Below are 142,826 nucleotides of genomic sequence, written 5' to 3'. Positions count from 1 at the left end.
ACAAGCTACATGTGCAGAAATTTAGGGACGACATCTCTTTCTTTCCCGAGTACTACTGGATATGTAATAGTAAAATACAAAATAAAATCTGCTGATCAAGACAATTCTAAAGCTGTCAACATATTTTGTTCCCTAACTGTACATCCAAATCATCCCAAAAGTATTGTAGTCTTCTCTTGGAGCTGATAAGCCATTTGACGTATTATGCTGGTGACAGACAAGGTGGCATTTGCCACAAGCATTTTTATGATTCAGTAGTTTTCAGAGAGACTAGAAAACTGAGCAGCAGATTTACACTATAACAAAATAAAAGCAGAGATCTCATCCGCCTGATGAATGACTACAGCGGCTTTCATCTGCGGATTTTCAGCTAGTTTGCCTGAAGGTGGAGAACTTACTGTTTAGGACGTGATAACGGCACCCTCAGGCTATAATCAAATGCCATGTGTTGAAGACTGTACACATGCGGGGGGTAGAGAGACTGTTAGCTCTGGGGCAGTTTCCATCTAAGCAAGACATGTAAGTGTAATAAATTCGAAAGAAAAAGGAGACTCGAGGAAAAGAGAAATGCTATATGCATGTATATGGGCTAACGAGCACGTACGCACCAGCAGCCGTGCCTGGCCGGCTGCTTTGCTCAGCCAGTTGTCTCTTTGGTAAGAGTGCCACAGCAGATGTGGGTTTTTTTCAGAAAGAAATAAATGCAAGGACAATGGTAGCTGAGAGGCCATTACGTACATAAAATTTGGCATCAAGAGGCAGGCAGCTATAGTATTACTGTCTGCCTTATTCCTTAGCAAACATATTAGATAACGCCTCCCTCTCTGCCAAGCAATGAGTCAGTTGTTGAGATGAGGGGATTGCTCTGGCCTCTTGACTTCCATTCTCCACATCTGACCAGGGATCACGCCAGCTGCCTTCCAGTAAAGGCCAGCTCCAGGGGCCAACTTTGGTAACAAATGCTTAAGCCGTGTTTGACAAGGGAGGGCAAGCAAGTCACATTTCACCCCTGCATTTGAGAAGGACACAACCGCTAACAGCGTGGGTGCCCGTCTCTTGGCACCAAGGGCCACATTCAGCCCACCCGCCACTGAGGGCTAACCAGTGCGTTTTGAGCTAAAATGCCATAGGTGGTGTGAGAGTGACGGAAAATTTATACCCTCACAGCATCTTCTCATTCTGCCCCTCCATCACCTCTAATCTTTCATCCCCCTCTGCGAGGACTTCATCTGTACCCTATCAAAAACCCCACAAAAGTCAGGTCCTCTCCCCACAAAGCAAATGGCCGTGAGGACATGAGGCACTGTCAGATCTGAGCCCACGGACTACATGCAACGTCTTCCGAGGTCAGTGGGAATACTGGAGAAAACCAGTGATCGCATTTTCTGTGCACAGAGATTTTGGTGCTTTCCGTATGACTTTTAAACCATGAGTAATACCAGCTTCCAAAGATTTGTCCTGTATTTGAACTTTGCTCACCATCTTCCACTTGCTTAGCCGTGAACACGATTTTAACAAAGCCATTTCAACCTCTTAGGTAATTTGTTTCCGAGGCCTTTCTCTTTCAGAGTGTGTAATTAAACTAAAAGAGCCTGGAAAAGCCCTTTACAGTAAATAATTTACAAGTTCCTCCCTGGGGACATTTTTTAATTATAACTCCACTGGTCAGATCTTACTGAATACTCTGAGATAGCGTTCCCTGCTGAGATCCTGAAATATAATTAACTTATTCCTTTGGTAATGGTATTTTTCCTTAGCCTATCCATTTCTTATGCAGGGCAGGCAGATTTGTTTATAAATAAAGAAGAGATTGATAGACACTTTGTCATGAGAATAGCAATAATGGCACTCACTGCAACAGACGGGGGCACGTCCATTTGAGGAAAGATGCTACCATTTTGAAGAAATTTTTATAAATCCTACCCTGACAATCCAGTATGGAGAGATACACGAGAGCAACCAGACAGCCCCCATTCCTCTCCTTCTTGGCAGCCTGCCCTGCTCCCCAAGTGCCATTTTATGCATAGTAAACGTAAATAATTCTGACGCACCTACCAACCCCCTAACCTTTGTGCTTCAGAAACACTGCTGTGTGCTATCAAACTGACAGTGATTTCGTGTTATGTGGCAAAAAGAAAAACCCTGAGCGACAGCAGCAAGGTTGGGGATGTCACATTTATTTAGCTCCATGATTCTTAAGAAAATATACATAAATATTGTTTTACTATCCCCACCAGCCAAATGTTCAGAGCTATGTGCATCAGCCAGGGTCCTGCGGCTGCCCCAGACTGGCCAATGAGCCTGTGGTGATCTCCTCCTGGCCCAGGAGAGGCTGGCAAGGAACAAAGCGCCAGCTCCTCTTGTTCCCAATGATACAGTACATTAAATAGTTTCCAAATCCTTTCCTGCTGCAGCTGTAGCCAAAAGGGCGGTTTGGAGTGGAAAAAGGAGAGAATAGCTCCATGATGTACTGAAACGTTATTGCGAGATACAAAGTTCGGGGAGACGCATTGCCTCAAGCCCTGAAAGCCTTCAAAGCTCGCTTGCTTTTCCTACACCAATTAGTTCCAGCAACTCCAGCAAACCCACAAAGACAAAGCTTGGTGCCCATCTGCGGCTGTGCTGGATGGGGGCCTGTATTTTACATCCAAACTCTTGCTTTTTACTTTTTTCCCCCCGTTTTGAACTCCCACGCAACAAAACAGATGACCAAGTCCTTGTCTCTCTCTAAGCGCTTTGTTTCTGTACAGTTGTTAGTGCTGACCCTGACGTCTCTTCATCATATTCTGGCCTTTTTGTACACAGTTGTTCACTTGGCATCACCTGTAATGAAATATGTACGAGTCAAGCTAGCCCTGTTCTAGTGAATAAATCACAGCTCAGACAGCAAGATCAAAAGCTAATCCAAAAGGGCCATAAAGTTCTGTAAATAAACTCATATCTAACTGGGCAAAGAATAATAATAATAATAAAAAAACCCTCTTATATAAAGAATGTCTCAGGAAAGCAAAACCACAAGGCACAGAGGTTTTGGATAAAGAGTTTGCTTTCATGGTAGCCATTTAATTTACATGGCATGAGGCATCCTAATAAAACACAGCTCAAAAAAATAGTATTCACCCTTAAAACCAAACATCATCACTTTCCCTCAGCTTGAACATAGCAGCCAGAGGTCATTAGCCTCTGATCATGTTCTGTTATGCTGACATAGTCTCTTAATTTTGTGTCTAAAGTAGAGCTGGAGCAACACTCATGCAGTCATGCTTAGTGTCACACTAACCAAAAACACGTAAACACGTCTCGGGATCCCAGGTAAAGCACCATGGTTAAACCTTGAGGCAGGACACCACTAAAAGCACCCACTGGTTTTGGTGGGGTGGAAGCAGGTAGCTTGTTGAATGGGGCTGGACTTAATATATGCATTTAAAACATCTATCAGATTTGGGATCCACGTTTCCACTGTGAAAAATACTGGCTTCAGCGTAGCTCCGTTGATGTCCATGGCAGGCCGTGCCATACGGCATAGCGCTGAGCCTAATGTGATCAGTGAACTCCAACAGCCCTGCAGACAAACCTGGAAATAGGTCTGCCACACACAAAGCCTGCGCCAGCATTGTGAAAAAAAAACACAGCCCAATTTTCTCATCACATTTATTTCTCAAAGGTCTTGAATTGTACGAGTCGGTCTCCCCTCTGTAAGGCAGCACCGCAGAGCTGTGAGGAGCTGGAGGATGCTCCACCACATGCACCAGCGGCACCATTACTCTCTTGTATTCAGATAAAGGAAAGAACCATATATCAAAGCTACGGACATGAACCTTTTTTTATTAACAGATACTCCTTTTATTTTAAGACAACTTCAAGGAGCCAACAGTCAAAATTATTGTATACACTAAAATCAGTTAAGGCTTTTTTCTAATCATCATTTTTTGCCCAGTTTACTATAGGACTTATCTGGCATTTTCTTGTTTTGCTCATGGATGCACATAATATTTAAGTACTAAGAACTTTTACCATAACACGTATCTAATTCCAGAATGGATCAAGAACTACATTAGTAGACAGTTCACTGAAACAATACAACTGTTAAGTATCAAGTAGCTCATTCCTCAAAAGTATGATGACGAGAAATGGTTGTTACTGTAATAAACAGTCACACATTCTTGTTTCTGTTGATTCTAGAATAAGAATTCACACCAGATACTTCCTAATCAGAAGCAAATCAATGCAATCCTCACTACTATTACCACATTTACACTGTTTTTTTTTGTTGTTCAAACACAAGTAGTATATTTTATTGCTCCCAAATATATGACTATTAAAAAGTCATGATTGATGGATCTGATGTCTTTGGTTGGTCACGCTGAAGGTGGGCTGGTATCAAGATACTTTCAGCAGTCTTCGTAAAGGACTTCATCTACTTGGACATCATTTTCTGCCACAGGCACTGATTCACAAATCTGTTCCCTAAAAGCCAAGGCAATTGTGTAAGGCTTTCCACTGGGATGTTTCATACATCTTTCAAGATAGGTATCATAATATCCTTTCCCTCTTCCCAGTCTGTTGCCTTTTTTGTCAAACCCAAGGCCTGGCATGAAGATAAGGTCAAGACCCCCTGTAGAAAAATGAAACAAACATTAGTGGATGCACTGTGATTTCCTCATGGCTTGACTACATCCACATAACTTCAGACATTTGCAAAAATGCAAGCTTTGTGTTTTGCAAAATGCTTCCCTCTCTTTGATCAGATGAAAAATACTTTGAATATTAAATCTGTAAATTTACATTTTCATCTTATCAATTGCATACTAGATCAGCCGTAAAATAATTAGACCTTGAAAAGCTAGAAGGAAGAAAATCTACCTTATAACAAATTTCTTTTATCATTTTAACCCCACACTTCCAAATACTAATGATTATGACTCTAAATCCAGGCAGAGATTGAACTCGGGGAAATTAAATGCAGGAGGAATCAGAAAATCAAATGAACTTCAACATCAGACACAGAAATAGAAAAGGAAGAAAGAATGCAAAGAAGATGCATAAGAGAGAGAGAGAATCTTCTCGACACAACCGTAAGATGTCATGAACCTTTGCTCAACCTCCCACAACCAAAGAGCTTTGAACACAATGTATTCTGAAAGTGGGTATTTTCCCTCTTATATCAAGATCAGGATTTGAAGGCTTGTCTCTTCATGTCAGGTTCCCCTTCTCCCAAAGGACTTTCTTCCTGAGCCTCCAGCAATTGTCACTGTTGCTCCAGCAGCACACACAGCCATTCTGCTCGCCTGCCCTGAATATCCCTCCTTCTGGAGGGACGTATGGGTTCCCCGAGACTCTTCTGAGATTGCACTTGTTTGGAACTCAAAATCAGTTAAAAAAATGAAACAAGCTGCATAAGCTGCCAATCATCTGGACAAAACAAACCCAACCGGCCGGTGAAACCCTGACAAAAGACCCCACCAACCAGCTCCTGATCAAAAGGCAAGGTCAACTAAGCCCGTTTTCTTGCTTTGTTCATAGTCTGTGAACGGATGTGGAATGGCGTCATGCCAGGTAGCAAGCTACAATTTACGCTTGGCTGCCCACTTGTTTCAGGAGTTGATTCACATCGCTGCCAGGTAGGCAAAGGAAACCGGCTGCCTTGCTGAGCGACTGCCCGGCATGGATGCAGCCAGCGTGCAGATTCCCGTTACTTATGCAAGGCTTGTTCATTTAGTGTGAGAAGTCTTGCAAGGACATCCTCTAAAAAAATGAGCTTGGCTGGCCTGGTACTGACCGCTGAACCCAGGAACATGCCGCTAACTAGTTTCACAATGCAAAGTAAGTCTTTCATTACTTGCTGCTGTAGCGGACAGACACTTAAGAAAAGAAGGGCAGGAACAGTAGCGGAAAGCCAGTGCAGACTAAAACACAGCTGACATGAGTCTGGAAAGAAAGAAAATACTGCATTTCAGTCCACTGCTGCTTCTTTCTTATGGGAACTGTACTTAGCCTCAAGCAGCGTTTCCATAACTAGCTTCTGCTCCTTCACCAGGGCTAGGATGTGTTAGGTATTTTTCCGCTTTTTCTACATCCAACCTACTCCCTCCCGCCGTTTTGGATTGAGCTGCTCTCTCTACATCTAGCTGAGGAATGATGCCCAACATTCAAGGAGATGTGTGGCAGCATGTACTGGAAGAGCCAGAGCTAAGCAGAGTTTTTGAATTTCCAGGGAATCCCGTCTGAGATCATATATCAACTCTGAACTCAGCCTGGAAGAGCATGTTAAAAGTTCACATAAGACCAACTCATTTGCACACACTTCCCAGGCTCCTGGAGATTTCCTTCTACTGTTCATCGTTCAGAAAAGAGTCACTGATGCGAACATCCATCCATCACGACCTGATAACTTAATTAGAACATAGATATAAAATATGCAAGGCAACTCAGCGTGAGATGCTTAGGGAAGATCAATCTTGCAAATCTGGCATCATACAGTTAAGAAGCGTGGTTTCTTTAAAGAGGTCAGGGAAGTAAGAGGAGGTTGAAATAAAAGGGATTTTGGCATTTGTTAGCCAAAGGGCAGACCACAGAACATTACTGGTTGAAATAAAAGGGAGTCTGAGTGTTTTACCACTCTGCAGTCAACTTTTGACTCATAGGACAGACAAATGGCAAATGGCAAACAAAGAGGAAAAGAGGCATGACAGCAGAAGTATGGTCTCACCTGAAAAAAAATGCCATTTTTATGGTATGGCCATGTACATGACGCTGGACGTACCATGCCACATCTCCTCAGTTTGCAAGGAAAAATATGTATTTGCCAATTGTCGGGACGAGGACCTAGAAACTGGCTGATCTGCTCCCCATTAGCATGGTCAGTAATAGATTCTGCAGGTCAAACCCTCCACAAGTTACTCTTGTGTTCACTACTTATCCTCTCCATGATTTGCCTCACATCGACTTCACATAAGTATTCGGGTGGCCCAGAAACCAGCATGTACCACACTAATGATGCACAGAAAGAAACACACTCTGCCTTACACTTTTTTTTTTAGCTGTCTTCACTTCATGTGACTCTCATGGCAAAAAGCAGGAAATACTTGCAGTCACTACTGTTGGCAGGTAAGAATGCACACAAGGGGCAAATCTGCAGAGTAAAAAGGTGCCATTTCTCCTTACATCTGTATTACAGAGAGGAAGAAGAAAAGTCAGGGGAAGCACTAAGGAAAGAGGGAATTGGCAGGAACAGTGCAGGGAAGAATGATATTTTCTGTGTAGTTTAAGTGATAGCACAGGGCACACTCGACTGAATTTAGATGTTTTAAAGCACTGTGTTTTCTTCTGGGTACTCTGGAGAAACAGTCTGTTTTAATGAGTCAGCTCCTCTATAATCATGGATTTTTTTATGCCGAATAACTCAAACAAGCTTGTGCAGATATCAATATGAAAAATGATGCTGTAAATACTGTAATAGTAACCCTTATATTTTTCTTCCAGTGGAGCACTGCAGTACTGAATGCTTTTGCTCTGACTCACAACACGCTGTCTGATATCCAGGCAACTCACACCGCACAAGATTTAAGTAAAATGCCAAGCAAGACTTTTGGTAGAAAAATGACACAGCTACACCGCAAGGAGCCCGAAGGCAGTTCAAGCACCATTAGCCCCAAGTCCTGCTCCGGGATCTAGAACGAACGGCAGAGAGCTGCATGGAGAAAACACTTCCCCGCCACACAACTTGGGGAGCAACAAAACCTCTTGTGGTGCCTGCGGCAGCGTGGGGGAAGAGCTGCCACAGGATGAGAGGTGACACACAGATGAGACCAAGATTGCAGACACAGATGAGACCAAGATTGCAGACACACAAGATTACTATCAGCAATGAAAGCACATCAACAGGATGGCAGGTGAGGGTAAGAACATCTTACCCCTCTTGGCATGGGGCCCTCATGCTCCCAGGCCCTTACAGCCCTGTAGGACCACTAGTCGCCACTCAGGATGCCCTGCAGGCTTGCTCCGTTCTCACATCCTACTCCTCTTGCTCCCACAGACCGCTGTGTGAAATGGCATCCTTGTCCCTGAGAAGACAGAGCAGGTACTTGGGCATCAAACACCGCATCAGTTTTTTAGTGCCTTGTAAAACAGTCTAAAAGAGGTCTCATGATCTCCACTTATTTCTGTCCCTTTCCTTGTAACGTCCACTGTCCCCTCTGTGTCCGTAGCCATTAACTGTTGGTTCTTTGATCTCTGAGGTTCCAGGAGCCCAGGAAAGAAAACCCAGAAAAGCACACCCACAGTCAAGCGGGCTTTTGCTATAGGTAATCTGTGCTTCTCCTGGAATACTTGCATGTGGTCTGCAAATTGCTGAAGGCTGAAAACACTGTCTCAAGGAACTCAATCCCGGGGTTTCTATGTACAGAATATCAAAGCTTGTTATAAACTTTAATTAAGCTACTGGCTATCCCAGTAAGGTTGGCAATTGTGATGACAGTCACCTAATAGATGCTGTATGACATGAGCTCTTGTAGCCACAGCTCCTTCAACTGAGTAGTACCGTGTATGAAATAATATACCCTGACTTATCTATCAATGTGGGCATGCAGCCATGCTGACATGGCCACACAGGTTTCATTTATACTGCTAAATACATCAGGGCCAGAAAACAAATTGATTTACATGAGCACGGCTGGTCAATACTGTTTAATTGTCAGCATACTGCCTGGCACTGCCGGTCCAAGTGACACCCATGCCTGCTCCAGGGTACAGGATTCCCACGGGCAGTAGACAGGAGAGTACAGGTCTGGTTCCTTCCACCCTGAGCAGTCCTCCTACACCAACAAAACTGGCTTTGCTCCTCCAGACACAGACACAGGCTTTCCCGCCACATGTCAGAATATGCAACACAAATCCTCAGACTGATGCTACAACACTACTGCTGTGATGGTCTGCCGTAAGGCCTTACATTATTAAAGATACTATGAACTAGGAAAAAGAGTGGCCTTAGGGCCACAGAGGTATCACGTGAGACGAAAAAAGAAGAGACAGGCCAAGTTCTGTGTAGTGTGTACAGGACTAGTCTGTGTGACTTAGCCCTGCGTTATTTAACAGCGTAGATACAGTCACAGCTTCAGAACCTGCCACGTGGGTGTACAGGCACACTCTATTCGCACTGACTTGCACGTGTCTATGTAGACATACCTTATGTCACAGAGAAGTGAAATGACTTGCCCAAGGACTCAGGAAATGTGTGGCAAAACTACATGCAAAAGGCAGGTGTGCAAGCTGTGCGTCCCCTGCCTTAACTATCAGACCAAAACACTAGCATCCCCTCTCTGGTGTTTTAAATAGGAACACACGGTTCCGCTTCCTCCAGGCTGCTGCGGTGAATCTCCTCAGTTCGGTAGTGCATTTCTCATTACCCTTCATGATGATATCAGGTCTGATTTGTTCCCCAGGGAAGGATTTTCTCCTTGCACCTCATTACCTCTCTTCTCCTTAATCTGATGTTCCTATTTGAAACGCCAGCCGGCATTTTCAGAAGTGTTCTTGACAACGGTTAGTTACAGAAGAGTCCATCAAACTGCACAGATATAGGTCATGTAAAGACTGCGTGGGACTTGTCCTGCCCTCTGAAGGAGCAGCCAGCATGGCCCCTCTCCTCCCAGGTTTGAAGATGCTCCATCAGTCCACTGACACCCACCATGTGGGGTCATTCATCTCCCCCTGCACAGCTAGACAGTCCTAAGGGAAGATGAAACCGAAATACTCTGTCATCCCACCTTCTCATCCCTTGCTGTCACTTGCTTTGTGGACACAGCGAAGTGCCTGGGACCCATCAAAGTGGGAGCCAGGACTCTTTTGATCCTCGCCTCCAAAGCACTTACAAGAGGACAAGGCAGAGGCCGAGCTGCAGCATCTCCTGTGTTCCTGTAAAGAACGGCAACATGCTCATAAAAATCATGCTCGCAGCACAGACGCCTTCTGAGCTCAGGGCTACAAGAGGTCAATAGCAATCAGCTCTATATGCCACCGCTGCTGCTCCGCACAGCAGCAGCTGTGCAGTTTGAGCTTCTCCCTGAAGCACAGAAGTTCGTGCATCGTTTACTCCATTCCCACAAGGATGGCTTGATCCTCCCAGCCTGGTACCTTGGGCAAGAACGTGCTCTTCAGCGGTTGGGTTTTTTCCATGCACAGCTCGTTCTGCGGTGGTAGGGAGGGACTCCCCCTGCATCGCTCGGATGTAAACGATTATCACATAAGGTGCAGGACCAGAAGCACCACGACAAGAACAACTTTCTGCTTAAAGGAAAGGAGCATTCATGGTGCTACGCATGCCATAAACAATGTCGGATCTGTCTACGCACAACCTCTGCGGAGGTGACAAATATTTGAAAGCTGTTTATTTACAAGGAATGAAAGCTTCCTTTGGCCCTTTTCTGATCTAGCAAGGACCACAATGGAGAAAAAAAAAACAAACCCTTTTGCAGGAAAACCTTACTTTTCAGAATGAAAAGGGCGCAGTAACCACCTGCTGCCTCTGTATCTGCTACCCTGGCACACTCAGTCACTTCATCCTAACATTGAAAGTATCAGTCTTGGTGACGCACAGGGTATAAGCCAATGAGTTGCAATAACCCAGAAAGTTCTAATTAATGACAGAGTCGTTATTGTAACTTTAATTATTGTCAGCATCGGCATAGACAGATAGGCCCCTTGGGTAGGTGTTAGCTTCTGAACATGTACTCTATAGGGCACAGATCATCATCTTGTTCTGTATTTACACAGCACCGAACACTGTGGTCTGGGTTAATCACCAGACCTCGGGGAAAACAACTCCACAGAAGCAAACACTTCACTTACGCTGCAGCAAAACAAATCCCTTCCCCTGTATGATCAGTGCTAAGCCTTCTCCCTAGAACGGCCCGGGTGCCCCTCGCAACACTCCTGAGGTTGCTAACAGCTTGGTATTTCCTTCCAGAGAAAAGTTTTCTGCCCTTTGGAAAAACCCTGCCCTTGGTTTCAAGCGCAGCATCTCTGCTACAACACACTTGCCTTGGTATAAGGTCAAAAAGGGAAATGCCAGATCTGTTCACTGCAAGCCTAATCCAGATGGTACCAAGGTGCGTGGTTCCTGGAAGGGCTGGGATTGCTTCCAGAGGAAACCACCTCCTTATCCTGACTAAGCCCTGGAGAAGCCAGATACTGTTATATCCTCATTCAAATGAGCAAGGAGACAAAAACACTACCCTTTGCTGCAATTGATAAGCATTTGAAAAAATGTCATTCATCCAAAACCAATGATGCTGACTTCTTCCACTAACACAGGGGATCACAGACAAGAACAGTTACATTGCCTAACTTTGCCCCAGCCAGTCTGCTAAAATGTAAATACAATCCCTTAAACAGAAAGGAAACTCTTATCTGATAATTTTGATTTGCTCACATGATATAGCCTTTGAAAATCAATATCAGAAGCTCAGCACGGATCCTCATCTCCTTGGAAACCCAAGTTACACTGCAAGGATCAGATCCTCAGTTACCGTACATCAGCATTGCCCCACTGACTGCCCTCTGCACCGACCTTGGAAACTACACAGAAAACATCCCGAGTTCCTGACACGAGTTTGAGAAAAATAAATTCTTTTCTCTTGTAAATATTTGTTGTTGGTTGTTCATCAACAGCTCTCCTCTAGTGCTTTCCTACAGTGCTCGCTCTCTACTCTCCTTATGATCCCAAACAGTCACCTTAACAGGACTAAAAGTTGTGTTTCATATTAGATTGAAAAAACAGCTCGTTTTAAACTGCAGTCAGTAGCTTTCCCTCCAGGTGTTTGCCCTGTGTGAACACCTTTAATGGTGCAGTACCACAGCACTTCAGCAGGACTCACTGTTTTCTAACCATTCATAGACATCTGTTGCTTTAGAAGGGAAGCCAGAGAGGTGCTCGCTTTACATCCAGCACGCACTAGCCAGGCACAGGAATCAAAAATCAAAGTATCACATCCAAATCCCCCAGGCTCCGTCCATGGTCTCCTGCCATGGGGCACACCATGAGGCTCTCAAGGCTACTGGTCACCTCATCCAGGCAGAAATGCTTTTAACACCAGGGGCAATCACTTGCTTTATTTTCATTCCTATTTGTGTATGGGAATTGCAGGCACGAGGAAGGTGTTTTGTCCTTTTGTCTTCTAAAAAACTTTTAACTCATGTCCATGCATACCCATAACTCACCAATCTACTTTTTACATACATATAGATGCCAAGCAGACTATCTCCTCTGCAATCCACGTGCCCCAGGTAATTGGTCCACTAGCATGACTGAGACAACTTCTGTTATTACTTCAATAAAATATTTTGCAGAAAATAGAACTGTCAGCAGAATCCACAAACAAGCACCAAGCAACTCAGCGTTTATCGGTCTACTCATCCATGTCAGTGCTTCGTGTCAGCATGAAACATTGGTCTCCACAGTGCACACTTGCCCTTCTGAACTACAGCATAATAAAATATTTATACTTCTCCCTGAGAAGCTACACGATAGCCATCAGTCATACAGGTTTAAAACAATGGAGTGGCTGCCACTCTCCCGTTATTAAAACTGCAAAACACACTAATAAAGCCGTTTGATCAGCTCCTGTGCTACTAAGCTATGATCAAGCAAACATCCTCCTATTTCGAATTCATTTAAAACAAAATCTTACCAATTTAGTGCCAATGCATTTGAAAAGTAAAGTGCATTGCACAGCGTCAGCTGTAGTACGTCAGCCATGCAGGAACAAACCTATCCTGCTCCACAAATAAATATCCTTTCATGTGTCATCAGGGAAGCTACTGTATAAGGCTCAGACTTGTGTTCAAATTCTAGCTCATTTCACAATGTGGGAAGGCTGTGCGAGACCATAACCATCACACTCATTTCCCCTGAGGTTTAACCTACAGTCAGCTGAGGTCTTGTGTCTCATTTCCAGAATATGCCAAATGTCTACCTAAAAGAAAATTTGAACAAGTACTTTTCTATTTCACTATTATTCATCGGGTCTGCGTAAGCCCCGTAAATAAACCATAATCACTCAATGCCACCTACAAAAATGTCTGGTTTTGCAAATTCAGAGTAAAGGAAATAATAGCTGAGAAATGCTTTAGTTATCAGTCCGTGGAAAATGACTTATCTACTCCCAATATTCATATACGTGAGCGGAGTTAGAACAGTCTGATTGGGAAAACATGGGCAACGAAAAATGTTTGGTTCAAAGGCTTGCACCTGGGTTGTCCTGTGATTTTAAACCACCAAAATACCCTGAAACAAGATGTACCAAGGAGCAATTCCAAAGAGAGGACAAACGGCATTAGAGCCACTTTACAGCACATCAACGCATCTTGTTAAATCAGCAAATGCTGACTGCAAATCTGCTCCTTTAGAGATGCTCACAAGGCATTGGTGCTTGAATTGTTTATGTCGGGATTGTCCTAACACTGCTGCAGCTTAAAATACAAGGATCTTCATGTATCTTTTAAGGGTTTTCACATTTAATTCTTTAAGATCTTATCAGCTACTCTTCCCATAGTGTTTATCTGAGCGCTTATTTAAATACTTCCACTCAATACATGCACATGTGCACTATTGCATTTCTTCACCCTTCGTCCTCTTTTGCATGCTGCTGTCTGGATATTTTTCAATCAAAATATGACAGAAGTGAATCATTTGGGGATTTTTTCAATACATCATGCATCACTATCAATATTTCCAACTCCCTTTGACTCACTCAGCAAATAGCCTATCGTAAAATATGCAGAACTGCTTGTGAAATATAAACGGTTAAGACACCAACCTCTTCATCAATGCATAAACCTGACTCCTGTAAGGAGTTACACCACTGGACAGGAACATTAGGCATGCTTACAGGCAGGGCTTATTGAACATGTAGAGTCAGCTGGTCTGGAGGTGATGGCACCCTCAGTGTTAGTGTCAAACGTATCAACATCACAACAGCTGAGAAATCCTGCTTCTTCTCTCACAAGATTTTCTTTTACCTTTTTAAGCTTGCACAGCTTAAAAAACCTGACTCTCCCAGGAATCCTCCACCTCCCTCACTCCAACCTCATATTTTTTGGAGACATTAGGCTGGAGCACTTGTTCTCCTGTGTGTGTGACTACAATGCCTGGATGAGATTTTAATTCTAGGAAAACTTCCTAAATGACCCCAGTGCTCCACAGTAAATGTATGGAACACTGACACCTGCAGGCAAAAGGCTTTATGTCACTCCAGGATGGGAATTTGCCCTCCATCTACACCCCAAAAGCTGCTTCCCATCTCATATGCACAAAAGCCAGCACAAACAGGAATTGAGTCCAGTTATGATGCCAAACATAAAGACCAAGAGCTATCCTTACACTGTCAAACAGCAGCGTGAGACTCCTGCTCCCTGAAAGCCCGTGGCTCTCGGCCAGGTCCAAGGAATTTCCCACCGTACAGGGGAAATGACAATGTATTTCGAATCTCAGCAAAGACAGCAGGGATTAACTGTGCCAAGACGACAAATCTTTTGTAGCTGGAAAAGTGCTGACCTGATTTAATAGCCCACTAAGCTGGCAGAAAACCAATCCTAGGAAAAAGAAAGAAAAAAAAAGTACTAATTTTCTGCCAGATACATGAACTGAATCTGCTCAGCAGTGAGTACCGGAGATGGCACCGTGGTTGGAAGGATGAGGGGAACACAGAGCTGGAAGCAAGAAAAAGGCAGCAGGACTGCCCCTCCTGGCACCAGCCCGCTGCTAGCAGGGCTCAGCTGTCTCACCAAACAGCATCTTCAATCCACATTACTGTACAGAGGTGGGCAGCAGGAAAAAGCTTCCTCTCCTGTTCTCCAGATTGTCCAGATGTTGTACAAAAAAGCACTGAGATGAGCTTGGTGCTGGCTTTTGCTTTCCAAAAATGAAAATAAAGGAAGACAAAAATGTCTGTCTGGATTAATGACTGCAGCCAGAGATACCTGCACGTTTGCATTTCCCCTGTATGAGTTTGTTGTATAGACTCATGCCACACTCCAGAATTGAACCTAACCTCTTACTTGCTTTTGAGAGACTCCTGTCTCTAGGAAACAGTATGAAGAAAATGACAATGCTACTGTTCACATTCACTGTAGCAAAATTAGCCCTCTTTGAAACAAAACACTTGAGAGTCACTTGCAGTGAATTTAAAGCCCTTGCCTATGTTGCTTTCACTTCTCTTTAAACTTTAATTGATTACAGCAGAAGTAATCTTTTTAGTTGTTTTGCTGAGTGCAAGGAGAATGTTTTCTGCAAGAAGGCAAACATGGATGTGACACTTAAGATGATTACAAGGAAAAGCACTCCTTTAAAGCCTTAATGAACTTTATGAAAGTAAAAAGCTTTAATGTTCCAGAGCTCTCAGCCCTCCAGGTTCACTGCAGGATACCCTGGCACAGGCTGTATTAAAATTAAACCACACAGTGTTCACTGTTCAGTCTGCGCCAAGGAAACTGAGGACATAAGGACACCAAAGGGCAGTACAATGTGATGCCACATAAACACATCAACTTTTGCATTTTAGAACATTTTTTCAAAAGCCTTTCAAAGAAAGAGACTCTTTGTAATCACGCCATACCTGTTTGTGAACAGAAGCCCCGGGAGAAGCTCAGCTAAAAGTGTCTGCATTCACCTAGCAAATTGGGTGCTGATTGTTATTAAGCTGTTTCAGAGAGTTGTGGATGCTGTGCAGACATCAAGGGGAAGGGCAGACACCAGCTGCAGGGGAGAGCAGCCCCAGTGCCAGGGATGGAGACCCACATCTTTCAACTGAAGGCTGGGGTGCAGAAAAACCCTGAGGAAAACAGTTGCTACCACAGCTGGGTCCAACACTGAAATATCTTATTTCCAAGCAAGTATTTTCCTAGCTCCACCAGATACTGAACATGTTACACAGAAGAATGTAAAATTATTCCATAGAACTTTAATACTGGAACAGGCATTTTTGTAACGACACATCGTTTTGGGATACCTGTGTGTACACCAGTAAAAAAGATGTGCCCAGTGAGCTGATTTGAAAAGCAGTGTTATGGTATATACAGAAAAAATTAACTTCTGCAGTGCCATTACATATATTTCATAGTATTTCTTTACCTGGGCATAAAATGTTCTCTCAGGCATCTTTTCTCCAAAATAACATCAGAGATTGCAAAGGTTGAAAGAGCAATGGCTGGAACTCTTACAGATCTAAAAAAGCTTCTGTATGAGAATAAGAAAATGGACAAAGCCTAATAGAAAAAAACACAATTGATATAATACAGGTTTAACAAAACAATGAATAATAAAATGAAACTAAATCAAACATCCTTATTTACTTCTCATCATAGAAGCATGAGGTATCACTTGAACTGAAAGCAGCAAATCTAAAATGAACACAAGGAACATAATATTTCACCTAGCATAGGAACATAATATAATATTAACATAATAAGGAACATAATATTTCACATTACAACTAACTAACCAGTACAACTTACAGCTGTCAGAAGGCAGCAGAGCCAAGGGCTTAATACAAATAAAATTAGATGCTTAGAGGAACACTCTGAATGCCCACAGGTAAAGAAAAACCAGAACCTGTTTGCGAGGGGTTAAACCCGGGACTGGAGCTGCAGAGGTAGGAAGAAATCTCAGTTATTTCTACACAGCTACAAGTTGTGGGATTTCCTGAATCTTGTTAAACACATGATGCTGGATTGTATGTGCTGTGCTCTGATCCCGCACTGCGTGAGGGGAAGCATCCTCTCTCCACAAGAAGACTCATCACCAGAATGTTAATGCCTCACTTGAACTGAATTTGTTCTCCTTATGCATATCAAAATACTATGGCTCATTGTCTCCAGGCAGAAGTTCATTCCAAACTTTAAATCATTTCATTAAAAAATAAATTACATTAAGAGCTAAGCCTCGATTTTCAATTTCGTGTCATGCCATGCTCTCAGGTTTTCTTTTTTATGACCAGTGTAAAAAGATTTAAAATTATAATCTATCCCTTGACATATATTGTACTATAAGTTTTAATCAAGTCTCCCAGAGGAAAAGAAAATCTAATAGTACCCTCAATCACTATACAATCTTGTTTGGGGTATTTTTTTGTTTTTTCCTAAGCAGTAATATTTAACATTGCTGCTTTTCACATACGCATACATTGTTTATTCCAGATACATTCCAATCTGCATATACCTCATTTAAATATTCACAGTTACCCCTGAGAATTATTTACTACATGTCTTTTTTCAGAATGATTAGCACCATTTTGTATGGTCCCATTATGCCTTCATGTACAGCTATACAACATCTAATGGAGCTGAAGTAGCATATTAGACCTTCCCTGTGCTTCAAGACGTAGCGTTTTCTCCTCACACTGTTTTTGATTTCTAAACTCTAATGTGCCTCATATTTCAAAATCTTCACATTTCTGGTGCATCTTTTTTTTGGGGGGGGTGGAGGTCCAACCCATTATCTTTTTTTTCCATCCCATTTTATTTCGCAGCTGTAAGTTAAACCTATTTCTCTTAAGACTGTATTGCCACCACTTCAGTCACACTTCTAAAGAACTGTGCTAAAATTTGGAATAACTAAGAATACTGATGGCATCACAAGGCCATCAGTCCTGGCAGCAAATGCAGCCTCTTCGACTGTATGAATAACTAGCAGGAGTTTAAAGACAGGTGAAAAAGAGCTTCTGCAGACTAAAATGTCTCTGCAAGGCAGATCCCAAGTGTTCTGGAAGTTATAAGGGCAGAAAGATATAACTACCCTAACCTTAAAAGCCAACACTCAAAAGGTTATGTGAAAACAAAGCTGCAATAAGTTGCTGCTAGACACGTTAGTATTTCCTCACTTTTGTTTGAAATTTGGATCTTTCCTTATTATTAATAATAAATATACTGTTATTTAAAGCACGGATTATCTAGTTAATATTTCACTAGTTGTCTTGAAGGTGCAACACAAATATTGAGATCAGTAGGCCACCAGAGTTTCCAGTACTAAAAATGCCAGAAGTCCCCAAACTAAATTACAAAATACAACTCTAGTTTTTAATACCTTCATTTCTGGGAGCAAAAATACATTAGTGGAGTAGCAGCAGATTATTCAGCATTCCCCATTACATATAAGATGCTCTATTTTCCAGTGCTGACATTTTTCAGCTTGGGTATTTATGCCAAGCTGCGAGGGGGTTATGTTTCTTTTATTTCAGGAAAAATGGTTCACTGGTCTCTAAGAACAAAGCTAGCAAAAAACAACCGGGAAAGCTCTGTTGCTCCATGCTTTGAGGTAAGAACTTGAAATCTTGCTCTGTGTCAATGATGTGGCTTTAGCCCCATTCAAATCCATCTGAGCTGGGCTTATACAATGTTGTAAATGTTTGAAAACCCGCCATTTGCACAGGCTTAGGGAAGGCGTGTCATGGTGAACCCTGGGCCTCTCTGAAGATGCCACCCTCTCCATACAGCTGCTGGAGTCACAGTGGCGTGGGTGGCCTCACGACCCTCTCTAGGAGCCAGTGCCAGTTTACAGGGGACATTCTCTCCATCCTGGATACTCATTCCTACCTCACATGCATTGCACTGATACGGCCTCACGGTAAACTGGATCCACTCATCTGGGTTAAAAAAATACCAACCAAAACAGGGTGGAGGAGAGGAGGAAAATACCCTTCGTCCAGAGCAGCCCGCTGATTCAGTTTACCATGGAGAGGCAGGGATATGCTGAAAACACGAGGAGAGAAAACTCCTTAAGCCAGTATCGCCACAAAGACAGAGCACAGGGAGCTGCAGGCTCAGCTCCTCCTGCCAGCCCTGCTCCCAACTTCGAGGACTCCAAAGGACTTTCATTTCAGTGGCCGCTCCTAGTACTGCTGCTGGGGCAAGACTGGGAACTGAAACATGGAAGGAAACGAGGACTGAAGTTTCACTAAGACTTTTTTTGGCCTGCCACTGGTTTACGCAACCCCTCATCACCAGCTTTCTACCAGCCCTTCGGTTGCATCAGTCCAAATCTGCGTGGTGGCCCTGTCTGAGAGAGGAAGAGCCTTTTATCGGTCTGGGGATACTCCTAACCAAGGCTGGCTTCCCAGTATAGCTCCCAACGTGGCTGCAGGGGCATCTGTGCTGGCACAGGAGAGAAGGGGTGCAGACAAAGAGGAGGAGAGAGGGCAGCAGCTTATTTAATCAGGCACTGCCCAAAAGAAACAATCACAAAATAAGGCTTTTGAACTGTTTAGTACAAAAGGTACTATTTAACAGAGAAGGAGTTTTTCTAAGCCAATGAAAAAGAGAAGGAAGCCAGAACAGTGGGGAAGGAAATGAGTAAATTGGGACGGGGAATCTTGCATGTCTGGAAGTGGACAAGTGAAAGAAGACAAAGCACATGATCTCGTGCCTTTTGGCAGAGGCAAGCTATTTATCTTGGCTCAGCTGCCCCTGAAATGACAGGCTAGGACTGAGAGCTGGAGGAAGTGGGGAACGTGGTCAGAAAGGCCACAGAAGGACACTTGGAGAGTGAGATTCAGATAGGTTGGGCAAAGAGCAGAAGGATGGAGAGGGGCACTATGGTGGCAGAGAAATTAAAGCTTGGAAAGGGGGGTCTAGCCCAACAACAAGAGAAGCTTGGGAAATTATCATTCTGGAGGGAAGAAAGAAGATGTCGTCATGTTTGGAAAAACAAGCAAAAGAGTCTGTGTTCACTGGGGGCTGCTCCTCTGCACAGCCCAGGCTGGAACTAGGATCCTGAGCCTCTGCTGCTTCTCCATCAGCAAATACCAGTTAATGTCTTTAAGTCATTGAACATTGTAGTGATGAATAGCCCATACAGAAACAAAGACCTCTGTCTCCATACCAAAGTTTGAATAATACACGGTAAAAAAGGCCTGCAGCTCTAACTTGAACAGAGAGAAAGCAAATGACGGAGCGGATACTTGTTAGTGGCATTCATTAACAGCAAGCAGTGTTCACATTTTGCATCTTTGAAAGAGCCCAGATCACTGCATCTGCGTCCACCTTTGAACGAGCTCTGATCTGACAGGCAAGGAATATGTAATAATGTACTTAAAGACCAGGGCAGAATTTACACAGATAAAGAGGCTGAATAAAGTTTGTACACATAATCCTGTTTCTTGCATTTCTTAGGAGAGCACCTCACAGTTCATTATAGTAAGCAGATTCAGAGCCATAATTTCTAATAACTCTTTATTTTTCAGCCAAAGAAAAATATCTAGGCCAAAACCCCTCTCCCCATCACCCAGGTGAACGTTTTAAAGTTGTCTATAATTTATTGTACACCTTCAACTACTAGTCAGTAGTTCAGTTCAGTTATGAACATTTAAGCACAGTATTTGCTCAGGTCCAAGACTTCCAGCTGAGATTCCTCAGTCCAAAGTTGGCCACCTGCCTCCCTTCAAAGAATCCACCTCCAAGAATTTTACCATATGGAGATACTCAACCCAGTCAATTTTTTCAAGTCTCAGTAAGAATAACCTATTTTTTCACAGGAATAACTTTGCTTTTCACACACAGTTCTCAGAGCAGATTTAAGTAATAATAAATAACATTACAAATGAGGAAACCCATGTCCAGCCCGCTGAATCACACCGCCTCCCCAAACCACATTGAAATTAGAGCTGCTGGGGAAGTGTCCTTTAAATTTCTGTAGGAGTCGTGATAAAAAGCAAACAGGGAGCATGGTTTTATCTGATTTACTCCTTCCAAAGTTGTGCAAGGTATCTACACTCCTGTAAACAATTACTGCAACCCGCCTGAACTTTCGCCAGAAGTATTACCTTCGGCAAAACCCGATACCGGTGCACTTTTATACTTCTGATGGGTAAGGACACAGATGGGAATTGGTACCTCTTAAGAAAATGTACCACTGGCTTGCTCCAAAAGTTGTCTAAATCTTTCAGCAGGTATAGCTGGAAATGAACCTAGTCATGCACCTACATACACCCCTACTCCAAACAAAATACCTGAACTTCTTCCACCTTCGCTCTTTCTGTTATGGTGTCGATTTAGCCTAAAGAAATCAACTTTTCATATCACAATTACTGTCACCTGTGCATGGCAGAAAAGATGACAGACTTTCTACTACCAAAACTGCAGTGATACTTGTTTATGACAACAAGGTGTAATATGGTGTATTGCCAAGATGAAAATGGGTAAACCCTGATCCAACAGAAGAAGGACAGTCTCCAAAAGGAGGGGTTCATGTCTATTCAACATAGCTTGTCAGTACTAACAAATACTGGGAAACTCTATGCAAAAATTATACCTAATCTTATATTTGAGCTATTCTTCACAATAACCATGCCTGAAGTTTTAAGGACAGTGTGAATTTAAGCTTTTTGTCATGCAAAATGAATACACTCAGAAGTGACATGACTTATTTATGTACCTGCAGGGTATTTCTTGGAAATTACATAGCAACTTATGCCAGCAATGGGAACATTACTAATATAACACCGTGTTATCTCCTTATAACAATGTAAATGCCTCGGATCACCACTGTATTTGATAACATCACAGAGATAAGTGTTTCATCCATGCATAATTCCAACAATGGAGGATGGATGTAGTAGCGAGGCAATTTGCATTCCTGCAAACATATCAAAATTCAAAAAATATGATAACTGACATGAAAAATATAGCAAAAGGAATTTAAAGACACACTGAGATGCAGTGTGTGTTTCTGCGGGGACAAATTGGGAGGGGGTCTGATTATGCAATAGTGAAAAAAACCTGAACTTATTCTCTAATCTACAAAAACTGTCCAAGGATAAAGGACCAAGGTCTCACTTCCAATCCAAACTGAATTACTCCTAAGTTACTCAGTACATACAGACTAAAATGAAGCTCCAGAACAAGTCTGAGATGGACATACACCAATTGGTACAACTGCCACTTGTAGCTCCCTTGGCATCTCTCTGTAGACTGCTGTAGCTCTCTAGCATTGCTCTCTGCCCATAACCATGCCCTGGTGCAGAGAACAAAACAGCAGCTCCAGAACTAGCCAGGTACCAAAGGTCACTCCTGCCTTCCCCCATCTTCACCACGTGGCACCTGGACCATCCCCAACCGATACCTCCCAGTGCACTCTACAGCAGGTAGTCCTTGCTCCCATCATACCTAAAACTGTGTGTTTATTCTGTGATCTCTGCAACAGACTTGTTAAATTCAATTAACAGCAGCTCATCAGTACAAAAGCTTGTCCTGAGTGCCTGAACTAAGCTCAGTCAACAGAATCCTAGGCATTTTAAGAGTTACCTTCAAAAGCCCCGAAAACCCACCAATATACACAATTTTTTGAAAAAAGTTAGGAAAACAAGTAACAGTGCTAAATATTAAATATAAAAAAGATGGTTGTATGAAGCAGTGAAATTCCTTGCTAGCTAAAATGTGGACACAGAAAGATTTTGCATTAGGAAAGAGGCAGAGATTGAAAAGAGAAATAAACACAGTGCAGTGTTCTGGGAAAGTACATTGGCATCCTAAAGCAAATAGAAACCCAAGTTCAACCAGAGTCATAAATGTTATATTCATTTATCAAGCATTAAAAAGCTGGTAAGTCTGTGAGGTGTGGTAGCCGTCTGCATGGTGACTTTCCACCTAGAGAAAATTTTCACAGACTGAGGTTTCAAGCATGAGTTCAACATGAGTCTTCTATTAATAATATTAAATATTTCTGCAGATGTTTCAGGAAGATATTAATGTGTTTACAAAAGGTATGAAAATAATGAATGCAGACACAGAAAAAGTAAGTTTGTTTACAGTTTTGTAGAAGTTGGGGAATTTTAAGTTAAGAAAGAGAGAGGTTATTTTGGGACCAAAACACAAATGCCACTAGCTAGATCTAAACGAATTTTCAACCCTATGAAGAATCCAGTGTCTGAGACGCCATTATAAGATCAAAATCAAAATGTGAGAGAATGATCATGGAAAAGACTTTGCAGTATTCATCCAAGCCTACCAGAAAGCCCTTTAATTTTCGGCCTAAGGTCTCAGTCTGAAGAGCTGTTCTGCATGGGCAGGCTCCATATCAGCACTATGATTCACCCATGCAATAGAATTTGCAGGATCAAAGATTTCAGAAAATTCTCGTGTCAGCCTACAGGCATCACCTGAAAAGTTCCCTAAACTTCAGGCAGTGCAAACTAAAGTTCTCAGACTGCATCCTCAAACTGTGAATCCCCCATGATTTTCAATGGTAGCCCAAGCCACTCCTGGCAAGCCCCTGTCTCCTTCATGAGCCTCTAGGTTATGTTTGCCAAGACTGCGTTGAGGATGTCCATGAACCAGACCAAGAAGCTGATTTATCTGGAGCAGTGGATTTCCTTCAGCTGGATCAACCATGCAGTCTTGTTCCTGCCCTGCTGGCATATCACAGGGGTGGCACAGGGTAGAGAAAAACAGGCAAGAGAAAGCAGCATTACATTGACTTAAGCACCTCTACAACACATAAAACCAAAGCGTAACATTTCATTTCACTCTTGCTATCCGATTATTTCCTACTGGCCTTCAGGCTACTCCTGGCTCAACAACTCCATAATGCAGGAAGAAAATGCTCACCACCAGCAAGAGCCTCCTCTCTTGCACTGTCATCATCACGAGGCTGAAGAATATTCCAGGATGTCAAAGTAAGTGAAGAAATGTCTTCAGCTGATGATAACTTCAGCATATCCATTTGATTGCTGAGAGGCTTGTAACGTGGGATGAAACACTCTTTGCCTTGCTTAAAAATGTCCTTAATGATTTCTTCTGTCCGAATTTCATCAGGCATGCTCAGAAAGATTGCAATTCTTTTGGATCCTTGGTACCTGGGATGGCCAATCACCTACATGGGAAATTGATGTAATCAATAGATGAAAAGTGTACGAAAAGATTGACTTACTTTATTTTAGTTCAACACACAACTGGACCAAAATATCCATTGAGAAGGGTAGAGATACAAACTACCACACATCGTAAAGAGAATAAACTGACTTTGTTTCCTACTCTAACATTTCTATCATCAGCAAAATCAACATAGGTAAATTTTTGCACCCAGTGAACAAAACATTGTAACACAGGTTTGGGCCACCAAAAAACAATTTTGGAGACAATCTCCAATCCTTTAAATATTTGTGCCATGTAGTGCAGACATCCTCCAATGCCCAACATCACTGGAGAAAGATACTGCAGGTCAGAACTGCCAGCTTATGCAAGACATGAGGTTTTTGCATTCCTTTTCTTCCATCCTTTATACATGCTGCATCTCTCATCCAGGCCTAAGTAGAATGAGAACCACATCAATTATAGGAACTCAAAAGAAAATTAGCATCAGAGCAGATGACTGCAGAGCACAAAGTCTTCCACGACCAGGTCCCTCTTTCTTTCTTTAATCTGAAATGCCTTCCCTACAGCAAGTTTAGATACATGACTTCAAACATCACCTGCTTCTAATGGCTGATCTTATTACTGCACATTTTTCAGAGCTTGAAGGAAAGACAGCCTTGTCATTTTTTGATTTTCATGAGGTTTTCTGTGCTGGGCTTATAGAAGACTGAATATAGGAAGGAAAATTAAAAACACTTAGATGGTGAAACAGTGTTAACAGATTCATACCTCACTGTGTCTCTGCCCCATTCCAGACCAAATTCCACATTAAAATTTGAGGGGAGGTTTTTTAAAGCTTTTTTTCTCGTTCTCTAGTACCTTATGTATTTTGTTACTTACATCTGGACAAAACAAATACAAATGTGTCCCTTCTCATTTAAATGTGATTTATTCTTATTCTACACACTTGCAAAAATCTGTCAAACATATCACACAATTGAGAAACTGTGCTTATCTACGGAACAGAGAGCACCAAATCCTCTGCTCTGTGTTTGCATAACTGCAGGGCAACTTGCTCTTCTGAGCTTTACCCTTTGCCCTGGCCCTGTTTTGAAAGATAAATGCCCCTATCTGAGTTGAGATACAGTTCTCACTCCTTTTTTTTTTTAATTTCTTTCCAGCACAGCAGTTAAAAAGCCCAGGTGAAATATTCACATGATGGATATATTTTTGTAAGGTGAAAAAAATAACGAAACACTCTGGACCAAATTATGGTAATGTGTTGCTTCGCCACAGAAACGTCTTAACAATTCAAAACCATATTTTACTTTCTTTTGTGATTTGCCCAACCTTACATATGGATTTTTCCAACTAAGCGATTAAGCTCTTAAACAACAGAATTTCCATGGCAGCTTTGGTTTGAAAGAACGGACTATTTAGTCAAATTGCAGACGCCAGACTAGGCCTCTGATTCATGTTGTTGAGGGCCTCCAGAGCTGAACCTTCTCATGGGTTTGGGGAAGAGAGAAACCAAGACAACAAAAGTCTCCTCTTTCAAAGTGGTGCTGTGTGCTGTGGGCACCACACAGGTCCATCCTGCTCTGACGTGTCCAGTAACACATCGATCATGCCGTGGAGAAAAAAATGAGGTTGAAGATGTAAAACCACATGCTGTCAGGAAGGCACAATTTCGGATGTTTTCAGAACTGTGAAGATGAAGCTGCTATGACTCGGAGCAGTTTCTGAGAAAAGCAAAAAATTTCGACACTCAACAAATATTATCTGCCCTTCGTTCACCAGCTGATGGCTATTTTTGCCGAATCAGAGCATGCAAACAGCATGACTTTAATCATGAACATAAGCATTAAAAAAGAATAATCATCCAGAAGCTAATTAAATACTAGTGGCTAGGTCAGCCTGTGAAGCAATTTCACTTTGAATTTAAAGATCTTTTTTGAGATGAGATTTTACGACTAGAAATATTGCTCAGGTGTTATAGAATAACCTACTCACTTTTATTAGCTGCAAGCACTGATATACATTATAAAGCCACATCTTCGGCCTTATATGGTTCCAAATATTTTCTCAGCATTTTCAAAAATTCCTTCATGTCTGCTGTATTACACTCCTGTAAGGAAGCTGACTCTACTTTCTGCCACTTGCACAATGCCACTCTGTCTCAAGCAAGCTCAGGATTTTCAGTTCGTGTCAGATTATTAAAATGGCAAGGTAACATGAATTTATATGTCATATTTCCCGATGCTTTCTTTTAAGCAAAACAAAAGCTTTATCTTTTAGTGTGCTCTCACTAGCAGAAAATGAGTGCTCTGTTGCTGAGTTTATCAGCTGCAGTTAGAGAAATGCTGAGGGCTTCTAAAAATTCAGTACTACACGGGCTAGGTGCTTATAAAGCTCTCAGCGGACTGCATTTTTGAAGAGGATATATGCCAGTATTTTCTAAAAATTGAGACATTTAAGTCTAGGTTGTGCGGTTACTAAAATGCATTATTATGATAGTAGGACATTACATATTTTTTTTAAAAAAAAGCATTCCCAATAAAAAAAAAAGCTTAAGTGAGTTCCAGTTAAACTTGCTATGACCTGAAGTTTCTATGGTGCCACATCCCATCCATGAAGCGGCTACACATTAGTATTAAGTGAAGTCTATAAAATGATTTGAGATCCTCTGGCAGGAAAATAACAATATAAATGTAGATCATCTGGAAGTACCCAACGGTGCTGCAAAAAAAAAGAAGGACTGTGCTCTATTACATGCAGTGACTGCAAAATAAAATTTTATTGCGTTTATTAAAATGATAAAATACATCTATATAAAAACTTTGTAATTCAAATGCAAACAGGACATTTCAAAAGTACATGCCGATATCATGCTGTGCCAGGATACTAGTTAGGTAAACCCTGCTTTATGTCTTTTTAAAGTATAAAAATTATATTAGAAATAAAATTGCATGGAAGAAATACCACTGAAAGATACAGAAGGGAAACGACAGCCAGTTAAACAAAGCCAAATAGAGACAGTTGTGAATTTCTGTGTGCATTGCTGGGAGCTGGCCGTAAAGCCAGCCCGATGTGAAGCACTGGAGACAAACACCCACCACGAACCCATGAGAAACCCCGCTGGTTTGGGGTTTATGGCAGTTTGCCTCCAGTTTCACAAACACCCCGTGCTTTAACTGGATGATGCCTGGCGCTGCTCACTGCAGTCACCGCACACACCAAAGCCACCGGCCCCGGTCCCCCGCATGGATTAGGAGTGACGAGGGGGGAAGGCCGGGGCCGAGGCGGAGCTCCCCCGCACCGGCTCGGCGCACAGGCCCGAGAAGGCCGGGGCAGCGGCCGAGGAGCCGGCGGGTCCCCTGAGTCACCGCTTCGGTCCCCGGCGGGGGCTGGGAAGTCCCCGGCGGGCTTCCCCGCGCAGCGCCGGGGCCGGTCCCGGCGCCTCGGCCCTCCTCCCGCCCCCGGGCCGCTCTTCCTGGCAGCCGCCGTGCGGCGGCAGGGCCGCGGCCCGCACCCACCTTGCGACTCAGCAGGCGGGACTGGCGCTGCTTCTCCGCCGCGCCCAGCGCCCGCAGCCGCTGCCGCAGCTCCCCCCGCAGCGCCCGCTTAGCGGCCCGCAGCGCCGCCGCCATATCGCCGCCCTGCCCCGGCAGCTCCATGCGCCGAGCGAGCGCGGCACGCAGCGCCGGCCTCGCCCTCGCGGGCCCCGGGGGTGGCGGCGCTGCCGGGCAGGGCTCCGGGGGACGGCCCGCCGCCGGGCCCCGCTCGCCGGGTGTCACCGGCCGCAGGGTCGCTGCTGTGGGGCCTGGGTGGCTGCCATCTCCGCTCGGCTCTGGCCACCGGGTGCTGGAGGGCCCGCGTGGGCCCTGCCAGCCCCCTGGGCAAGGCCCATCTTTATTTTTTTGGCTGGTGTAGATTACGAAGAACTTCCCCTTTCCTAATTTCGTTGTAGAAAGGGAAATTACATTTCAGCGGGATATTCTACCACCGTGTACCAAAGGGTTTCATATCCCCATGGCATCCGCCGCCGGGCCTGGGCCGTGAGGGAGGTGTCGCGAGTGAAGGCGCACAGGCGCGATGGTACAGGCGCACGGCTTGGGACGCCATCGGCCTCGCAGCCCGGGCCCTGCGCCTGCGGGGAAGGTGTGCTAGTGTCTGAAGGGAGATGCTGGAGGCTTTGTTTGGCACATTTAATGATCCAAACCAGCTTTAAGTGCAGAAAAGGACGCTTCTATAGGAGAATAGTTGTTTTCGTAAATCTGTTCTATGTCGCATTTGGTGACATCTCAATTTAGCTATTGTGCACACTGATGAAGTCATCAGCTGTCCCACTCTGCAGCTCTTTGACCTCATCTTTTGCTGTAGAAACACTAATGTGTTCTCCTCTGTGTCTCCTGACAGCTGTAAGGATCCCTTAAACAGCAGTGCCCTGGGACCTGGGACACTACTCACTGTCATGTGTAGATAACTTCATGACAGTTAACAAAGCATATCTATACTATTTTATAAGACTTAGCTAATAGCCCTGTTGTTTTCAGACATTTTATTATGTTTAGAATCCGAGTGGTATATCTTATCACTGCTTTTCTTGCTCTTAAATGCAGAGCAAATGGAGGTTTTATCCTGGGAGCCCACTGGACTGTTAATGATCCAGGCTTCTTTTGTCTAAACCGAGGCCTTACCATGAAGGCAAATGCTAAAATTATTGCATCACCTAGATTTTGAAAAGGCTAGGTTAGCCTTTTATATTTAATTAAAAAAACATACTCCCCAGTATAAAACAGGTTACTAGATTAGAGTAAAAGGAAGTGAATATGGTATTAATAGACTCGTGTTAGCCACTACAATATGTGCTTACAATAGTACACAAAAAGGAACTGAGTAAGAATTACTGTTCTTACCATGAAGACTTAGACGCAAATAAATAATGTCAAAATATGTTTTAAAATGTCATTTCTGACAGGAACTTCCATAGGTGTTCTGGAGGTGGGCATTTTCCTTTAGCTGCCCCTTGCCCTCACGATGATGCCGTCTTTAACAGCAACAAAGTTTATCTGAGAAGTCCTGCCATACATGCTAAATAATCTTTCTTGTTTTCATTGGGAAGGGAGAAGGAGAGGAGAGGGAGAAGGAAAAGGAGGTGGAGCAATACAGGTTCTAGCAAATGTTAACATCTGTTTGTGTTCTCTAGTTAAACCCACCAAGTTAGACCATAGTATCATAGAACAGCCCAGGTTGGAAGGGACCTCGAGAGATCATCTGGTCCAACCTTTGATGGGAAAGGGAGCCTAGGTGAAACTATCTAGCACTCTCTTCAGTTGCATCTTGAAAACCTCCAGCAATGGGGACTCTACCATGTCCCTGGGGAGGTTGTTCTAGTAAATGATTGTTCTTACTGTAAAAAATTTCTTACGTTGAAATGAAAGATGGAGCACCCATTACCAGAAGGGTGAAAGGTGGAGAACCCATTACCAGAAGAAGGCTGCTTCATTCTCCTGGTATCATAAAGCCTTGACTGTCTAGAGGATTTGTCTCAGAGAATAACGCTGTTGTGTACCACAGGCCATTGCTGCATAAGTTTGGTTCATCTCCCAACACGTCTACAAAAGAAGAAGAGTGTTTAGACCCAGCCTTAGTTCCCTGATGTAGGAGAGTCACTACAGCTAAAGAAAACCCTTCTAGAATGAATTCTTGAAAAACAACTGTTTAACCTTTGAAAGCAAATGGAATTTGAGTCAGAGACACAGTTGCCCCAGACTATAAAAGCCTGGAACTCTGTCAGGTCCTACTCATGAATTTTCTGAGCTTTGCACTGTATCCCCAAACACTAATTCCTGTCATCAGAGCTGGTCCAGTTAATTTATTTTGCCACAAGCTGTCTGTTTCTTATACAAGCTACCAGATAATACTTAAGAAGTACTACAGAAAGTTAAAGTCTTGATATCCATGGACTTCATGTCAAACCCATATACTACTTGGATTCTCCAGTAGCACTGTGATGGCTTTTCTAAGAGTTCTCTTACTCAGGCAGACCTTTTCTCATCTTCCAATTTTTCTGAAAGAAATTAGACTAATTGTAAGACTTTAAAATACATATTTTAATGTATTTTTTCAAAAATATTAGTGTATTTACACAAATTTTTCATTTTAAAAATAGTTTGTACTTGCCTATTTTAAAAGATCTAGTTTAAAAAAGTTCAGCCCAGATGACTACATTACACAAATGTAAAAGAACATTCAGTGTAGATAACGAGCAATTAAAAAAATGCAACAAAGAAACACATACCATTGCATTAATAGTAAGTGAGGGCACATTTTAAAGTTTGTAGCTTCCACAAATTGTTTTTCCCATAAAAATTGCTTAGTCTGTGTGAGTAACTTGTACCCACTTTTACATTGGAATTTGTATTTCCTTGTTCTTCACAGAGCACCCCCCCCGCATTTGCTTATACAAAGGTTGCAATAAAATGCATTACAGTAGTATTTCATTTACAAAACAAATGACATTAAAACTTGTTTCTTAACCCATTGGATTGTATTTCAGTAAAACAATGTCCTTTCATGGAGGTGCAACAGAGATTCCAAGAGCTATCTGGATATGGAGAATGATCTCTCTCTCGAAGCAGTCCTGCCTGGAAAGGGTGACTTGAGTTGCTGCATGATGCTGTGTTGATCCCTCTTCGGAGGGATCTCATCTTCAGGTTTGGCAATTAGGATATCATGTTAAACATTGTATTTAGTCAAAATAAATACAAATAAATTAAAAACAAATTATGGAAGAAAATCGTTTTCTCGTTGATATTGCTTGGAGGAAAGCTTAGCAATGAAGCTTGTGGCAATATCTAGATTATACATGAATGGCAGGTCCATTTATTTCAGTAGTACTCTCTGAACAAGGAAAAAACAGCTATGAACATGGCTGTAATTTTGGAGAAAGATAGTAGTGATCTTCTTTCAAACTTCATTAGGAAGCCATTTTCCTGTGGAAAAGAACGTGCACAGTTAGGGACAGCTGAAAAATAACATGTGCAGGTAGAAAGCACCGCTCTGTGCTAGTGTCAGATTAACAGGGTGCTACACCATTATGCATAGAGGGACAGGTTTTCAGAGCTCTCCCTCCAAAAGATGAATAGGGCTTTAAAAAGAGTAGCTGAAAATAGCTGCACCTTGCTGAATGTTTGTTTTATCTCCAAGTCAAGAGTCTGCCCTCCCTGTGTAAATAGAAAATGAATGTGAACTGTATCATCTAAGCCCACATCTTAAGAGAAGATACAAATACTATGTTTCTGATATAGTAATATAAATATCTTCCTTTAAGCCTCCTTATTCTACTACGATGAGCCATGTATTACGACAGAATGTTGCCAGGAGTTGATACTTCTCTTAAATAAAACTGACTCTATTTGAAAGAGATGGAGAGAGAAGCCTTTATAGTAAATCTGATGCATCAAGGGTCCCTGACTCACTGTCACCTTTTTTTTTACTGTTACCAGACAGAGAAGGATCAAAACAAGCAAAAAGAGAAAAAAGGAAAAGAAAGACACTAGAAAACAAGTGAGGGAAAAAAGTAATAGCAAATAGGAAAGCTAAGAGAAGAGGAAAGAGAGAGGGGTGGAAAGAGAAAGTAACATTTACATGTAGGTAAAGGAAAAAAGTACCAGGGAAATAACTGACTCTGATGTCATTGATTCTCAGCTTCCCATAACTGCAAAAGGAAAAAGTATTGGCGTGCTGAAACCCTGCAAAGCAAAAGGGACCTCCCCTCCACTGGCAGAAGGGAATTTCAGCAGCTTGGCAAAATAATCAACATATTGACAAATGCTTTTCTCAGCATTGGCCGTTGATAGATGGAGGTTCTAGGATTATCTCAGTCTAAAGAGAAAAGATTTAACCACAATTGCACTTACCTGTAAACTTGTTTAAGTAAAACTGATTTGGGGGATTAAATAATGGCTTTGTTGAAATCCACAGCAAAAGTACTCACTTCAGCTGTGAGGATCATACCTGTGTATTCTTCCCTTACCTTGAAGTTCAGTATTTTTGGACCAACTCCTCTATGGAAGCAAAATTGCTGCACTAACCTTAGGGTGACACTTCATTTTAGATTTAATAATGGGAAGTTTCATGGCAAGCATAGTTTAACCTGCTTTGAGCAGGAGGCCGGACCAGGTGATTTCCTAAGGTCCCTCTCAACCGGAATTATCGTATGATCTTATGATTCAAGATTAACTCTAGGGTTTCACTGTTACAGATACAGAAAGAGCCTTTTTAAAAAGAAAGTTGTCTTTTAGCATTGTTCTATTGAAAGCAGAAGCAAAGCTTTCACTGTAAGTCTCAAGGAGACATTCCAGACATCAAATATTAAACCACCAAATAAAACCCTGAGTAAAATTATTTTGACAGTGTCTGAAACAATAGTTTTCCTTAATTAAACAAAATCTAATCTACAATTTGGTGGAAAATGAGAAGATGCTGAACTGAAACTTACCCAGCCACCGTTTGCATCTATCCATTCGGCTTTGTTGTTTATTATGTACTCTGTGATAAAATAAGAAATCTTCTCCTTCTCCTCTGCAGTGAGCTGAACTCCATGCTCTTGAAGCTTCTTAGTGAGAAGACCTCCAAATGTAAATATGGTCATAATTCGTCCCCAGTTAGTATTTCCATCAGCAAATTTTTCTTCCATGACCCCATTGAAAATTCTCTTGGCAACATCTACAGAGGTAATATCAATTCTGTCCAGGAATGGTCTGAGAGCCTCCTCGGTTTGATCTTGCAGTGAAGATGCAATGGTTCGCAGGACATGAGCAACCCTGGTTTGGGCTGGTCCAAGATGTGATTCCTGAAGCACATATTGCAGATAATCTTGAGCTAAATAATAAACATAATAGAACTCAGCAGTTTCCATTTAGAACGAAATGCGGAGAGCAGTGCACCACTCTTAATCAGGGTCAGTAATGAGCAGCCACAGGACATGCACACAGCTTTGTATCATCTGGTTTTGATGGAATTTTTTTTGCATTTACCACAGAAGTTCCTGTAAAAACCTAGTGACTTAATGGTTGTGTGGGTTGTGGAATATGTCACAGCGGAAATGAAACAAAAAGCGTCTGCTCAAGGGTCGAAAACATGTCTTCCTGAGTGATCTATTATTTCTCTGAATAGTATGATTCCACAACTTAAATTTACCAGCTTTTACCACATTCTTTAGCAGTATAAGTTGGCATTTCCTAGGGACTTTTGCTATGTAACACTAGCAAAGGTTTGGCATTTGGCTTACAAAATGCTGAGAATGGTGTATGCTAGCAAAGGTTAGGCATTTGGCTTGAAACAACATGCCTAAAAAGTGTGTGCTATAGGAATATGCAGCCCCACCACCACCTCCATCATCCCCCACCCCAGTCTCTTCATTGCCAGGGGTGAAGGCTGCAATCCGTATTGCAGGTTTATGGGTTATTTCTGGTTCACAACTTTTTGAAGAAACTGGTAGACATTTCCAACAGGATGGAAGAATGGATAAACTTTCTTCAGCACTCAGGGAGCTTTACGTAACTGCAAAAAGTGGGAACACAACAGTGGTACAGGTATGGATGGAAAAGGGGAAAGCCAGCTTTGTAGCATTATCCCCTGTTCCAGACTTTCCCACACTCTAAGAGTGCTCTTCAGGGTCCTTCTTTGAAGATTTGAATGGGTAGCTTCAAAGATTTCTTTCCCCCATGGGGAGTTCTGCTGTAAAAGACATTTTTAGTATAAAAGACAATGCTAATGTAGTCAGCATGTCAGAACATGGGATGGAAAATATGGGGCCAAGCTAGTGATGTGTGATACCACCTGAATCTTTTCATGACAGGTAACAAAGAAGTATCATGATACCTACAACAACTGCTCTTAGGTTCAAATTTTCAGTCAAGGAGTTATTTCTTGGGAGAAGGGGTAGGGGTGTCTAGCCCACTCTTTCCTTACAAACCTCTTCTCCTGAGGCAACCTGATCTTGTTAGAGGGTCAGGATGTGTCTGTAGAGAACCTCACCCCATTGCAAACGCTTTAGAGCAGCGAGCAATTTGATGTTTGGAGACCCCTCTATTTCTCCATCCCCCTTTCTTTATCCCTCTACTTCTTACCCACCTCTCATTCATGCCTCTTCCTTCTCTGAAAGCAAAAGGCAGTCCCAGCCCCACACACCAACAGCTCTTCTTTGCTCCAGTGATGGCAGTGAGCCTGTTTCCAGTCCCAGGCTCTCCCTGATGCTCAGATCTATGGAAGATGAGCAAAGCTGCATGCCTGGTGGCCAGCACAGGGCTTGAGTCTCAGATGTCAGGATAGCACTGGCACCTTAATCATGCTAGAGCAAATCATATCTAGACCCTGATACAGCTCTGGTGTCAGTATATTGCTAACCCTAGCTAGCCCCAACAAAATGTGTAGTGTATGCTGCTGCTCTGACATCACAGTTTTGCAGAAACCCATTGAGCAGAACAGGGTAGTTTCCAGTTTGCTCTCAGGTTTTTTCTTCTCTATGTGGTGAGTCTGGCTCAGAATGACACAGTAATCTTCTATGCACAGCAGGGTTTGAAACTTCAAGCTATCACCAGCATAGCGCAGACATCAATCACTTCAGTGATTCAGAAAAGTATTTCCCTCACTTCCTCTTGGAAGCAAAGAGCGAGCTGGCTTGGTGCTGTGTTCAGCTTTGGGAGAGAATGGGTTTAGGAGAGCAGCCTGAGCTGGAAAAACCCTCATGTTAGATGTTACCCCCAGGGAAGGATGTGATGCTGGACTAGCTGGGGGTGGGAAGCTAGCTCTCCCCTTCTCCATCCACACGCTCGTTCTTAACAAAGCTCATTTTGAAAGTTCAGAGGTGTCCTCTATCCCATACCTGCAGCTGCTGCTTTGGCAGAGCTGTTAGGCTGGCTTTGCCTTTGTTATGTTCAGTGATTTCAGCAAACTGCCAACATTTTATGAGGAATGCAGATGAAAAAAAAAAAAAAGGATGTGACAATCCTTAACTCTTCCCAACTCAGCTAAATTTGGGCAGAAATTTTGGGGGCAGAGGGAAGGCATTGCTCTACCCAGGCAGCTTCGCTCCTGTCTGAAGCTTGCTGCAAACGGGGCTGAGAGGTACTTGAGGAAAAATCACAAGAACCCTTTTTCTGTATAGCACAGTCTGAAGTTATAGATCACTCCTGACTGTCTTAATAATTGATTAATGAAAAGCTTTTTGTATTCTTTGTGAATATCAGTAATAGTTGAATATGAGAACAGTGAACAATACCTAAGGAGACAAGTTTTGTTTTCTTCACCATCGACAGCAGCAGAGCACAGGGAGAAGCAGATATTTCTTCATTAGTGGAGCATTTAGGATTCTGAGGAGGGTGATGAAATAAGGCTATGAATATGTCACCGTTATTGGAAGAAATCAATGTTAATACCTTGGCAATTTCAGTGCAAATGCTGCCACTTACAGTCTCTTGATCTCTTACGGGGCTGTAAGGTGAAGCTCGGTGCTCAGCTCCCAGAAGTGGGTGGCAGCTCTGAGCAGACATCTCCAACAGCAAGCTGTGACACTGGTGACCAGAGCTCAGGATGTGGCTATTGAAGCTGCCCCAGGTCTATCGACTTCCATGTTAGACACATTTACTTTTCAGTGGCACGTAGTGGAGGATGCAATTCCAAGTGTTGGATGTTTAGTAGCAATGACAGTTTGTATATCTCTATACTCACATGAAGAGTCAGACCAGAGGGCATAGCCCAATCTTCCCAAGCTCTAATGGTCAACTCTGAGCACTGTAAGAAATCAGCTTTGGGATCTCTTGCCTGTGTTGTGCTGCTCTAATGCTCTGATTCTCATTTTCTACATTAGGCAGTGCCTTTCTTTCTCCTACCAGACTTTATTCACGTTTTGTGGTTGTAAGTGAATACCTTTAACTTAATGAATCTCTACTTTTCTTCCCACCTGCTCTATCTCCCCAGCGCTGCATAGACTGCATTCTCATACACTGCACTTCTTCTTCCTGCTTTTCCTCTTTGCTGTATATACTTTGTCTTTTATAAATGATAAGTGTTAATAAAAGGTTTGAAACAGAAACCAGCTTGACTTGGAAGCTCAAATGCAAACCCTCCCCTCGCTACCTGGCAACAGCAAGGGGCTTCAAATACTTTAATTTAAATCTGGGCACTGTGGATTTGACTCCACATCATACCCTAACCTGCAAAGGCTTATTTTCCAGAACAGATGGGAACTGAGTTGACAGATCCTCATAAAATTGACTTGTGAGAGACGATGTTATCTCATCGTGTTCGAGACAAAACTAAGCCAAAATGACAAAAGCTTCATTGAGCCATTCGTGCTGCATCTGCCTTGACAGAGTTTTTCCAGTTCTAGGTGAATGTGGGAACTGTGAGCTTTGTCTGGAGGAACGGTCTGAGGCCTTGAGAAAATTAGTGCAGATTTTTTTCTAGTGTTCTTCCCTTTTTGATGTCCAAACCAGGGTGATTTTTGTGTGGTATTGGATCTCATTGCAAAAAAAAAAGGCATAGTTCACTCGTAGCTTCCCAGCTGTCCTGCACAGCCCTGATATAAGACTTCAGGAGGCTTTGGTGACTTTTATTTACCTTCTATTTTCCTGTAAATTGGAATATGCAAGCTGGCTTTCCTGCGAGCTGAACTGGCTGGCATGACACGCGGAGGCTCGGTTTGCCCAGTGGAGTGCTGCCACCTAGTCGCAGCCGGCCGTGCTGCACGCAGAGGAAGGAGCCCGGCACAGAAGAAACCCCTGTTACCTCCCTGGATCTCCAATACACCTTCAGTTCTTCTGTGCTTTGAGGTTCTGTATGTAGCAAAGAACTAAAATACAATAGGATTGGGACTCAGCCCCAGTAATGAGCTAAATTAATAAATGGTATTGTGTTTCCCGAAGAATTTTGTCAGCTGGGAAGCACCAGTGTCTCCTGTCCAAAGCTTGGAAAGGTCATCTCCATAAGAAGTTTTGGGAGCAGTTCATTCTAAAACATTTCAGCCCATCTCCTGATGTTTCTAGGATGGAGACAAAATAGCAGGATCCTGGATCTCAAATTCTGTGGCAATTGAAACAGAGACTTAGAGCCCGCTTATATTCTTCGTGTCTCAGAGATGCACAGAAGACAAGCTCCAGGAAGGACAGGAGGATGTAGCTGTTTTTGCAGCTGCTGGACCAACTGAGATATTCTGGGCCAATTGGAAAGCCAAAGTGGTCCTCAACACAAGCTAATGCAAGTAGCTACTCAAGCTTACTCTTGAGCTGTGGTGCAGTCCAGAATGACTGAGGGCTGAGCGGTATGGCATAAGCTCTCTCCTGCTCCCAAAATACCATGCAGAAAAAGGCTGGGAGGATGGATCATATGAAGACACACACCGTGGCTCGCCATTGCTCAAGCATGAGAAGAGTTCTCTTAGAGGCCATTCCACTCTCCTTATGACTCTATAGCACTACAGTGACATAAGGGGACTACAGGAAGTAACCCTGTGTTACTCAGGGTTCAGCTGCTGCCTTGTCACTTCCTCTGGTAACTCATCTCAACTCAGAACTTGTCTTCTTCTGGATTGCAGCTTCTCTCATCATCATCACGAGTCAAGACAAACACACTGCTCCACTATGCATGTGCCATGTGTCATCATACACATGTGTGTAGACACATGTTCTACATTCTTATAAGCCTTTCCAAATATTTAGCTAGGATTAGGAGAATTTGAACAAATAGTCATAGTTGTCAGCAGTGAGCCACAGCAATTTAAGGCTCCCTAAGCTTCCCAGACAATGGAGCATGAACAAGTAAAGTTGTGATAGAAGCTTAGCAGGATCTTGCAGATGCCAGCAGAAACACTGTCTGCTGAAGCCAGCTTCATTGCTGAAAACATTTACTCCCAGAAGGAAAAAAAAAGAAAAAAGTTCTGCTTGTGAGTATTCATTAAATAGGAAGTCAAGAGCTCATGCCTCAATATGATAACCAAAACTTTGTGTGTCCCTCGCATCCACAGGTCAAGGGTTGTGTTGGCTTTTGGTTCATTCTGCTGTGGCAGGTGCAACGTGAACATGTGCAGAGTCCCTTTGTGTATTGCTGTGCAGCTTTGGTCCAGATCTGTGTCTTCCAAACACATAGTGCCATCAGGAGAGAGACAGGCATTCAGCATCAGCTGCACCAGTGCTTTAAAGCTACTTTAAATGGTGATGATACTCAAAATGTGGTGAGGCAGCATTTTGATAACATACCTGAGCCTTACGTAGCATACAGAGTCCCACTGGATGAGAGTTTCAGAATATGAACAAGATTTAGGTAGAGAGTTTCCACTGAGCGTGAATAGGATTTAGGTGCCCAGTTCCTTTAGGTGCCTTCGAAAAAAATTGCAGCTCCTCAATAAGGCTACTAACAGTTTAAAGTTAGGCATGCTTTTAAATTCTTTGCTATTTGATTTTCCAAGGGAAGCTTATGTATCTCATGTTTTTAAAATAAATTACTTTACAATTCAAGCTGACTTCACCAGGTACAATTTACCTGGATGCCTGGGAGGTTTACAGTCCTCTACATCAGCCCTCCCAGGAGCGTGCTTGCTTCTGTACTTCTCCCTCATTTAAATCAAGCCTGCGTCTGCTCCTGCTACTACTAGAAACCTTTGCACTGGGTCAAGTGATAGTGATTCATAGATAAAATATCTTTCCTTTAGAAGATAATGTATTCTTTTAATAAATCATTTTGCCCCCTTTTATGATATCCCCTCTGTTGACAACACTATAAAAGAGGGCTATAGTAACACTAGTATTTCTACTATAAATCACTTTTCATGGAGGGTCATAACTCATCTTTAGTTTGTTTTACATGCAGGGTTTCAGTCTGGGGGCACATTTGTTTTTATCCCCCTTTCAAATTGTTTTGAATTATTTTAAGGTATAAAAATGGACAAAAATACGAATGTACAGTGTACAGATATTGTCCTCTTTTATAATCAATCCAGATCTTTGAATAGAAATTATGTTTAAGGAAATTAATGTGTAATGTGATTTCAGTAATTTTCATATGCTAGAAATAAATATTTCTATTAAAACACATTTCTGGACCCTAATTCAGTAATTTTTGATACCATTTTATTACCTTCTCAAATGTGTATTTGCATGAAAAAGTTGTGGTGCTAGTGCCTACTGTTTACAGCCTTTTTTTTTAAAAAAACAAAAGCCTTTCACCTAACATACGAGGAAGACACAGACCACATTGCCGTTTGGTAGGACTTTTCTGGAGTCTAAAAGCAGTTGGTGTGAAACTCGTTCCATCCTCAATCCATCTATAGCCTAAGAAACTGGACTGCATATGGTGGAATAAAATCTCCTGCATAAATCAACTGCAAGGAAGAACTTGTGAACCTAATATCCCAAACAACCTTTCTGGAGGGTTTTTTAATCCAAACTGCATTTCTCATTCTTCTGATTTGCACCATTTCAGCAGACACGCTGCTGTTGGTGCTGTGCAGTATTTTCAAACCCACGATGATTATATGTAAATTCCTGCAAATTATAGCAAGAAATTAGCTGTAACTCCCATGGTATATCTTTATCCTTGTGTTTATTATGATTTTCTGATCCTCCAAAGAAGCATGCTGAGGTGGCATTTCTGTGCTCCTAGGAGAAGGCCGTGAGCAGAAATAGCTAACTAATCTGTCTCCCCAGGTATTTATACCACATTCATCGCTGTGCTGAGCATGTAACCCTATCCCCTCAACCTTTTTAAGTGAAATGATGTCCCATTAAATAAGTGTGAAGGAAGCTGATGCTACCATGACTAGTTATCCAAACCTGCTGCCATTCTTTAACCAAAGCAGAAAGAAATTTGCTTTTGAGCTCATTTTTTAATCATATACTTCACAGCGCTCTGTGCTTTGAATTACATTTGCCCATTACTTCATTGCCATGGCTGTGTATAGAGCACCCCGTTCATCTAGGGAATTAAGCCTGCGCAGACACCATAAGCGTGTTAGTAATGATGCTAATACCGGTGCCCACTCCAGCCCTAAAACACTCTGTCTTTCAGAAGGCCAAGTTCCTTTAGACCCTTTCAAATAATCTCGATGCAAAGTGTTTACTTGTTTGTGCTGACTGTTATAGGCAATAAAGCACCACCTAAATGCCCCAGTTGGGAGCAGGGATTGTCTTTTGCTGGGTGTTTCACCCATGAAAGCCAGGAGGAGTTTCCTGCCCCAGCTCACTGACCGTGGGGAGAAGTGCTGAGCCGACACAGAGCCCACTGGCTTCACAAAACAGCCCGAGTGGGACCATGGTAGTCTTTCATTAGGCAACAGAGAGGATGGTTGCATTTGATCTGTGCGGCATTTTAATGGCTAGCAGTAGCAACAGCAAGCAAACACCATACCAGCAGCTCAGTGTAGGTCATTTTGAGGTTTCACAATAAAATCCCAGAATACCCATTCATCCTTAGCAGACTTGCCTTTGTATCAATTTGGGACTAGATTCTTGGCATGCCAGGGAATTATGCATCGTAATGATTTAATCGAGGGCTTTCATAGCGTGTTCTAGAGCTGAGAAACCTTTTTAAACCCAAACGCAGATGGAAGCTCGGACCCAGCAGCGAGTGCTTTGCTCATGAAGTCAGAGGAGCTCTGCACAGACTGACCCCCTGTGCCTTAGCAAAGCTCTATTGATTTTGGTAACTTCATCTGTGCAGGGATGGGAATCTATCTACAGGGAGCTAAATGAAGCCTAAAGTTATCGATTTTCAAGAGAAAAGAACTTTAGTTAAAGATCTCTTATGTTTTCTTCATTATTCCTGATTTTGAAACATGACATCACAGCAGACTGATGATATTAAGGAGCGACAGTAAATAAAGCAGCCAGTTTCATGTGATTTAATGCAGCAAGACCAGAGAGGATGGGATTGACCAAGTTAGACAAGGTTTTTATTTGCTCTTTGTGCTGGATAACTGTTAATCACTCAAAGAGAAACGCATTTCCAATGGGCAGTGCTCAAGCAACGTAAATAACAGCAACATCCTTGTTTCTCCTTTGTCCTTAATCTCCTTTTTGGAGGCTTGACAATAAACAGCCATTCCCAATCTATTTTGCAACTCAGAACCCAGATCCAAAAAGCCCCCATCAAACGTAATTAGTTTGCTTTATGTCCCTCCTTGCTATTCCTGAGCTAATAAATGATGGCTGCAGTTCCAGAGGGAGTTCATTTTTCTGGCTGCCTACAGGGGACTGAGAGTTGTTGTCTCACTTGAGTACAACTCACTTGTTAGCTGGATGTACTGGCAGGGACCAGTGCTCTCTACGAAAGATGGCAAGCCACAAAATCTAGAGTCGTTATATTTGGTATAAAACTTGGTATTTCTATGGCCTGGCAGAGCCCTTTAACTCTCTGAGTTTTGGGTTCCCCATCTGTGGGATGGGCTTCTCCAAAAGATTTGTTGATTCAGCAAACACAGCTTAATTTTCTACTTCTACCACAGCTTTGCTACACGACATTGAGAAAACTACTGCTCTCTCTGTGACACAGTTCCCCACTTCTAAAAGAGAGGAAATTAGAGAATTACATTCAGGTGTGTGTCTTTTGCCTATATTTAGCAGCCTTCCCGAGGAGGCACATTAAGGGGAGTTTGTGCCTCACATGGTCTGGGTCATACTGGGATGGTTTAGCCCAGGCTATTGATGACACAAGCCAAAGGGAGCTGAAGCAGGTAAGAGCTGACTCAAAGGCGCATCACTCCAGTCATTTGCCATCTGTGTGTGAGTCAGAGCCCTAATATTTGTTTTCTTGTAGCCTTTGTTGGAAGTCAGTGGAGCTGTTTCTTTGTACAGCAGCTACCATGCTGGGACCTTGATCTCAGCCAGGCCCAGGTGCTAGTTTTAATACATAGTCTAATGTACCATGTTATAGAGTGAGATGCTGGTTTTGGCATTTATATATATACATATATATATATGTATGAGTGTGTGTGTGTCTCTTGGATCCTGTTTTTCTCCCACGTGATGGTGTAGACAGCAGGTAGATCTGCCTTAGAGGTGCCTAAGATGTAGAACTCATAATTCTTTGGACATATGTTCTGGTTAAGTCACCAAAGACTGAATGCTTGTGAGTCAATCTGAAAGACAGTTTTATCAAGTTCATCTTTCAAATCACTTTTCTTTCACAGTATGGCTTGCTAGCTGTAAAATTATGCTATTAAACTGTGTTGCCACACTCTGAGGCAATTTGTTTTCTTGTGCATTGATCTTTCATCCAAGGTACTCGCTCCTGAAAACATTCTTCCTTTTTAATCACTTATAGAAGCTACCTTTGTATAATTCAGAAATTGGTGTAGAACAACGTTGCTTTTGTAATCTGTCCTTTGTTATTTGCTAATCACTTTTTCTGGATAGTCAATTTGTGAGTAGATTCCTATTCAGTCATGGGCAGATTCTTTAGTGTTTAGTGTACTAAATTAATTTGTTGTGTAGCTCTCCAAAATAGTTTGAAATGATAACAGAATTCATAAAAGGGTAAAAATCTAATTTTAAAATAAAGAAATAGTATTGTCAGTATGTAATGTTTTGCGAATGGAAAACTGGAAATACTTGTAATAGCAATTAACCATATTTATAGTTAATTAACCTGTAATCTAATAGGAACTGATCTCCCTTAGAAGGTAAAAGCACAACACACTTGCATGATGTAGTCAGGTTTTCTGTTCATGGTGTCCAGCTGGATATGCAACAAAGAAAATAACTGGGGTTTTATTGTATTAATTCCTTGCCAAACAACGCTCTCTACATTAACCATGGCCTCTTGTGAAATCAGGAGGTGTTTTAGGTGCATTGGGGATGGCCAGCTGTTGTGTCTCTTTGAGACGTTAATGTTTCCATCCTAAAACATCCATGTAATCCAGTCCTCTTTCTTCCTTTGTGCAGAGTTAAAGTCCTGTCCTGCAGCCTCACATGTACGTGTATAAGTTTTACTGATGGTGCATCCTCCTTCGTGGAGGAAGGTAATATGCAGCAGCAGGATCCAGCCTGTAAAGCTCCCATCTCAATTCCAAAGAGTTATGAACACCTCTGTCATCTCCTGAGGAAGCAGGCCTGGATAACAAAGTGTGATCCAGAAGCTCGCACTCTGGAATAGCATTCAGTTTTAGCACATGTATCCCCTGATTCCTGGTGATACTAAGAAGATAGGAGTGCCAAGACAAACATTTACAACCCTAGTAAGACACTGCAAGTGGTGTTCTGCTGTGCAAAGTGACTTAGTAAAAATGTCACTTCTAAGCTGCAGGATTATTGGCACTCACTGAGTCCAGAGCAAATGTGCTCAGTTTACAAGCAAAAATACAACATTTATTTCTTAGCTGCCAGCCATAAAAGGGGGTTATGCCCCAGGTCAGGTGCCCTATACCCTGTGTGATCATTTCCCCAGGTAGGTGTTGCAGTCATGGCTTGGTAGTGTTTTATCTCTGCTTTATATTTACACTAGCCGGGTTGCAACTGGATGTGAATAAAGTCAAAGTAGGTTCCTTCCCTCTGATAAATGTACGGCTATTTGAATCGGATCATCTAGCGAGCCCTCTTTGGTAACACAAATCATAGAATTTCAATTAGTACCTTCTTGTGTGTAGCTCATAACTCCCAGCTAAGACAGGCTCTGCTAGCTAGATGAATCCCCACAGCTTTATCCTTTCATTCCTTTTAATGGTGTTGCAGAGATCTAACAATCCAGAGCGGGCACTCTGATTCACACATGCTGATGACTTGTCTTGCAACCAACTGTTGTGGTTCCTTCTCCCAGAAGTCACTCCCTTCCACCTCTCCCCCTGCTCCTGCAAAGACAGCTCTACTGTTCATCAAGTAGAATCTGAACTGCTGCAACCTGGAGCTCAGCAGATCAAGGTGGACAAACACCAATTTCAACTGTCCTCAATACCGTGGGTCTCAGTTTGGAGCAGTGCAGTAGCTGTGATGTGAAAGCTGGGCTGTCCTCGCAGCAGAGGCAGATCTCTCTTGCCACCTTACTGTAAATCCCACTTGTCCATCCGAGCCCTCAATAGATGATTCGTGTATGTGACTCGGGAGCTATGTGAATGGTGGTGCAGTAATGTTGTAAACCATCTTTCCACCCTGAGGCACCTGTTTGATATTCACTGGTATGTTTTGCAGCAGGTTCAGTGGTTAAACAACAAAAATAATAGATAAGAAGTTCACTGTTAAAGCTAATGGTGTCTTTCTGCCCATGTTCCTATATGTCCCTGTACTCATTTGAGTTAGGGTATGGTGACAAGATGTTCTGTCATCTTTAGTGCTAAACAAACTAATGTTGATTTCTCTAGTCCCCATCCCCCTTTATTAGAGTTTGGGATTTTGGTACCTTCTGACATATTTACATTAGGAAGAATGCTGAGTCAGCACAGGCTATCCCTTGTTATCATGGGTAAATGATTGCATCAGTCAGTAATTGACTCCTAAGGAATTTGTAGAAATTTATTTCCAGAGAGCAGTTGAATTATCAACCTGCAAAGGACTGATCGATAGCAATTGTTTTCAGCTATAACAGTACTTTTAATTTAGCACATTGCCCTTTTGTCACACAACATCACAGGGTTTCTTCTGGCTTGAGGAACATGAAGAGAGGGAATATTGACTTCTGAGTGATTAAAATCTGGGAAGCCTTACCTTCAGTTTGTCTGAAGGTATAGCATCTCTGTATAGACAGAACAAACTATTGAAGTTAAAAAGATTATTAAGGCAGGGAAATTTTAGTGCCGAGATTTAGCCATGTATGTCTGGTCATATTAATGGGAATCCTGCTGCTAAATCTCTGTGCACCCTGCTAAATAATTTGCCTAATAATTTTGGCTAAGCACAGAAAACAAGCACCATTTGAACATGTTTGTTTGACACACTATGCTTGATGCATGGGAGCCAGAGAGAGAATACAGCACTGCAATGCAAATACCTCGGTTCCCAGTACTGTAAGCGAGGAGAGGAGATTGGTGTTAAGATAAAGATGCCCTGGGACATCAGTGCTCACTGTAACAGGTCCAAAGCCTGTACCATGAATCTAGCTTTTATCCTGCTGCTAGGAATGCACCTTTCGTACTCTAGGTCTCAAGAGTCCAGTTGGGCAACTCTTGACTGAGTTGGTCTCCTGGCTTCAAGAATGACACTCAACTGTAGGGTCTAGGTAATCTTTAATTTGTGAAGAATTTGGCGTCGGATCCAATTTGGACTCAAACCACTACTTCAATAGTGAATTTTTCCCATATCTTCCCTGTAAGCAAGATTTCAGCTTTGGTGTATGCTGTTTTGGTATGTCCCATCTGCCTTTGGCAATAATTTGTTAAAGGGAAGGTCTGATCAGTTGTCTTCACTTGCAGTACTGTTCCATTCATATCATGATAGGTTATATATAGCAATGTGATATGGACAGTCTGTCAAGAACTATCTGCTATTTCAGATAATAACCAAGTCCGTTCGTAATTACATATGGCAACACAGTGAATAAAAAAATGGCATGATAGAAGAATTTCTCACCTTCCCCATATTCAACTCTGATCTTTCTCTCCTGCAAGTATATGTGGCAGAGCCAGCCCCGAAGCAGAAGTTAGAGCAGACTGTGGGAATGCACTAATGATGCATCTCTGAAGTCCAGTAGAATGCTACGTATCCTCCTACCTCATTTAGGAAAGATTCACTGTCTGTTAAGTAGTGTGGTATTATCTGCATTACAACTCGGACTGCAGCAAAGCGCCTACACATCCCTGGCTGAAGGCTGCTGTCATGCACCTTCCCACACGTATCATGTGTTTGGGCTGTAGTGAGTAAAGCTGTGTATGCCCAAGTTCTCCGAAGCCAAAGGCAGCTGGGCTTCACAAGTCACTGGGCTGCTTAGGAAATGTTTTAGAGAAACTCGTGCACTGCTAGAAATGAAGCTTTCACTGCTGAAGTCAGTCTTGTCCCTGTGCTCAGCTGGAAATAGCGTGCCAAGCGTGATGACAGGGAACCTAACGCTGGTGGAAGTGCCAGCACTCGCAAGTGATGAAATGACCCAAAAATACTTCGGGGCATATTTTTACAAGCAGCAGCATATCAGCTCTTATGTCCTCATCAAGTTCCAAATCAAGTAATTATCTTCCAATTTCAAATGGCAATATTATTGTTTGCTTCATTACCTACTGCACTCGTGTAACGCTGTTTGTGCAGGACGGTCACTATTTCTCCAGCTTAGCAGCAGTTACGCTTTAGCAATGAGCAAAAAGACCCATTATCAGCCTCCGCAGCACCTCGGTTCTCTTCAGGATGAATGGTGCAATATAAATGTAGAGGATTATTTAAAAACCCATTGCAAACACTTCTGGCATATTAGCCATAATAACAGTCCGACAGTTTTATTTGGCAATAATCCAGTTCCTTCGTCAAGACACACTACCTGGTGCCTGTACTTGCAGACCAACTGACTGGCTCATAAAATAGCAGGATGGCAAAATTATCAGGACAAACAATGATGTGTTGCTGTAAGTTATGGATGTGTAATAAAAGCAGGACATGAAGTTCTTGAGCCAGTAAGCATAAAGGTGAGGGGTTTATGGCAGCTGTAAGTTCTGAAGTGGGAGTTTAATACCGGATGGTCTTTAGCTGCCCAGCTGGATTTTTGTGTACCACAGTAATGACAATAAATGTGAATTAGATAATTTAGGAATTGGGAAGTGTAGCAAGGCAATGTTTTCTCTGAGATCACTGAGCAAAGGAAGACGATGCAAAACGTTTCTAATAAAAGTAAAAATGTCAGGGCCTCCCTAGGAGCACAAATGAGGCACTGGCCTGAATTCACTCCACAGGTAGTTTATTTGAAATCCGAGGGGTTATCAAGAGAAAAGTTCACTTATATTTAAACAACATAGCCACAATAATACAATTATAACAGATGTAGTTTCTATGAGATTTAGTTTCTAATGGAGTGCTTATTTACGGATTTGCAGCCATTTTACAAAGGGTAGGTTCCCAAGGGGGAATGGAGGCATGGCACAGTGCAGGCATTGACAAAGGCAGATATATCATATTAATTGGCACCTCTAAATAATATATATATTAATGTGGATAATACTCATCAGTATTAACCAAATAATTTCCTGAACGAATGATGTCCAGGGATCTGTGCAACTGATTGAATTTTAAAACTTTATTTGTCAATCAAACATTTGGTTAAGCATGAAAAAAACTCCCTGGAAGGATTTACTGAATAACGAGTTTGGGCGTTGGTACGGTGTGTATGCTTAAGCCTGGCAGAACTTCTACAAACAGAGGGTTTATACTGGGCTGCACACTCAGCTCAGTTCTGGAGCAGAGCATCTTGGACTTAAGTAAAAGGATTTTTAGAAGCATCTCCTTAAAGATATTGTGAATTCTTCACACTCTCTGTTGCTGGTTCAGAGTTAAGCTAGAGAGATAGGGGCTAGGTGGTCCTCTGTTACCTTGCCAGCTACTCGGGATGACTCCATGGGCTTGCCAACCAAGCAAATCTCAACTCCCAAATCTTCCTCAGTTCCTGAACATTTGTTCCTAAAGGAAAGCCTGGAGAAGAGCAGATCAGTAACTGACCCTGGTATCTACGTATGGCTCAACTAATTGAGAAGCATTAGGCACAGACCTAATCAGCTAAGCCTTGGAGCACCTCTGTGCTGTGGATGCTTCTTATCTTTTGTGTTTCTACAGTGGGGCTCAGTCATTCACCTTCTGCGAACTATGGAGTTTCTTCCTTCACAAATCGTGTCACCAGGGAAGAAAGTGTTACTCAACATGAGTAAATGTGACAGCAGCTGGGTCTGTAGTTAAGTCTAATCTACCCTGAAGTGAGAACTGGAGTAGGCCTAACCCTGCTGGATGAGTCAGGGGCAGAATCAGGTTGAGAATAAGAATCCCTTATTACCGGCTCTGTGATATAAACACACGCCTTCCCTCGCTGTCTTCCCAACCGTTCATTAACACAGCGGTAGCAGTTAGATTCAGTTTGTTTCTTTTTCTCAGGATCAACTTTCACCTATTTTCGAGTTAGGCAGGAATCCTTCCACCCCTCGCCTTGCTCTTCATCAGCTTACTCTGCTCCCATAGCACACCAGGAGCATCAGACTCCTCGCGTTTACCAACATGAAACAAAATCTGCTGGCAAATACCAAATGCTTGGTTGCCCCATACCTGTCACCTGGGTGGCATTTCATTCTTCGTGGGACACTGCAGCCCCATATGAACATTCAAAAGCTGTGAGTCAGGCCTCCAAGAAAAGTCATGCATGACTTAAAATCACAAGGATGATCAAAACCAATAAGATGCATATTTTCAATTTGCCTTTGGGGTTTCTGAGGTTGTGAGGCATACCCACTTCAGGTCTTCAAGCTCTTTGCAACCATTAAGGCTAGAAATTCAGGGCATTCATTTTTCATGAGCTACTCATAATTTCTTGTTTTTAGAAAAACGGGGAATATTCTAAGACCTAATGGCCAGAGTTGGCAACGCTGGTGCTGTCACTGAATGTACTTAGGGAAACTAAATGAGTGATTTTTTTTTTTTTTTTTTTCCTTTACCGTCTAGAATGAGGGTTTTGCTTTTCACATCAGCACAATGACTTAGTGTTTGGATATGTCAAACTACTTGAGAAAGTATAGGTTGTTTTTGCTGAGACTTTTTAAAAATTGTATCAATGGGTTGGTGTTGGATGAAAGTCACAGTGGGGTGGACTGTCCCCTGAGACTGCACTTTCAGCCTATGGCTCACTGCGCCACCGATTTGGCTTGGGCTTGCTATATTCATTTCACTTCTTTACCTCCACTCAGCTTGGTACAGTTAGACCGAGTATCATTCTGAATTTTCTTCTTCCAAGCCTTCACTCCTTTTTCTTTTCTCAACGTAAATTTTGAACGTTACAGCAAGATGCTCAAACGGCTGGATTTGGCATACCCCATCATCCAGACCTTCAGACTAAACACCTAGCTGGCAGCTGTGTCCCTTGGATAAATGGGATCCTGCAAAATGATAGTGCAGCTTGTCTGGGCAGGGGACCAGGCCTCATCCCAGAGTAAGTAATGAATTCCCTCAGGGACTCATGCCCGTCACAAACATCACCACCCTCTGCTTCCTGTGCTAGATGCAATTCCTAGAGCTTGCGTTCTTGGATACAAAGGGAGGGCTAATAGCACCTGCCAAGACGTGTGGTCCTTCCCTTGAAAAAAAAAGACGAGAAAACAAACTACGTATGATAGAAGTTAGTCATGTTGCTTATTGCACTGTTGGCACAATCTCCACCTGGGGCTCCTACACTCACATCCAGGATTTGGGGATGAGTCAGGCATACTGCATACGTACTTACGGATGATATCAGCATACACAGAACATAATGAGAATTTCGTGATATCCCAACTTGCTTTTGCTTCCCGTTGTACAACAAGGTATCTGTAAATCCTAGACAGAGTCCTTTTTCTCTGAGACAAGGTTGCTGGATGGAAAAACATAGCATACCTATAGGGAACTGCATGTATGGGAACATCAGTTAGTTTGCTAGAACTGGATAGACTAATGATCCTAAATTTTACAACGTTACTGCTGGCCATGTGGCCTTGGTGGTGATTTTCTGAAATCTCTCAATTCTGGAGTCATGTTATCACTCAAGAATATCTATTAAAAGTTTCAGCCTCCATATCTGTAAAATAAAGCTGGTTTGATGTGATTCCCCACCATATCAAAAAGTCAAGACACATAAAAACACAGAGAACCTGTACTTTGAAAACCAAAAGTCTGTAAGCCAGTCGCATGGCTTTGGGGGACCTGAAAATTTATTTCTGAACAGCTTGTGTCGGCAACTTTCTGACTTTCCTTTAATAGCTATGTCAGGGCTTGTGCAGTTTGGCTTCCTACACCTTCTGTAATAAAACTATCAATGTTATTTTGTATAAATTAAACTTTGTTTTATTTTTCCTTCTAGTTCCTGAGTCACTAACAGGACAGATAATGTTATATGCAAGGCAATTATTCAGGCATTACAAGATTAAAACAGGTAATATATTTCCCTGGGAAATAAAGTTTTCAGACAGTCTTTTCCACATATGGAAAAGGGATGAAAGCTTAAACACTGCCTGTTCTGGTTCCCTGCTTCTAGCAAAAGAAGAGGTGTGTAGGTTTTTTTTTTTCTTTCTTGAAAGCAGAAAGGTTGTTAAAAACAAGGATCCAAAACAGGCAGGACAGAAAAGGAACTGAGCTAAAGTAATGTGTCAAAGGGAGAATGTTTGTTAGCCCTCAGCGGTAGTGTCTTGCTTCCATGAGTCTGTTTTACTGCAGGCAAAACGCAACAACATAGCAATGAATAAAATATTAAATGCTGCTGAGACTTCTATAAGGACATTTTTATAGTTCTACCAGGTACAGTGGCATTCTTTTAATTAGCTGGATATGACAAAGAGTGCTGCAAAGCTGAATTGTTGATTCTCTGGTATACATAAGGCAATAAAGGTAACAGCCAGGGAAGGGAACTCAACTGCAGATGGAAGGTTCTTGTCTATGCACAGTGATGGTCAGTGTTGTTGTTCTGCTTTGCCCATAGTTATTACTTTGCTAACACATGGAAGTAATTTTAAAGAGTATAAAACCCACTCATAAAAAACATCACTTGATTTACCTATCAAATGAATTCAAAATACTGGATCCCTGCACTGGTGCAGCCCCTGCACATCTGATAACTACTCTGCTTTGCTAAACAAGCAAGGCTTGTGCAGGATTGTCCTTTGTCACCCCATCGTTCACAGGACCTGACCCATTAGAAATTTTACTCAAACAGTTCCCAAGACCTTAGCAGGAACTCATTCCTCAGGGGAAGAATCAGTCCTGACTCCAGTGAAATATTTTCTACAAGTGGTGCCAATGAGAAATCAAACAACATTTTTTTGCAATTAATCAATTTGTCCACTGAGCATTAAGAGTGTAAATACTTGCCCCTACACTAAACCTGCTCCCTGTGTGCTGGTTAGGGAATTGCTTCCTTAACAAGAGGCTGAGCCTGAGAACTTGCCATGCCTTCAGCTCCCACTGACTCCAAGGACAACTGAACTCATCCCATTTTTATCTGCCTTTCGCAGGCCCTCTCCCTTCTTCGGGACCTGATAGAATCCTATCTAATGAGTACTCTGATACTCAGTAACTCGCAAGACAAGCTATTATAAAGTAGGGAAGTATTATCTAACACCATAGCAGAGAAAAATTATGCATCTTGCCCAAGATCATGCTGAAAATCTGTTGTAGCACTGGAGAAAAAAAATCCTGGAGAAGTAACTTTTGTGTTAGATACAGACTAATACATAGGTCTCCAATATTTATGATTTTCTCTGCTTTACTTTCTCTGATTTACTCAAGACTTAATATTGATTTTGAACTACACTGGGATGTTTTGTTAGTAGATAACCTTCTGTTTTATGGTTTGTATTTCTCCCAAATCCTCTATTTCAAGAGCAAGGGCTCTGGCAGACCAGCTCTAGCACATTTAGCAGTAGTGTTGTAAAAGATCAGTGCTTCCCCCAGTATTTTCTGCTGGACGTTATTGACTCCAGCATAAAAGTAGCACAAAAGGTTGTGTGTCTGTGCCACAGTTCATAGTCCAGCATTTTAGCACCAATGCATTTCCACCACTGTTTAAGCTGTGAACTGGGCCATCTGAATTATAAGCTAGGTTACCATCCCTTTCTCCCATCCCTGCCATGAAGGTGGAAGCCTCTCATGGAGAAGTAAGACGCAGACAGAAGGGGGATGATGAAACGTTATCCTTCTACAGCTAAGCCTGCCAGTGCTCATCTGCCAGAGCCATGACTCAAGGCTGGGATCGCTGCTGTGTAGGTGGGCGCACTGGGCAAGGTCCTCATGAGCTGGCTTGATTACCAGTAGTATTCTAGTTGCTAAAACCAGAGTTTGGCACAGCCTAGTGGCTCTAACTCAATAAATATTACTCTGACTGGCTTTGCAGTCCACATGGCTCAGCAATGGCTACACTGGTAGCAGTGTCTGAGCTTTGTTTTAAGGTGGTTTGAGTATATCTATATTATATAACAGCCACATCAATGCCTGTCATGTAGACGTAACTTAATGTTGACATATTCAACTATATAATTAGGTATGTCAGCAAATTAACAGCAGTATATTAAGCACTATTCTTTGTGAGAGCTAGTGAGCTTCGGTGGTGTGGGTAAATTCTATTTTGTACCAGTAAGGACAAGAAAGTAGGTAAGATGAATATTCCCAAGCAGATTCTAGAGAATGCTACATAAGACAGCAGAGCACAGTGTAAAGTAGATTTTATAAAGAAATATTTATGAAGAACTTGAATTACTTACATGCTCCAACTTTCTCATGACTGAAGTGCACAGGAACCCATCATATCTTCACATGTGGGACACTATATTCTAGGAGGTGTGACTTTCAGAAATATCAGTTTTGCTAAGCAAAAAAAAAAAAAAAAATCAACCGCAGTCTGGAGCTCTGCACTGTGGTGTGTTGCTCTCTTTCTGCAAAACTTGTTTATTGTGGCAACACTGATAATTAGCAATTTCCCAAAGGAGGGAAAATTTTACAAGGCTGTAGGATGTACGAATATTGTCAAATGGCCATCACTGTGAAAATAGAAGACTGTATTGTGCATTCATTTTGAAGATTGAAGACTGAGGGGGCATAAATTTATTATCACAAATTCTAGAGATGTTTAAACAAAAGGATAAAATCACCCCCTCCAAGAGGAGTTATTGGGAGAAGATGCTTCTTTCTGATGTCACAATTTTCCCCTTTCTTTTAGGAGAAGTAGAAAAGGAAGAAAGAAGCAGAGAGAAGAAAGCTGGGAGGGAGGTGTGATTTATTGCTCTGATGTCATCATCTCCCAGTTTATCAGCTATGTCATAATCCCACTACTCAGTAGTAAGTACTTCATAGGGCAGCAGAAGAGAGGAGTGTGAAAAGCAGAGAGGGAGAAAGATGAAGAGAGGAAAGGATCATGGAAAAGAAAGGAGGAATCTGAAACCTCTGAAGTTCCAAGTCAACTGATGTGCATTAAGAAACATTAGCTAAGCCATTTACAGCAGGATCACAAATGTGCCTGTGAGTGTGATAAGATAAAATCTCTCTTCAACCACAGACCTCGTCAGTGATCCCAATCCTCAACCTCGGTCTGCATGTACTTTTGCTGAGGAAGTCCATCAGGCTTTTACTGTAACTCTGGTAAGTTGCTGGAATGTGTTTTTAGTGTGTCCTGTACAGTGCACAAAATGTTAAAAAGATAGTACAGAGAATCAGGCACCAAACTTTTGTCAGATTAAATTCAACAGTATGTGAGCTGGACCAGATCTGGTTTTATAAAATGTAGCAGGAGTAGGGTGGCAATGAGGATGGACAGGCCTCTGCTGTTCCCTGATTCTCTATGTCATTGTAGTCCTCACATAGGCTACAGCTGTGATGGTACCCAAGAGATTTCCAGCTGTTACAGGAGAACAGGAACGTGATAACTCCCTCAGAGTGCAGAGAGCGTGGTCTGTAACTTATGTTCACTAGCAATTCCCTGGGAAACTGCCAGCATGGAGGTGAGAGATGGATAGACCCTGTCCCTCCTGATGCAATACAACAAAGAGTAAAATACACTTCAGAAAAGCAGTAAGGCTGTGTCATATTTCTGGCTGGGAAGACTTAAGGATTTCTGTGATTGCTTTAGGATCCTTGAATGAAAGGTACTACCCAAAAGCAGACACAGCTATCAGTTCTCCAATAGGTTTCTTTGCTAAGGTAGAATACCAGGACAGCAGTCATCCCATTTCAGCTTGATGTCCCCTGCCAAAGTTTATGACAAAGCTCAAAGCTGATTGTGACAAAATATTTGGATATTATGGGACAAAAATATGTGTTCTAGGTATATTAAAAGTCTCAGCTCCAAATTTCCTAAAGAAAGCATACAAAATCTCAAATGCATTATGAACATCTGTGAAGCTATAGAAATGTCCTGTTTTATTACTTTCTCCAGGAAAACGTTTTATTGTTTTTAAATCAGGGCAAAATCTGATGACATTTTGACAGAGAAGATTAATTGTCTCACTTAAATAAACACTGATCAGGTCTGTTTTGCTGTAAAACTTATTATTGGCTGCAAATTTCAAGTAATTCCAGTATCCAAGTCTGCTTTAGAAAAAAACTTCAGGCATTATAATTTTACAAGAAGTGAATAACTGCTTGGAGATCTTTGCAAAACAAATGGGTTGCTTCTAAGCAATCAAAGCGATCGTTTAGCTTCTCTAATGAGGTAGTTGCCTCAAGGAGCTGGAGAATACTGACACCAGATATTACCTCTGTTGTTGCAGCAGATTTCTCTGGCATTGACAAATAACCTATCTGAAACAGCAAGGTCAGATGGACAGTAACAGAACAAACAAGAGCATCAAACCTGTGGTTGTCCAGTGCTCTCAGCATTCCTAAGCAGGCAGGTAGATGGATGAACAGGCATTTTTGCCATTTGGAACATTTGTATCTACACCCTTGACAGACACTTTGAGCATACTGTTTGCTTTCTAGACACCGGAATGTGTCCAGGGACCGAGATTATTTATACAGAACAGCCCAGTCATTGCTTTGTCTCTAAATCCAAGAATCCAGCGACACAGTATGAGCTAAGAGCTTGGCTACATTCAGTGGGGGCAACAGAAAGTTGTGAAAGCGAAAAAACAATGGCTCAGAGCAGCCTCAGGGATGCACTAAATTCTGCTGGCTTTTAAAGGGCTCGGAAGGAGTGCTGCTATTAAGGGATCACCAAACCGTGCTGTACTGACACCAGGATCTTTTCTCCCCTGAAATTGCGAGGGCTAGAACAGAATCAGAGAGGGACAGATTTCTTGTGTGCACAGAGACTTTCAGTTCCTTGCGTCCAAAGGAATATTGCTGTCCTGTTAGAGCATCTCTGGTCCCTTTATACTCACAATTTAGCACTTGGTAGCCAGAGCAGTTGATAGCCTCTGGGCTTTCTGTACAGTGACCTGCTTGTGCAAGTGTTTGTACAAGCATGGTATATGGATACTTTAATGTCACAGAATTTAGGACTCCAGATGTTAGTTTTAAATAGTAATTAATACTAAAACCCTGTTTCTACAGTAGGGTGAAAGGCAAGCATATACAGAGGCCGACACATGTTAAGATGCCACCGTTACGGGTAGGGTTGAGGAGCACAGAGGGGCTCTCAGTGGGATTTCTTTGCCTGAAGTTACTCATTGGCCGACAAGGGCACAGTGTTCTCCTGAATACCAGGCCATGCTCAATGAACTATTTAACATGGATATTAAAAGCTTAAGGAGGGAGTTGTTAAGGCTTTAACAGGCCCCAGCCCAGATTTCTAAACACTGCTATCTAGATGGAAGCTCACAGATTTGTAACCAGGTGGCAAAACAGTCTGCCTCATTTCGAAAGGTGCTGAGCAGCCCAGTAGCTCCGACTAGAACCAGACTGGAGCTCTGCTCTGTGGAGGACCTCCATCCTACGCTGCTCCCTGCTCAAGACAGACACTGAGCAGCTAGTTTGCTCTCGGGTCCCTTTTGCAGCTCCCAGAGTATCCATGAGCTGCTGGCTCTGAAGCAGGTGCCGTCGCTCCAGGCAGGGCAGCATTGACCTGGCTCCACTGGCCACTGCGATGGTTTCAGGCAGCAGTGGGCATTGTCCGACATGCTCTGCCTGGCATCCCACCTACCTGGTTTTACAGTTTTGATCCATTCATTCTCAACTTTTATCTGTGTTTTTACCTGTTGTCCTTGGTGATCACTCAGCTTTCTCCAGATCTTCTCTTTTCCTACCCCTTGAGAGGCAGAAAAATATAAATTATTTTTAGGGATGGAGTAATCTCTCTGACTGGGAAACCAGTATACAGAAAATAAAAGCAGTGTATTAAGCTTTTTGTATATTATGAGCCTTTTTTATTCTGACCATTTTCATAACATACTTGATGACTGAGACTCCAGAATGCCATACATAAATGCCAAGAAACGGGATTTTCATTTGTGCATTTTTTTGATAAGAAATAGTCCCTGGGTTGTTTTGGAAAATGAATGCTGAAAGCTGGAAATCCTAATGGTAATCAGTGTTTTTTCATTTCCATATGTGCATCTTTCTTGCAAAGTATGTAGCGTTGGCACAGTAAATATCCTTTATGTAATTTAAAAGTAAAATCCAGCTTGAAGCGTGCTGTTAGTTCTTGATGATAACATCATATAAACAGAAACATGAGGGAACCTGAAAATATCCTGGGCCAATTTCTGCTCTTGGCTAAAATCCTACAACCCCCTTGAAGTCAGTGGCGTTCTGGGCTTGCAAATACAAGCAGAATTTGGACTCTAATTCTACAGATCTCTGAATGTGGGCATTGCAATAGAGAGCTGGCATTGCTTTTCCTGAAAGGCCACTGCCAAATGACTGCTGGGCCCAATTTCCAGTAGGCCTTGGTAACTGAACCTCCAGCTCATCCTGTTAGGATAAAACACAGAACAGAGGTCAAAGTGGCTGTGGAAAAAAAATCCAGCGAGATTCAGAATCAAATAAGATCAAATTTAAGACTCAGTTCTGCAAGGATGTCTTGTGCTTATTTCTTTTGGATTTTCACAGGCTGTCTCTCAGGAAGTAGGGTCTGATTTTGCTCTCATTAAAGCCTATGGTGAAAATCTCAGCAGTCTCAGGGGCTGCATGCTGGGCCCCAAACAACTAGATTAGAAGAACTGAAATGATGTTAGCACTAAACACCTGATCCAAAGCCCACTGAAGTGAAGAAGAGATTTTCTATTTAACCAGGTTTGAAGATAAATCTACCTCAAAATGAATACATTACTAAGATTCCTCAAGTGATTTCTAATGCTTTAGCAAAAGAAATAACAAGCTACTATAGCAGAAACAAACATAAAATGAACCAAAGAAAAAGGTCCTCTGTGTTAGCAGATAGATTAAATGGATTTGGGAGAAGGGAGCAAAAATTAGGAGAAACTCCTTTCAGAAAACTTGTGCCAACATTTTCTGAAGAGGTATGTGAATAGATGGCCATTAAAAACATGAAAATAAGTTGTGCTGAGATATCAAGGTGATGGGAGCCTTAAAATATGACAGGCAGATCTAAGTAATGCAGGTCAAGGAGATTAAACACTGTTTCAGTTGTGACGTTATGAATGAGGAAGTAGTGTTCACTGGAGGTGCCATTTCACAATACATCATCAAACCACCACCAGAGCTGGGAAACCTTTTACCTCCTTCCTGGGTGTTTCAGGTTGTACCAGGATCCCCTACTTAATCATCTGGAGCTTCTTTTTGACTGCTCTGTTGAAGCAAAATCACACCTGGTAGATTGAAGTTGTTCCAGGAAGATGAACATCCCATTGCATATCAACCTCCCCATGCTTCTGGGAGTCCTATGTCCTGCTGAATATTTAGGTACTCTTAAAAATCAAAACTATTCCTATCAACTTAAGGTGGGTGAACAGCCTCTAACTCCTCTGCAGTGGTCTACAGAAAAGAGTCTTCTGTTTTCATCTGCTGGCTCAGGGTCACTTTTGACTTCCCATGTTCTTTAGCTGACTTCTGGCCCTTTCTCAGAGTGAAGGATGCCCTCCTCTGGGTGGTTAACAGCTTAGTCATTTCTCTGATTATACACTTCCCTCTTTCCTTATCCTACTTGAGTTCAGCAAGGTTTTTTAGCCTATTGGTCTTGAGGTCCTCAAATGAGAAAATTGAACACTATTTCTTCAACATTATGTCTTCCATTCACAGTGGATCAAGATGTAAATTTAATTTTTAACTACAACCTTTATTCTAGCCCAAGAACAAGCCTGGTCATCTTGTTTATGAGTTGTTTCCCTCAGAGACAGTTTGAATACTGGCTCTTTTTCTACAAATGACATAAAACCTTGTGCTCCTTATTTCCCAGTTGTTCGCCTCTTTTGAGATGTGGCGGCTTCTACTCATACCAAACATACTGATCCTGAGTGCTTCAAGAAATTTACTTACTCCAGCATTACTGTAACTGAGTTTTCTCATTTTGGCACATCAGAAAACAGACAAGCTTCATACACAACTTGAGGAAGATCACATTAGAATGTTCTGCTGCCCCCCGCCTTGACATTTGATGCCATAACTTAACATTTGTTCCGCCATGTGTTGCTGGTCAATAATGCCTGGCAGGAGGTGCCCATCTTGTTCACTGTTTGCATTTCCCTTTTTATTCCCACTGTTGTACTGCCAGCTGTTGTGCTGGTTGCTCACAACTGCAAAAGAATCAGTTGGCCTTTTTCTAAACAGACACTGTGAATGTTCCACCCCACTAGTCTGCATCTATATTTCTAATGATGAGGTGAAACCTGGCACAAAGAAAGCAGTCCGAGATGAACCAAAGGGAATTCAAGGTTTAAAAAAATCATATAAAAAAAGATGATCATGGGGAGGCTTGGTGGAATGTGATCATTACTCCCCACAGCTCCTTATGATTACTGCCAAGACCATGAAAGCGCTCCAAATAATGTTGTGGGGAATGCTGTGATACCCACATGCAATGCAGGTCATCTTCTGTTCGTGCAACCTGGCATTTGGAAGACATTGCATCAGCGAAGACAGCCAAGAGTGAATAATCTCTACCAAAATAGCTGTAAAGCTATGTTAGCACTTCCATGCTGGTTGTTCCATCATTTTCTGGTGCTGATCCAAGCTCAGATATTCAAACCAAAAAAATTAGGGGACTAGTTCCCATTAAGGGCTTTTGCCAGGTGTATGGATCTGCCTACTTGGCTCACAACGTTGGTGATAGTGAGCTTTTACCAATGGAAGATCTCTGCTTGGACTTTATCTTTGCTGAAATCGTTATGTGTCCTCTTGCAATGCCTTCCTTAGGATAGTCTCAAGTTTCTCTGCTCAAAAAAGACCAAAAATTTTTAAATCTGTTCACTGTTCCCCTAGGAAATGGAAACATGTTTTACCCATCCTCAGCTTCTCTGGCTTCCCTTGAGCTTCACAACTGCTCACTTTTTTTTCCTCCTCCAAAACTCTCTACAAACTCAGCTCACCTCCTGGCAGCTCCTCCAGTCTTGGCCTGCTCCTCTCCACTACCCACAGATAAAACTCCTCTCTTATTTAGCTTGTTTCATCTCTTTGGAATCCTGTCCTCCCTTCCTAGCTGCTTCAAGCCGCCAAGTCGCTCAGCATCCTTAAATCTCACCTTTAAAACCTTTCTTCATGGTATAGTTTACAGCTGCCTGTGACATTAGGCGAGACTCCATATACCAGGCGTGACGTGACGTTCTGTGTAAAAATAAGCTGTGGTGCATTGTCTCAGAGCCCCACAATGAAAAAAAGAAAACACAAACAAGTCATGTGACATTGTAGATAACAAAAGAGATTCAAAACCTGCAGCTGACTTTTTACACGGGATGTAAAGCGAGTGACTGGCGAGGGGGCTCCGGGTGATGAACAGACCCCCCGAGCCGCCCGCAGCCCACCCAAGGGAAACCCGCTCTGACAGAAAAGCTTTTCCTTCACGGATTTGAAACACCCCCCTGGGCAGAGGGGGTGGCGGTAGGCAGCTACACAGGATTTTTACAGAAAAATTAATTTATTTGGGGAGGGGAGGGAGGGTGGACGACGACGTGCCAAGAGACGGCGCGGTGTGAGGGGGCGATGTCCTCACAGGCTGCCTCCCGAAGGCCGCCGCAGGCCCCGGCCCCCAGCCTGAGGGGAACAACCCCCCCAGCGCCGGCCGGGCCACCCCGCCTGCCTCAGGGCTCGCCCACTCAACCTGCCCAGTGCCGGCGGCAGCTGCCCGCTCGCCCCCGGCCGCAGCCCCGCTCCCAGCCCTACGTTCGCCTCAGGTCACTCGTGACGGGGTGAAACACGGGACGGGCTGCTGTCCCTTTAAATAGCATTCTGTGGTTCACGTCGCCGCCGTCTCCTTCTAATAAATAGTTGCAGGCCGTAGCACCGCCTCCTCCTCCTCGCAGCCTCCCTTCCTCGGCTCCGCCAATCAGCGCCCGCCCGCGTCACTGAGGGCAACGAAACACGGAGAAAGGGGGAAAAAAAAGTTTGGTGAGGAGCGAGCGGGGCCAGGCGGGGCCGGGCGGGCGGCGGCGGGACGCGGCGGGCCCGGAGGCAGGTGAGGGGAGCGCGGCTGGGCCGGGGGGCGGCGGGCGGGATGGCCGGCCGGGGGCTGGCGGCCCCTCTCCGCGGCGGGGCAGCTGGGGCGGCGGCTGCCCGGTCTACCCTGGGCAGCGGCGGGGGGGGGCTGAGGGGAGGGTTTCCCCCGTCCGCCCTCCCGACCCCCGCACCCGGCGGGCCCGGGGCTGCGGGGCGGTGGCAGGGCCGGGCTGGGCCCAGGGCCCCGGAGCTCTTTTTTCTCCCTTTTTTGGTCGTTCCTTCCTCCTCCCCTCACCCCCCCCTCCCCCGGCGGGCAGCGCCTCGCTGCGTGCGCAGGAGCCATCCCAGGGCAGAGGTGTTTGTACTCGTGTCCTTGGGTGGAAGGCGAGAGGCAGCTTCCCGGCCCGCCGCCAGCCCTGCGCCGGGCCGGCGCCCGGCCCCCGCCGCCGCTGCCCTCCCTTCTCGGCCCCGCAGTTATTTTAGTTTGGCTGGGAGAGGCCGGCGGGGGGTGGGGGGGATGAGGCGGCGGGGTCGGCCTGCCCGGCCGGCGGGTCTCCCAGCTGCTGCGGGGGATTGGACTTGACCTGTCGGCGGTGCCCTGTGAGCGGGAGGGCTTCCCCCCGCCCCGGGGTCGGGCCTTCCCCCGGGCCGGGGCTGGCTGCTGCGATGTCTGCGTCTGCTCCTGGGATAAGTTCGGTGCAGCGGTTTTGGCTGGTCTGGGGACAGGGGCACCGTGCAGTTTGCGTTATGGCACCCTTCCAGTTAAACCAAGGGTTTAAGCCCACACAGTCTGTCATCTTTTTGCGTTTCATTGTACGAAAAGTTATTTTTGTTGTTGTTCTTGTGTTCAGTGGGGAACCCTGTGAAGTTTAGCCTGACTTACCTCCTCGTAGGCTCTGTAAAAGCCCTGGCGTGATAGATAAGGGGTGTGAACATCCACTCTTGTTTCCACAGGATGTTAGGATGGGGAAATATTAAAATAATAAAAAGCACTTATTATATTACTGCCAATAACAATGACAACAAAATACAGAAGCTTCCACTAAATATGCTGATGTAATGTGGAGGCATTCGACAAAACCGGCAGTAGATACTTCTCCCCCTGCATGGACTGACTTAAAGTGCACCGTTGTGTTCTGAAGTCCATTCCCTGGATGTTTGTCCAGGCTTGTCCTGTAATAGATGTTATTGCATAAGAGTTACGGGGAGTAAAGAGCGTGTTGAGTTTCTTTCATTCTTCTAAGGATCTATGCTCTCGTGTTAACTATGCCAAACTGCGTACTCTGAAGAGAGAAGGGCGCAGCTTGGTAAGCTGCCCTATGAACTTTAGGGGGAAAAAAAAAAAAAAAGAAGAAACTATTCTCTTCCTCCTTCTGCTTCCAAGCAAATGATTTTGTCTGATGTCATCTTAAATAATTTCTTTCACAGAGTGCTAATCCTCTTCTGAGCTGTGGATGATGGTAACTCAATAAATGAGGAAGCAAATATGTCAATTCCTTCCTTAGTCCCTTTCCTGTGTCTCCTTTAACTTTTATAGCTTTGCTCTTTGAATTCTGCCTGATTTGTTTATCTAGTGCTGAGGTACCCAAACCTGTTCTTTGTAATATCACCTAACCTAGAACAAGAGGACTGGCTCTTATCTGATCTGTCATATATTTGTTCAGGCCAAAATAACTGTGTTTTGGGAGGATTTTTGTTCCTTATGATACCGAATATCAAAATTGATGATGTATCAGTGGCATCATTCCTTGGGTTTACTACTATCCAGATAGAGGAGAGGAAATTCCTCACTACTGCAGAAACTATCTCCTGTGTGTAGTTCACAGGATGCCTCTTAAAATATTTTTTGTCTTACAAAAGTATGAATCATGTTAAAATAATAACAGATTAAAATAAATTTACTTCTTGACTAATTGTGAATTTATGGCAAAAATGAAAAACTTTGTTTGTTACATAATACACTTTTAAGAGTCTGATCTAAGAATGTAAGTTTACACTTCAACTTCTTGTTACTTGATGGTCTCAGATGGCACAATCAAAACCTTACAGAAATAGCTTGAAAGAGATAGTGGCAAGTTTCACAAGCAGAGTAGCATTAACACAAACTACTGAAAAGTTGCTATGGTTACAAATAAAGGTAATCCCTGTTTCTGTGAAAGTGTGTCCTTTTGTAACAGCTATATTAATCAGTCAGAATTCTGAGGGAATTGTAAGTGTAAAAACTTCTGGCTCCATTTTCTTGGCAGCTAATAGCTATGCAGCTATTTTTATTTTTTTTTTTTAATACTGAATGGGCTATGACTTGCATTCAAGATACTTGATCTAAGCTCCAAAGAATATTATAGATTGATATAAATGTACTTGGAACATGCTGAATTCAGTGGAAACTAGTATGCTTTTTTTTCACCCAAAAGATAACTGATGTCAAGGAAAAGTCTTTTTAAATGTCTAGATCTTTTCTCAAGGACTCTGACTGAAGTGAGTGATGTGGCCATCTGTCACTGGAGTCCTTGCTGGTACAGCTGTACAAGATGTAATTCCATGTCCTGATTGAAAAAAACAAACAAAAAAATCCCAAACAACAACAACCCCCCAAACCAACATGGTAACTGCTGAGAGTGATTGAGACCTGTTACGGATGTGCAGCTTTATAGGCCAGCAGATAACAGGGGAGGCAGGGGGGAAAAAAGGCGATTCTCTTAATGGATTATACCCTACATAGAAGGAAGCAGTTGGAGTTTAACATGTGGATGAACTTTAAGAAGTTGTCAGGGTAGCTAAGCTTTGCATGGTTTGAGATAGCTGCTAAAACTTCCAGGGGAATGTGTTTCTGTCTGGTGCATTGGTAGTGCTGTCCAGACAACTAACCAGTCCTCTCTGATGAAGACCCAGTATTTACCACATGCACCTTTGTGTTGTTTCCAGACTTGATTATTGCAGTGCAGCAGTACATCTTGGATTGAAAGCAGCAAGAGAAATCTCAAAAGTTCTTCAAGGTTACTGAAATCTCATCAGTCTGGTATGTTGCTCTCCAGACTCCTGGAATAGCAAGTTGAATTCTTTGTATGTGAGGGCCTCCTTAGTTACTGCTAAGGATACTGAAGTTTTTAGGACCTTGGCTTTTCATCAGCAACTGCATTCTCGGGAATTAACATGCTATTAAGAACTATGCAACTATATATTGCTGGAGTTGTGTAGATGATTGTTTTTGGTAGTGGTGTTCGTAGCAGGACAATGAACCTGCACTCCAGAACCTTCAGTCAACATACACTCTGAACTTGTTTTCATCTTGTCTGGAAGTTCCAGTTACTTCTGCAGACTTATAAAACTAAAGTCAGGTTGGAAAGGAACTATTGCTAATTGACTTTCTAGAGACTGCACACAGATGTATTGAAGAATGTATGAGAATATGAAAAGGAATGTTTCTTTCATCATTCAGCAAATTTTTTTCCCCCTGTTCTTATGTAGACATGGCTCTCATGAAGTTTGTTGTTTAGGTTTTTTAAAAATCGATTACTAATGTCTGAAAATCATTTCTCAAATGCCAAAGTTCTGAAATTTCTATACTAATACACTTTTAAAATTGATAGATTTGCAAAAATATCTTCTACAGCAAGGTTATGAGAACTATTGTTTATAAACAGGATGCAGCATCTGAGGGTGAGAAAGGAATGGGAAGCTAAATATTACTTTTAAAGCTGTCTCTAATAATAAAAAAAGGTAAAAGAGCAATACTTAATAAATAAAAAAATCAGCACATGCTGTAGTGCTGACATAATTGACAAACAGAGGGTAAAGTCCTTTTCTACAATGCAAGTTCAGTATGTGTAGGCAGCAGTTCAGTTGCTTTGCTACTTATTAACATGTGCAGAATCCAGGAGGTATAATGTATTAAAGACTGTAAAAAACAGGTGCAAAACTGTGAAGAAAGCTCTTGTGATTCACACTGATCTGTTGGGAACTGGACAGCAAGTAACCATCTCTTAATCTAATCCCGGAACAGCCATCACATGTAGCTTTTGATCACTGCTATTCTGGTCTCTGAACTGGTGACTTAAAGATGAAAGGCTCTGTTCTTGATCTCTTGAGCTGTCAAGTCCTCCAAACTTGCTGTCTTCTGTATGTGTAAGATTACCGAACAAATGGCCTTTTAGCTGTTCCATGATTACAGTAGTCAAATGAGAGTCAGGTGCTTTCTCTTGTAACTGTCCTCAGTGCAAAGTTCAGTGGCAGCAAACTGAATCTTTTTTACATTGCTATCAAAGCTTCCCTGTTTAATGTATTTGCACTGCAATCTGCTATTTTTGTTTTTCCTGCCTTACTATAGTTATTGTAAGAGTAGCAAAGGCATAACTTGAGCCTGGACCTTAAAACAGTGCCTCTGCGTTTTCTTCAAAATGTGTGTGTTTCAGGGAAAATAGGTGGCTTATGTGCAGAAACTGAGCTTATAAATTAGGCTTTTTAAAAGCAATGCTATTCAAGTTGCTATCCCATGCTGAAGGAGACCTAGTGAAATAAATATTAATGTGCAGATTCCCAACATCTAGATACAGATGTGTTTACCCATGATTTCTAGTCCAGTGAGGTAGGGTTAACTGTGAACCTAGTTTCAATACCTCACTTTACAGGGTTTTTTTTCTTTTTTTTTTTGTCTTCTGTGAGGAAAGCAAATTATTCTTGGGGCATTCTTAGTAAGATAGTTTTGTGTTCTGTGGGCTTTTTTTTTTTTTTTTTTTAATGAGATGAGGTAAGGAAATCTAGGAGGTCATGGAGAATCTGCTTTGCCATTGCCCTTGTGTTCTGGGTAAGCCATGCTCTTGCTTATCAGAAGCGGGCCAAACTTCTGCCAGATCAGTGACTTGGAGACAGATGGAAGGGTCTGATGAGCACCAGAGCTGGGCTAAGGGAGTGGGCCAGACTGTGTGACTGGGAGGGGAAAGGTGGGGAGAAAAAGGGATGAAACTTCTCCCATGTAGTGATAAGGAGCTGCTAGTTGCCTGTGTAACAGAAGCATAAGCTGAAGTGTGGGATGTTTGATGATAAAAGTTATTTTTCATCACCGTTGCAGTTGGGAGGTGGCTAGACTTCTGTGGTAGCATATAGAGCTGGAGAGTTTTGAGGTAATGTGCTTGTTTTTGGGTTTTTTCCTCTCTTGAAAGTACCCAAACAGTAACACTGACTTTGAGGTTGTCATGTCCTCTTCTAGCGCTAGGCAGTTTGGTTGATAAGACTTGTGACTTCTGCTATTGTTTTTATGGGCCTGAAGTTAATGTGCTCTAAATTGAAGCTTTCCAAGATTGGTTACTGAGATACTTAGCGGATGCTTTACTGGTATGTTTTATTTGCATGAATTCTTGGTTTTGATTGCTTAGGTAGCGTTTGGTCAAGAAAGTGTCACCTACATGTGGCCTCACAGTTATCCTCAGGGGACCTGATCAACTTCTAGCAGTACTGACTCTTGCAGGGCACTGTATTCAGGTGCAAGGGTTAAGGTCTGGTTCTTTCAGCTTGTATTTTAGGTTCTGTAGGGGAAGTTATGTAAATCTTGTTAATTCTGTTCTTGTAGTGTTTCATACTTACTAACTTACAACTGTACAAATTGCTGCTTTTCAGTCCTATTTGGATTTGTGGTGTGATTGCTCTAAAATAGCAGTTAACACAAAATGTGCTATTTGACTGTTTTAGAGGAATTAAATGTCCTTCCTGAACATGTTTTTTATGCTCTTTTTGGTGTATGTATCACAGCTCAAGGGAGTACTTAGCTGTAAATATTTTCCTGGCGTTGGGTGGTATTTGCAGTAAAGCAGTATGTTAAACTGTCTTGGACTTGATTAATTTACGTTAGGAAAGTTAAAACAGATACTCGCTTTGTGGTATGGGTGGTAGGTGAAGTAAGGGAAGGCAGGCTGCTCCAGCGCTGGCTGGAGGAGAGGTGGCAAGAACAGAAACGAGGAGTTTTTCCTCTCTGCCCCTGCACAGTACAAAAACAACCCAAATGTGCTTACGCTGACAAGTGCAATATCTTCCTCTAGCTTAATATTTTTAGTTATTTTACACTAAACACATGAAAATGTTTTATGTAAGGCAACCTTGCTAACCAGATAGGTCTTGTGTAACTATGATGATACTTTGTGGGTGCAGGAGGGAACACTGACTGTATTCTGGCTCTTCCCCGTGTTGCTTGTTTGGAATGGGGCAAGGTTTTTCTCAAACGAGGTGTCATATCTGCACTTGTGAAATACTTATTAAGCCTTGTTTTGTTTTTACTCTTCTTGCGTGTTCCAGGCTTTTCACTTGATAGATGGGTAGGGAACTGCATCAGTGTTTACGTTGAGGAAAAAGAAACGCTTTTGATCTAAACGAGAGGTTTTTGTCTGGCGTTGAGAGGAAGCTGCCCCGTGAGAAACGCGGTTGGCTGTGGGAACGTGAACAGTGTCTTGCAAATGTGCTCAGCCAAGTGAAGCCTGAATAAGCACGGAAAGTTTCTGTGGCAGAAGCCGTGGTACCTTGTGAGATGGAGACGGTCGCTTCCTGCGGAGCTCCTCTTCTGCTGACTCACGCTTTACACGGGTACACGAGTCCTTGGGACTGGCAACCCAACCTGTTTTTAGCCGGGGTTACTAATTTGTATCGTGTGCCCGGCTTCCCGGGGTAACTCCTGTCACTCTTCAAAGAGTGGATGGGCTCCAGACCCACATCTAATTTTATCCTGTAAGCAGAGCAAGCGGCAGTTGTGTAAGCGCAGCGGCAGAAGCGTTTCCAGCCCGCTCGGTGCTCTCCTCCCCTCCGCCTTGAGAGCAGGGCGCTGGGCAGGGCTGGCTGCCCCGCGGGGGCCGGTGCTGCCGGGAGGCGCGGAGGGGCCGCCGGGAGGGGCTGGCCGGCCGCTGCCGCTCGCACGGGCACTCGCTGGAGCTCCCTCGGGGCGACGCGTCCCCGAAGGTTGTCGTTTGTCACAGCCGGGAGCGGGGTCCTGTCCCTTTAAGAGCCAGCTGGCCCAGGCTGTTCTAACCTGCCCAGCCTAACCTGCTAGCAAGGAAAAAGTTCTTTAAATAATGGATACGCCGCTCCGCCAATCGGCGAGCGGAGCCTGGGCTGGAGGGGCGGGGCTCCCTCGCCTCGACCAATAGGCGCGGGGGAGGCGGGGCTCCGCGGCCAGGCTGGGTTGCGCCGAAGTGCAGCTCCAAGTGAAGTTAATCTGGGGTGAAGCAAACAGAAAATTGTGGAGATTTGGTTGGTAGGAATTTTCCGGTTCTAATCGCGGCGTGTGGCGTTATTTCGCCCTCTGGGGCAGCGAAGTTCATGTGCGTGGGGCTTTTTTTCCCCCTTGTTTCGTTTTCTAATGATGGCAGAATATTAACATTTATGCAGGGAAGCAGAACAAAAGGGCTCTTTAGGCAGGAAATAAGGTGCCGAGAGGCTCAAACTTGACCGAGTTTCTTTTGTCATCTGTTGGCTTGCACCGGGGTTGTGGGGTTGGTTTTTTTTTGCGTGGAAGGATCGAGTCGTTCCACCTTATTTTATGGAGAAATGTTAATTCTAAAATAGCGAGGATAACGCTGCTGGTTTGGAGTTACACAATGTTACAGGAAGAGAGCTGGGTTTTAACTCTAACTTCCCTGATTCTGATGAGATTTGAGCTAACTAATTATGACAGCTGCTGTGGGATTATTCAGTGATAGCATTTGCTCCAAGTCATTTGTCTTAAATTGTCTTTTGTTGTATCACTGAAGGCTGCTGTGCTGTTGTCTGTATATTTGTTCTTGATGAGATGAATGTATCACAGGTCTTTAGCTTTTAGAACAAAGATATGTACAAATTATGTAAAACGCTGCAATTTTTCTCTTCTTTTTTAATCAGTTTTGCAGAGTATCTGGGTCTGTCAGAGCTCTGATTACAAACACAAGCAGGAAAATTGTTATTGCCCTGTGTTGCAGCTACTCCCCTCCCAGCCAAAAAAAAAAGGGGGGGGGTGGGGGCAGATCTTTTTTTTTTTTTCTTTGGAATTGGTCAGAATCTCTTTTGAATCCTGTATTGCCTGATCATAGCAGGTGTTTTCCTTGAGGGAAGATTATTTTCAGTTTCTGTGCTAGGTTTATCATATATGGTATTTTTAGTGATACCTTCTGCATCTGAAGGGTCTTCAGGAAAAGTACAATTCGCCATGGGTGGCATGGGGTAGGGCGAGAGGGAGGAGAGCAGGAAGGGGTGAGTCAGGAAGCAGGGGTCTTCTAACGAGTGTGAAGACTTTCTTTTGGTTGTCATCCTTTCTGTATCTTTGACAAGTATGTTAGATGAGGCCACATACAGAACAATGCTTTCAGAGTGGTGAATATATTTTCTTAGTTCCCTAAATATTTCCTGTTTTTAATAGAAACACTTGTGTCTATATGCAGCTGCTTCTGGGAATTGGAAAGAAATACTCATGGCCCTAATACTTGTTGAATCTAAGGAGTTTGGGGTTTGTGTGATTAGTCAAGATGATAGAAAGAATGGATGTGAAAATTGAGCAACAATCTTCCAAATGACAGTGGAAAGCAATTGCTTAGACCTTTACTGAATGTAAACAAGTGTGATTATTAAAGTATACCTCATTCTTCCAGTTTTACATTGAGCCTTTTTGTTTTCTCTCAAAATGCTGGGTATGGATTACTTTTATATATGCAGAGTGTCTTGACACTCTGGCATCTTGCCATGCTCCAGTGGCTTCTAGGTCTGAATTACTAATTCACTCTTGCTATCTGTTTTTATCTGTTTATAGCATTTTTTTAATGGTCTAGATTGTATTTAAACCCTGGAAATACTACTTTAGAAGGAGCAGTGACTATATATGGTCTTTTAGCTGAGGGATGGGCCAGATCTCATGTATCAAGGGAGATATTTAAGACCAGGATATATAAGTGTTTAAGTACATGGATTTTGATTTCATTTCTTAACTTACAAGTGATGCTAGGTGTAGACTGAGTGGCTAGATCAGATGTCTGAGGTGAGGGCAAGAAGAATAGTATAGTTTGCTATAATTTCTGTAAACTTACGTTATGAGTATGTGTATTAGACTTGCTTAAACAAAAGGAAACAAACTTAGGTATTTGTGTGCTACTAAATAATGTTTAGCCAGAAGCTGGTTTTGCTTAGAACAGGAAAAAAGTTGAATACATGAGGCAACTTGGTTTGTATTGCTTAATGACTGGGTAGCCATTCTTCTTGGGTCCACTCTACTCCCCAACTTAGTTAAGAAAGACACATTATCTGGGACCAATTTTCCTGATTTATTCAACACAGAAGTGAAATGCTCAACTCTCTCACCACATGTATACAGTTCTAATGCAGGCTGTTTGTAGAAAGCAAATCTGCCCTAAAGGATAAACATACCACTTTGCTGGCACAGCTGTACAACTTCTGTATTCAGGCTACAGCAAATGTTTCTTGCCTGCATTCAAAGCCGTCGCTGGCAGGACCTGTGTTGTCCCCGCACGACAATTGGTTGTTCCAGCATTTCTTGTTCATAAAACCTTCTCCTGCACATGCTCCATCTGCGCATCTTAAACACTGTGAATGTGTTGTGTGCTGTGGGATTTATGTGTCTGCTTCTTGTGCCAGGATGGAATACACATCTCTGATGTGAATAGGAGATTCTTAAAAGTGATTATAAACCTGTGTACAAAATGCAGGACCAGATTTTATCTCCCCTGTTTATGAGGCAGAGGGAATCTGTGCTCTACGGTCCACCGACTGCTGGTGACACTTCCCAGTGTCGTGAAGTGGGTGGCCCACCATGTGCTGGGGTGGTAACACCGTGCTCTGCTTCTGTTTAATACTACTTAGAGAAGGCTGCACGCCTCCCGTGGGACGAGCTCTGTAAAACATGCCTGGAGCCTTAGGGAGGGCAGACGTCCATCCTGTAAGCAGCGACGTGGGCTTCAGATCCCTGCTTGTTGAGTGCCCTCTGCTCCACGCAAGGGGCCTCCTGCCACTTCTCCAGCAGAGTGGGTCGTGTGAGCGCTGGAGGCAAAGTCAACTCGGCTAGCTTAAGTTGTTTTAAATTAGTGGCTCGAGCCAACCCAACTGGCTCTTTTCCTCTCCTCTTCCTCCCCCTATTTCCCAAGTGGTTTAGTGATCATTTCTGCTAATTGCTGTGTGCCCAAGGCAGAAGGGAGTGGGGGAGAGGAATAATGTCATTTTAGAGAGTTTGAGCTATATCCAAAAAGGGACTTCTGCCCATAGTTCTAGACGTGGGGCTAGGCCTGTTAACTAGTTGGCTTGCAGTTTCTAGAAAGATGTCTTGAAGGGGTGAGCTGAGGAGCTGTTGATCATTACAGCCAGGCTGGTGCAGGGAAGGTTGGTACTGGAGGCACAGCCTCATGCAGGCACAAGAACTCCTCACAGAGATAGTTGGCCTCCTGTGGTGTGGAGCTCAGTCTGGGTGGGGCAGGTGATCTGGCCAGTGATGTTTATAGTGTAATAAGGTTTTGTGAAAATAAGCAGTTAATTACACATGACCTGCAAAGGAATAAAAATAGCTTGGATCTGTTCTTGTTTTAAAATCCATTTAACAGAGGCATGAAACATTTGGGATTTTTAGACCTTGGTGGGTTTTTTTTTTACCTTTAGAAATATCGGAACATTAAGTCCTTCTTCCCTGTTCTTGTTGGATGTCTCAGATGTGTCATAAGCTTCTCAGCCCTTAATTGAAGGGGTGGGGTGATGTATTTTTAACAGATCCCTTCTTCCAACTGTGTTTATAGGGCTTTTGAGCTAGATAGACATTAGCAAAAACAAAGCTTTGACAGTACAAAAATCATTTCTCCTCAGTCAAGTTGTGTTTTCTTGCTCATTCTCCAGTTGTTGACAGAAACTGAGGTTTTTTTAATTTGAAAAGTAACTTTTTTTGCTATTAAATATGCATTGAGAAGCTGAGTTAAATCCTAACTTGATCCATCTTCTGTTCCATTTAGATCTACTTGAGACAATCTTTTGAGTATTACTGAGACAAATGAGCACTTGTGTTTGGCTGTTTCCTAAAAATAGCTCCTTTTTAAGCAGCACTTTTATTAAACACACAGCGCTTCCTTTAACTTCAGCAAATCTTGCAGAAGCTGAAACTGTCTCCACGCTGAAGACCACCCCTGCTCAGCCATTCTGCCCTGTCAGGATGTGTTTGCATCACAGGACTCTAACCTTCAGGATATGGTATTTGTCAGTCTGAAATATAATAATCCTGTATCTGGAGAACTAAACTATAAACAGTGTGGCTGACTTGGCAGGCCCCAGCAACCACCTGAACAGTTTAACTAGCCCAGGGTTTAAGACAGTGCTGCACTGGTGTGTCCTGTGATTCATGATGCTAGTGCATTTTTATCTGTGTGAAGGATTAGAGAAACAAATGTAAATTTAATAATCAGATTGGAGTGGGAGCTTAATAGCAGTATTTTTGGGGATAGAAGTGAGGTGCTTTCAGCTTGTTTAAACGTTTTGTGTTGGATGTGTTTTTTTTTTAAAAACAAGGACTGAAGTTTTCACCATTAGCTTGAATAAGGCAGGAGGCTAAACAGTTTTGGGGTGTGTGCCATTGAATATAATTGGGCTGATGAAAGCAGAATATTACATGGGGAAGGCAGGTATTTTCCACTTAAGACTTTAAATTATATTTGGAGGTGAGAGGCAAGAAAGAACCACTGATTCTGCAGGCAAAAGTGCAGAATTTCTGTACCTAAATTGGACATATTTGTGCCTTTTTACACAAAAGGCTATCTGTGAGTTAGATTGTCAGGAGAAAACATTTTAACGAGTGTTGATCATGTTGTTTTTGGGGATGGGGTGGCAGGGGAGACATGAGACTACAAAGAAGGATAAAATGGTTTCTCTACTACCCCCTGTATGAGTTTAAGATGTTTTTCTAAAATTATACATAGAATCAAGGCCTTAATGCAATGTAATGTTACCATGTTACAGAATGTTTTCTGTGCAACAGAATGACCTTGCATTGGAATCTGCACCATTATCAAGGTAGGGGCAAAAGTGGCTGTGTTTTGAGTGTTAAACTGAAACGTTTGGAAGTTGTTCTTCCTGCCTAGCTCCTTCAGAATCAGGTAAGAAGCTTAGAAGGTAGCTTTTGTTGCTGACACAGGAGAGTTTTCTAAGTGAACTTCACCGGACTTCTTATGTTGGGATTATGCTATCCAAATATCATGCTAATATGACGTACTGTTGGATATTGGTGTTAAGTCCTTGAATAAAGTGATTCTGTAGGTATTAATTAGAATTAGTTATCAAACAAATGTTATCGTCCTGGTGAAAAGTAACTAGAGAAGTAGTTATTTTAGTGTTTTATGATATCAAAAACATGTGATTACTAACTTGCAAAGAAAAAAAAATGTGGCAATATGGAAGGACTTACCTGGAACATTTTTTAGGGAAGAGACTTTAGAATTGCACAATAGGATTGTTTTGGATATTCAGCATATTTTCCTGGGGTTTGTTTAAAGTAGCCTGGGAGAGGAGGAACGCAGCATTAGTAACTATAGGTCAAGGTAAGTGTATTATTAGTTACATAACAAACAGATTGTCAGCTGAGTGTGACAAACCATGCAGGGGCTGAGACTAGTGCTGAGATCAAGGAGTATTTGATTTGTTGTGGACTGGCCTGGCAGCCGTGCATGAATGTTTTTGCCTTCCTAATAAGTCTGGTCAAACTTGACTTATTGCTTTGTTTGCGATTTAAAACTTCTGTGCATAGCAGTGGAGTAACTGAGTGGCTTTAAATTTTTTTTTTTTTTTGAAAACAACAACAAAAAAAATCTGATTTCACGTGCTGGTCACTTAGTTGGTTGTGCTGCCTTCCTGCATTTGCTTTTCTCTAACATGGTGCATATGAAACTTTTGACTGTTAGCTGTGGTCTCTCTTACTGCAGGGATTAGCTTGTTATTCTGCAAAGTCATAATGTGACTGTGACCCATGGTCTTAAGTTTATACCTAGTCATTCTGTATATAAATAAATCCCCGATTAGTTGCTACCTACTTATCCTTCTGTCTTCTACCTCAGATCCCCCACTGCACAATCAGAATGCTTGAAATATCAGTCTGCTCTGTTGAGGAATACCTCTCTCCTTGCTGCAGCTCTGACACCTGAATTTTTCAGAATGTTAAGGCGTGAGGTGAAGAATTTATTGTATGGCCCGATAGCTCTATCTGGTGAACTTACGCAGGGTGGCATATACAGTGTAAGATGTGCATTGCAGTGTTGCTGGGTTTACTTAAGCAGTGTCAAATTAGTTGTTAAAATGGGAAAGTCTTCTCTTGAAACCCAGGGTTATGGGTTAAAATTAGTGATTTTTAGTGTAGGGGATACAAATATTCTTCAACAGTAGTGTAGGGTTTTTTATCTTCACAAAAGGAGAGTGAGACAGATTTCTTGGAGACAGTGTTAGGGCGTTGGGCTTTTGTTTTTCAAGCCATAGCAAGGACGTGGTACTTGTGGAATTAGCCTGGTGAAATGCAGCAGCTGAAGCTGCGGTGCCTGTGAATGCATCTTTAGGCCAAGCTGAAGGGCATTGGTCTTGCTCATCTCTCCTCTTGTTTCTGACCTTATACCATGATAAAAGGGAATATATCATGCTCTTTTTCCATTGTTACTTGATAGAAGCCCTGTTGGCCGGTGTTTGTGAATGGAAGGGAAATAGCATCGTGACAGAAAGCCACACCTTGCTGACAGTTGAGGTTCGATATCTTGTGAGCAGATTTTGTTCCCTATTCATCCATTCTAAAATGTGATACGGGCTTTAATATGCCAAACAGAATAATTGAAGAGAGATCTGGCTTGCATTTTTGATGTTTGTCTATTTCTTCTTTTTATCATGAATTTTCCCTTCTCTAGAAAGTGCTGTTACTCTGTCATGTGTTGGTCTGTTCTCTGGCAGAATACAATCACTATGGCAAGAGAATAAAAAGAGAAGTCAGATGTACTTAAAGAGTTATTGTTCAAAATGCTTCTAAAAATGCAAATTTCTATGATTCTGTTTATGTGGCTTGAGGAAAAATGGGGAATCCCATGGCACTACTTACAGCTTGTCCTTTTTGGATACAAGTCCCTCCCTTAAAGCCATTTATGGCTGTATTTTTCTGTGTAGAATTGTAGAAAGAACTCTGTATAAAGGTACCATCATAATAAATGGGGAGACAGTGGCATCCAGCCATGCTATTTTTAGGCTATTGTGCTCTTAACTTGCTGATCTAAGTGTTCTGGACAGTAAGTGTGGGAGACATTGTACTAGAAATGCATGCTCACGTGGGTGAATCTTGTCTGAAAACAGAATGAATAACAAACTTGGGTATCAGAAAGGCCGTTTACAGAGTTGTACCTGGAGTATTAGTAGGTAAAAAGGATGCCCTGGTGATTAAAGCACCGTGTTTGCAGTGCAGACTTACTCAAAAGGTATCAGCTCTGGCTTTCTTGTCAGCTGAGAAACTGAAATACATGCAGGCTGTTCTGTATGGGCTTAGGAAAGAAAGAGAAAAAACCCGATTTTCTGTTCCATGATGGCAGTGGGAAAAATGCCAGTTGTCCTCAATCAGGTTTCTTCCAATAGTTTTTAAGCTTTTCCTAAAGAGTGTAATGACCTCTCGATCTGAGCAAGTGGTGTAGTTTAGAAACCTTCAGAAAGGAGAGTGTCTCACACTGCGAATTTCTGATCATTCCTTAGCCCCTTATCTATTAATCTGACACTATCTTGGATAGTTAAGGCTGACACGAGGCAACTCTTAATTTTCACTCTGACCCCTTGGTGATGCATGCATTTTTCCTTGGCTTGCACTGTGAGTGAGGCTGTGCCTTGGAGTTCAGTTCTGATACTAACTAGGTAGTTTCACCTTCCTCCAGCAGCACACTGTTAACTTGGACTCTCCTGGCACAGAGCTGTAGAGCTGCACCGTAAACCATATACAGAACCAGTCCAAGCTTTTGAAGAATGAAGTCTTCAAGGTAGATCAGTTCCTGGCCCAGCAACACTGTGACAGAAGTATCTAAAGTCCCAAAGGTTGCACTTGGACGTTGACACGTTGCAGTGTTTCAGGCAGTGTAAGGTGACTGTTGAGAGGAAACTAAGGAAAGATGCAAAACTTCATAGTGTGACCAGTTGGTATATTTGTATCTTCAGTGAAACTTGACTGTATATGAAAGCAATGGATAAATATCAGTTGCCCAGCATGGTGGCTGCTGGTCAACTTTATAGTATTTTCCTATGCTTTGTGCAGGGTGATAGGTTTTAGTATTTAGACATCTAGTAACTTGTTTGGGATCATGTAACCTGGCTTCCCCAGTGACTGAAATAATAATCAAGGAAAAAAAAAAAAAAACCCAACAAAAAAACCTCCTAAAATAGCATTAGGGTTAAAACAAAGTAGCACCTTTGAGTTGTTTGGCTAAATTTAAGTGCATTGCAAAAGATGAGGAATGCAGTTTTGCCACAGGGAACGTTATACTTACACATCTTCTGCTGAAAACTTGTCCTTAAATACCCCCTTTGTTTGGTCAGGCTTTAGCTTTAGGTTGAGCTCCCCATCAAACCGCAGTAAGGGTATTGTATAATTTTGAACACTTAAATTAGACATAGTGCATAATTCTAAATAGAGCAACACATCATGCATGATAATCACAGTGTTCTCAGAAGTTAAGTTGACTTCAAGATGCCCTAGCCAGAAATGATGATGATGCTAGTTTTATTTATTAACAGTTAGGAACCGTGATATTAGAGCAGGACCTCCCTTAGCATTAGGCCGACGTAGAACTGTAGCATTATAAGGTAATTCAAATTCTAGAGAGTGCTGTTTACAAAAAACAAATTATAATGTGTTTTGTGCTTACTGTCAGTTCTCAGCAACAGGTGTTTTGTTAACAAGAAGTTGTCTATTTTGGGAACTCGTGTTAAAGCGGCTTTTATCTCTCTGGGTTTGATATGCTTAAAATAAGTGAAACTTATGCTGTATTGAGAGAAGATTACTTATTCACTGAAGCTCAAAAGAAGCGATTACTGAATCTATATCTGTTCTTTCAGTAATTATATGGGTAATCTTGTGTTTGAATCCTTCTTACAGATCATTTTTCATCAGTTTGTAAGGCTAAACCTGTTCTAAAATACAGTATCAAAGATAGTTTATGGAGTTGCCCTCCTTCTGCATCCCTCACACTTTGGTCTGGTATCTTAAGGGAATGTAGAGAATTTTAGAATCTCCTGATCCTAATTTTACACAACCTCTGATTTCTGAAATGGCCAACTTCAATATATGATGCCAAAGAAAGCAAAATGTAGCCTTGTCTTGTCTGTTTCAGAGTAGCTTTCTTATCTTTTATAGAGCATTTCAAAAGAAGGCATTTCTGTGATCTGACAGATTTCAAGTCAACTCTGAATTTATAGGGTTGTGTAGAAATACAGAGAGCAGCTTGAGGATTCCTGCAGCCTTTAGCTTAGGCACCTGAATGCCAAAGTACAGCTATGAGGTGGCACAAATTCTAGAGGAAAGCGAAGGGCTCCTCAAGCAGTATCTGTAACTAGTGCAGCTCCACACTGCTTCAGCTACACATGATGGAAACTGTGGTTTGTGTGAGCTGACGTAGCAGACTGCTGACAAACAATTATTGAGATGGTTTGATTTTTTTTCTTATGGGTGTAACTCCTGAATTTTTATTCGCCTTCAGCAGAGACGCTGGAGCAAGCACTACATAAAAGTATGCTCTTATATTAGTAGTTGCATGTCCTATCACAAGTGTAACTTCATGTAAGGTTTCTGTGGCAGTCTTGTCATAGAGACAGCCACCTTCCAAAAATGGACCTGGTGAGCCTGTCTGCCTCAAGCCTTAAATCTTGGGTGATCTGGGTAGGCTAAACTGAGTAAGTGCAACCTCACATTTTGGGAGAAAAATGCTTTGGTCTCCCCTCTGGCTTGGGTATGGACATACAGTGCTTTGGTTAGGACAACATGTCCAGTGGGGTGGCTGGCCAGTGTCCTCTCTGGATTCCTCAGATATGCCTCTTGGACATCTCTCACCATGACTCTCCCAGAGATACCAGTACAAAAACAGCTTCCTGAAACATGTGACATGCTGTTTTCTCTTGTTCACTTTTCTTGGTCTATAATTCACTCAAGAATTGTCTTTACTTTGTACAGAACAACTATAGTTACTGTGTTGCTCTCAGTGCTTTTAATGTTTAGCTAGTTATCTTTATTTGAAGGTCCCTGTTGTGTTTTGCTGTAAACAAGCGTGTCCAGCTCCAAGGCTTATTTGCTGTTTTTTCTCTTGAACCCAAGAAGTGACTTTTGTGGTGTGTGTGGGTGGGTTTTGTTTTGCTTTTTTCACTTGCATTCAGGTTGACCTCTCCAAAAAGGCAGCTTTGTCAGCTTAGATTTTCTGATAGTTGTGACTGAAGAGACGGAAACTTGGAACATGCTAATGGTGCTCTTTCTGAAAGCATCTACGTACTTTTCTGGGCTGGAGTTTCCTGGATTAACTGGGGTTGCCTACAAATGTATTGTGCTGCTGGGGAATAAGTAGTAAATAAGAGGCCATTATGTTTTCTAAGTCAGAAAATTGGTGTTTCCTTTGAATTTCACAAAGTTTGGATACTGTCATAAGCAAGGACCTAATTCTAGTGGTCTTGAACAACTAAGAAGTCCAAATGTAAATTCTTAAATGTACTAACAATGATAATCCTTGGCATCTTGAGTTGTATTTTGCTGCTTTAGGCTCAAATTGAAATACATGATAAATAGGAGGAAAATTCTTGAAGGCTTTATACAGAGTGCTGCATTTAGTCTTTTAGGTGCTGCAGCAGTTACCAGATGCTCCAGCATAAAGTAGTGGCCATTCCCACAAAAACCCCACCACCATATAGTGAAAGCTCTGTGTGGCAGCTTTCTGGAATTCCAACACTTTCATGAAACTCCTTTTGTCTGTACTCTGCCGCTTTGAAATCCCACGTAAACAAAACGTGATTCCTCCTACTATTCAACAAAACGTACCTGTTACATCGCTCATTATTTTTTTAGGATTAATCTTCAGTGAAGTAGTGAACTTCATGGAATTGCCCCTTTATTTGGTATGGTGGCTATACTAAAAAGTTTGGAAATTACATAAGAAAAACTTGCTTATACTTCTGGTTTTTGTTTGTAGGCTTTAAGTGATCACTGCAAGTAATTTGATGCATTTACATGAGTTTCTGAGGTACCCTGTTTTACAGCAGTTAATCTTTGGTTCTAGTAATCCGTACTTTGCAAAGGTTAAGCATGGCCTCAAGTAGTAATTACAGTTTGAAAGTAACATCTATGAATAGTGTATGCAGACAAGCATAGAAAGCTGAATCCTTATCAGTGATCTTCTTGATACTGGTATAGAATCTGTACGTCTTTGTTCTTGCCTAGTAAGACTGAAGAGGTTGTGGTGAATGTTCTCTTGTTCCTCGTGTAACCTTGAGTACAAGAGCAGACAGCTGTAGTTAGCAATATACACACTGCAACACTAGAGGCTTTGTCTACACCAAGTGTTCCTGGGTTCTATAGTGACGTAACGTTGGTAGTATGATATTCTGGCTCAGGTTAGTTACGAAAGTTGCTAATGTTTCTTCCCTTCCTAAGACCTGAACTCTCTCTTTTCTGTCCGTCTGCCACTTCTGAGATTGCACTCTCTCTCGCATGTATGGCTCTTTTTTCCACCAGTGTGATTCTTTCACAGTCTTTATGCCATCTTAAATCCGGTATTTACACTGTACAGGGAATGTAGCTTTCTTGAGCGTCCAAATTTTATTTATATTTTAATTCTTGTACTGAAGGATTTAAGCTTGCTGACTACTTAGATTTAGAAGTGAAGAAAAGACTTCTGTAACTCTTTACATCTTTTTGTAAAGTTTCTGCTAGGAGTGTCTAATATAAGTGCTTGATTTTAACCTAAAATAAGTCTATGCATGAAACGAAAATAAAAAGCTGTTCAACAGGAATAGACTGGAACATAAGTAGATATTGGATGACTTGTCAAGTGAGTAGAGAGAACATCTTATGTAAGTCTTTGGTCACTAGTTTGAATATTTTGTTTTCAATGTGAAGTCATTATATAAATTCTGCTTCAGTAGTTCAAATTGCAACTTAAAACTGTATTTAGTTGTGAGCAGGAAGAAAACTGGAGGCCTACTGGAATGAATTGAAAGCTTTAAAATGCATGGATTCTCCTGGTGCTGAGGAAGTTGGATAACTCCTGTGTTTTGAAAAATGCAGCAGCTGTGTGTTCTGCTGCTAGAGGAACAGAGAGGTCACTGCCCTTACAGATCTGCTTGCATAGTTGGTCCTTAACCATATTCACTTTTTTTAAACTCAAAGCATTCTGATGAAACTGGGTCAGAGTGTAACTACACATGTAGCTACGCTGGCAAATCTGAACCAGCTGTAGTGTTTCAGCCAGGGTGAGCTGTAGATGAAATGACATGTCTGACTGCAACCAGCAAGCTGGGCTGAACTGCAATGACTGAGGCCCCTATTCAGATCTGCCAGTTCTTCTTGGCTCCATGGCAAGTTGCTGGGACATGGTAATGCCTTAAAGCAGCTACGAGTGACTGCTCGGTGAATGTAAATTGGGGCCTTTTGGGAGAGAGGAATGGAGTAAAAAGAAAAAAGGACCGTTCTGTAACTTGCTGTTAATTTGTGAGTTTAGTGTTTTATACGCTGAGTAGTTGCAGGACACCTGAGCAGCTGTGTCTCTGCAAATTGTGCCATGCAGTGGTGTCCTCGAACACAGCCAGTGCTTGGGTAACTTCTGCAGCAAGATTCAACAGAGTTCTGCTCTTAGGTCTTTATTTGTCATTTGTTTTGATAAGCCTGTAAAGGAGTGCATTTCCTATTTATTGTTTTTTGTACCAACATGCCTTTTCATATGGTATCAGGTATCTGTACCAGTACATGCCCTAAAATGAAATGTATTTTTGTCTACGCAGCTTCATATCTTGCTTTTATTTGTGCCTGGGATGAAGCTTTATATGTTTAAGCAGCTCAAATTAGCATTTTTGCAGTTTCTTCCTTGCTTTGTTAGCACAAAGGAAAAATGACCATTAGTACTGGTGCTGCTTAAATCAGTGCTGAACTGCTTCATTATAAAGGTGATGATGATAGAGGAGGGAATATTTTAATCACTTGTTAAAAATTGGATTCATCCTTTGAGGTGAGTGTCAACTGAAATCTGTCAGTGCATTGATCTTTGACAGTGAAGAGAGTAGGTTACACTAAATGCTCTGCTTTCTTTTTGAGAAACATTTTCAAAGCTGGCATCAGTACGGTTCGAACTGTGGCTGGTTTGGTACTGCAGCTGCAGCAGAATGCTGTTTGGGTGGTCTCTTCTGCTTCAGCGTGAGCGTTTGGGAGGGATCCTTCCCATACCAGTCATGGATTTTAGGAGAGTTTGCAGAACACAAGACTGTACTTCAGTGGGGGTAGTGGATGTGAGGATCTACTTGCTTTCCCTACTACAACTTGAAGTATGAGGACAACTAGAATTCAAGAGACCTTTTTCTTTGCAGATGACAGATGAAGAGAAGGCTGGCCGCTGTGTGGGAATTTTTTTTTTATTGTTGAGAGGAGGGGTGGAAAAAAAAGAGATTATTCCTAAACCTTGTGTGTTTAATCCTGCTAAATGCTGCTGTCTCTGATCTTACTGATTAACATTTGAAGCCTATAAAGCTAGGGTATCAGTTATTTGAAACTAGTAGCATATAAACATTTTAATTAAAAGGCAGAGGAGGGGAGGGGAAAAAAAAAAAGACCAGTATCGCAGTGGCTGCTCTGTGGGGAAGGGATATACACAAGTATTTTGTTACTTGCTTTGCGGAGTATTAGAGGAGGCGGCTCTTTTCCCAAAGTATCTGATGTCCAGAAGACTTAAACTGCTTTAGTGTTCCTACAGTTTCAGCTCTGTACATTTTATAATTGGGAATGTTCTTTATATGATTCATTGTGGGTTTTGCTTGGTACAGAGAATAATTTACTCTCTGAGGATGTGCACTGGTGAGGGGGAATGGTAGGACCTGTAGCAGCAGTAAGTAGACCGTATGGATGCATAAAGTTATCTGTGTAGGACAGGAGTAACGGGAATGGATAGGCTTTAAGCACCAAATTTGTAGGAAAAGAAGGACTTACCCTGCAGAGCTGTGTGCTGCCATGCTTCTACTGGCAATAAATATTTTTGAGAAGAAAATTATCAGAGGTAATTTCGGCTTAAGCTATTTATTCCATAATCTTCAACGAAGTGGATGTTCTGGGGTGGCGTTGAGGGGGGTTGTTTAAGGCTCTTGCCCTTCCCTCTAGTATCCTTCCTTCTTATTAGTGCTTGTACAACTGGTTATACAACTATACTGTAAAGCAAAGCAGGGAACATGCTTAAAATATTTTAAAGAGTTTGGTTGTTTTTTTTTTTCTTTAAGATGAATCAATTCTGCATTCAGAGTGACAGGATGACCCTATGAATGTTGTGCAAGCACAGCTGTGGGGGAACAGGCAGAGCCCAGAGGTATTTCCAGCAGCTTTACAAGCTCTGCATTTGTTTTGTGACACCTCAAACCAAGCAGGACATATCTGTAGTCATGTTGATAACCAAGACGTTGCTGTCACTTCAGCTATGAGGTTGCTTCAAGTTTTGTACTGTAGCCAAGCTAGGAGACCAGTTTTGAAACTATGGATAGGGTATGCACTGGGGATGTATTTTACAGTAGGCTAGATGCTCAGCAAGGGCTAGCTGCCCCTGAAAAGGGTCATCCTATTTTTAGCCTTGTCACTTCCTTTGCACTGTACGTCAGTTCTCTACAGTTGGTCTTCTGTCAGATCAGCAAGCTCTCCGGTCCACCAGAATAAATATTCCTGTTTTTTCCAACAGATGGATGAGCTGATGTGACTTGAGGAAGGGGCGGGGACGCGCAGCAGGGGCCGGGGCTGCAGGGGCAGGCTCACCCCTTTCACGGCGCTGCCAAGGGTGCAGTTTCAGTGACAGCCCACCATTACTGGCTTGTGTGATGGTTGGGCTCGGCGAATCTGTGGATCTTCCCCCACGAGGAATTATGGGCAGTTCGAAACAAAAATCATTGGAAGCTGAGCCAAGAACTGGGGTGAGGGGAGGTCTTCCCTCCCCCCAAAACATCTGTTCAATGATCTCTTGCTGTTCTTGTTTGCTGAGATGGGGACAGAGTCGGGCTGCTCTGCTTGCGGCTGTTTGACTCCTTCCGTGCCCAAGTGGCGAGGAGGAAAGTCCCTGAGGCACAGGGCTGTGTCATCTTGGCCTTTACCCTCGTGCAGTGGTGGATGTGTACAGGAGAGGCACGTCCGAAGTGCGGTGGCAGGAACCACCAGTACTTGGATCTCTATTCCCTTACATTTTCAATGCCTGGTTTTGGCCAGTGGTTCTCCTAATGCTTTAAGCCTGCTGTGCTGCTGAAACGAGTGGTTCCACGTGTGTCTTCACTAGAGCCTCTCTCATGGCCAAACAGCACACGTGACAAACACAAGCTCGGAAAACAGTCTATGGTAAAACTAACTGGCAAAAGATGGAGTGGTTGGTTTGCTAAGTTTGCTCTCTTCCTTGATTCATTTCAGTGCATGTGAGCACTGAGAGGGAGGGAACAGCATGGGAGAAGGAGTGAAGCTGGGGAGCAAGAGCTTATTATACTGGTTTGGCATTCTGTGGCTTTAGGGTTCAGATAGATCAGTCCCAATGATCTCATCTAGGAGCTTACAGGCTGCTAAAAGAGGTGGTCCCATGTGTGTTGTCCCTCCTGGTAACATGTCATCCCTCACATCAGTTCCAGAGTTTTTCCTCTGTGTATGGTGCTTTTCCTTTTTTCTTTTTTTTTTTCACCTGTGTGAACTGATGGAGCTCACTGAACTGTCAGAAAACTTTCTACAGTGGTGATGGCCCTTTTTTTCATAGTGGTTTTTTTTTTTTTGGTGGTGTAGGGATCTAATTGGGGCAGTGAGGGTCCAGCTGAGCACTGGAGCTGGTGTGGTGGAGTGTATGTGACTGTGCCCTTCTGAATGCAACAAGCTATTGCATTGGTTCAACTTCTTTCTCATTTGACTTCGTAACACTGCGTGAATTTGATCCTATCTCTTCTCCATCTGATTCCTCAAATATTAGCAACCAGTGAAGGATCTTCCACTTCCTGTGGCTTTTATTAAAACTCTTCAGAAGAATCCCTGGCACTTCCCCTTGGAGATTTAAGTGTTCTGGAGCCTCGTGCCAGTGGCTTGTGCTTTGGCTGGTGGCAGGATCCACTGGTTAATGAACTTGGGAACTGGCTTAGCTGGAACTCGGTCCAGCTTTTCTTGTTTTTCTTCTGGGCATCTTTGTGCACCTTTCACAATTTGTTTATTGAATTGGAGCAGACTTTTTTTTTTACATCCATGTTAGAAATTGTTATGCTGTGATTGCATTAGCACCTGGTCCCTTCAGCAACAGTTGTGTTGGGGAATAAGAAAATTAGCTGTAACTGGTGCTGTTATTGAGATCCTGCATGCTGCTTGAAGCTATGAACAGAAAGGCAGTCATGGTAAACTGAAAGTTAGTGTGGTAGGGTTCTTTTAATGTGCTGCTGCCTAAAATTAAAAGGATTAATACTTGTATTGTGACATTGAATCTCTATTAGCCCTTGAAATATTCTGCCCAAAGTGTTTTTTTAATTAGTCTTTCAATCTTAAACATTCTATGCCAAGAGTGACTTGTGTAAGATTTCATCTTTAAATTGGTTTGAGTTACCCAAGCACAGAAAACTCGTGTTGGTTTGCACTCTCCCGAGATGGCTTTGCTGAATGTTGGGCCCAGCATAAGAATTGAATTCCCACGTGCGCTACTTGCAGTTTCATTTTAAAGGGCTGTCTGGAGAAAGGCAGGAATGAAAGTGCTCTTTCAGCTGCAAGTACAGTACTTCAGCAAAATCAAATTTAGCTGTCATTTGAGGTCAATGGGGGCTTTGTATTTTGAAAGCAAACGCTTCTATATTGGGGTGGGGGAGTGCAGTCAGACAGCTGAAATAAGCTTAATTGTAGGTTGAAACTAAATAAGATACTATCAGAGATTTTTTTTTTGTCATCTTGCCTGTACATCTTCCTTGTCTTGTATCTTGGATACTTTCTCGTCCTTAGAGTACATTACTGCTGTGAACAGCAGACTTGACTGTCGTTTCTGTGTTGCTGTTAGCTTTGCAACGCAGAGGTTTGCTTTTGAGGTATCAATTTCATATGCTTTGGGGGAATAAAAACAAAATGCAGTGGGTGTGGGTGTGAGAGGAGATGAGGATATTTGTCTGAAAACAAAATAATGGGAAACTTGTTTGTATTTGGCTTCAAATACACTTTACGTAAAAGGAAATCTTTTTACCCTGGTGTACTTCTTACTGTGGTTTAATCTAGTTTTATAACTTGGCAAGTGGTGAAGTATTCAAATATCTTGAAACCCCTTCCCCTCTGGATTTTTTTTTCTTTGCTTTTGAAATATATACCGATGTTACTTGAAAGATTGATTTTTTTTTTTTTTTTTTTTCCCAGTAATATTATCTTTGGTTTGACTTGCAAGAATTTAAATTATCCATGCTTCAGCTTAATTTTTAATCAGCAAGTATAAAATGGTAGACCTAAGTTGATCTCGAATGAAATAATTGATACCTTGAGATACTTAGTTTCTTAGTGGAAGCTTTTTTTTTTTCTTTCTTTCAAAACTGGTACAAAAAAAAGGCAAGAATGTATTTATGGAGGGGGGCAAAAATGGACAACTAATTTTGTCTTGCTGAGTGACAGATCTTAATAACTGATTTACAAGTTACTCTGTTTGAGAATAGTTAGGAGGCTCAGAACACAAAAATGGTCATTTCCTGTAATTTTCTTGTATTAAGAAGGTTTACGGACCTCTACAAGCCAGGGACAAAAAATACAAATTGTACAGTGTTTATGAAAACTAAATCTAAGGATGTTACATGAGTTGCCTTGATATTTATCTCTTATTTCTCATTTTTAGTATATTTTCACAAAAAAAAATGATATGTAGGAGGTATGTGTACCTAGTCTAATATTTTTCACTGAAAGGATGATTTCTTTTTGCATGTGAAAAATTGTAATACTGGTTTTGTGGTAAGTAGTTGTGTTGTCCTTCACTAATGACGCAGTGACTAAATAGTAACTTGCAAATACATGTGACTATTGTTAATTATAATTATTATGCAGTACATAAGCACGTTCCCATACTTGTCTTTCATTTTATAGTTCTCATTCACAGTATCAGGTGTTCAAGTTTCAAGAAGAGTTAAGTGTGGGTGTCCCCTTCCCCTTAACTTACTGCTAGAAGCAGTAATACTTCCAATATTTTCTAAAATGACTTTTTGTGGGCTATATATTGACCAAAAATGGTGAGGCTGAAAGGGTCTGTATGTATAGGTCATGCAAAGCATACATATGGCTATATTTGCATTATTGGACAGACTTAATAGACCTTTTAGGAAAGGGCATTGAGTTACCTGCGAGGCATCTTTTCTAGAAGATCTTTTTGCTGAGCTATAGGGAATTCCAGATTTTCAAATGTCAACTGTAAAAGAAGCATTTTCTCAGGTCTCAAAATATTTGCTTGTATGTATCAATTTCAGGTTTATAGAAGAAGGGAAAATGGCTCAAGAAACTAACCGTAGCCAAGTGCCTATGCTTTGTTCCACTGGTTGCGGATTTTATGGGAATCCTCGTACAAATGGCATGTGTTCAGTGTGCTACAAAGAACATCTTCAAAGGCAGAACAGTAATGGTAGAATTAGCCCTCCTGGTAAGTAATGCTAACACACTTCTGTTTGAACAACTCACAATGGCACAGTAGATAGCAACTTGCTTCCTGATCATGTCCAAATACTAAAAGTATAGGAGCATTAGTGCAAACCACTTTATTCAAGTATCTTACCTGATGGAATGAACTTGGATGAAATGCTCATAAGATAATTGTGCTGTGATTAATCTGCTCAGAAGCAGACTCTTGCTAATACCTGTTGTATTAATCTGAGTGTTTCCAATTTGAAGATATAAAAATGCAGAAAAAATACTATACCAACATATTTTTTGTGGAAGTTACTGACAGTAGAGATAACGTTTATCTTGGGGAATGTTTGTGAAAAGCATTTAAAATACAGCTATTTAATTTCTGCAGCCTAATGCTGAAGGATTAATCTGTAGACACTTTTAATAGTTTCTCCTAACTTCAGATAGAGATGCTTCTTGTTCCTTTTGGCACAGTGCCCCATGTACTGTGGTCTTCCCTACAGAGCAGATTTTCCATTGAAATAAGTGCTGTCTTCCTACATTCACTCTCTAGAAAAAGCTAGAGGGTTCTTCCCCCTTTAAATTAATGGTAGTGCCCTCAGAAAGGAGGAACCCTTTCTCTGTTCTGTTCACACGGATCTTTTCAACTTCAGCATGTTCTGCTGGGGGAAGGAGGGTTAGGGAGTGCTTCCCTGGAGCTTCTAAAATGTCTCTTTTGGCTTGACTGGCTACTGACAGCAAGGAATCTCATGGCACAGTGTTGAAGACTTCCCTCCTTGACTTTAATATCAGCTTGACTTTTAAAATTGAAGCAATAGCTTCCATTGAAACCTGGGGATCTAGGTTCTACAACTTCAAAATGGATCCTAAGTTGGCATCATGGTGCTACACTACTGTTTCTCACAGATCCATCTTGTTTTTTTTAAATAAAACCCAAGCTTATGTCATAATACTGATGTTTATGCTGAGAAAGCTGTTTGTAGATGCTTTAATTAGCAGAAAATAGTAACTATTTTAAAGCTTCAGCTTCAAAATTTTGTGCTCTGTAACTTCTGGAGGCCTGGGACTGGAACGTGACCGAAATATGGCAAAACGTAATTACTTTTTGTAAAATTATGTTTCATTATGATAGAGGCTGAGATTCAATTACTTTCCTGGCTGGTGTCATGGGGGTCGAAGACTAATTGCATTGTATAACTTTTGTAATCCCAGGAAGTAGTGTAACACATTTTACATTAGTGTCTTCCTTCCAGCAGCTTCTGTCAGTAGTATAACTGAGTCCTTACCGGTTCAGTGCACAGAAGGCAGCGCCCAAGAAACTCAGACAACTTTAGATTCTACATCTACTCCATCTATGCAGCCAAGGTAAGCTGTTTCTGCCTGAATTCTGTGTTGTTACGTAAAAATTTGTATCAGGATGATTAAATGAAGTGTACTGATGCTGCATAGTTAATGCTAGGACCTGGATTAGGAAAATGTGTAAGATTTAACAGCTAACTTTAAAGCATGGGATCTCACAGCAAGTAGTAGCTGATCTGTTAGCTGCATCTTGCATTCAAATGCAAATTTGTCTTTAGAATTTAGCCTCAAATAGGAGCATTGCCAGTTTCATGCTGTTCAACAGAGATTTGTCTGGCTAGTCTTCTGGCTCCACAACATGAGGTTGGTTGTACATATACCAAAGGAGAGCTCTCTTAATCTTAGAAATTTGAGGATTTTGTAAAGTGGCAGAAAGCTGATGACTGGAGCTCTTGTAAATAAATGTATGATAATGTGTTAACAAAATAGTTGCTTTGCAGAAAGTGGAGTGTACTAGAAGAAGGGAAAGATACCTGAATCTTTGTACAAGTTGTGCCATTGAAATGATTTCTTATTAAACAAGTAATTTCCAACTGGATTATTCAAGGAGACATAATCTCCTCTCGTAACTCACTCAGACTTACTAACTGCTCTCCATTTGTAAAAGCTAAATATTTGTTTATATTTAGTGGCTGTGTTTCAGTTTAGCATGACACAACCAACAGCGACTTAAGTGCTTTGGAAATTTTTTGAGTGAAAAATGTGTGTTATGCAATGGAAGCCAACTTGCAGTAATATTCATTCCGACTTTCCTTTAAAAATCAGAATGTAGTAAAACACAGGCTGAGGGTGATTTCATCAGTTATTGTTGACTGATTCTGTTCAGACTGTGTTTTCTGCTCCTTAGCTTTTTATAGGAGGTGTTACCTCGTGCTTGGATCCTGCATGTGAACTGAGCGCTAGGTGCCATGCTTGATGCTATACGTGGTCTTTCCATTCTGGGATTTCTAATTGGGGTAGAAAATAGATATCTTAACCTTATACAACTCTTCTGGTATGTGTTTAAAAAAACAAACAAACAAAAAACCAAACAAAACCAAAACCCCAAAAAATTCATCCAGCTCAGTGCACAGAGGTTAACCAATTACAGCGCCTTCAGTTTGTTTTCTCACACAACCTTTATAATACCATGAAAGAGGAAAAAAGCCTCTCTCTGATCACTAGCTTGATTACTGGTTACAGGAGAAATGAGTGGATGGTTGCTCTCAGACATGCATTTCAAAAAAATCAGTGTTACTCATTTGTTTTTCCAAAATAAAAGCAGGGATTCAAGTTCAATCTCTGGTAATACCTCAGCATTATGATACTCTGAAGAAACATCTAGTAAATTGACAGTGCCTTTTTGTAAGTGATCAAACCTGCAGTTCAAGACCTACGTGCAATTCTTGGCAATTAAAATTGCAGCTCCCATGCTCTTGTTGTGTCATGGACTACTGGTAGGGCTTTGCTGGTTCGTGGACTGCTGGATAATCCAATTTCTTGGATTCAGATTGAATCCCTAAGTAGAAAGGAAGAAACAAATTGGGCAAAAATTAGTGCTCCTCTCGCTTGGGACTTAGCTCTATCTTGTTCCATAGTAGAGCTGCAGGATGAGCAGTTTGGCTGCAAGTGACTGCTGGTACCGAATCTCTCTCCCATAACTGTCTAGCCATTGTGTGATTTTAGCAGTAGGGCTGACAGGGATGGGAAGTTTGGCCAGCAGCACTTTACACTGCGAAAATCTAAGGGATTCTGTGTAGAACTGCAGGTGCTTTATTACTGGGAACACTGGCATGCTGCAATTTTCTTGTTCGTATCACTAGGACACCAAAAGTAGCTCCTCTACAATTATCTTGCCGACTTAGGTTACAAAAATCCTTGCCTATTTAATGTTACATTGTTGCTTCTGTGTGGCAGGCTGGTATGCCAGACTACCCTAAAATATTTTTTCCCTCCTTATAGTTGAACTGGTTTATTACATTCAATATGAATGCAAAAATGTTTAACTTTTTCACCAGTTCAGGTTGTCCAGTATTCTTAGACACTGTGGCATTTTTAAATGGTTACAGAAACAACTTCAGAGTGAAAAGTTTTGGCATACTCTTTCATCAAGACATACTCTAATGTATTTCTTTCAGGAATGCTCCATAGAACATGGACATGCCTCATAAAAATAACAACTTTTTTTTTCCCCTCCAGCCCTGTGTCAAGTCAGTCACTTTTAACAGAATCTGTAGCATCATCCCAACCGGATAGTACGGCTGTGGACAAAACAGTACCTGAGACAGAAGACTTACAAGGTTGGTGTCTAATTTTCAGAGACAAAACTTATGAATAATATTTTTAAAACTTTGACTGTTCTTAATATACTCCTGTTCAAGAGACGGCTTATTCTCCAACCCAAATATTCTGTGAAATCAGAAGGCAAAATAAGGATGAACTTTGTTTTCTTAAAAGGCAAGTCTTACACTGAAAACTTTTAAGTTTAACTGGCGATTTCAATATCTGCTGTAACAAGTGTGTTAATTGGGGTTGGAAATGCACATCGTAAATCAATATACTGTTCTGTCTTTATGCCGCAGCTATTACAGGTAAGTAGAGTTTTGAGGATCTGTTACTTTTCAGAGTAGTCATGTGCAGCAAATATCATAGAAGTTTATAAGCATATTTGTGATAGAGAGTGTTATGACATAGCTATTAGAAGAACAGTGTTAGTATCTTGTATAAACATGAAACACCTATAAAAGAACCTTTCACCTATGAACTGTAGTGGTATAATATTCTGACCCACTGAAATTCACTTTATCAAATACAAAATTGCCAAACCACAAAATCTCATTGCTTGAAGGAAAATGGCTGAGTGGGTGATTTTAACTATATTGGCCTAAAATCCTTATTGCTGGTACAACGTAAAGTTTTTTTTCTCTTCGATTTTTTTTTTTTTTTTTATGTGCAGGCTTGCAGAGCTTAAAACTAAAGAGTTTTTAATAGTATTTCTTAAGAAAAGGCAAAAATGCCAGGTAGTGTACAAGATTTGCTCAGATTTGTAATCTGTAGACATTATAAAAGATATTTAAAGGTAAGTCAGTAAGTATTCTGCCTTTACTTCTGCTGACACAGCTAAGGCTTTAGTGGGTAGAGTTATGTTTCTGTAGACTAGGCTAAACATAGGAGTTTGGGTTTTCGACAGATGCAACATGTAGTTCCACTTAAAGATGCTAAATATAAAGTTCTTCCATTGTACCTCTCATATCCAAGTTCTGCTTTTCAGATACTTTTCTAAACCTGAGCTCTCCCTTTTTGTAGGGTGGAACAGAAGAGTCATTATTCAGCTACTGTGCTGAGTGAGGCCACCTCCTTGGTCACACAAGCAGTAGCTGTAAAAATCAGAGAAAAGGTTTTAACGCTAATGCCATTTTGTACTTGCCTTTGAGATATCAATTATTAGAAATATGTTTACTCTTAGAAAGATATAGTCTAGACATACATTCTAATATCTGCTATTTAGTTTGTTTTCTGGAGCCAGGAGCCCTTGTTGCCTTGGCTTTGGCAAAGCACACAAGGTATGCTCTTAATACCGATCAATGATGTCTGACCTTACCCAGCTTGAGAGCAGAGCAAGTGCTGAAAAGGTTTATGCTTCTTAAGATCTATATGTTTGCACAGCAGAGGTGGGTTTTCCAGCTAGATTTTTAGCTGATAGATCTTAGTACACATACAGATCTACTTTCATCCCTGTTCTGCAGTATGGGGAACCCGGGATGTGCTGCATGCCAGCTCTAACCCAGCTCCTCTGCAGATACATCCCTTTCTGGGAACCACAGAAACAGAACACCTCGGGCATATAAATATTATTGCACTGCAGATTTACACTGACATGGATGTGGCATATATCAGAGAATATAAAGGCAACTTCTGTACGATGATCTTCTACTACCCTGTCTTTTTTTTTTTTTCCTGTATTCCTGTTAGTCTCATGATTCTTCGTCTTCCATCCAGTGCCTGAATTGGTCTCTCTGTTTACATGTGTATCTTACTTGCTTGGCTTAGCTGTAAACTGAAACTCTAGGTTTGCAGCATCTACTGTCTTTTCACTGGGAGGCAGGGGGCAGTGCTCTATTTTAAAATAATCTTTGATGCTTGTACTGTGAGGTGACTTGGGCCTGTGAAAAGACTTCTCCCAGCAAATTTTCAGAGGAATGTCTCTCTTCTTACCCATATGGATAAATTTATGCTACTTCTAATTCTCCACCTCCACAGCTAATTCTATCTATGAGAAGATAAGATAGGTTTCTCAACTAGAAGCTTTGATTTCAGGGGTGTATTTGCATTTTCCAGTGTGCATTTCAAGGATCAACCTATATCAGGTGTTTAGAGTACTCAGCTATGTCCTTTTCTTTGTACCATAGTGATTTCTAAACTAAGAACACCACCGCCATGTAATTGCAGTTCTAAATTACAATCCCTATTTATAACTCATGTGGCAGGGTCAGCCTCATTTTCTGAAGAATTGCTTCTGTGCTATCCCTTAACTCAAAATCATAGGAAATTTAAGTGTTTCTAGTTTTAAAGTATTTTGCTTTGAAAGTGTAAGTTTGTAAAAAAAAAAAAAAAAAAAAAAAAAAAAAAAGCAGCTTATAATGGATGCTAAGTGCATTTCATCAAATTGTTGTCACTGTTGTGCATCCTAAAGGTTTTTGGTTTGTTTTTTTTCCCCCACATCATTCACAATTTGAATTTCAGGCTGCTGACAGGAATGTAATAGAAATGTGTGAATTAAAGGTACTTAGTATTGTCTGGCTTTGTAGCATTTACAAAAGAAAAAAGTCACGGAAGTGTGGGAGTTGGTTGCAGACTGAAGAGCTTATAGTGCTACTTCTGTTGATGTAGGGGAGGAAAAAAAGAAATTATGTCTGCTAATCTTGCTTCGTTGGAATGTCTGTTCTGGAGCAAATTGTTTTGTGCTACTTGTATAAATAAGTTAGTCTATTGTAGTGTGATGTAGTTGAGGTACCCTTAAATTGCCATTTAACAAAATTTACTAGGCTACAGTAACAATGAATGAGAGATTAGGTGAATCGTTAGGCTTTCTTGGATTACCATTATTATTTTTTAAAGCACACAGATAAATGGGACTTGTGCTGTATGCACACAGCCCTTGCTGTTTGCAGACCAGCTAACACTACAAAGAGATAAAAATCCCAAAGAGCAGTTCAGATTTCTTTGTCTTCACTGGATTTATGCATTGCAAAAGAAATAGAGGAAAACTATAGAATATGTTAATAAATCTAGATTTTACGTTTAGTGATTGTGTCATAATGCTTGTAGGTACTGAACACTGCAAAAAGCCCAGACACTAGGTAGTGGCTAATAGATACCTTTTTTTAAGTTTAATGTTCTTAAATATTGTGAACATACCATTAACGATGACCTAAAATGAAACATATTAAGGTACAATCCAGCTTTTGTAGCAGGTTTCTTCTATTTTGAGCATCTTTCTAACTCATTTTAGATTGCCTCATGGACTGTTGTACCTTTTGGTCAACATTACAACCCTGTTAGGATTAGCCAGTCAGGATTCCTTATTTGTTAGCCAGAGGATTAATGGGACTGCCTCCCGGCAAGCCTGCAAGCAGGTGAAGAGGTGCTTCACTTCTCTAGGATTAATGAGTTTAAAACCATCCAGGTTAGGATTCATGCTTTATATTTCAGGGAGGTTTTTAAAGGTAAATGAAACTTGTCATGGAAGGCAGGAGCACTCCATGACATACATTATGGAGCTCTCACAACTCAAGAACGTAGGGCTAAAAGTATAATTTGTATTAACAGGTGAGCTTTTAGCCTCTTTGAGGCTGAAAACTTCGGAGAACCAAAACAGCCACTCTGGTTTTCAAGCTTCATGCTAAATTGGAGACGTCCATATATTAGCATCGCAAATTGCAATCGGTCATGTAATATGGTGTGGTTAGCATTGTGAAAAATCTAAATGCTAACTAGCTAGCTAAAAGATGCATGGCTGTTCTTTTCAATGAGGTCACCTGGTTTTGCACTCATCTAGGATTTTTGTGAGGTATAACAGTTTAAAAAGTCAGTCATGGCTGACTAAATTGAAAAAAAATTATATTAGAACAATTAAGTTGCTACAGAATTTTATGTGTAGATAACCTGGACCTAAGGTGAATGCTGTTGAACTAATGGCGTCAACTTCAGTGGACCTTATCAAGGCTAGCTCTGTACACAGAACTGGAAAGGAATTGATGGATACTTCAGATTTTTGTGACAGTACCAGAGGCTCAGAGGTGGAGTACAATTATGACACGTGTAGAAAATAACATAAGATATCCTGATTTACTGGTTGAATGCTCCAGGGTGAGAGGGAACGTTCATGAGAAAAATTAAATAAAAGCACACCTACCTACAGAATTTAGTTTTAAATCTATTTAATTTGCCTCTTCCTAACACTAAAACAGTGTATTTTAGGCTGATTACTGCAGTTTAGTGTTAAAATGTTAGGAAGGTAGTGATCTTCGGTTTAGGATTAACTTCACATTTCCTTCCTCTGGAGGAGTGAGTATCCTCCTTCCTAGGTGTCTGGTCAGGTGCACTTAAGAGGTAAATGTAGCTGTTAATACTCTTCCTGTGGGAATAAGGAACCTTTTTGTTTGAGAAGCTCTGCCTGCTAATACAGGGGTGATAAATGTAAAACGTCCAGAGTAGGTAAAGAGAACAGATGAGGTGTCAGGAGTCTTGCAGTGAACGCAGGGAGTTCTGTGTTGTGCCTGCAGGGATGCAGGGACTGGAGTGTGCTTTATCTGACGGCTGCTGTTTCACGGTCTGTCGGAGTACGCTGAAGTTCAAGCAGGGCTGGCACAAGCAAAGCAGTAGCAAAGCTCCTGCCTTTAGGAGGAAATCCAGACTCTGCTTGTTTTGATCAGCTAAGAATGTGCTCTGTAAAACAGGGAACTTCTAGCGGGCAGCCCAGCTTGTCAGCTCCAGAAAAATGAGTGCGTGTTCATGCTTTATTCCTATTTGGTTAGTGGGCAGCTTGTACTGGTGCTGCCAGTAGTTTTGTTCTCCGACTAAAGGCAGAGCTGGGGCTCGGGGAAGGGAGGGAATCGGTTCAAGCAAAGCAGGCAGCAGCATCCTGTAATCCAGACAAAGTACAGCAGCTGGGAGTGGCTGCAACATGTTTCCTGTGAGCTCCAAACTGGGTGGTATTAGCTCCAAACTGGGTGGTATTACACTTTACCTGGCTTTTTTCTAGTGCGTTCATCACAGCTAGCTTATAGACACAGCACTGAACACTGGCATTTTGTCATCTAACGGTGGCTTAGTGGTTGGGATAGTCATGATTATCAGAGAGGATTTTGAGTCAAGTCTCTGACTTCTATGAAAAAGCAAATTGAGATCTAAAATTCATGGTTACTACAGTAGATACAAAGTGACTCGTGGCAGCAGTAGAAGAATCTTCCCACTCAGTTCTAGAGTGAGCAGCAGCCCTTAAATATTTTTAAACCTTTTTAATGTGAGAGCCATATGCAAAAGAAAATGTGAGTATGTATGTATTAGAGAGCCTTGTTATGCAGGGAATAGTGCCAGTTTTTCCTAAATTTGGCTGATAGTTAGAGTCTTTTAGCAAAACTTGCATTGAGGTAACTGGATTTTGTTACAACAGGAAAAGCAAATTTGAGAATGTTAGCTGCTAAATGGTAATTCATGGCATAAAGCTTTCATAATGAATTAATAAACACTGCAGTGTCTGTTCTGTGTAACACTGCAGGAGTTCACTTGAGTAAGTCTTAGCACTTCTGATACTTATCTCGCGTATTTAATCCTTACTGCTTTTGATTCTTATCTTGCAAACCTTTGGATGTTATATGTCCACTCAGAAATGTGCCCTTTTAACGGCCATTTAAAGCCATTGAACTTTTTTTTCAAGCTATCAAGTCTTATAAATTTCAGGACACAGAAAAGCTGTAACATAGATGGTGAGTTTTAAGGGATATAATAAACCATGTATAACAGTCTATTTTTCTAGATTAACCTTTGGAATAAACTGTCCACTCAGGCAAAGTCTTTGCTGGTGGTCAGGTATTTTACTGCCCATTCATGTTGCCTGGTACAGACTGCAATGTTTTTATACATTGCAAAAGTGGAAAGTGCCCTTTCCTTTTAAAAAAAAAAAATCATCAGAATAGCAGCACAGGAAAAAACCCCACCAGAATTGTCATGGACAATAGCAGTCGGCTGGCGTAGAACTAGCACAGAGCTGCATCTGACAGTCTCTCCCTAACACAAGTCCAGCTGCACAGAGGTGCCTGCAGCTTTTTTCCTGACAAACGTCTGGGCTTGCTGTTGTATTCCCTTCTTTACAGCATTGGTTCTAGCTCTGCTTCCATTGACACTCCTCCCAGCTGGAGCTTGATTTCATTCTTTGCCTCTTTGCTGCAAATACTCCTAGTTTCTGTGTACCTTACTCACTGGAGAGTTGTCCTGCTGTGATCTAGCAATGGCTGGTAGGCAGAGATTGGCTCTTAGCCCTTCTTGAAATGAAGTTGGGTTTTTTGGCTTCTATTTCTGTTTTGTAATGTAAGGAATGTGCAAATACTGGAGGAAAACCAGCCAATTTCTATTTTTACCTGGGTCAGGCAAATACTACTATTACTTGTTTATATTCTCCCACACAACCTGTAACCTGTCTCTTTCACATGTGAAAGAATATTAAAGTAGGCTGAAAGTTGTCTTAGCAAAAGTGTCTTTAAATCTAGGTGTTTACCTGCTCCCTTCTGGGTTTCAGGATAATGTACTTCCTCCCTGTAAGTCTGTATCTGGAACTAATGGTGTCTCACCCCAGGTAGCGACTCGTCCCTGTGTAGGCTTTTTCCAGGTGTGCAAGAGCAGCAGCGTGACAGTGGTAGAGATTGTTGTGAAACACTGAGGAGGGAGTTCCAGTGCCACTACTGTCCATTACACCTCAGACAGCTGCGGCAAAATGGGTAACCCCAGAAACTAAATTTACAACATGGGCTTTAGATTATTGTATGACTTAAACAGAGGAAGGGGAGAGAGACAGACCTTTTTTTTTTCCATTGTTCTTATTAACTTTTTTTAATGTTAGCTTCAGTGTCAGAGAATGCAGAGCCTACACCTGAAGAGCAAGACAAGTCGCTTGACAAGCCAAAACAGAAGAAGAATCGTTGTTTCATGTGCAGGAAGAAGGTTGGACTTACTGGTAAGAAATTCTGATTTTACTTTTCTTAGAGACACTTGTTTAGGCTTTGGACCTTTGAAAGGTTCTCCTAAGGGGAAAATGGGGCTTGAAATAAAACTTGGCTAAAGGTGATTTCAGCTCTTACTAGATTTTAGTCATTCATGTATTATTTTGTTTTTCAGCTTCCTGTCTTTAAGTGAAATTCATAATTCCAAATACTTCCTCTTGGAAGTCTGCTTAGCTGAGGAACTGGATGATAGTTTGCTGCTGTTCACTAACCAGCTTTGCAGTGGTTCAGTGGAAGGGCCTAAGAAAACTTGAGCTCTGCAGGGTGAAGATTCATAAACAAAGAAAAAGAGCAGGAGGTCTCTAGGGATGTGTTTTGTGCTAGTGTATCATGTGGTAGGAAGGAATGATCAAGTCAAATCTTACTGTGCCCACTTAAAAATGTATTATTTGTGATTCTTATGCTTTCTGCAGCAGAGGCTCTTTGGCTGATTGACACTGGTGACTGAGATGTATTGCTAGTGAGTGAACACATTCAGGATTTAAAACAAACCAGTATAATTAGGAACGCTGAAATGTCTAAGCTAATATTTCCGTCCACAGGGTTTGAGTGTCGGTGTGGAAACGTTTACTGTGGTATGCACCGTTATTCAGACGTACACAGTTGCTCTTACAATTACAAAGCTGATGCTGCTGAGAAAATCAGAAAAGAGAATCCTGTAGTTGTTGGGGAAAAGATCCAGAAGATCTGAACTGCTGCTTCTGCTGGGATAAAAAAATCCTCTGACCGTCTGCAGATGAAATTGACTTGAGCTTTTTTCCTTAGTCATCAGGAATGTAGAGCAGTGTATCTTGCCTAGACCTTTTAATCATGCATGTCATCAGATGAATAGATTTTTTTTTTGGTTTTGTTTTTTGTTTTGAAAATGACTCTGAACATTTATTTTCATTGCAGTTTTCTGTGGCTGAAGACTTAAGTAAACTTTACAAGTATTATCCTTTAAGATCATTTTAATTTTAGTTGAGTGCAGAGGGCTTTTATAACAAATGTGGAGAAAATATTGGAGGGCTGTGCTTTTCCAGGATAAAACATGCATGCGTTAACTTTGCAGTTTATTTTCTTGTTGTATATAGCTTTTCTCTGCAGCACAATTTCCTTTTTTTGATAATGCCTTGTATGGCACAACTAGTTATCAGTAACTGAATGTATTTTAATCATTATGGCTGCTTCTGTTTTTTTTTTTCCCCATTAACGAGAGGTTATACATGTTCGCATATTAGCTTGTTTGCACCCTCTACCTATTTATGTATGAATCATTTGTAATGAGAGTGTGTGCTGAGATTGTCTGCGTGGTTTTGTTTGGTTTTTTCCTTTTTTTTTTTTTAATTGGGTTTTGTTTTTGTGTGTGTGGGGGGAAGGCTGTATGCACTTCATTGACTGCAGGTTTCATTGGGATTACATCCATCAGTCTGTCTGTACACAAATATGAAGAATGATCTGAAGTACCTGTGCTGTATTTATGTTTATCCACGTCTTAACTTTGATTAAATAAAATTTAAAAAAATCGGAGCCCCTGTGGCTGTCACTGGCATCTGTAATTTGGATTTCTCTTGCTTTATTTTCATGGGGACCTTCCATTGGTGGTTCCTTTACTTACAGTGTACTTACCCACAGAGATCGTCTGTATCCCAGTGCCAGCTAACTTCTGATCTACTTTTTCCCTGTAACTATCAGTTTCCAGAAGCTTTCTGCCTTGTGCACTGATACATTCTGCACAGGGAGTTGTGCAGTGTGTCACTCGCATGCAGGAGTTGGGGTCATTTGTGACAATGTCCTTAAGTTGGGTGCAGACCTACAGGTGAAACAGATGTGGCCAGTGACTGGGCTGTGGATCCACGCATGTGATTCTGGTTCTAGGAAATACAGCTCTGGGGTTTGTGATCCAGTATGTGACAGCGCTGCACAGACTTCCTTGAAGTTAGGTGAGAGAATGGTTCTTGAGATGGTTTCTCCAGTGAGGTGTCCTTCTGAGGTTTGAAATCCATAGACTTCAGCGTTGAACGCTGCCACAACCACCTTCCACATGCTCCTTAGCAGATCAACAGACTCGTAAATGATCCCTGTTTGGGGGTAGGAGGAATTGGTCTTTTATTGTCTTGTGAGGGTGCTCAGTAACTTTCTTTTGATTAAGACTGCGTGTCTTGTCAGGTCAGAGTCTGTGCCTCAACCATTCAGCCACCCTTGTCATCCATAGAACTTAAAGGTTGAGTAGTTTATGCAGTACCATGGTAACTTCAGCCAGTGCTGCTTATCACCCGACTTAACAGTACACTAAAGTACAACTAATTCCTCTCCAGATGGTACTGATCTGCAGCTGAAATTTCACTTGGTGACTTGCTGCTGCTTTCAAGCATTTGTGAAATAAATGAGATTGTGTGGCTTTATTTAAAACATTAAATTTTTAATCAAAGCTGGCTACATCCTTTAAAATTCTGAATGCTCTTAAAAAGCTATGGATGGCAATTAGTAGATAAAGCACTACATTTAGCATATAAACACTACGCAGCAGAAGGAGCTTCCTCTATCAGATAGCTACGGAAAGTAATTTGCAAGACCCAGTAATAAATGAAGTATCTTGCACTTGCAAAAATGGCTTAACCGCAGTCTATGAAGCATGTGGTTTTTATAGTAAAAGAGGGAATAAATAACTCTTTCGGGCAAGTTTTGGTAATGGTCTGCCTTTTTATGGGTCAAAGATCCTGTATTTCCTCAGAGCATTTGCTAAACTTCCTCTTACACAGCACAGAGCATGGAAGAGCAGCAGCGTCGCCTCTTCTGTGGGTGTTTCTCAGTTTGCTTTCCTCTTTGCTGCCACTTGCCTATTCTCCAATTCTTCTCAGTTTGGCTCCTCCCTCTTCCCTCTTTCTGTTCTCTCTCCTCCTTTTCCTAAAAGTGTCCTTTTCTCTCTGCTACCTGCTCTCCCCTCTGATCTGCCTTTCATCTGACAGTGATACTTGTGGGCCAAGCAGAGAGGAGACGCTGCAGATTTCACAGTGGGATACACACCAATGCTGTTTGTATCTTCTGGTATCTGAGGGACTGAAAGAAGAAAAGGTACAAGAAAAGCAGCTGCCTTTGGAATTCACACGCTCCCTTTACCACCGCCTGTTCTGAAGCAACAACTCTTCTGGCCCCCGGTTATACGGTAGGAAACATGTCTGTGCCAGGAGGAAACCTGCCTTGCAGTGCTGTGGGCGCCGGCAGCGAGGCACATCAGCATCGGGCAGTTCTGCTTCCACACGTATTGCTCTCAAAGCGATCTAATAAACTTCCTTTGGCCTGGCTTGTGTGTATTTCTCGGAGTTAAGAATATGGAAAGAATATATGGTCTTGATATATAGGCTTGCATTTAGACTGGAAATCCACCTTTCTCTGACGCTTAAGAATTGCGTGACGTCTTTCTTTGCTTTGGCATTGGTTCTGTGTTATCAGGGTGGTTGATCTGCTTCTCAGTTGGAATAACTAGCGAAGCTTTGTATTTTGTGTCGTCAGCTCGACATTAGCAGATGAACATTTTAATACCGGCACATTACCAGCACTACAGAACACTTGAGTAAATCTGTCTTCTCAAGATGCACAGTGTGTATTTGAAATGTGCTTTCAAGATGTTTTTGGTTTGTTCTTGGAATAAACACCCAAGTCCTGTAACCTTGGCATGAAACCTCTGCACTGCATTAAAAACATTTCCAACACTGGAATGGAGTTGTACCTTAAGTACAGGAATTTTACAAGAAATTTTACAGAAGTTTGTGCTAGGCATGGTGTAGTTTAATAAACCCCCCCTTCAAACAGCACCATGTGAGCTTGTGTCTCCACTAGTGAAGAGCTGTCACAGATGGGCTGTCGGCAATGGTGGTGTGTCATCTTACACTGCATATCTGGCTCTGCAGCTTGCTGCCTTCTTTCTAATGAGTCTTTGCTGCCAAAAAAAAAAGAAAGTTGAGCAGGAAATCAGTGCTTCGGCAGTCACAAACATCCAACCATTTTTATTGAGAAGGGATAGTCTTTGCTGTTTAGTTCTGATTTCAAGGATCTTCCCTCATTGGTTTCTACTTTTCGTGAATATGAGTGAATTTTTTCCTGCAGGTGGGGGAAAGCTGGGGCTGGGAGTGGAAAGAGCAGCCTGCTCTCCCTCCTCTTAATGGTTGGTTGCACGTATATCTCTTGTTTTTAAGCTGCTGGAACCATCTGAAGAAAAGGAAGGACTCACGTGCAGTATCACAAAACTAGAAAGGCTAAAAAGCACACAGAGGTGTGAGTTGTGCAGCCTCCCAAGGGTTGCTGAGCTCCTCGTGGAACTGCTCAGCACAGGCATGATCGTGTCACCATCACGGTGGCACGTAAGTGACCCCTCAGAAGGTAAATGAGCGGAGTCACCTCTGGCTTAGAGCTGTCTGCTCGCATCCCCTGCCCGCAGCCACATACCTGTTAGAAGAAGTTTCATGTGAACCCAGTTTCATGTGGGGGTTCCTCGAGCAGGAAGAGCCTGTTTCCCCACCGGTCCCTACCTTGCCAGGAACAGTTAACAGCTGCTGACTCACGCAAACCTCTGGCACTAATTAACCGCTGCCAGAGGGGTGGGATGGAGACGGATCAGCGATTGGTTTGGGGCTGAGGAGGGAGGGTGGGATTTGGTGCTTCTGTGCTCTGGGTTACAACATCTGGAGAGGATCTTCCTCCGAGGAAGGCAGTAGCAGCCCAGGAAGTGGGGGCTCTCGTCCGTAAGCAGGCACTGCTCGGTGCTCAGCATGTCTTTCATCCAGGTAGACAAGGACTCGGATTTTCCTCTCCAAAATCTCCCCTATGGGGTTTTCTCCACTAAGGAGCAGGTGAGTAACAGCAAACTTTGTCCTTGGGATGTTGTAATTGCTCAGAGGCTATGAATAAGAGCAGAAATTCCCCGCAACCTGGGATGAAGGAAAACTTCCCAGCCTGAGACACTTCCATGGGCTTCCTGATTTGACGGTGAAACTGCAGCTGCCGCATTGTCTTTTTTCTTAATGTGGTTGTTCTGATGACAGCTGCTTCAAAATTGCATAAAAGAAATGAAGTGTTAATACTTATGAGAAGTACTTTGGCTAATACATACAGAGTTTTTGTGTGGTTTTGACTGTTTTTGTGAAATCATTAGATCTGCGTTTGATCCTTTCACTAAGTAGACGCACGGCACGGTTTGCTCTGACTTTTTTTTTAACTCAATCCCTCATTTTCCTTGTGACTGAGTGCAATCACGCTGTCACCCTTAAGAAGCCACATTAAATAATCTACCGTTAATCCTGTAGTGTCCAGTCCCTCTTGTGCAGCGTGAGCTGAGAGAAGGGAAAAGCGAGGTCTGTATCGAAAACACTGTATTTGCAAGCGAGTGTCGTCTTCTGCTGTTGTAAGAGCTCGTGGTGAGTTTGTGGGGCTGGCTGTGAAAGCATTAAACCAGGGCACAAAATGCGCATTTAATTTCTGTCTGCAGCCGACCTGTTGTGTTTTATTGGGCGGACATTTACACAACGATGCATTAAACGTGTAAAAGTGTGTTTGCGCTTAAAGCTGTGCCCAAAGGCTACAGACTGAGCCAGCTTCAGGCCTTACATTTTGTGATCGCATAAGAAAAAGACAGTTCAACCTTTTTTCCAAGAAGGTAACTCCCAATTCCCATTTTAATGAGAACTGAGCCCAGCTAGGCTGAACCTCACACCTCTGAGTGCCTGACGGGACAGAGCCCTGGAGATGTGTCCTCCTGGAGAAAGGGAAACGAGCCAAGAGCTGCATCTCAGAAGGAAAAAGTGGAGGATTTATTTATCATTGCTCACAGAAAACTTCGTGATTATCTCCTGGTTTTTGCTGTCCCAGCTTATCCATGCAGTTTTGTTTTTTTTTTTTAAAAAAAAAGGAATTTAAACCAGAAGATTGTGTTTTCTGATGTGGTATTTTCCAAAGATAAAACCGAGATGGGTCATTTAATCTCTTCCTAGATGTGTGTGTTGTTATCTAGCAAGTTTAGATTATTTTTCTGCCATCACCAGTGTCAGTTCTCTGAAGAAAACATCTTCACTCAAACGCTATGAAAAGACAAGCAAGGACTTCTGGAAATTACTTAGGAAAATAAAGTTCTAAAACTTTTATTTTTTATATTTTTTATATTTTAATGTTCTAAAAGTTTTTATTTTTTCCTAATGCTCCAATGTTTTAATGATTTCAAGCTAAAGCAGTTGATGTCATTCCTGACTATCCCAGTTACAAATTAACCTGACATGACCTTTAGTTTTTTTCTGCAGGAATGTTTACTGAATAAATACTTATCACATTCGGAATCTTGTTTAGAAATTAAAGACTGTAACTAGTTTGTCTTTATTTGCCTAATGACACAGATAATTGAAATTTGTCTTTGGGCACTACAGCATTTTTCCAACCCCCCGTACAGCTGCGGCAGAGCTGCACTGGGATCGTCCGTGCTGCTCCCCTGCCGTCGCCGCCAGCCCCGCACACGCTTGGCACCGGCCCCACGAGAGCCGCGGACAATGAGCAGGGTCTTTGTGTCTTGGGTCGCATCTGTCTGGCGAATGCAGCCACCACCTCCCCATGCATGTGGGAAGCTGGTCCTGTCGCGAGGATCTAGGCTGGGGTTCGCCCCTTGCATGGCGTGAGGATGGGTTGTGTAGGGCACAGCCTCATCCGACGAGAAAGATGCTGAGGTGTTGGAGCAAGCCCAGAGGAGGGCGACCAAGCTGGTGAAGGGTCTGGAGGGTCTGACCTACAAGGAACGGCTGAGGGAGCTGGGGTTGTTTAGCCTGGAGAAGAGGAGGCTCAGAGGTGACCTTGTTGCAGTCTACAACTACCTGAAGGGAGGTTGTAGCAGAGTGGGAGTCGGCCTCTTCTCCCAGGCAGTCGGCATCTTCTCCCAGGCAACTAGCAATAGGACAAGAGGACACAGCCTCAAGCTTCATCAGGGGAGGTTCAGATTAGACATTAGGAAGCATTTCTTCTCAGAAAGGGTCATTAGCCATTGGAATGGGCTGCCCGGGGAGGTGGTGGAGTCACCAGCTCTGGATGTGTTTAAGACAAGACTGGACATGGCACTTAGTGCCATGGTCTAGTTGACATGTTAGTGTCAGGGCAATAGTTGGACTTGATGACCCCAGAGGTCTCTTCCAACCTGATCGATTGATTAATTGATTGATTGATTGATTGATGTGGTACGGAGAGGATGCAGCTGGGCAAGATGTACTGCATTCCCGGTATCGTCAGCGGAGTCTAGAGCACCCCTCGTCTTCTGGGGAGGAGCTGTGGTGCAGAAATGCCTATTTCTCTCTCCAATTACATGGTTATAGGGATGAGATAATCCTGCCCGTAGTGTCTCGATTCTTCATTTCCCCACCCGTGGAAGGAGGAATAGCGTTTTCCTACTTCACAGTGTATTTCAGATATATGAGCTTATTCTGAAGTTGTCATTAATGAGGAGTGGGCAAATTCTTCTGAGGAAAGAAACCTCTATTTGTTGTCCAAATGATGGGGACAAGGGGAAGGCTCTCTCCCACCCCTCAAAGTCTGCAGGGAGCCTGCGATGATGCTCTGCTTCTAGGTCTTAACATTTTTCAGCAGCCAGCCTCGTCGACTAGCTTTGAATGGCAAATTGCTGTGATCTCAGTCCCTTGTCCCTGATGGATCCAACTCTCTGTGGTCACTCTCTTCCCCCATGGTCTCTTTGGAGGATTTTTGGGTACAAGCATAAACTCTTCTTCTCTTCCCCCCCTCCTCTCACTGCTTTGCAGCCTAGGCACAGGCTGGGGGTAGCAATTGGAGACCAGATTTTGGATCTCAGCGTCATTAAACATCTGTTCAATGGACCCACTCTTGCCAAACATCAGCACGTCTTTGACCAGGTATTTATCATAGCATCTGTTGTTCTGATTTCTATGTACATTTTAGAAATATCCATAAGAGTTTCTAGAAACTTGCGATGAGATAACAAACATGAGCTGGAAATGGCTCTGCTTACAGGGAAAACTCATCATCCCTGAGATAGCCAAGAGAGCAGAGGCATCGGGGGTCCAAAGGACATTTTCGCTGAAAGTTTCATCAGATGTTGGCAATGCAGGGGGCTGGCACAAAGCCTAAACACTGCTTCAGTCCCATTTGTGCCTTCAACACTTCAGGGCAAGGAATTGAATGGGATTTTAATGGCAGGGGGGCTATGTTAAGCGTAAAGGTAAATACAAATGACCTCTGGTTGCAGCTAGCTGAGATATCAAAGCTGCTAAGGTCTGAAGTAGTGTGTTAGGGATGGGCATGATGCAAACATGCAGCAGGTCCTGCTTCAGAGGACTTGTGGTGGGAGGACGGGAGCGCAGGCAGTTACGAACAGGGAGGACAGGCAATCTGGGCAGCCACTGCCATGTAACCCCATCCCACGGGCGTTCAACCCCGGGATGAAAGTGCAGGACATCTTCCATGCGTGTGAAGGGTGAGCAAAACGTGGTCTCTTACCTGTGTCGTGTGCCAGCCTACCCTGAACGCCTTCATGGGGCTGGGCCGGGCGGCGTGGACGGAGGCGAGGGCTTTTCTCCAGAAGCTGCTGTCAGCCGGCGAGCCGGCCCTGAGAGACAACGCGGAGCTGCGGAGAAGGTGAGGGAGCGGAGGGTCACTGCGGGGCACGGTGACCTTCCAGCAGTGCCCTGGACCACCTGGATCACTGGGTGATCCAAGGCACCAAAATCCAAGGTCTGAACGTGGTCATCTGCCACCTGCATGGGAATTAATGGGGTTTGGGCATATTGAGAGCTTCCCTCTCTTAATTATGTCACTGATTAATCCTTCAACTGCCCACAGGTCCGGGGTGTCACCCTCCACCTGGGAGCACAGAGCTGTGCCCTGCGGTGTGCCCAGAGCTGCTCCCTCTCTGCGGAGGGCTGAGCTGGGCTGCCAGGCAGGCGTGGGGCCAGGCAGGCTCTGGCCACATCCCCTCCACCACGGCCTTCGAGGAAGATGTGGCTGCAAGGGTCTCCCCGCCACCTCTCCCACATCCCCCAGAGCTGCCCTGCCTGTCCCACCTGGAGCATCTCCTGGTGCAGGGAGATGCCTCCAATTGCTCCTCAGAAACTGCATGACTTTGCTAAAACCAACCCTGTTGTCGCAAATTGGCTTCAGATACGGGGCAGTGCGCTGATGTAGGAGCGGGAGGGGAGCACCGCGCTCCGCTCTGTGCTGTGCTGATGGAAAACCTGTGTGCCCATTAACCACACACCTTGTTTGTCCAGAGTGATGCTTTAAACGCTACAACCTCCTGCCTGGCAGCAAGCAGGAGCCATTCCTCCCTGTCTTGCCAGGGTGATTTAAGCACATGCGTGTGGAAGAGGGGTTGAACTGCTGCTTGACACAGGGACCTTCCCTGAGCAGGCTCAGCAGCTCGAATCGGGCACCCTGAGAGCCACGTCCCATGAACTCACCCTTCCCATGCAGCAGAGGCAGCAGTGACCTGCTCAGCTGTGTGCAAGGGCATTGGGCCTTTCTCTGGGCCCCTTGGGGAACCAGCCGGCTCACCACCAGCATGCCCCCCATCCGGCGGATGCTCCTGTCAGTCCCAGTAACCTGTGCAGTTGTCTTAGTTTTTCTGCAAGTTTTTTTTTGCTGCAGGCTTTGCAAAATAAATGAAGGAGGGAGCTAGGAGGGACTCAGCCCCTTACATACTTATAAACCACTTCAGGGCGAGAGCTGCAAGTTTTCTGAGTGCTGAAGTCGTCATTTTTTCATTTCAGAGCGTTTGTACCTCAGGCTTCTGCAACGATGCATCTGCCGGCCCGCATTGGTGAGTCTCAGCGCTGCCCTTCACTCCCGCCTGGAGAAACTGCTTCGTCTCCAGCTTGCTCAGACAGATCATAGCTGTGACAGGGAATGGGTTTTGCAGGAGCCAGAAGTAGATTATTATACATAGTGAATGGTAGGTGCTGTCCGTGGCACAAGAATAAAAGCCTGGGGAAGCTCAATAGCAGCCAGAAAATTCCTGGATGCAGTTTTCACTAAATCAGGTTTGTCTGGTGCCATGAAACTCCTGTCATCAGATTGGCATCACCAAAGGCCTTTTGTGACTAGAGCCAGCGAAGAAACTCTTGTTTCCTTTCCAACATTTTCCCCATTTGCCATCAGAAAATAATTCAGATCTTCCAAATTTTTGCAAGGCAGATACTCTGGCATAGCGTCATAAATAATCACGAGTCTCCACTCCCAGACTATTACTCTGCATCCCAAATCTTACCTCCACTCCCATGAGGCCATGGACCACTTTGGAGTTAGTGTATCCGTATAGATACATAAACATTTTCCTGTTTTTAACAGAAATTTATATTTGGGCCCAAAATAACTTGATCAAAATCACTCAAGGGGTGTGACCTTCACAGGAGCAGGGATGTGAACTTGCCCATTTCCCGGCCAAGCCCTGTCCCTGCTGGGCTTTTGGCTCCTGTGGGGCACAGCCCTGGTCTGGGACAAAGCCTAGCCTGGCCTGGAGGAATCGTGACGAGTTTCCATAGATGTGATACCTTCCTGCAAATAGTTTCAGGCTGAATACGTCGTCAAAATCCTGCTGGCTCCTATCACTCGTGTGAATGAGAGCGCTGCCCGGGCCGTATGACTCCGGCTGTATCACGCAGCTGCAAATTATTTAGGTTTCCACCACTCTTATGTTCAGCTCTGTCTGTCTGAGCCGGCAATGTGTGCTTGCAGCCCAGAAGGCCAACCGTATCCTGGGCTGCATCAAAAGCAGCGTGGCCAGCAGGTCAAGGGAGGTGATTCTGCCACTTTACTCCGCTCTCGTGAGACCCCCCCTGGAGTACTGCGCCCAGCTCTGGTGCCCCCAACATAAGAAGGACATGGAGCTGTTGGAACAAGTCCAGAGGAGGTCACGAAGATGATCCAAGGGCTGGAGCACCTCTGCTATGGAGACAGGCTGAGAGAGTTGGGGCTCTTCAGCCTGGAGAAGAGAAGGCTCCGGGGAGACCTTACAGCAGCCTTCCAGTACCTGAAGGGGCTACAGGAAAGTGGGAGAGGGACTTTTTACAAGAGCATGGACTGACAGGATGAGGGGGGGATGGTTTTAAACTGAAAGAGGGGAGATTTAGATTAGATATTAGGAAGAAATTCTTTCCTGTGAGGGTGGTGAGACCCTGGCCCAGGTTGCCCAGAGAAGCTGTGGCTGCCCCCTCCCTGGCAGTGTTCAAGGCCAGGTTGGATGGGGCTTGGAGCAACCTGGTCTGGTGGAAGGTGTCCCTGCCCATGGCAGGGGGGTTGGAACGAGATGATCTTTAAGGTCCCTTCGAGCCCAACCCGGTCTGTGATTCTATGAATCGCGCTTGTCCCGAGCGCAAGCGCTGCCCCTATCCTCTGCTGGGGCTGCAAGATAACGAACCGGGCTTGCGAAACACCTCGCCGTGAAGGCAGCGAACCTGCCACAGCGGCGGTTCGTCCGCCGAGCCCCGCGGTTCCCCGGCCGGAGCCGTTCGCAGGGCGGCCAGCAGGGGGCAGCAGCCGCCCGGGGACGCGCCGGTGCCCCGGTACCGCCGGGCTCGGCCCGCCCCGGGGGAGCTCCTGCTGCTTCGTGTCCTTGGGCTTCTTCCTCTGCTGGAAGCTCTAAAGAAAAGGCCCGTTCTGTGTGCGTGGTCTCCAGGTGAGCTGTAATCACCGCCTTTATCCTGGGCTACATCACCGGCAGCGCGGCCAGCACCGCGGGGGGGGGGGTGTCTGCCCCTCCTGAGACCCCCCCGCAGTACTGCACCCAGCTCTGGGGTCCCCAACATAAGAAGGACGTGGAGCTGTTGGAACGAGTCCAGAGGAGGCCACGAAGATGATCCGAGGGCTGGAGCACCTCTGCTCTGGAGACAGGCTGAGAGAGTTGGGGCTCTTCAGCCTGGAATAGAAGGCTCCAGGGAGACCTTACAGCACCTTCCAGTGCCTGAAGGGGCTACAGGAAAGTGGGAGAGGGGCTTTTTACAAGGGCATGGAGTGATAGGATGAGGGGGGACAGTTTTAAACTGTAAGAGGGTAGATTTAGGTTAGATATTAGGAAGAAATTCTTTCCTGTGAGGGTGGTGAGGCACTGGCACAGGTTGCCCAGAGAAGCTGTGGATGCCCCTTCCCTGGCAGTGTTCAAGGCCAGGTTGGATGGGGCTTGGAGCAACCTGGTCTAGAGGAAGGTGTCCCTGCCCATGGCAGTGGGGTTGGAACTAGATGATCTTTAGTGTCCCTTCCAACCCAAGCCATTCTGTGATTCTAGTTATGCTATTAATTACATCCCCATATTCAATGTTGCTGTGTGCCTCTGCTTAGCTCTCACCTTCTCCTTTTCTTCTCTTTTCATTGCCAGCAGTGCACCATGTGCTCTAGCCCCAGCAGATGAGGGACTTTCCTACCATTGATCCCTATTTTATGGGTTTCTTTCCATGCAGGAGATTACACTGACTTCTATTCCTCACGCCAACATGCCACGAATGTTGGGATCATGTTCAGGGGGAGAGAGAACGCCTTGATGCCAAACTGGTGGGTAGTTCAGGTTTTTCTCTGGCACAGCGTTATTTTGTATGCTTAGCTGTACATATATATCTATAATTCTTTAAAGATCTGAATAGTCCTTCAAGAAAATACTTAGTTCATAGCAGATGAGAATCTGTACTGTCAAGAGTTCAGTAACAGAACTGAAAACCACATTTCCCCAGTTCTCGCCCAGTCTGCACCGCATTTCATTGCAGCAGCCGCACCGGTTACAATGCAGCCCTCTGGTTCAAAGACAGATTTACCTAAGAAACTGGGTTTTGCTGAGTGACAAGAAAGCAGGGCTTAAGCTCCAAGGAATTAAGTGGAGCAGTGGCGCAGAAGTACATTAAGACAGCTACATGGCTTTGGATTGTAGTTCGCTCACATCTTTATCTCAGATCAAGTAAGGGGCAAATGTCCGTGCCGATCTATGCAGAGCCCTCTGCTCGTACCTCACACCCCCGTGGTGTTTCCACCACAGAAGTCTGCTCTGGGCGGCGGGGGTTACACAGCTAACCCGTGCTCTGTGCTGCTCTTTCACAAGGCTGCACTTACCTGTCGGTTACCATGGCCGGGCATCGTCCGTTGTGGTGTCTGGGACACCCATTCAGAGACCTGTGGGGCAAATGAGACCTGACAACGGTGAGTCCATGGTAGGCTTTTAATGTGGCTTCTTATTTTGTAATTTTTTTATTTTTCCTCCAAGAGGAAGGGTCTGGGAAGCCTAGACTAAAGCCCATTCTGGGGTCAGAGGAAGAGAAAGCCCTGAGTGAAGTCTATCTAATGTTTGCATGCCAGGCAGCATCAGCTGCTCTGTTTCTTCTGGCTATTACTTTTATTTCCCTGTCTGCCTCCCTGTTGTAAAATACTCTTTGTTCTACCCACAGATAAACCTCCAGTGTTTGGTGCTTGTAAGCATCTGGATATCGAGTTAGAAATGGTAAGATTTTTTTCCCTACCACTTGAAAAAAACATTAAAATAGAAACAGGGAAGAAAAGGTAGGTTTAGCTTCTTCTGAAATGAGTGTCTGGTCAGGTCTATTCCTGTGTTTCCCTCTGAGCAGCCTGTGCAGTGGGCAATAAAGCTTTCTATAGGGAAAACCTCCCCCTCTGGCAAGTTGCAGGTGCATTAGCTCAGTGGGTGGTTTGTAAATAGGGCTTTCAGGCTGGAAACAGCCAAATCTGAGCACCGGTGCAGCAGTCTGAAAACACACAGGCATGTTCTTATCAGACACCGCAGCCTGTTATCTGGTTAGCAGCTACCTCTGCGCTGCAGCCAGGGTCTCTTAATGGGCGCTGGGGATTTTGGAAGTACAGGCTGCCTGCGCCTTGAGTCTCAAGCAGAGGAAACCGTGAGTTCTTGGGAGTGCAATTCGAACTCCTCATCCTTCTGGCTGGAAAGATGAAACCTGTGCTGTGCATGTTGTAACAGAACATCCTTGGAAGGTGCATCTTCTCATGGCTGAGTGTGGTCCAGAAGGGAAAGTTTTATAGGATTGTTCATTATGATTTATACGAGTTATATAATTTTTAAGTGATTTATTCCCCATCTCTCCCCTTGTAAAAAAAAAAAAGGTGGAAGAAATCTAATATTAAGGGAAATTGTACTAAAATGAACAGAAAGCCCTTAACGCTGTATGCTTTGCAGATCAATGCGATGAAGTAGGAGCCAGTCCCATAAAGTGGGGTACATGAAGTGCTGCCAAAGTCCGCTTTGCAGCCTGAGATTTACCGCTGGCTGCTGCGAGGGCAGATTTAGACTGACGAAGGCTTTGGAAGAAAAAACTTCCATATTGTTCATGGAAAGAGACACCTGAGATTCCCTGTAGGTTTCTCTGCCACGTGCTCGGGCTGTATATTTTCTAAGGGAGCACGTGCAGGCACCCAGTTCATGACCTGTTCTACTTAGTGGGCACATTTCTCCACCTGCCTCCTCTCCCCCTCTGTCACAACAGGCTCCAGCCATGTTCAGCATCCCCTTGCATGACTTTAAACTCTTTCCTCTTCACTGCCTGCAGCAAACAGAGTCACTTCAGTGGGCAAACCTGTTCTGCCTCTGGAATGGGATTAGGAGGGACCATTTTTGCTCCTGTGTTTTGACACTGTAATGTCCATGTTTAATGACTCACTCTTAGCAACATGGTGCTCTTAAGTATTTCAAGCCTGCCGGCTTCATGGAGGGGAAGAAAGAGAGAGTAGGCCATGGGTTTTGTCTAATTGTGTGTGGGAAATGATGCAAAATCCCATCCCGTCCAGCCTCTGTCGCTCGTGCATGTAACTCTCTGCGCAGTAAAGATTTTTAGCTTCAAAAAATTCCTTAATCAACATTTTGCTTTTCAATTTCAGGCATTCTTTGTAGGTCCTGGAAACAAGTACGGGGAGCCAATTCCTATCAGCAGAGCCCAGGAGCACATCTTTGGGATGGTCCTTATGAATGACTGGAGCGGTAATCGGTGCTGCGGGAGTCTTCCTGGAGGGGGGTTACAGCGTCACAGGAAACCTTAGATAGGGATAAATGATATATTTTAATAGTAGAATAGTGATCATTGAAACCACTGGAGAGGGTTGGAAGGGATGAAAATGAAATGCTGTCTGCATTTCTCAGGCTGCATTCAATCTGTCTTTGATCAATCAGTAGAGCCAGAAATTGCTGCTTAATGAAGATTTATTTACTTATGAAAGAGCGAATATCAGTCTAGTTTCTTCCGGGCAGGGATGGAGCAGCCCTGAGGATGGTGATTCCAACAGAGGATTGATTTCAGTGTCAGGAGTAGGGAAAGGATTTGGCAGTCACAAGTCCCTCAGTCTCTATAGATTTAAGCAGACAAAACAGAGTTAAGGAGTTGAAATTGGCCCTATGACTGGCACAGACCATTAGCTGGGTGTAAAAGCATTAACCAAACTGGGGATAAAAATCCTGGTTGTATGGAGATGGCCTGACTTGTTTTAATTATTGCTGACTTTTCTTCCTAATCTAGCTGGTTTAAGGAAATTGGTTTGAGGGTCTGAAAGGGATGGATTTAAATCGGGATTTGGGCACAATGGCTAGAAAAGTGTGGTGATGTTTCCAGTCCATGTTATTCTTTCACAGGTGTGATGGCTGCGCGACTCCTCGGATATGTTTAACAGCATTGCTTTGAATTTTCTCTTCCTAGCCCGTGACATCCAGAAATGGGAATACGTTCCTCTGGGTCCATTCCTGAGCAAGAGCTTTGGCACAACCATCTCTCCTTGGGTTGTTACCATGGAAGCTCTCATGCCATTCGTGTTGCCAAACCCTGTCCAGGTTAGCAAGAGAAAGGGTTGAAATAAAGGAAAAGCAGTGCTAAAAAAGTCTCAGCAGAACTGGTAGGTCCCATCACTGAAATCACTGAGCTGTACCAGTGCCAAACTTTCTTCATAGAGTTCATAAGTGTGATCCTACTTCCAAACATACAGAATCATAGAATCATAGAATCATTTTGATTGGAAAGGACCTTTAAGATCATCGAGTCCAACCATTAACCTGACACTGCCAAGTCCACCACTAAACCATGTCCCTAAGTAACACATCTACTCGTCTTTTAAAGACCTCCAGGGATGGTGACTCCACCACTTCCCTGGGCAGCCTCTTCCAATGCTTGACAAGCCTTTCAGTGAAGAATTTTTTCCTGGTATCCAATATGAAGACATCCTGGGCCCTCTGAGTTCAAATGCTCATTGATGTCACTGGTGCTGGCACATGGCACCATGACCTGTAATCCTGCCTGCTTGAGCAGGGCAGAAAAATTGTCTCCTTAAAAATATCTGGAAAATAAACTAATCAGAGAGCTTCTTGTTAGTGTTTGGTAGCACTTAGCATCCAGCAAGCAGTGGAGAGAGAATGGACTCAAGGCGAAACACCTTGTTCAAGCATTTCCAGTTGTCTGCATTATGTAGAGGTTTAGTTAAAATGGAGAAAGGTAATAAAAGGTCTTGCAGAAAACTCACCATCTTCCTTGTGCAGGCACAGAGCAAAGGTGTTCTAGCACTGTATTTGTTCTAGCACTGTATTCTAGCACACCACACCATAATGATGGAGAAGGCTTTTGGAGGCCACGTGCAGATAAAGGAATCAGATTATATGGATATCACATATATTCAGAAAGACCTTTAAATGTGTGTGCATGAGAGCAAGCGAAGCAATAATCTGAACAGTAACAACGGTGAAGTAAATGGGGTGTGCAGCACAGCCTGGTTAAACAGAAAGTCACTGGGATGGCTCGTGGAATTTTTTTCTTTCTATTTGTTTAGACTGTGGTGCCTTTTATATGCTTTTAGGATCCCAAGCCGCTGCCCTACCTTCAGGATAAGGAACCCTACACTTTTGACATCAAGCTCTTCGTTGCTATTAAAGGTACAGTAACCCTGCGTGGGTTATAAAGCTGAAATCGCTAATTAAGGGATGCAGAACAACCACATATTTCAGACAATTTGCTCTTGGCTCTGAGGTCCTCCTTTTCCATCCTTGCCCATATTATCTCTGTCAGAGAAAGAGGCAAAGCCCTTCACACTCGCCATTGGCCGTGCAGCAATGTGTCAAGGAGGGAACGTCTCCCAGATGATCAGCTTACGATGAGGAGGGTCCCTGTGGGGTCTGCCTGCATGGGCAGGCGTAAGCAGGGCAAGGAAAGAGCAGATATACGTGAAATTCAGATGTTAACCCAGCTCAGACCCCCAGCTCATGGCCCTGCTGACCAGTAGGTCCAGGTGTTGTTCCTTCAGGAGAGCAGAGAGTAGGAAATGGGCACCTCAATACTACCCTGATGCCATCCACACGCTTGTTTTCTATGAAATGCTGGCCTTCACATTGGAATAGAAAATGTTACTATTTGTTTCCTGCTAGGGATTACAATGATAAAAGAAGTCTCCATCCATCTGTAAAATCAAAAGACTCCAACATCATTTATCCAACACGAACAAACTGTTTCCCTGTGTCTTATTTTTTATTTTCTGCAGGAGAAGGAATGAGCACGCCAACTACTATATGCAGATCCAATTTCAAGGTAAGACTCTGGCATCTTTTATGTGTTTGAAATCTTGCTGATGCCATCAGCTCCAGCCTTAGGCAATTTCAAACAGTGACTTTTGCATTAGCTGATGATCAGACCTGGTGCATGTGTGTGCGTAGGGGACAGAGGGAGAAGAGTGGAGAGTGGTGGTAGTTCATCCCTACTGAGATGGAAATTCCTGAATGCTCAAGCACTGAAGGAGGGGGCAGCTCTTTCTGCTGCTCAGCTGAAGTTGTGTGCTCAGTTTGGCAGGGAGCGGTGCGAGCGGAGGCTCAGAGGCAGAGGGAATTGCCTCTCGCTGTGCCGAGGTGCTCAGAGTCCGGGTCTGCCCCGGCCCCTCTGCGGGCAGTGTGGTCGCTCTGTCCCTACAAGCTGATTTAAACCAAGAGGTATATGTACCAGGATGCAGGATTTCTTAATCAATTTTATATTCACGTTTGGCTCTTTGCATATTCATTACCTTAATTAGTAAATCAGTATCAGCAAATCAGTAATAAGGAGATTTTTCTATAAACTCATTAAAATACTGGACTTAATAATGGATCTTGGGTGAGCAGTGCTGACCTTAAAGGGGAAGAAGAAGATGAGAAATGACATCCAGCAGAAAGAAGAGACATTTTAAAGGACTGAATTGCCTGTATGTATTTTACACGCATATAGCAGCTCCTGGTCATCACATAGAAAGCAGTCAGCCAGACCACAGTGACTACTGAGAATGCAGCATTAAGTGACCATGGAGGTTGCTTTTAGGCTGATGAATGTTCCTAATTAAATAAGGAAACTTTTCTTAAGAGACAGTCTTACCAGCATCATCCTGAGAATGCCACAGGTTCTGCATAGGCTAATGGCACGCCAGAGAGGTTTGTCCTTCATCGCTTTAGCCTCCTCTTCCTCCTTCCTCCAGCACATGTACTGGACCATGAAACAGCAGCTGGCTCATCATTCAATCAATGGGTGCAACCTCAGCCCTGGAGATCTCCTGGCCTCTGGCACAATCAGTGGACCCGTAAGTGTTTAAATATTGATACTCGCTGAGAACTGGTCAGCAATCCAAAACCCACTGAGCAGGGCTTTGGGTCTGAGCCCTGTCTGATTGGAGCAGCCATGAATATATCTGCATTCTTTCCTGGGTGCTCAGGGCTAATGCTTTGTTAGCCCCAAAATTGCACTGAGAAGTGGTGGGGTTTTGTTGTTATTGGTTTTTAATCTCTCCTGTGATCCTTTCCCTAAGAACTATTTTACTACAGATGCAAATTAATTTCTGTGCACAAGCATCCACACAGCCCATTTATACTCTATGAAATACAGCTTTTTTTAAAATTTATTCCTGAGTAGAATGTAAAAGGTGCATGGGTATAACTTTTAGTTTCTCTAATCCTACATATTTGGAGCTAACTTCACACGCTGTTATTCTGCTTGTACTGCCACATGCACAGTTGTTGCAATATGTGGGTAAGGTCCTGGCACTGTCTGAAATGTCAAATATAAATCCTGTTCTGAAAGACAGCTTCAGGGGAAGGTGTTTCCAAGCTGGGACACCTGTACTGCCATTCTGAGTATTTCTGAAGTGCTGCTTGTGTCCTCTAAGCTATTGTACTGCAAATTGACATTAAAGACTTCCAAACCTTGGCCAGCTTTGCTCTTCTGAAGAACAAAGTGTAAATGAAACTCTGAAACATGACTACATAAAAGCACTGGATTTGTAGAAATGCCCTCAATTTTTTTCCCATTCTTTCTGTAGCAGACCCAAAATGCTTCTACAGGGTTTAGCACTATGTTAAACATGCCAGATAGTGGCTGTAAGCATGGTTGCTTATAGCAAGCAAGCAATTAATATACAAAGGCAGGAAAATAAGCCAATGTATCAATGAATTAAATCAACAGCAAAACTCTTGTTGTATAGATCTAACGTACTCGTGTGCCTCTTTCCAGCCACAAGTAGCTTAACAGCAGGACAGACACTAAAAAGTTGTTTATTTGTTTATGAACTCTTGCTGCAGGAGCCGGAGAGCTTCGGCTCCATGCTGGAGCTGTCCTGGAACGGAACAAAAGAAATCCCTCTGGGCAGCGGACAGTCTCGTAAATTCCTGCAGGATGGAGATGAAATAATTTTGACAGGTAATGGCTGAACAACTGCTCTTACACTGCGAGGACATGTTTCCATAGACCGATCTCAGTGGTGTAAGCGCCCGGCGGGGACATGGGCTATTCTGTATGTACCTGCCATGCAAGCACAGTTGTTTCCATCCTACCTGTCAGGAGGCAAAAGCAGGTGGATAGAAATTTCCCTGCAATAAATGCTTTCGGGATTGTATTATTTGCTTTGCTAAATAGTTAGTGATCTTGCTTTGCCTGTGCGTGAGCGCTAAGTGGATGATGGGGATTCTGCCTTTATGGGCAAAAATATCCCAAGGCTAAAAGTAGTTGCCACCACAGTCCAAGTTTGCGTATGGAGCAGAGCTTGGCAAATGCTGAAATAAGTTATTTTGCAAATAATATCTCATTTGTAACATCTGCATATTCAATGAAGTGTGTTGCAAATCAAATATGTGGGAAACAGCATGAAGCCTGCTAGAACAGCTGACCAGCTCCCCTCCGAAAAGGGCTGTGCTTGAGAGCTGTTTCATGCTGGGCCATGGTTTTAGTTTTCATCTTGAGAAACTAAGGATTTTATGAATTAAAATCTGCCGTGGTGGTTTGTGTTCTAAATCCTACTCCTACTTCTTTTTAATCCGAAGACTAGTGTAAAAAAAAACCCAGACTTTTTTCCTTTCCTCTCATCTTGTCAACCCCTTTATGAATTTCAGGTGGCAAACATTTGGCAAAACAGCCATAAGAAACTTTTCATTCAAGCCTGTGTGTGTCTTTGCTATGTCACCTACTGCATTTTTAGAGAATATCTTGTGGGATGTTGTGCGTCATCAGATGAGACCCAGCCAGTGCCACACCTGGCTCTGAGCAACTCCATCATGCTGGTGTGATCAGAGAGAGTCTGCACAGAGACCAAAATGGCTCAAGCAATGAGAAAACACTTACAAATGTGACTTAGGGCAGAGAAAATTTGAGTGACTAATGCCAATGCAGCAACCTGAAGGACACGAAGGTGTGATGCTAGTATGTGTTCACATATCCGTGCCTGCTTAATCCAACCAGGACTTTGATGATTTTTGCCAAGAATGGTCTAAAATTTGTCTTTTTTTTTTTCAGAAAGCTTTTTAACAAAAGCTAAGAACTTTCCTGTGATAGAAAAAAAAGTATGTATGGATGTATTCCAGTGTCCCAGTGATGGCTCTACAAGCAGTTTGGGCAGTGCTGCAGCCGGAGCCCCAGTGCCTCTTGTCTGGCAGCCTGTGCAATAGCTTTGAAAATCGTATTTCTGTGAGGTGCGGCCAGTTTTGCAGAGGAAGATGCTGAGGCAACTAGAGATTGAGATGTACTGGAGAGAACTATGGAGTCCCCAATACCTCTGACATCTTCAGCCTTCCAACAACCCAGTGACAATTCATGCTGCAACGTGTAGGCATCTGACACTGCTCTCCATAGGCTCCCTATACGTTCAGTGCAACAGACACTCCTCCAGCAATGCAGAGTACCACATTACCCTCCAGAGGTGCAGATCTCTCTCCAGTAACTATGCCAGAAGCCCTAAATTAGGGTACAGTTAAGTATTATGAATGTCCCTTTGGAGTTACATGCTGACATATTTATTGGCAATGAGCACCTTGCAGTCTGGGAGCTGCTGGCACAAGGTGGCCAGCTGAGGGACAAATGGTGCTAGATCGTGACCCATGTTGTTCTTCATGCCCAGAAAAAGCTGCCCTTAAATAAATACTTTAAATCCTGAATGCCTCTCATTTTTAAATATGGCACGATGGCATTGTTGTTAACCTGGACGAAGGCACTGTTGCCCCACTGGGACAGTCTCATGCTAAGCAGTTTACTCTGCTATTTTACGCTAGCAACAGTTTGTGGTTGTAGTGATCAGGGCATCACACCATTCATGAGCCAGGTGCTGCTGGGGCTGTCTGCTGGGACAGTTTGGGATCTGCTCTTGTTTAGTGACGTATGGCAGATCCAGTGCCTTAAGGCACCCTTGAGGCCTGCCTCAAGTGCTATTGAGGCAAATAGCACTATACTAGTGCTATTGCATCCTCTCCCAAGTCAGTGCTATTAGCTCTTGCCAAGCTTCCAACCCATAATTTCTAGTCTCATATTTCAACTTTTTGTTCTTGCTCCCCTTGTGGGAGCTATTTCAGAGCCCTAACACATAAAATGAGAGAAATATATTTTTCCCAAGCAGTTCGTCTTGGGAGGGGAGCATTGCAAGGGAGGGTTTGCTGATGGTGTGGCTGCACAAACCTCTCTGTAGCTCCTTGGCACTCTGCTCAGGCCGACGCTGCTGGCAGCACAGAGCTTGCTTTGTTAAACGTGCTGCTCCTTGGTACTGCTCTAAATCGTAGTTGACAGCGGGGATAACTCAACTGGACTGAAATAATAGGCCGGTGCTCAAAGGAAAGCTGGCAATGAAGCCTAATGAGTCAAATGAAAACTGAGCTGAGCCTTAAAGCAAGTGTCCTACTCAAGTACTGATTACGAATGAGGATTACGGGGCAGATACTGGGATGGTGTCTGTGGGCAGGCTGTTACACAAGCACTTACAGACACTGCTGTCCTTGGAAAAACTTCGTTTCAGGCTGGCTGTGGAGCTGCGCTGTGGGATAGAGCTGGCGGGGTCTGTCCTCCTGCTGCGATAACTTTGGCTGCCCTGCACCCTCCTCTTCCTCGGAAGAGGTTTCCACGGATCCATGCTAAGGGTGGGAATTAGGGTTAAGGTCTGTTCTGTTCAGCTCCTTCTTGGTTTCTCAAAGGCAGCTGGTTTTTATCACATACAGGGAAGGTGATGTATTCCGTTATTTTAGGAAAATCCATCTCTAACTATGAAATCAATCCTTAAAATACAGCATATGCCACTTGTGTCCTTCCTTTGATCAGCTGTTGTTAGCGGAGAGCTACAGTAGGTCTCCTCAGCTGTTTCTTCCCAGAATAATCTTCCCAGATGGGCCAGAAGCCCCTGTCTCTGTCCCATCCCCTCCTTCATCTGCACCTTTGCTAAGAGACGCTGTTTCTGGAGCAGCTCGGATGGCCCGTGGCAGTGAGGGGCACTGCGGCATCTCCTTCCTAATGTCATGTCTCCCATCACGCAGGAGCAGGGAGAGATTGAGTCGTCCTGTAGCTAGAGGTGTTGTCACAGACCGGTAACTTCAGCAGCAGTCAGCAGACCTTCAACGCCTGTTTATATAATAGAGGATAGATGAATATCTTGAGTCAGATGCTGAGTTTCTTATGGAACTAAACTACTTGATTTTAGTGGGCAAAAACAGATTCTGCAAGGGCAGGTCCTGCTGTTTGAGGGGGTTTAATGATGTTCTTTCTGGCTATAAGCACCCTGATGTCCCAAGAGCAGTCCTAATGCTGCAGAAAGAGAATCCAGATTTGCTTTATTAATTGCAAGGCTGGACCAGGTGGCAAATCATCTTGCCAGTTAGATTGATGATGCTGCAGGTTAGGTTTGAAAACAGACATATTGCACATCTTGTTTGCTCTTTGATCAATTCACTGAACTTGCATATTGCTGTGTTCAGTACTTTCTGCTTCTTTTTTCTTTTTTTTTGTATTCTTAGGTTACTTGGGCTCTTCTAGGTGGGGTTTTTTTACCCCACACTGCATTTCTGAAATGTTTCCACTCATTTTTGGTCTCTTTATGCCTTTACTCACTTTTATGCCTGGTAAAATCCTGCTGTCCTGACAGAACAAACTGTTGTTTTCTGGCCCTAGGTTACTGCCAGGGCAACGGCTTCCGCGTGGGATTCGGCCAGTGCTCTGGAAAAATCCTTCCAGCCCTGTCAGATCCATGATGACTGGAGTAAGGTGACGTCCAAGGAGGAGGATCTCTCCCCCCACCTCTAACAGCTGTGCTGCTTTATTCAGATTTATTATTTTTATATGAGTGATTGGAATCTTATTATTTTTAATCATCAATAAATATCTTAAAGATGAGTGTGGCTCTCCAGTGTGGTAAGAAAAGGATTTCAATGCTAGCTTAAAATTCTCAGAATAAGATGACTGAAATGGAAAGTGAGATTCTTAACTCTTCTACTATATTAATAGTTGTCTATTAATAGTTATTAATAGTGTCTAGTGGAAAGGTGTCCCTGCCTGTGGCAGGGGGGTTGGAACTAGATGGTCTTTAAGGTCTCTTCCAACTAAAACCATTCTATGCTTCTATGATATGACCCTATGATAGTTTTTTCATAATCATAAAAAAAGAGGCTTTCCAGTAAACTTAAATATTCGGAGTACTAGGTTGATGGTAACAGCAGAGGTTGAACGCTGACTTCTTTTTTTCACAGCACTCTTATGCTGGAGGTAAAATCCTGAAGGCGAGTCGCATATGGATGCTAAAAACTTGTAGATCATCCTGAGTAAAAGAGTTACATGGCTATGCCCTAAACTAATTTGTAATGAAGCAATTTGCAAATGTGATAATCAATACAAACGAAAGCAGCAAGAAAGCAAACCAAAAAAGGACTAAACAAACTAACAACCTTTTAAAATAGTGAAAACAGAAATTGTACTGTACAAAAAAAAAATCCCAAGATAAACAAGGCTCAGCACTAAACTCCTACATCATAGACAGAAAATCTGTACAGGTTTTGGAGTCCAACCCTTACGTTGCAGTATTGACGAGTACCTGGAGATAAACCCCATCAGGTTGTGACCCACAGCTGCCGCCCTGCCCTTGCCCCGGGAGCAGGCGCGTTGGCCCTGCTCCAGCTGCCCTTACCCAAGCAGAGGCAACTCTCCATGTCCCAGAACAAAGAGTGATGCCAGCCCTGAGCTGGGACTCTGTGTTGGGGCACCCCTCAAAAGGGAGCACGGAGATACCTCGTGCATCTTGCCATGGTTTTAGAGAAGGGAATTCCCCATTTCTCTCGCCCTGTGCTCCGGCTTCCCTGGGGTCAGGGAGGGAGGGTGAACTTCATGGCTGGGGTGACCCCCATGCGCTCACCAGTGGCAGTCACACCTTCTCACCTCACAGGGGCTGTGCTAAGAGGACACAGAGGAGGCAGACCCCCTTCCTGCGCTCCTTTCAGCAATCTCTTGCCCCGGCATCCCCTTGCAGTAGGCAGCAAACAAAGCCACACGCCACTTTTCTCAAGTGTAAAGGGCATCTGCCGTCTCCCGCTGGTCTACAAATCAATTTAACTCTATGGCCAAGTGCCAAATCACATCAATTAGAGGATATTACTGGCTGAAGGAGCTCAGGAGACCAGATAATGAACTCTGGTGCAGCGCAAGGGGAACCTGTTAAATATTTGCTCAGTCCTCAAAGTGAAGAGCCTGATGAGGCTGCCGGCTTCGTGCAGCGACAGCAGGGTGAGCGTAGGCTGCTGCTTTTCTGTGGCTGCCCCGTTGATCCTCCCAACATCTGCCGGGTGGTTTTGCTGGTGTGGGCCATGTGGGTGTTTGATGTCATCGTGGGGAGCACCTGGTGCTCATCGGGAATGTGAACCCCTTGACCATGCAGGGGAGAAAAATGAGTTTGAAAGGAAGATTAATGAAAGAATGTGGCATTGCAGATAAATCACTACTAATGTTCACTGAAATGGGCTCTCTTCCAGTGTGCAATAATAATAGCCCCTTTAAAGAATGATATATGGAGGATCATCCCCAAATCAATTTAAATTTTTAGCCTAAGACATTCCACTATCACCAGGAGGGACAATCTGGCCAGGAAAACAGCGGCTCATGGTTGGTATCAAGGAAAAGCTGTTTCCCCTTCAGGCTCTTGTGGAAACCTCGAGTTGAACTAATAGGTAGATATTTATTTAACGTACTCTGACTCGGTTGTCAATTTATAGGTTGCTTTGTACTCTCTTTTGACCTCAAAGGACAACCACAAGTTGACACCTTCCCTCTTGGATTTAGAAACAACTTGTGCGGTTTCTGTGAGCACAGCTTGGCTTTGCTCCTGGCAGCAGCATGAGGACACAAAAAGCATTTATCCAGTGGAGAAATTTCTCTGCAGAAGCAACATCGATGTTGCACCTTGCCGTATCTGATGTGTTGGAAATGCAATGTCTGAGGAGAGGGGTGCACCCACAGAGACAAGAGCTGATGTCAGGGCAGTATGTCATTACTCATGTCATTACTCTTGACATTCACATTGGTTTTGACCTTGATGCAAGACATTTTGCAGCCAGGAAGGACCGCAGTGTCAATGCTTTCTGGGTGCAGGAATACTTATAGAAACTGTTAAATCCATGGTGTTCTCCCCTAGCTTTGTGCAAGGCAAAGGCGAGTCCTGTACACAGGCAACGAGATCCTCTCCCAAAGAGCCAACCTGACGCTGCAATTGCTGCCAACAAATGGAAACTGGGCTCCTTGTTTGGACAGGCAGGAAGGTCAGAGGTGCTGAGAGCCCTGCTGCAAATCAAACCCTGGCAGGATGGAGGCACCTAGCCTTAAATCCCAACCCAGGACCAGGCTGCCACCTGCAGCCCCAGCCCTGAGGGAGGAGGGTGGCTTTGCATCTGCTGTGGCCACTCTTTCCATCCCAGGGGCACCAACCCCAGTGTCTGGGGATGGGTGGGAGGTGGTAAGGTCCCCCCTGTGATCCCACAGGGGACAGAGCTGAGCTTCTCTAGCCTGGGACATCTGGAGAAGTCCCAGTTTCCCAGAAGGTGGAGATTTACTGGAAAGGAGCTCAGATGAAGCTCTTGCAAGCAGGTCTCAGAAGTGAGCTGGAGAAAGTCCAAAACCTCACTCAGGACAGAGCTCAGAGACATCTGCCGCCTGCTGCCTGGATGGGGGCCAAAAAGCCAGGAGATGCTAAAAAAGGAGAGAAACTTTTTTTTTCTGCCCAAGATAACTTTCTTTTCACCTCCAGGAGAAGGCAGTGAGCTTCGTTCAGGTGGGCACTGGGGAGAATGGGGGCCCATAGCTGGGCACAGCAAACCCAGAGCCACCAGCACTCCTGATTCTCACCCCTGCCAGGGTACCCCGAGTCAAGATGGAAATGAAGGGTGTATCTATACTGCAATGTGCTGTCCTAAAATAGCATTACTTTTGCCTAGGACTAGCAGCACTCACTGCCTGGGGAGGCACCAGCCTCCAACACAAGTTTTGGGAAACACCCAGGTGCTCTGGGCACCTCCCGCCTGCTCCACCTGCACTGGGGCAGCTGTGACCACTTTGCACCCTTAGCCTTTAAATTGAAGGTCATGGAGCTTTCTTCTGGTTTGGGGGGAAAGTGTCTGCAGCTGCAGGGTAGGGGTGAAGCTGAACAGGGTGAGGCCCTTGGAGCAGAAGGGTACTTCAGCTTGGGTGCTCTCAGTTCAGCACGCAGACCTGGTGCTTAGAAAAATTTATTTTTGAAGTGCTATTTGAATAGCACTTGGTTGGACCCTCTCTGCAAAGAACTTCCCTTCCACTTTCAGAGGCTTTTGCTGCAGGTAAGCTTGAGCATGGCGTGCTCTGCTTCTAGAGGTTATTAATTTTAATTTGATTTAAATCTTTTTTCCTTAGTTTCCTTATATCCTGGCTTCCAGCAAAAATGAAAAAAAAAAAAAAATCAATCTGAGATCTCCTTTTCCTCTGCCCTGTTGTAGCACCAGGTTTGTGACCAGGGTGTGGGAGAAGAAATTCCTCCTTGGATCTTCAGAAGCCTGGGGGAAAAATAAAACATTTCTGCTGTGTCAGCCACCTGGGAGAAACCGTGGCTCTTATGCTTGCCTGGAGCATCCTTCTCGCAGCCAAGTGTTTCATGCTTACTGGAGGTCAGCAGTTCCCAGCAGCGACCTATGCTGGAGCACAGCAATCCTGGGCGTGAGTATTGCTGAGATGTTGGATGAAAGGTCTTGGAGGGATGCAGGAGGTGCTTCTGTGTTGTACTGCCTTATCAGGGGTGGTCATATGTGCAATCAATCATACTGCCTGATAATATTTAATCTGCTTTTGTTATTCTGCTGGTAAGAAAACTAAGGGCAGTCTCTGTTTGATACTGTGTGAGATGCATTTTCTTATAGATCTAACCATCATCTGGTTGGTGTGTAATGAAAAAGCTGGGTATAATTTATAATAGCACTGTTGGTATAATTAAGTGTCAAAAGAAAAGCATGGAATAAAACCCTAAAGCATGTTTCAGAATTTAAAGGAAACAGTGTGTGAAATGCTGGTATTCTTCACCAAAAATAGTTTTCTGCAGAGATTCTAATTAGGAATGAATGTGATATCATGGGAAAAAAATCAGTTTTGATGAAAGCATTCAGGTCAGCAATATTCATAATTCCTTCATTAACCAGGCAGTAATAACTCAAAGTAAAATGCTATTTCAGTAGCTATTCAGGGTCAAGGTAGCGAGTTTGTTCAGAGGGACAGAGCTGGTAAGGGATATTCACATTGGTTTTGGCTTTAAGCAGTAAGGCAGGAGGCCATTTCTCAGGCTCGATTGCTGCTTCTGTTCAGGATGCCCACAAAGTTGCTGCTTAGTGAGAAAGAAAGAGATCGTTTCTGAAATTTTAAAATTGATTGAAGGCTTTGGAAGTATGTGAGGGACATGCTGAAGTACTGGCACCATGCTGCCCCATGTAAACCTGCTGTGAGCTGTTCCTCCTATTTGCGTCCTCTCATTCCCAAGAACATCTTCACCTCAATGCTTTCTCTGTTGCACTTGTGTTTGGTTTTCCATGGAGTTTTAATTACAGACCTGTGCTTTTTAATTTTTACTCCGTTTGCTCTGTACTATCTATTTGGCAGCTGTAAGAGAGCTGGGGTAGGCACAGTTAATGTACAAGGGAAATGCTGCAGGAGCAGAAGTCCCAGGTGGCAGCTGAGCACCCCTTGGGTCAGCTTGTGGGATCGACACCTTTGTCAATGCATATTAAGGGACTGGCTGGGAGCTGCAAGTGCAGGGAGGATTTCTTGTCCCCCTTCTCGCTGTGTGCTGGATCCAGGGCAGATGTGCTTCAGGGCTCAGCACCTGCAGCTGGCAGCTCAGCTGCCCTGCAGTGTGATGGATGTCCTGGAGCTGCCGTGTCCCAGGGTCCTGCTCTGGGGTTTGCCTTGGGGGCTGCCTGCTTGCCCCTACCAGGCACTTCATTTGCTCTGTAGAGGCAATGCGGCTGCTGCTTGAGAAATCCAATTAGTCTTAAATATAAAATATGTTTCAAAAAACTTTGCTTTCCGTACGGCTTCAGCACACTTCATGCAATTTTAATACATTTTTGATTCATTTCTGATGTCCCTCCGGGAGCTGCCTGGCCGAGTCCCAGTACCAAACATGGAGCTTTGTAACTAAGAAGTGTATTGTTCAACATTTCCTAACACTGTTGTGGATTGAATTGAACCCTGAGAATAAATACAACCAGGAATCTTAAACAGTGTACTGCTTTAAAAATGTATGTGATATCAGTGTTTTTCTCCTGGTTAGCAAGAAGGAGCAGTGGCCAAAGGGGATCAACCGTTTTTAATGAAAACAGGGTTTTTTTTAAAAAAAAAAAAATAAAAAAGAATGTTGACTGAAATCAAGAATTCCCTTTGCAGCATTAAGACATGGTTAAAGTTGGGGATTTAATAGCCTTTATTTAAAGCAAGTCACCTGAGATGTAAAACCATGAGACAGCTCAGACAAGTGGTTTGAAGCCTGGCAAATCTGAGTTGACAAGGTCAGAGACAGAGAGGGTAAGGAAGGGGAGAAGAAGAATTTCAATTTTCCAGCCTGCATTAGCAGGATTTTCACACCACAGGCAGCTCAGCTGAAGCCATTGCAACGGTGCTGCTGTGCCAATGGCTGGTGCAGATCCAGCACCACTGTGGACCAGGACCGAGTTGGGCGCAGGGCAGGGGAGCTGGTGCATGGGTGTCACTCCATGCATTGCCATGTTGACCTCAAAGACGCCACCTTCAGGTGTGGCTGCTCCTTTGGCTGGCTCCTCGCCCCAGCTGTAATGCCCAGTCCACACACAGGTCATGGTGTCACTGCTGTCCTTGGGTGTCTCCAGGTGGAGAAGCTCAAGGCTTTCTGGGCTCAGGTATTGCTAAGAGCTAATGGAGGATTGCATGCAAGGTGCAGGCAGCACAGAGGACCGGCATCAGTCTGGGCGCATGGAAGTTTAATATGGGGCTGTATTGAAAAGTTGCTGCCTTCATCTCACATACACTGCCTCTGTTTTCTGGGACACTGGCTGCTAAAGCTAATCTCTTAGATACATGAAGTCTACTGTCCTTGCCAATGTGTGCCATGGAGATTGCCAGACTCTGAGCACAGTGTTTTCCCCATCAAAGTCCTGAGTTGACTTGACTTCTGAGCTCTAGTGATGTGGGTTGAGGTTACCCACTGAGACCTGTAATGACCCAGCAAGCTGGGGACACCTTTGGACAGCACAGGCTGCAGCACAGGTTGCAGCAGCATCGCTTGTGCTGTTCCCTGGCTAGCATCAGTCCCTGTTTCTTTCAGAAAAACCTTTATGCTCACGGTTCTCCAAGGTGTCTGCCCAAATTCAGCCACTGCTGCCTTCAGTTCAGGTCTATTCTTATATCAGCTATAGTAGCTGCTCTGAAAACAGCATGAAGACTCCAGCCTCTGCTTCTGACTAGGACGTGGTTAATAATTTATCAGTGGGGTTTTGTCTTTGTGGCAAACTGAGTTTTAGGCACAAAGGTCCTTCTGCCAGAGGACTCATTGCAGGGACAAGCAGTTGTATAAAGCACCCAGCTTCCAGGCAACAAAGTCCTTTTACAAGATGAAAGAATTAGCAATTTGACTCTTCATCTTTTGCAAGAGGAGGAGTTCCCTGGCACTTTTTACTCAGCATATTCCATATCTGTGGCTTCTTCAAAGAGACCCCACAGATGCTCCACGCTCTTCATTTGCAGTTGCTAGCAGGAGGGATTCCAGTCTCAGTGGCCCTATTTCTTTTGCTATGCAATTTGTTACTGATAATGAATTTCTGAAATACAGCATGCTGCAGTCTCCCACTGAACTGCAGCTCTGCTCAGCTCAGTGCTCCTCCTGACTGAGGGAATAATCTGACATAGCCCCTTTGGAGGGGCTGACCTTTCAACAGAGCCAGAGGAAGACTTGGAGCTCCATCAGCTCTGTCCTGAGCTCCTGAGAGTCTGCAGTTGTGTTGCTACACAGGGAGCAGTTCTCTGCTCTCACCCTCCAAGGAGGGCTGTCAGGAATGTGTATATTTCCTGAAAATCATGTTATGGGTAGTTTTTAAGAGGTCCTGGCAACTAGCAGTGAACCACAACAGAGACAACAAGAAGGCTTTCCATGTTGAAGCTGTTTATTGTGTTAGCTAAATACATTTGCAACAAGTTTGAATTATTTCCTCTGAGTGCAAGTGCTGGTAGTATGGCATAATGATTTAAAAAGAACCAAAACTAGCAGAGGCACTTGTTGCATGCAGCTGAAATTACTACCAAGCCCAGCAATGCAGCCCCTGCTAAAACAGACCTTCCACTGGCTGTGAGCGCAGCTTTGCTGATGGGGCTCGTGGGATCGGCATCGGGCGGGAGCTTGCTCGGATGGGCAAGTCCTGACTCTGAATGCAAGGAGGATAAAATTTCTGCTTTTGGCATGATATTTAGTATTGCTTTTGGTTAAAGAGTGGTGAGGTTGTGTGAGTGTAACCAGTGGGGGAAGGCAGAAATTAGAATGCATTTACATTACCTATATAAAAACAATCCTATTGATTTTTACACAGTCACGTGAAAAGATTGGATGTGAATATGTAGATGTTTATAGAGCCTTTTTTTGTCCACAGAAGGATGGACTTGACAGGTTATACCAGAAGACAAGTGCCTTTTTATTAGAAAACAGAGCTACCTGTAGGGGTCTTTCTGTTAAGATTTTCAGGAAAATCCATAAAATGGTTTGTACAGCTGGACAAAGAGGAAAAAAAAGAAGTGGCAAACATTCTTGCAAAGCAAACTTGTTAATTTACTTCCCCAGCATTCGTAACCCTTTGCTCTCACACAGGCTTTGCTCGTGTTGCTGTCCCTGCCCTGGACACAGCACATGACTGACCCTGATCTCTGTGTAGTCAGGCAGCCTGCTCAGAGGCTTAAACTTAAGCACGTGCATAAGTCCTTAGCTGAACAGAGGCTTATCTGTGACATATGACAAAGCCAAAGAGTTCTGCACGCAGATAACCATGGAGTGGAGTATTGGTGTTGGGAGGTGTGATGACAAGCTCTGTTCTTGCGCTGCATCAGCTGTGAACGCGGACGGGTGACCTGCAAACTGAAAGCGTCTCTAGCCTGGAAATAGATTTGTTTTGTTATTTTGTTTATTCTGTAAGTAGCCCCCACTAGTATCAAGGCGGGATACAAGACTTAATGGCAAAAAATTGGTTCAGAACTTTAGCCCAGGGAACAGAAGCAATCTTTGTGCTAGGGCATATGTTCCTATGGTACAGATAGACACACTCATGAATAAGAGAGACCAATGTGTTTGCTCAAAGTATGACGAACATTAACATTCACGCCTGAAAAAATCCTCAGTTACTGGTGATTAACTGGCTAGCAGGAACTGAGGCTAAATAACAGCCTGGTGAGCAATCTGCAGAGGGTCGTTGGAGCAGTGGCGGTCTCTTTCTAGAGAATAGCAAGGTTAAAGCCAATCCTCAAATCTCCTGCCTCCTGGATGGGATCTCCTACAACAGAGATTAGCAAAAATTGTGCAGTGCAAAAGATCCCTGCAAAAATCTCACATGCCTCATAGCCTGCTCTTTGGGGATCTGTGTAACCACAGTGCTGAGCACCTTACAGCCGGACTGTCTTCAGAAATCAGTGGAATATGTAACAAAGCCAGGTGCCATTTGGCATGACTCAAAATACTGCAATCTTAATGAGAGAATAAATGGATGTCTGGACAAGTCCTCTGCCCAGGGAGAACTTCTCTCGCTGTACACTGAGATTCAGACCTTCCCCATTGGTTTCACAAGGAGGAGTGGTAAATCAATACCTTATTTCTGTGTCCCCATGTAAGGCTCTCCAAGTGCTTTCTGGTATTATGAGACAGACAAAACAACATGAGACAAGTTAATATTGTTGTACCCATTTCACCGATGAGTAGACTGAGGCACACAAAGTGACTTGTGTGTTCGTCAAACAAATCTGTCAGAACTGAGAATAGTAACCTGCAAAGTCTCTGTCCTGATTCCTTGCCACAACCCTTGGTTCCACCTTTCTCATCCACTGTGCATTGCCTTATGGCAAGAACCTAGAGGTCAGGTAGGATGGTAAGGAAGAGGAGAAATAGTGAAATGTGCTTCTTGCAGATTTGTGCTTTCAAGTCTTGTCTGCTCATGATGCTTGTTGCGGTTGCAGTACCTACTCCATATTGCTTCAGCAGCTCTTTACAATCCATTAAGCCAAGCATGTAGTCAATAAAAAAGGCAGCTGTGAGCAAACCTTAGAGGGAATAGAGGACATGGGAATCCCTTCATCCCCACTCTTCAAAAAGTAAACCATAAATTTCTAAAGCTTCCCTGTTCATTTAAGCCTTCCTGTATAATGGCTGTCTTAATGAACTGCGAGAAGGAAATGTACAGCCATTCACCTTATAAATTTGTTGGAAAATTCTTCTTGTAAAGGTGCTGAATTTCTCTGAGGTAGAATGCATATTATTGTATGTTACTGTAACTGTTAGGCTGAGGAGTCTGAGTGACAAAGCTAAGAGCGATGTCTCCTCGCTTATTGTCTTTGTCATTCTATTCATGTCTCATCCCACTGATGCGCACCTGAAACAAAACACTGATGAAGTTGCATGTGGAATCACTCTTTGAAAATCACAGCAAGCTCTATGTAGTTGAGACCAGTAGCGTGCAAGCTCTGCTCCATGGGCTTCTGGTGTCTACCAAGCTCATCATAAATCATCTGTCTAATCCATGGACCCCTGGCAGATGATATGACTAGTTTTTGCATGAGTAGGATAGAGCAAGATGGTGCCATGGTGTCAACAGTAGTCCATGACCTCCTTGGGAACCATAGTCTGAGTGCTTCTGTGTCCTGATCACTGGCAATATGAGTGCAGTGTGGTAGGGAGTGTATGTGCAGAACCAAGTGAGCAGAGAATAAATCTGCTCACGTAACCCTACTTAACCAAGGGTGCCTTAGTGCTTCTACTTAGTGATGGTCTGGGATACAAAATTATAAAATCTGGGCCTTTTTTTTGAAACACAAATATAATGACTGAGGAAGATATTTGAAGCAATCTATTTCCAGGAAAGACAAAAAACTTGTTGCTTTTCCAAATTCTGATGGTTACCCTGGATTTGTGGGAGATATTGAGAAGAGGATAAACTGTACTAGACCAAGAGTTATATTAGGAAAAGTCTGGAGAGTTTTGTGCTACTTGAGTTACAATGATAAGTGTTTCCAGTAAAATAACGGTTGCTGCATAGTATTAAACTGTGCTGCCAGAATGGCTTGCTGATATCCTGATCTGTTGAGCAAGAATCATTTACACTATGTGCTCTTAGAGATATTGCTTTTGCCCTGCATATCTGAAAATGGCTGTTTGTGTGTGTTAGCCTTCCCAGTAGGAAAAGGCCTCCTGGATTGCAGCATTTTATGGCTCTGGTGGAGTCCTTTCAGTCATCTAGATGCTGCTCCTCCCATGTAGATGTAGGGATGGCACTGTAAGGGTCCATGATGACTTTTGCACAGCGAATAATCATCACAATCAAGAAGAGGCAGAGGAAGACGAAACACGCTAGTGTCAGTCCCTTGTCCACATCGACGTACACGGGCTCTGGGGTTGGTCCCTCCATTGCTTATGCTTCTCTTCATCTGGGTTTATGCTTACTCCTAACATCATCGACCACCTGCAAAACAAACGTGGTATCAGACACAAGTTGCTGCTGCCCCTGCGTGTGGGGAAACTTAAGGGTAGAACTGGAAACAAAATATTTCCCTGTGATCTGTTCTTGTAGGGAAATAAACCTGCTGGAAATGTCATAGCTCAGGTAATTGTGAGAGCCGTGAACGGGAGAAACATCATTTCTACCTTAATTTAGCCCATGAATGCTTCTTGCTAAAATATTAGACAATAAAAAGAGATGGTAACAAAGAAAAGAGCAGCAGTGGTGAATGAACACTATCCACTTGAAATATCATCTCTTAAAAGAGGTCCAGACACAGTTCTTGTCTCAGCATTTCCCAGTCATAAAAATATTTCCTCTTCTCTGCTAGTGTGAAGGAGCAGACAAATGGCAGAGCAGACTGTTTCTATCCCAATTTTCCTCTCTGTCCAAACATTCCCTGTCTCTCACTGGCACAAAGCAAAGTGAAAATTATGCGTGCTTATTTTCCATAACATTTAATCTCTGGTATTCATAGATTCTCCAGGCAATAGAAGATTTTTAACAGCAATATAAATTTTAAGTGGGTGTTTTATCACCCAGAGACATACAGGGGATTACATGATTAGTACAAGGATTATTTTGTTTGACGCAGATGTCTGCATAGCTGAAGGTCTCCTCTGACCTCATCATCTGAATCCATAACCAAAATGGCTTCAGCAGAGATTGACTCCCTTCTGCCTCGGCAAGTTTGCCTCCGGATAGTTCATTAGCCACTAACACAAATTGCTTTGTATGATGGTGCCGAAGGAGAGGAACTGACCTGACCCATAGAATGAGCCACTGCCCAGGGATGGGGGGAACTTTTCCTGACATCCACCTTTGGTCAAGGTAAGAGGTAGAAGTGTTGAGAGTTACTACTGTAAAAAAGAGCAGGGATATGGAATGCCTCTTTAAACCAAACAACACACAAAAGAGTTGTTCACATCAAATGCAATAACCGATCTGAGAAACGATCCCTGTTTCATTTGGAGAAGAAAGATGGGAAAGGAAAGATATTGAACCACAGGGAGAATTTGGTGAAACTTGAGTATCAAATGGTCCAGTTGCTCTCTATAACCGCATTAATGCAGTGAGGAAATCCCAGGTACAGGTTTTATCTACACAGCCAAGTTTGCCTGGTTACATTTCCAGTGAGCTGATGCTGCTGGCAGGGCTATGTCAGTAGCAGTTTACAGCTGGCTGGAGCATCGTGTTCTTGCAGCATCGTGTTGTGCCAGCTGTGAGTGGGTGTCCCAGGGACTCCTGAACTCTCATGCCCTGAGAATTTTTCTCAGGGTGAACTGAGGACCTTTTTTTTTTTTTTTTTTTTCAAAAAAAAAAAGTTCACAGTTCCTTCTCTGTCTCATAATTTACTCCTTTTCAAGTTGTTTTCCAGTTTCACCACTCCTAGATCCTACAAGGCAAGTATAAATCAGCTGGGCCCTCTAGTCTATTTTAAGCACAAGGATGTCAGATTTCTTTTAATTTCCTGAAAGCACAGCAATTACTGGACAGCTGATCCTGCAGACAGGAGATGAAAGAGGAGCTTATGACACAAAGTGAATGAAAACAAGCAGACATGGCATGTAGTTACCAGTCAGATCCTTAGGGTGGATCACTGAGGAGTAGGGTCAGACTTGTGATGCTCACCTGGCCTGATCAGAGGTCTTTCATTCCCAGAAGACTCTTATCACTCTATTTCACCAGCCAAGAGATCTTGAATCACAGTTTATAACTTCATTTGGTGAAAAAGTGTCAAGACTCTGTCAGCAAGGCTGAATACTTAGTGTGGATATTTTTTTTTGTGAAGCAGAAGACAAAAAAGTGTTATCAAAACTACTGAAGTAGCCCAGTCCTTCCTGAAGTACTCTTGTGAAGGTCCAACAAGGATAGATTTGATTTTTCCCTCCTGACACTCTTGCTATTGTACCATGTGGTGTTATTTCACATTGTTACCTCCCACAGAATATCAGAGCTACCTGGTAATTTCCATCAGTACTGATCTTTGATAAAAAAATGCATTTTCAATCAAATATACTTTCTTCTAAAAGATGAATCATTTACTCAGAAAATGACCTGAGCTTTCAAGTAGAGATCCATCTCTTGGAGATTTTTCTCTTCAAAATGTCACCACACAATCTCATGGGAGTCGTGGTTCAAGTGCCACATCCTTCTACTTGCCTCTGCACACAGGACTGTGGCTGGGTGATGTTTCCTATGAAGCACCTCAGCTATCATGCAGCCCCCTCTCCTACGGGAAGAGGAAAGCATGTTACGGAAAGGATATGGCAGGCAGAAAGCTTTACCCAGAGAGTAGAGTGAAAACGTATGGCATCTGAGCTGTAGTTTGCACAGGAATTACAGTGATAGCTTGAATCTAATGGTTTCAAGTTCAGGTTGATCTTTTTGCCAAAAAGTCACATTTTCAGTGGGAATATAAATATTTTTCCAAAAAGCTGTATTCTTGAGGTTGTATAAATCTCATCTTCCCTCTTTCTGCTCTCCCCATAAACTTGATAACGTTTCTATGCTGTGACTACTATTCTGCATTAAGTCATTAGTGATGAGAATGTATTTCTTGGGGCTGGCCAGAAGGGCCTGGCTTTCCAAGTTGCCCTCCTTACAGCTTGACTGCTCAGCTGAATCTGTCTGTGCACCAGCGTTGTCAGAGGGGGAAACCTCCTCTGTGGATCCAGCTTGTCAGAGCCACACCAACATGACGCTCGTGCTCACCCGACTCGCACGATGGATTAGGTGTCAGAAGGCATGTGGTGGTGTTCTGCCCTGTTAGTTGTTGCAATTGCATTTCAGCAGGCTTGGCAGTGTAGAGACAGCTATTGGCACTGAACAGATCTAGGTGCTGCAACAGGGTTGTCTGAGGCAGTTGTCTCCAGATTAATTTATCATTGCTGGAACATACCACTGTTCCATATCAGGCATCAGTGGACCAGCAAGAGATGGTCCCCAAATGTGAAAGGAATTATTTGCATGTATTCACCACGTCTAGTTCCTCTTGAGAAAGCCCAGCTCCCTGGTTTTACCATGGACATGCTGTTTGAGTATTATTTCCTAAAAACCACTTAGCATTGCTGCAGATAAGGATCTGCCTATGGATGCATCCATGCAAAGGGAAGGAATAAGCTTGTGTCTCCCAGCCCAGACAGCTGGGGCTCCTGCATGGCCATGATGTGCTTACATACATGAGCAAGGGCACTGTAGCTCTGTGCTGCTGTCTGCCAGGAACTTGTGGTCTTCCACCTCTGTAACAGTTGAACAACTTGTTCTGCTTATTTTCCAAATCCTTGGCCAGTGCCCCAACCTCCCCTTTCATTTCCCTGGTGCCCAGCGCTACAGCCAGCCTTGGAGAGGGGGTGTGGAAGTGTCTTACAGGTTGAAGCAGAGTTGGGTCCATGCTGGAGGAGACCCTGCTTGAACATCCTACCATCTCTATCAGCCACGGGGAGATGTGCTCTGTACGTTAGCAGAATGGTTTTGCAGATCCCCGTCTGGCTTGTGAAATTCCATCAGTGCTATCAAAACTAACTCTTGCTCTGGCTACAGACTGGTTGGCTGGATGCTTTGCTTTTATTTACCAGCACAGCTGATGTGTGTGTGTGGAGGGGGGAAAAGAAAAAGATTAGCAGAAACAGTTATAAAGGTTCACACTTGAATGACCAAGTTTTCTCTGAATAGCTGAATTGTAGAAAATTACTTTTTTCCAGCTTGTCAGCACCCAGCTGTAGAATTGTATTTTTTTTAATTTCTTCAGATTTGTTGAAAACATAATTTGCTTTAAACAAAGCCAAGAGATGAAGGGCAACCCCTGGTTCAGATTATTAAGTGTATGCTCTTCTGTAAATCCCCAGGTGTTTCAATACAATCTCTCTCCCTCTAACTGCTCTGAGAATAGATGGGCACTGTGGGCAGCCTCGACATCCCAGGGACGGAGCTGTGCTGGCTTGCGGTGGGCAGTGTCATTTAGTACCAAAAGCGACTGTGTGCACTCGGCTCCCTGTGGATTGCAGAGGGCCAAGATCAGGCAGTGGTCGTATCTCTTCAGAGAGGTTGGCATTATCTGTTTTTTGATGCCCTGGTCACCCTGGTTTGTTCTTTTCCAACCATTCTTGCAGTCAGGAAACCCTGCAACCTGGCAGTCACGTGCAAAATGGTCAGGGAGCGTGGCCTGGGGGTAAAAAACTTGGGTACCTCAACGAAGAATCTGTCCTGAGCATTTGGCCTTTGCTCTGCTGTTTGTTTTGTGTTTCCCAGTGCTCTTTCCATGAGGCATTGCCACAGAAGAGAGGATATAGTCATTTTTTATGACCTTATGTACACAAGCAGACAGATATGTTGGCACCCTCTTTAGTACAGCAGCTCTGTTACAGATTCTATGTAATGCTTGTGCTCATCGGTGTGGCTGAATTCTGCAATCATTCTTACCTATGCAAGATACTTTAAAATACATGTGTTTTTTCCAAACCTGATAATCTCGGTGCTGTCACTTTAAATATAAGGTAATAACGTACCACAAATATTGCAGAGAGCTGGTCTAAACCACATCAGTTCCTATGCTGGTTTAATCATGTTTCCACTCATCTCAACCCATAGGATATATTTCAAAACATAACTTTTTTTCCTTCTGTACTCCTTTCCCAAAACAATAGATGTTCAGGGAGGGGAGGGATGGGAAACTATGCGATCTCACATATGTAAGCAGATCCCTACCTTCCAGACCTGGGTAGGAAGCCTGTCACATCCTGGCATAGCAGCATTGTGGAGTTAAAATCCTGACTGTAGTCATATTTTAAAAGTTTTGTTAGTCAGCGTGGCTTTAATGGCGTTCAGGCTCCCCTCAGGTTCACGTCCACCCAGACCTGGAAGCAGTTCTCCTCACCGGTGTGTTCTGGAAAAAAAAATAATTCACAATTGCTCATCATGCAGCATGTGGGCGTTACGGATTCGTTAAGCGGTTGGGAATCGCTCCAGTGACAGCCTGAGGCAATCGGATACAGTATATGCAAGACGGATTTATTTGTCAGATGTTCCCTAGAAGAACACTTATGATACAAAGAGTGATGTTTGAGCCCAAAGTCGTCATATCCTTATTTCTTCTTAAATAAGCAAAAACCTAATTTTTAATTTTTAGTGAAAAATCAGCCAGGTCTGGATTGGTGCTGCTCAGGAGTCTGCATCTTTAGTTAGCTTGTGGATTTTTTTACCATTTTTTACAAAAATGGCCAGAATTGAAGTTGATCATCTTAAGGGTCCTTTCCAACCAAAACGATTCTGTGATTCTATCATTCTACTCTATGAAACATTTCAGTTGCTTAAACAAAACTATTTGATCTGATCTGATACGCCAGGACTTAAAAACTATTAGTTATTTTTATTTTTCTCAGTCTGATTTGGGATGATATTCTTTTTTTACATGCACATAAAGTAATTTCAACCAAACTCTTAAAACTTGCTGGATGACAAACCCGTTTCCCCACTCAATTTTGTTAACTCTGAAGTTTCTTATGGCTCAGAGTCAAGACCACATTTATGTAGAGCTCCTCAAACCCTGCCCCACCACCACAGTCAGAGAAAAGGCAAGAAAACTTCTCTTCTTGGGGAGCTCTGTCTGATGAATTTCCATGCTTACAGCCCTAATTAGGCCAGAAAATGAGGGGCCTGGACCTGGTGCTCAAACACATGTGATGTAACCATAGTGGACAGCCCTGCCGCCTGCTCAGCAGCACCACTCACCAACTCCTAGAAATATTACTTAAAACCTTACTTTTATTCATTGCTAATGGGCATCTGGACTTTGCCATGGACCATATCTACCATGCTAAGGTCTCTGAGCATGGACCAAAATGACAGCAACTGTTCCAGGGAACTTACAGTCTAAGTGTGAAAAAAGACAATATTTGGCTTGGAGAGCACATGGTGAGACAGGTAATGGCTAGGGGGACAATGCTGATGACCCAACACCTTGAGTACCAGCAGGACAATGAGGTTTACTTTGCCGAGAGCCTCTGCAGAGCTCTTCTCCCACCTTTGAAGGGGATTTGGGTGCTGACCAAGTGACAAACACTGGAACAAGAGACAAGGGATTGGCCTTTTGGTAATGAAGATAGATGGTGGGAAGAGCTGGGGAGAGGCTGTTGTGGCCCTTGGAAGGGGAGGTGGCTCATGTGTCTGGGGGAAGCTCTGAAGGAAAGAGCAGGAGCTGGTGTCTGCAGTACTATTTGGAGCAGTGGTAGGGTGAGACAGTTGTCAAAGCTAGAGCAGAGGAGGTTGTGCTAATCAAAGCTGTGAGGTGGTAAGACCCTGCCTGGTTGTTTTCAGGATGCCTGCAGGGATGGTTACTCTGAGATGTTGGTATGGAAAGGAGTGTTAAGATGTAGGATGTGAAGGCTGGAGAGAAGAAGCAGCCAAAGATGACCCCAAATCCCAGGTGAGGGAGTAGAGGTGAATGGCTGGGAAGGGAGGTGAAGTGCTGCTTCAGGAATGTATTTTGTGTGTGTCAAATGAACTCACCTTCAATTTGAAGTTCAAATCTATAAAAGACTAACATGGACACTTAATCATACTCTAATATTCTTAACAATCTAGTTTTGATTAAAACCTCACTGCCTCTGAGCACAGATGCTGTAGATAAATATAGACAGATGAGCTTCTTTCTATATCCAGAGAGCAATAATATGACCATTACCTTCATTTAAAAATTAATTGTCCTTTTATACTTACAGTTCTTTTAGCAGAAAATCAATACTTTATTTCAGTAATTCTGGCTTCCCATGAGCATGATTTCTCCTATGTACCTGTAGCACACAGGCAGGTTTAATCTTTGTTTTTAACCTACTGTTTGAGGGGGTTTTTTTTTTGCTTGCTTTACATATTGACTTCAAATCTTTATGCTCAGCTTAGTTTATGCAAACTCATTTATTCAATCTAGCCCACTCAGCTATGGTCAAGAGACAAATAACCTTTCCTCAACAAACTTGCTTTTAGCCAGTCATAAATTACTGGATGTCAATATTTCCTCTGAAGGCTAAAGACATCATTTATGAGTTCCCAAAAAGTTGAAAACAAATAAACACATAAATCAATCCGGGCAAAGTGTTAAAAATTGCTGTTGTACAAATGTTTCCTTCTTACATAACCCTGTCGCAAGAATAACATCTATCCTCATTGAGAAAAAGATGCAACGTATGCACTTAAAATAACTGTGGGCTGTTTATAATTCGAGCATCCTAAATCAAATAATAATTCCTCATTCACTTGACGAGCATGGGGTATTACTTGTTAACAAAAGATAAAGAAATAGATGGTTGTGCTTGGGAGCAAGTCACTGTTTAGAGCAATTGAGCAAACTGATGGACAGTTGGGTTCTGGAGAGAAAAGCACCTCCAGTCTCCCAAAGTTCAACTTGCGTGGATAATCCTTGATTAAGCTTTGCTGAAGTGAGAGCCTGAGAACATCTAGGAACTTTTTTCAGAGAAATAGACTGGAAATGGTAGTTCAGAGGTAAGAGGGTGGGGTAGAATCAGTGATGGACCTTATGAATTGCTGGCTACTGGGCACACGGTGGGAAATGCTAGGACCTCAGCAACATATACCAGCTAAATAAGGGCAGGTAAGCCAGGACTGAGGTTATATGTTGTCTTTGTATAATGGTTCAACCCATCATCCTTGTGGTACTCGCTTCCACCTGGGTGACCATTGGGAACACTGATTCACAGAATCACAGAATCAACCAGGTTGGAAGAGACCTCAGGGATCATCGAGTCCAACCGCAAAGGTACTGAAATCCTTTAATAGATGATGCCAGGAAAATGCAAAGCAATACCTATGATATGTAAAGTTTAGATGGGCTTGAAAAGGAACATCTGTCTGCAGCAGGACTATCCTCTCAACATGTACTTTGATAAGGAGTCTGAAGCTGCTTTTCTTATCACTCAGTGTTCTGATGCACAGTGTGTGCATCCTCTTTCATCATGGTGAGTGGTAAATGTAAAGGAGTCTTAGAGAAACAAATGATTTGACTTTTAAGCCAAGGCTTGTAAGGTCTGAATAGGTATGATATGAACTCATTTTAATTGAATATCTGCTGTTTAAACTCTCTTCTGTTTAAATTCTATGGAAGGAGATAAACACGCGTGTTGGTCCTGCCAGTTATTTTATAAATTAAACTGTGGATGTTAGCCAGAGAACTATAAGCAAAGCTATGTGGAAATTTTTCACTGCAGCAAGGCTGACAGGGGAAAAAAAAAGAAAAACATAATTTTTTCCACTCCTGCTCTGAATAATTTATTATTTATATTTTTTTACAAAAACAAAAGGTGCACTTTAAGGCAGAACATCAATTCCTTTTTACATTAATATCTACCTCGTGGTGGTGATGACCAGTATTCTCTAACTTGCAGGATACTTCAGACACATGTTTTGCCCTTTCATCTTGAAAAGCTACACATACCTGGATCAGATTGAGGCTGTATCAATGTTTTGACATTTGAGGAAAAGTGTTGTGGATGAATGCTTACCAAAATAGCTGGGTTACACCTGTAGGACTGCCACAAATGTTGGCATGAAGAAATCAAGTAGCCCTGCTTCACTTCCGAATTGCTTATTTAAAATGAAAAGTTAAATTCTCACTAATGAAGGAAACTACTAGTCAAGAAAGGTATTAATTGAATAAGTCTGAGGCAAAAGAGCAAAAAAAAGTTACAGGTAGCTTTGCTGTAGTAAAAGATGTAGGTTTTGTGTATGCAAGTACTCATCAATCCATATTGATAATTAATTCATAAGCTTTTTTAATACAGACTTTTCTCAGTACTTCAGAAACTTGTGGGGAGAGGGATTTGATCAAATAAACATAAGCAAAAATAAATCTCCAAGTCCAGAGTGTGATTTGGTTCAGAACAAAATGACACAAGTTTTACACTGGGCTCCCATCAAAGACACTGCTCGTGTCTGTTCGTTTTTCAGAACGGGGTTAGTCCACAGAGGACAGTAAGGATGGAAGTTTGTAGCTTGTGCTCATGCATGTAGCTTGCTGTAATGTTTCTCTGTTTCTTTGTGGTGCTCTAATCAGAGGTGTAATGCCAGCTGAACTACATTGTATCTTAAACTGAAAAAAATTCTGCAAAGGAGTCTTAAAGAGTGAATGAATAATCCATGGGATGTAGAGGTGCTCCTGTGTGGGAACACGGATTTGGCTGTGAAGCAGGACATGACATTATATGCTGTTCAGCATCTGTTGCCAGGTCACTAGGCAAAAATGGACCTACAGAAGGAACAGCCCTAAAGCCCAGAAATGTTGTTGGGTAAGGATTAAAAACCCCTAGAAAACATTGGCAAAAACAACCCTGCTTAAACAGATTTATCTCTCTTCACTGCTATGAGGAATTGGAGGAAAAAAAAATAATTGAAGATCTGAAATGAAAAGTTAGGGGCCCCAGGTGATCTGAAATGAGTTTGGGTTAGGGTGGTTTCAGGCAGCACTGCTTTGTGCTACACGAGACATCCAGAGAAGCTTGCTGCTCCTCACCCTCTCCAGCTGGAAAGCCAGAATTGTTGCAGCATGTTAGCTAATTTTGGTTATAATTTGCCAACAGGAGAAGTAGAAATATCATTACTAGTTTTTCCCTGTTTTCTTTTCTCCAGAGAACAGTTTTTCTCTTACTACTGTAAGAACTGGGAGAATGAGAATTGGCCCCTTTTCAGAGACACTGAGTGCCTGGAGCACCATCTGGAATCGGTGCAACCAGCCAAACAACTCAACATCACAGAAAATCTTCCCATTTTCAGACACCGCCCCCCCTTTTTGTGCAGCTGTGTGTGAATACTGCACAAAAGCTGCTTTCTGATGAGGATCCAGTTGGCACCTAGATAAACTATATTTTTCAACTGTCTCCCAGTGGGGATGGATTGCATTTTCCTTCAGAGAGAGGCCAGATGATTTTTATTACAAATGAACCAAAACCTTGAGGCAGGACATGCATTACGTTTCCATGACAGCACCGGCAGGAGCTAAGGATCCTGATAAGAATTTAAGGATAATTGAACTCTAGTCTCCAGCTCTGCAGGTAGATAACAAATAGAGCAGCCTCCAAATTCTGCATGTCACCGAGCGAGGCTGGGTGAAAGGATAAATGGCCCATTGCTCAGAAGAGTGAGGATCAGTCAGGATCCTAAGTCTGTCCCAGCTGTTCACGGTCTCTGTCTCTTGTCCTTCACAGGACACATGGGCTATATCTGTACTAGCAAATTAAATGTGCCCAAGTCTATTTTTTGGCATTGAGGCTGGCTGGCAAAGAGCAGCCCACGCAAATACTGTTAAGCTTGCTTGACCTCTGTAACAGGTCACTGGGCTGTAATGTGGTTACATAGAGGGACGACAAAGCTTCTAAACTTCCAGTATCTTTTAGTTGCAGAATATATTTATGAAAAGTGCCAGATAGATGGGTGTAAAATAACATTTGTGTTTAATCAAAGACAGAGAACAGTCAAAAATTATCTCTGAGAACGGTAAAACAATTGGCCACTTTTTCAATGGGCTGTGGTGGCGTGAGGTGGGCAGAACACTGATTTAGTGACCACCAGCACAGCCTGACATTGAAGGCTGTCCAAGTGGTGAAAAGACACCCAATGGCTCTTACCCTGGTTGTCATTCCTGTTTCTGGGGCGTGCTCCCTGGATCAGCTCAGTCTGCAGTCCTCGGGCACGCAAGCCCTGGGTGGCTGCTGCAAGTTAGGCTGTCACCCAGCATCCCTGAAGCAGCTCTGATCTGTGCTAGTGGTGGCTTTGGCTGTAGCTTTGTTTGTGCTTGGGGTTTTGGGGGATGATTAATGCCTTTTCATTCCCTCCTTCCCTCTCATCCCAATCTGTATTGATGGTATCACGAGGTGCAGCTGGTGGCCTGAGTTTTACCTGTGTTTCTACATGCTGCTTTTTCTGATTATGCTCTAAGTACACGCGCAGCCGTTCCATCACAACAAGAAAGGTCCTTTCCTCAGCTCGAAGCTCATTGACTATTCTACAAAACTTGTAGTCAGAGCCAGTCTTTAATTAAGACTGTACTGAAAGGAGCTTTGATTCCAGCCATGTATTACAGCCTGATGTTGTTTCCTTTGTCACCGCAGCAGATTACTGGAAGTGTAGTCCTTGATTAAAAAGACTGTGTGCAATTACATTCCATCTCCGCATCTTCAGCGAGATCAGTAGCTTGTCAGTGGGTCATTGGGAATCAGACTGCCAGAACCTTCGTACATGTTCAATTTATAAAAGTCTGTGTTTCTGGCACAGCACCCGGCAGTCCTATACAGCCAACACATTGTTAATGCACCATTAGCCGCAAGGAACGTTTTTAAGTGAACCTAATGTACAGGGAGTGACAAGGGCTTGTCTGAACTGACTCAGCACTTTGGAAGGTCTTTTCTCCTTTGCAGGGATCACACCAATTTCTGAATGTGCTCAAATGTCCCAAGCCTAAATTCTGATTTTTCCTCTTCTAGCCACCTTTATTAGTTTGGTTTCCAGTGGACTAAGATCACTGTAATTTGAAAGCAAGTCAGTGGGCTGAGGAATAGAGATCTTCTATTAGGGAGTTCTCTTTAGAACAACTAAAATGGTCAAAGGGGTGATCAGTTGCTGTATAAGTCTCTGAAGAATACAGGAGACTTCAGTTTGGGAAGAAGGTGGCTGAGGAGTAATAGATTTGAGCTATACAAAATCACAGATCAGGTGGGTGGGAAAATGGTTTTCTCCTAATTAAACAAAATTCACCAGTTTCCAAAATAGGGAAACTTCAGGTCATTCAATAGAAATAGTAGGAAATCAGCTTGGAACAGATAGAAGTACTTTATTCAGCAGGTAGTGACTTTCTGGACCTTGCTGCCACTGGAGACTGTACCAGCAGGCTCAAAGGGGGTTGGATGAGTTGTGGACAACAGGTC

At 43.0% G+C, this 142,826-nt stretch overlaps 5 protein-coding genes across 12 annotated transcripts; 2 read left to right on the top strand and 3 right to left on the bottom strand.

Annotated features, from left to right (window-relative positions):
* Positions 1 to 3,813: 3,813 nt before the first annotated feature.
* On the bottom strand, positions 3,814 to 27,517 carry MTHFS (methenyltetrahydrofolate synthetase). 3 transcript variants are annotated; one of them, XM_068410646.1, is made up of 4 exons: positions 27,375 to 27,448; positions 26,440 to 26,577; positions 23,593 to 23,857; positions 3,814 to 4,615 (listed from the first exon to the last, which is right to left on the bottom strand). In XM_068410646.1, the coding sequence occupies exons 3-4, from the start codon at positions 23,801 to 23,803 to the stop codon at positions 4,392 to 4,394; spliced, it is 435 nt and encodes a 144-aa protein (XP_068266747.1). In that variant the 5' UTR covers positions 23,804 to 23,857; positions 26,440 to 26,577; positions 27,375 to 27,448; the 3' UTR covers positions 3,814 to 4,391. The 3 variants fall into 3 exon arrangements, with proteins under 3 accessions (XP_068266747.1, XP_068266744.1, XP_068266745.1); XM_068410643.1 differs by lacking the exon at positions 26,440 to 26,577 and having other exon boundaries at positions 27,375 to 27,517; XM_068410644.1 differs by lacking the exons at positions 26,440 to 26,577; positions 27,375 to 27,448 and adding an exon at positions 25,852 to 26,117.
* Positions 27,518 to 30,731: 3,214 nt separating this feature from the next.
* On the bottom strand, positions 30,732 to 32,764 carry BCL2A1 (BCL2 related protein A1). The gene is made up of 2 exons (XM_068410959.1): positions 32,345 to 32,764; positions 30,732 to 30,836 (listed from the first exon to the last, which is right to left on the bottom strand). Exons 1-2 carry the CDS (start codon positions 32,762 to 32,764, stop codon positions 30,732 to 30,734), a joined length of 525 nt encoding a protein of 174 aa, XP_068267060.1.
* A 27,166-nt stretch (positions 32,765 to 59,930) lies between these two features.
* On the top strand, positions 59,931 to 99,705 carry ZFAND6 (zinc finger AN1-type containing 6). 6 transcript variants are annotated; one of them, XM_068410536.1, is made up of 7 exons: positions 59,940 to 60,020; positions 62,931 to 63,024; positions 85,650 to 85,819; positions 87,060 to 87,171; positions 89,344 to 89,444; positions 96,263 to 96,376; positions 96,965 to 97,960. In XM_068410536.1, the coding sequence occupies exons 3-7, from the start codon at positions 85,669 to 85,671 to the stop codon at positions 97,111 to 97,113; spliced, it is 627 nt and encodes a 208-aa protein (XP_068266637.1). In that variant the 5' UTR covers positions 59,940 to 60,020; positions 62,931 to 63,024; positions 85,650 to 85,668; the 3' UTR covers positions 97,114 to 97,960. The 6 variants fall into 6 exon arrangements, with proteins under 6 accessions (XP_068266638.1, XP_068266637.1, XP_068266636.1 ...); XM_068410535.1 differs by having other exon boundaries at positions 59,940 to 60,024; XM_068410537.1 differs by lacking the exon at positions 62,931 to 63,024 and having other exon boundaries at positions 59,931 to 60,020.
* Positions 99,706 to 101,170: 1,465 nt separating this feature from the next.
* FAH (fumarylacetoacetate hydrolase) lies at positions 101,171 to 119,880 on the top strand. Its single transcript, XM_068410772.1, has 14 exons — positions 101,171 to 101,251; positions 104,186 to 104,296; positions 104,917 to 105,038; positions 106,169 to 106,218; positions 108,851 to 108,941; positions 109,480 to 109,577; positions 109,823 to 109,875; positions 111,282 to 111,381; positions 112,091 to 112,221; positions 113,235 to 113,310; positions 113,913 to 113,959; positions 114,870 to 114,971; positions 115,966 to 116,083; positions 119,801 to 119,880. Exons 1-14 carry the CDS (start codon positions 101,171 to 101,173, stop codon positions 119,878 to 119,880), a joined length of 1,260 nt encoding a protein of 419 aa, XP_068266873.1.
* Positions 119,881 to 130,629: 10,749 nt separating this feature from the next.
* Positions 130,630 to 130,809, bottom strand: CTXND1 (cortexin domain containing 1). The gene has a single exon (XM_068410961.1). The coding sequence runs from the start codon at positions 130,807 to 130,809 to the stop codon at positions 130,630 to 130,632; it is 180 nt and encodes a 59-aa protein (XP_068267062.1).
* Between the last annotated feature and the right edge of the window lie 12,017 nt (positions 130,810 to 142,826).

Source organism: Nyctibius grandis, chromosome 11 (genome assembly GCF_013368605.1).
Source record: "Nyctibius grandis isolate bNycGra1 chromosome 11, bNycGra1.pri, whole genome shotgun sequence".
Taxonomy (NCBI): domain Eukaryota; kingdom Metazoa; phylum Chordata; class Aves; order Nyctibiiformes; family Nyctibiidae; genus Nyctibius; species Nyctibius grandis.
The sequence above is the reverse complement of the archived record's forward strand: the minus strand, read 5'-3'. Positions and strand labels throughout refer to the sequence as shown.

Excerpts from the sequence above, each read along its gene's own strand:
- BCL2A1 (XM_068410959.1), bottom strand. The coding sequence starts at position 32,764 with ATGGAAACTGCTGAGTTCTATTATGTTTATTATTTAGCTCAAGATTAT. Across the intron at positions 30,837-32,344 it reads TAGATGCAAACGGTGGCTGG|GAAAATGGCTTCCTAATGAA; the intron begins GTAAGTTTCAGT and ends TCTTTTCCACAG.
- CTXND1 (XM_068410961.1), bottom strand. The coding sequence starts at position 130,809 with ATGGAGGGACCAACCCCAGAGCCCGTGTACGTCGATGTGGACAAGGGA.
- MTHFS (XM_068410643.1), bottom strand. The coding sequence starts at position 27,515 with ATGGAGCTGCCGGGGCAGGGCGGCGATATGGCGGCGGCGCTGCGGGCC. Across the intron at positions 23,858-27,374 it reads CCCGCCTGCTGAGTCGCAAG|GTGATTGGCCATCCCAGGTA; the intron begins GTGGGTGCGGGC and ends TTTCCCATGTAG. Across the intron at positions 4,616-23,592 it reads AGAGGAGGCTCTTGCTGGTG|GGGGTCTTGACCTTATCTTC; the intron begins GTGAGCATTTTC and ends ATTTTTCTACAG.
- ZFAND6 (XM_068410537.1), top strand. The coding sequence starts at position 85,669 with ATGGCTCAAGAAACTAACCGTAGCCAAGTGCCTATGCTTTGTTCCACT. Across the intron at positions 85,820-87,059 it reads TGGTAGAATTAGCCCTCCTG|CAGCTTCTGTCAGTAGTATA; the intron begins GTAAGTAATGCT and ends TCTTCCTTCCAG. Across the intron at positions 89,445-96,262 it reads TGAGACAGAAGACTTACAAG|CTTCAGTGTCAGAGAATGCA; the intron begins GTTGGTGTCTAA and ends TTTTAATGTTAG.
- FAH (XM_068410772.1), top strand. The coding sequence starts at position 101,171 with ATGTCTTTCATCCAGGTAGACAAGGACTCGGATTTTCCTCTCCAAAAT. Across the intron at positions 109,578-109,822 it reads GCAAATGAGACCTGACAACG|ATAAACCTCCAGTGTTTGGT; the intron begins GTGAGTCCATGG and ends TTCTACCCACAG. Across the intron at positions 111,382-112,090 it reads CCTTATGAATGACTGGAGCG|CCCGTGACATCCAGAAATGG; the intron begins GTAATCGGTGCT and ends TTCTCTTCCTAG.